General features: G+C 36.0%; 1 protein-coding gene and 1 pseudogene across 1 annotated transcript; one reads left to right on the top strand and one right to left on the bottom strand.

The window, feature by feature from the left end:
• Nucleotides 1-35,692: 35,692 nt before the first annotated feature.
• On the bottom strand, nt 35,693-89,714 carry Slco4c1 (solute carrier organic anion transporter family member 4C1). Its single transcript, XM_020184728.2, has 13 exons — nt 89,051-89,714; nt 85,344-85,607; nt 64,181-64,363; nt 62,592-62,688; nt 60,758-60,879; nt 59,316-59,434; nt 58,056-58,200; nt 57,470-57,665; nt 51,283-51,436; nt 48,111-48,301; nt 43,648-43,712; nt 41,292-41,429; nt 35,693-38,984 (listed from the first exon to the last, which is right to left on the bottom strand). Exons 1-13 carry the CDS (start codon nt 89,625-89,627, stop codon nt 38,824-38,826), a joined length of 2,412 nt encoding a protein of 803 aa, XP_020040317.2. The 5' UTR covers nt 89,628-89,714; the 3' UTR covers nt 35,693-38,823.
• LOC109699859 (HBS1-like protein) lies at nt 89,659-137,761 on the top strand (annotated as a pseudogene).
• Nucleotides 137,762-144,179: the final 6,418 nt, after the last annotated feature.

Raw genomic sequence — 144,179 nt, 5'->3', positions numbered from 1 at the left:
AGTTACTCAGGAGATGGAGATTGGAAGGATCAGTGCTTGAATCCAGCCTAGGAAAAAAGTTAGCAAAACCCACTTCAATCAATAACCCAGGAGTGGTGGTGCATGCTTGTGATCCCAGCTATCTGCAAAGCCATTGGTAGGAGCATCTCACTCTGAGATTGGCCCCAGAAAAAAATATGAGATCCACACTTGAAAAATAGCAAAAGAAAGAAGGGCTGGGGGCAAGTGATAAAGCACCTGCCTAATGAGCAGGAGGGTCTGAGTTAAAACCCAATACTACCAAAAAAAAAAAATTAAATTGTTTTGTCACATAGTACAAGAGAGATGTGATGAGAAATGCCATATTGAATTCATAGTACCTAAATTTAAACTGTACAATTCGGCTTGTTTGTCTTTGTTCTTAGAAAATAATTACATTGCAATAACAAAAACCATGGGTGTTAGCATTACAAAGAACTCCACCTTTCCTCTTTTTTTGTACTTACTGTGATTCTGAGGTGCAAGCTCATTTACTTAATCATGGCGTTGGACACAGATCTACTGCTTCATCTTGATTCCCCATTTATATTCTATTTCTTTCTCATAACAATGAATGTCATGCTCCTTTTACTGCTTTATTCTTGTCTTGATTAGGCAGCTGTTGCTAAATTATCTTAATTCTTACATTCATCACACACAAAGGAAATCAAAAGTACTTTGAACCTTCCTTCAAGCAGTTTATGCCATTTTTAGTCTTGTGGATTAGATGTCTACCTTTTTCAAAAGTGCAAATAATTTTTCTGATCTCCTAAATTTATATTTTAAAAATATAAGAAGTGGGACAAGATGGAGGATTAGAGGTGGCCATAATTTTGACTCTGTGAATAAGAAGAATCAAGTAACACTGAAGAGATAATATTCTAAAGAGGAAGAGCATCAGGAATCACAAAAGAGGTGGTAGGAAGGCAGGAAAGCACTTAGAAATTGTGCTTTTTCTCAAGGGAGAAAAGAAGCAAAAGCCTTTGCTTCTTTGCTTCCTGGGAGGCAAAGACAGAAGGTAAGACACAAAATAAGACAGAAAATCCAGAGGACAGACTGGCAATTATAGCTGCAAGATACAGCCACACCTCCCACAAACCTTAAACCCAGTACAAGAATTTATAAGACAGAGACTGCTATAGTGTGGAAGGTTAGTCTCAGGGGATGACAGCAAGATGCTACATTGAGCAAGCCTATTGTTTGAGACTGAGAAACTATGTGAGCCTGAAATGAAGGAACACTCATTGCTCAGAGAATCTTGGGACACCCTGCCACAGAGTCTGGGTGGATAAATACCACAAGAGGAGATCAAGGAGAAGGAGAAGGTCTGATGTGTTCCTACAAACAAGCTCAAGGAGGAGGATCTCTAGAGTAGCAGAGGGCAAAATGGTGATTAAAGGCCCTACTCTCCCTTGACAGGAGCAAATCCCATCACCTCAATCAATGTCTCAATTCTCAATCAAGAGACATACAAATGGTCAGGTTAAAAAACAAGACCTGACCATTTGCTACCTCAAGAAATGCATCTCACTGACAAAGACAAACATTGGCTTAAGGTAAAAGGTTGGAAAAAGACTTTCTAAACCAATGGACCCCAAAAGTAGTCAGGAGTACCTATACTTATATCTGATAAAATCATATTTTAAAACAAAATTATTCAGTAGGGACAAAGAAGGTCACTTCATATTTATAAAAGGAGAAATTCATCATGAAAGATAACAATTATTAACACATATGCACCAAATGTTGGCATACTCAATTTCATTAAACAAACAGTACTAGACTGAAAAGCACAGATTCATAGGCTCCAACACAATGATAGTGGGAGATTTCAATAACCCACTCTCATCAGTAGATACATCAACCAGACTAAAAAAAAAAAAAAAAAAACTTGAGAATTAAATGACACTACACCCAAATGGGCTACACAGACTTCTACAGAATATTTTATACAGCAGCTGCAAAATGAACATTCTTCTCAGCAGCACACAGACTTTCTTCCATAGATTACATTTTAAGACATAAAGTAAGTCAACAAAAGTAAGAAAATTGAAATAACTCTCTGTATTCTATCAGGCCACAACGGAATAAAACTAAAAATTAACAACAGAAAATGTAGAACATATTCAATCACATAGAAACTAAAGAGGTTATTGTTGAATGAAGAAATAAGGAGAACAAATTTTTTTAAAAATCCTAAAATTTAATGAAAATTAAAACATAACTTACCAGAATTTCTGAGATACAGAAAAGGTAGTGTTAAGACAAAAAGTTATAGCTATAAGCACTTTTGTCAATAAATAAATAAATAAATAAAGATTAGGGCAAATTTAAAATTAAAGAAATGGTGACTAAAAAAAGATATTGAGAATCAATGAATCAAAAAGTTATTTGCTGAAAAAAGTAAATAAGATTAATAAAACTTTAGTTAACTGAAGAAAAGAAGGAGGGAAAAGATCTAAATTAATAAAATGAGAGATAAAAGAAAGAATACAACAACATGAAATCCAGAGGGCAATTAAGGAAGACTTTGAAAGCTTTTGTTAAAATAAACTGGAAAATCCAGAATATATTAGTATATTTCTAGGTATATTTGACCTACCAGAATTTAATCAAGAAGTTATAAACCACTAATCAGATCCATAACAAAGAATGAGATTAAAGAATTAATGAAGAGTCTAATATCAGATCCGAAAACTTGAAATTAGTACAGGAAAGAGCAGGGAACACACTGGACACAATGGGTATAAGCAAGAACTTCCTCAGTAGAACTCAAGTGGCTCAGCAACTAAGAGAAAGGATGGACAAATGGGACTACATGAAATTAAAATCTTCTACACAAAAAAAGAAATGGTGTCTAAATTGAAGAGACCTCCCACAGAATGGAAGAAAATCTTTGCTAGCTATACATTAGACAAGGGACTGATAACCAGAATATAGAGGGAGCTCAAAAAACTAAACTCCCCAAAAATAAATGAACCAATAAAGAAGTAGGCAACTGAACAAAACAGAACTTTTTCAAAGGAAGAAATCCAAATGGCCAAGAAACACATGAAAAAAGTGCTTACCATTCCTGGCCATAAAGGAAATGTAAATCAAAACCACACTAGGCTTCCACTTCACTCCTCTTAGAATAGCTATCATCACAAACACCAACAACAACAAATGTTGGTGAGGATGCAGAGAAAAAGGAACCCTCATACACTGCTGGTGGGAATGTAAGCTAGTACATCCACTTTGGAAAACAATATGGAAGCTTCTTAAAAAACTAAACATAGATCTGCCATATGATCCAGCAATACCACTCCTAGTGATATACCCGAAGGCATGTGACTCAGTTTATTCCAAAAGTACCTGCACACCCATGTTTATTCCAGTACTATTCACAATAGCCAAATTATGGAAACAACCAAGATTCCCCAACAAATGGATTAAGAAAATGTATTTATAACAATGGAATTTTACTCAGCCACAAAGAAGAATGAAATTTTGTCATTCACAAGTAAATGGATGGAAATGGAGAACATCATCTTAAGTGAAGTTAGCCAGGCTCAGAAGGTCAAAAATCACGTTCTCTCTCATGTGTGGACTTTAGACCTAAAATAATGCAGTAATTGTATTGGACATGGGTCACATGCTAAAAGGAGAATGCATACAGGAGGAATAGGGAAAGGTAGGAAACCCAAAACTTGAAAGTGTTTGGTGTGCTTACTGTAGAGGAGCAAATAAAGTAATCTTAAACTAACAGAGGCCAGTACAGGAAGGTGACCAGGAAGTAGTGAAGAGGTCCGGTAGAGATGAACCAATTTGGGTTGTAATACATATGTGCATGGAAGCAATGCTAGGAATCTCTCTATATAGCTGTCTCAAACTAGCAAAAATGCTACGTTTCTCTTACTATCTTTCATGTTTTCTCTTCAACAAAATCAGAGAACAAGAAGCCAGAACAGGTTCTGCCCAGAAGCGGGGGTGGGGGAGGTAGCCAAATAATGTATACATGTGTAAGTAAATTATAAAGTAATATTAAATAAATAAAAACCCAATACTGCCAAACAAAAAAAGAAGAAAGAAAACTATTGTTGTTTTGAATTTTTAAAAAATCAGATTGTGCGGGGTGCTGGTGGCTTATGCTTATAATCCTAGCTACTCAAGAGGCAGAGATCAGGAGGATTGCAGTGTGACACCAGCCCTGGACAAATAGTTCATGAGACCCTATCTTGAAAAACCTTATCACAAAAAGTTGAGCTAGTGGAGTGACTCAAGGTGAAGGCCCTGAGTTCAAGTCCCAGTACCACAAAAAAAAATCAAATTATATGTTTCATAAGACACAAGCATTAAAAGTGAATAGAAAAGAAAAATATACTATGTGAAATTGCAATCCTCAAAGCTATTAAGATCATAAGAATGTCAAATAAAGTAAACTTTAAGAAAGATATATTACTACAGGTAATGAGAAAAGGTTTTATATAATAGGAAAAGAGGTTTTATATAATAGGAGAAAATAGTATCTCAAAATTTATATGCACCTTATATCACAGTTTCACGACCTACAAAGCAAAAATGCAAGGAACTAAATGGAGAAAAATGTAAACCCATGATCATAGTTAGAGATTTTAATGAATCTCTCTTAACTAATGTGATACAATTATCAAATCAAAAAATACCAGTAAGAATATATTTAGCAATGTTATTACATTCTCCCTCATAAATATAAATAAAAATGCTTTTTAAAATGTTAGTAAATGAAACAGAAATTTAAGTAGTAGGTATATATCAAAAGGAAATGAATTCATTATGTCGAAGAGACAGCTGAACTCCACATTTATTGCAACACTGTGTCCAATAACTTAGAAATGGGAACAACCTTAGTGTTCATCAACTGATGCCTAGATTTTTAAAAATATGGTACATATACAATGGAATACTATTCACCCATAAAAAAGAATGAATCCTGCCATTTGTGGCAACATGGATGAACCTAGATGACATTACACTAAGTCAAATAAGGCAGGCACAAAAAGAGAAAACTCAATAATTTCATGCATATGTGAAATCTAAAAAAAAGTGTTGCTCTCACGGAAGCTGAGAGTACAATAATAATTACCAGATGCTAAAGATAGTAGTGGAAGAAGGAGATGGTGAAAGATGTGTCAAGAGGTACCACGTTACTTTTAGATAGGAGCAAGCATTCTGGTGTACTATTGCACAGTATAGTGAGTAGAGATAATAGTGTATTATTCAAAAAGCTACAGGAAAGTTTCACAATAATTCACAGTTTTATAATGAGGGCTGGTGGTGTGGCTCAAGTGGTAGACCATCTACCTAGCAATCACATGGTCCTGAGTTCAAGTCCCAGAACTGGGAAAAGAAATTTATAATAAAGAAATGATAAATGTTTGAGGATATTAACATGTTTAGCCTAATTTAACCATTACATAAATATTACATATATTGAAATATCACACAGCATCTCATCAATATATATGCTTCTTCATGTTTTTATCTATCAGTCAAAAATAAATAAAAATTGATAGAATGCAACATAAATTCATGTTTTCATACTATTAGCAAAGTATGTATAGAAGTGAACTTTCTTATCTGAGAAATACCTATTAAATTCCAATAACAAAGTCAGATTTTTTTACTTAATGGTGAAATTGAGAAATCATTTCCTGAAATTATAAATGAGATGTCTAAGAACATTATTATCCCTTCAACTCAGCATTATGCTGAAAGATGCAACCTATATAATAGTAACCTATATAATAATGCCACTATCAAACAAATATAACAACGTGATATTGCTTATATGCACCTAGAAAATCCAGTACTCTACAGGTAATTTAAATTTTTAAATAATACAATTGAAAACAGTATCAAAGTATCAAATAACTAGGAATAAACATGATGAGATAGATCTACAAGACCCAGCAGAATTAAAATATAAGTAACAGGAGAAAGGAAATAATACTCTATAGAGACTGTGTTTCTTTGAACTTATTTATAGATTCATTGCTACCCCCAATCAAGTTCAAAGCAGGTCTTTTTATGGAAAGTGATATACTGACTCTAAAATTTCTATGAAAAAGTGAAAGATCATGTATATCTAAGACAACCCAGAAGAAAAGTAGCACATTTATAGGACAACAGTGATCAATATTTTGTGGTACCAGTGCAGAGAGCAAAGAACAGAGCGCAATGTGAAAACCACCCAAGAATAGCACCTTATTGAAGGAACAATTGTCATGCAGAACCATAGAGGTTTTCCAGGATTTATTGGATACACATTAAAAAATGTATTGCTCACTATCATTCATGCATGCACAAATTATAGCGCTCTGTAGTTTAGTCTTAGTGGTGACTACATGACTATTATCTTTGGAGAAAATCGTAATTTGCATTCATGACATATACTTTTTTCCACATATGTTATATAGATACATAATTTTTTACATATTTGGAGAAACTTATTTCTCACTATTCTGGAGACCAAAGTCCAAAGCAGAGATGACAGCAGGTTTGGTTATCTTACACATGACAGATTTGTCAGGGTGTTCTCACCAGGCCATTTCTGTATACATGTGCATCCCTGGTCTCTCTCTCCTTATAATGACACTAGTCATTCTGGATTAATTAGGAGTCCACTGTTATATCCTTAAGTATCTCCTTGGGGACTATGGCTTCAACATATGAATTTTTGGAAGGGGGCATAGTTTACTCGTAACATCACCCATTCTGATTGTAGGCCCTGCCATGTCCAAATTTCCTTATCCAAATTTAATGTAAGCAAGCCATGAGGCAGAGCCAAGAACCTAGATTCAGGATTTAGATAGAAAAATGAGTAAGTTTCGAGCCATAGTTCCATCTTGTTGAGAATATAATGAGAAGTTTCAGTTATACAGACCATCTACAGTCATACTGGATCACAAGGCAAGAAAGTAGAGGAAGTCAGGAAATGATCTTTTTGCCTGCCCAGCTCCAATTTCCTGTGCATGAAAAAACCAAATAAACTCTGTTATTTAAGCCACTTTAGTGAATTTCTGCTCTGGCAGTTGAATGCCACTCCTAAGTGCTAAGGAGTGAGTGTTAAGGAAAGTAGAGGAGAAAATACACTCTTAGAGCACTCTTAGAGATAAATACAGTCTGCTAACACTGGCCCTGAAATAGACAACTACTCAGGTCAGAAAGTGAAAAGTTTTAGACTGTTTAAGTCTTGTGGACAATCACAAGTTGTTGGGGTTTTTTACATTTTAACATTTTACTTTTCTTGAGTTTTGTTTTAACTGAAATGTGATACAGGTGAGTCATTCACCCTTTCATAAGTCTCAAAAAGACTTTGATCTTGCACAGTTGAGTCAGGGAAAACTTAAGAATGAAAGACTATAAAGGAAACATGAGAGGGTCTATAAGAGCCAGAAGATTAAAAATAAGAATGAGGAGCCCCAATAAAATAAACAAAGAAAAAGCACTAAAGAAAAATTAACACTACTCTTCCAATTTATAAATGATTTAATGATTAATATCCTTTCATGTTCTTTACCACTATACTAAATTCAAAATAAAATCTGAATTTACAAAATAAGATTATTTATATTTTTCTAAAGATTTCTTCAGAACTGAGTCTGGTGGTTCATACCTGTAATACCAGAATTCAGGGGGCTAAGGTACTTCTTCATGAGTTTGAAGCAAGTCTGGGCTGTATAACAAGGCCCTGTATAAAAAGCAAGAAAAAAAGAAAGAAGAAAGGAAGGAAGGAAGGAAGAAAAGAAGGAAGGAAAGGAGCAAAGAAACAACAAACCTAAAGACTTCACATTCCAAAATAAATTCTGTTAGTAAAATTTACTTACGTGTTGAAAAATATAAAATAGTAAAATGAAACAAAACACTTTTAAATAAGTAATTACCAGAGAAATTGTGTTCAGAACTTTATTATATAAGAATGAATCATATATTCAATAGAGAGAGAATGGATATAAATGGTTTCTTAATGGGAATAATATTAAGATATGAGGTGAAGGATTTAGTTTCTCCTCATACTAGAGACAGCAAGGACCACTGAGATGAGCTATTTAATAATAAAATTTCCTCCTCCTAAGTTTTCAAAATGAGAGATGTCATTGTTTTTTACAATGTTAGAGATACTACAGTGTTACCTGAAAATCAGTTTTTATCATGTAGTTTGTTTCTTGGTTTTGCTTCTTTTATAGCTGCTTGTACCTCGCTTTCTAGTTTTAGGAGGTCAAGGAGAAACATATGGGAAGTGAAGTAGTTCTGAATGAAACACATCATTTAGGATTACAGGAAGCAATTAAGTTGAGAAAGGAAGTCAGAGCTCCTAGCACAGTGCTCTCCTAGCAGAACATATACCTGGAGGAACTGAGAGCAGTCAGGACATTCTCAGAAGCTTTCCTTCATTGATTTCTCCACCACAGCCGAGGGGTCCAGACTTCAGAATGATTCACCTCAGCAATCCAAAACCTCATCAGAATTCTAATAAAAGGTGGCTTCTGTTTCCTATTGTCTTGACTTGCTTCCATGGAAGAGACAGCTCTTTCAGGGTAAATTGGAACGTGTGCAAGTATGATCATGTAAATAGAGCAGATTAGAACCATTATTGTCATTGGACTGGACCTTGGGACTTGTATCAGATATTTTCATGACACGCTGATATTTTACTCTGGGCATAGTTGTGTGATGCTGTAGTGCTTAAAGAAGAACAGGATTGTTGACTTTATTTTTTAATTTAGTACATTAAACTGTTGCCCATTTATCAATAGTTCAAATGTATGCAATTATAATGTATAATAATAATAATATAAATGTATTTAAATAGATTAATTAAAATATACTAACTGTGAATCAATTGAGTATACTTAACTTTTACAGTACCTTACTTTTACAGTACCTTACTTTTACAATATCTTACTTGCTTCTTACTTGGTATGCCTAAATCCAGGGGCCTAGCTTCCTAAATGTAATATAAAATGAAGTATCACATATTCCCTACAGCTTTACAACTTAAGTCAAATCACTTAAAATACTGAAATTCCATTGCATGGAATTTTCGTCTTAAACGTTAGCAGGGCGTTTAATAATAATACACTCTAGTACAATACAAAGTTTGTGATCTAAAGTTTTTCAAGTCATAAGAACAATCTTGTACCATGAATTCTCATAACATCAGAATTTTACAAACTGAATAAGTGAGGTGCTGTCTCTTCCTAGGTTTTTCCTGCTTTTACTCCAACTTTAAATCTGCTCTCCAGTCAGCAGACTTACTTGAGTTTCCTGAAGACTCTGTTCTCTTTCAAACCACCATGATGTCCTTGGTCTAGAATCTCCCTTTTTTTTTTTTTGCCTTGTCTTCTTTTTTTCTTTTCATATAAACATATATATTTATGGTATATCATACATGTTATTATGAACAAATACATTTTATCTATTTGGGTTTTTTTAATATTAATAAATTTAATTTTTTTTCCTTTACTGTTGTGCCATGTGAGGGTACATTGCGGCATTTACAAAGTTTTCCTTGATCCCAGACTTCAGTGTTCCCAGTGTCACTGGGATTGCACACATTAAGTTTCAATTGAATGTTTAAGATTTATGGGTATAAATTAAAATTGAGACAAATAAATTGGATGCTTTTCTTCTGCCTCACTCAGCTAATTGAGTGCATGTAGTGAGTGGATAGAAATTTGGCTTAAAAGAGATTGATCTTTTGCTAAGTAGGTATAATTGTTGGAGAGAAAATCAAAATCAGAGGAATGAGAAGAACTTCTGCTTCAGGTTCTCTCATCAAATCATAACCAATACTTCAGAAACTCATGCAGCTCCATGAATGTGTGTGTGTGCTCATGTGTACACTCACACACACAAGGTTAATACAGAATCTAACAGTCATTAGAATCCTCTTAAATTTGCTACACACTCACCCTTATTATTTACAAACTTCTCAAAATTTTTAAGCACTTTGAGGTTGAACTCTTATGAGGGAGTCAAGGACACAACCTAGCTAAAAAATCAAATTAGCTCTTGATGGTTTCATGGAATCCTAGAAACAAGGTCACAGATCTGATTTCAATTGTCCAAACAAGAAGCACCAATTTACAATGCAAAAATGTAGGTCCAAGCACTGCCCCTACTAGTAATGCAGAAACATTAGTGAATCCACTTTGGTAAGAGGCATTAATACAGAAATATAAATTATAAATTAGGAATTTCAAAAATATTGATTTGTCAGGTAATTCCTAAGAAGTCTAGTGTTATATAAATGACTATATTTAGCTAATAGTTAATTTTTAAAAAAAGTTTGACTTAAACTTAATACTTGTAGATGTTGGTTGTCATCACTACTGTAGTATAAACTTAGAGTGAAAATTAAGTGCATATTGTGGTTTCTAAAAAAAATTCATTCTGATATTTCAGAGATGTGCTGACTCAAAATATATGAACAAATATTTATTTATATTATCCTCTTAGCATGAGGTCTATTATAATATTCTAAAATTATCCTAAATGTAGTACAAACCACATGGACTACACAATTTAGAGCTGACAGAAACAGTTAGAACAGACATATCTAGATACACCTGCCCATGTATGAAAATGGAAATAATAAGCTAATGTGTCAAGTGTGATAAACAGAGCACTCCATACTCACAGCTGCTAATGTCACAATAATATTCTTGAAATGTCTTTCTGATTTGTCATTCACTTCCTTAGATAATTCATTCATAATGTTTCACCTAATTTCTTTTAGAAGAGAAGATTTCATATGACTATTTTAGCATTTCAGGAAAAAACAAAGTAACAATCTACTTTCAAATGCCTCTTTGTTGGCATTTATTTACACAAGCAGGAAATTAAAAGTATACCATGTGAAGCAAGAACATTTGTGGGAATGTTTTCCCATTTGTATTCTCTACTTTATAAACTGCTTTCTTTCTCCATACCTGTTATTAGGATCTCAAGAATGGACACAGAATGCATACCATTATAGAAAGGAGTCATTGATCTAAAGGAATTGCTGGCAGACAAGAGCAGGGTAGAGAGATACTCTCAAGCTTCGAGAGATACTTCTGAGCCTCGAGAGATGCTAAAAGAAGCAGAAATGAAGATGATGAAAGAGGATGGCCTACGTCCTCATTTTTTCCTTTCTGAAAAAGTCCTACTGGGAACCCTGGATCTTGAGAGGAGGAAGGGGGAGAGAGGAGAGTAACACATTTACACAGAATACCCCAAGAAGGCTGCAAGTTCCTAGGACAGGAAATATTGTCTATAAAAAGCTAGATAATAGATATTTTAGACTTTGTACTTCATAAGGTCTCTGTTGTATGTTTTCAAATCTGCCCGTGTAGTATGAAATCAGTCACAGATAACTCATAAATTAATAGGTGTAACTGTGCTCCAATGAAACGTTTTTACAATATCAAGTGACAGGTGGATTTTTTTCTTCAGGTTGTAGTTTGCAACCTTTGATCTAACAGAAACATCATGTGTGGCAAAAATCACATAGTATTGGCAAAGGGCAGTGGTGACATGGATAGCCTAAGGTAGCCCTTTCCCCTTGCTCATCTCCAATTGTAGAGACTGTGGAGGGGAGTCAAAAGTTTTCTTAAATCCTGGAAAAGATAATACGGAGGGACATAACAAGGTTAAGGGTTTAGGATAAAGAGAATGCCGTGTGAAGCAACTTAGCAAATGGTGATAAAAAGTGGACACCATGCAGTTCAATAATAGATGTCAGTACAGTGGACAAACATCCATTGAGCAACCACTGAGATTGTTAATTCAATGAACATAGATGACTGGTCACTGCACATCAGAAACCAGGGAAAGTCTTTTGGTTCCACAGACCTTCTTTTCTGACACTACCATAAAGTTACATGAGCCACACATCACATTACTAGAAGGCATCGTGGCAAAAAACTGAGGATCACAGAAAAAGTTTTGAAAAATTGAATAATCCTAAAGTAAGTTACCAATTTATCCATCCCCATTCCCCCCATGACTTCCACTTCTAGATTTGTATGAGTTCACCGTATTATAAATTAATATATGCTGAAGTCAGGAGCGGACAGAGGATTGTTCTACCTTACTGAGTAGAAGCACTATAAACAAGATCAGATAAATTACAAGAAGTAAAACAAAATTAATTTTAGTATACATATCACAAAGTAAATAGTAAATATTCAACTCTCCATGACTTCACATATTTCTTACAGCTAGAAAATTTATTTTGTGAGGAAATGATGTGAGTCTAATCTCTATCTTTGCAATTCTTCACCCTCCGTATCAATTAATATAAGGGAAAAAACCCGCAACCTTAATGACAAAGAAAAAAACTATTTACATAATTGGTTTTATTAGTAAAGTTAGAAATTTCCTTCACCCTCTTTTAACAGTAGCTTCTCTGCTTTCAAATTTTAAATGATAAAATGCAAATTTGAAAACACTAAGAAAAGCTAAAAGGGCTTTTTAGACATGTAACTTTCATCAAAGCTATATGATATGTTCAAGTGAGTCAGAAAGTCTGATTTGGGTAAATTAGCTTTCCAACCTTTAGCAGCCTTGTCTTTGCTTTAGATTTAGACATTCTGGTGACTACCAATGTCATCTCCACAGTGGTGCTGATATGGCAGAAAACGTAAAGTTTATCCATATTATTCTAAAGGCAATCTTTCTCTAACTCCTCACTGAAGTCACATGTCAGTTTCTAAAATACTATGTCTAAAGGTAAAAAAAAAAAGCTCCATTTTCCCAAATGATTCTCATATAATTGATATTTTTATTAGTGACGAAATTTATAAATATCATATTATTTTACAGCTAGAAACTTCATTTTTCATTAATTCTAAAACTTTTCTATAAAGATACCTTGACTTGCTAGGCACTAGTGGCTAACACCTGTAATCCTAACTAAAGAGGCAGAGATCAAAAGGATTGAGGTTTGAAGCCAGCCCAGGCAAATAGTTTGAAAGACCCTCCCTTGACAAAGCCCATCACAAGAAAGGTCTGGTAGAGTGGCTCAAAATGTAGGCCCTGAGTTCAAACTCCAGAATCGCAAAAAAAAAGAAAAGATACTGACTTAGTCAATGATGTCAAAAACCTTTCCAGAAGCTCTATGTCTTATTACTTTTTGAGCAAAAGAAAGCTTTTGCAAAAATTCCAGTCTCAACTATTTGATATTTTTTGCTACATTAAGAGAAACCTCATTCCTGAAAGCAGATTCTGATTCCGTTTGTCAAATCAGAATATCATGAAAAATGAAAAGAACATTTCCAAATATTTATTCCTTTTACTCCACAGAGTATAATGTCTCTAATCATGACAAAGAAAGGTAAATCAATAGACCTTTCCTTTTAAGTCGGATTTAGATAGTTAAGCATCTTTTTTTTTTCTGGAGTAGGAAAAAAGTTCAGAGTATTGTACCCTTTATAGTTTATTCTTCTCAAACTTCGAGAAAGTAACCAGACATTTAGTATTTCCTTGCTAAAAGAATTTTTAAGAAAGGAATACAAATTCTTCTTGAAGTCTTTTCTCTGTCCTTTGAAGAGTATAGTATAATCAGGAGATTATCTTAAATGTAATGAGACAGCAAAGAAAATGTTTGAGATCTTCCAGATGATTACGACCCTTGCGACTGGGAAATAAACTGTTGGGAAGTAAGCCAAAAGTAAAAAAAAAAAAAAAAGTCAAATAATGTAATTATCTTTTCTCTGAGAAAATACAACCCTTCCGAGTGTCTTTAGCATTTTTCAAAATTCCTAAGCTCTTCATATTTTTCACAGATGATAAAACCAAGAGGATGATTGACATGGTGAGCAAAGAATCTATTAGAGGAGGATGCAGAGGCAAATGGCAGAGAAAGGAGCATTCACATTTCCGCTCTGAATTCCCTGACAGTGGCAATGCTGGACAAGATACCTTCCATACCAAGACAGCTTCATTTTTTACTTATTTTGTGAAAAACGAAGTAAAAAATTTTAAATGTAAATAGTGATTATAATTGTTGTATGTTACACCATTGCTTCTTTCATTATATTTGCCAACAAGAGTCAAGTATTGTTTTCAAATAATTCAGATGATTTCCTTTGGTTTTCTACTTACCCCAGGCTTCCAGAAAATTTATGACATATTTTCATTCCTAAGTATTGAAATTCATTTCTCCAGTTATCCATATTGTTACAGAACTGCTGAGAACAACTGGAGAAACAAGTTTCAGTACTTAGGAATAATAACAAGAAAGGCTCAAAAATACCTTTTGTATGTGTTGGAAGCCAGGAGGAGGGAGTGAGGTCTTGATGTTACCATGCCTACAAGGACAGCTCTAAAATGTATTCTTTCACAGTAATTTAAACTTCTCAAACTTCCATTTCCTCACCTTTTAAAATCACTACAAATGATGATGCAAAGTAAAGAAATCAGTATATATGAAATCACTTGAATTGGTTTCAGGCACAAAACAAACTTGGATTATACAACCTGCCACAACTTAATCAAGAAGAAAAAGATGAATTGGAAATCAAAAGCCTCTCAACAGAGAGAAACCCATGATCAGATGACTTTACAGCTGAGTTCTGCCCAATATTTAAAGAATTTATACCAATCCTTTTGAAACGGTTTCAAAAAATGGAAAACAGAATCCCTCCAAGCTTCTTTTGTGAGGTTAACATCACTTGATACCACAGCCAAATAAAGACAACACAAGAAAAAACCTTCAAAAAAAATATTAAAAGTGACTAAGTAAGATTTATACCTGAGCTGCAAATGTGGTCTTTGCATCTGTAAATCAATCAAGTGATATGCTACATGAACAAAATTAAAGCAAGTAATAAAAATAATAACAATAAGCACAACCATCTCAATAGAGGCCAAAAAAAATGACAAGATTCAAGAGTCATTCTTGTTTAATATTTAGCAAAATAGATACAGCAGGAACTTATTTCACCATAATAAAAGACATATATGAAAAGTCAATGGGTGATATAAAATCACCAGGAAATAGCTGAAAGCTTTCCCTCTATAATATGATTCTATACAGGCATGCCCACTCTTTCCACTTTTCATCTTAGTACCAGACGTCCTGAGAAGAATGACTGGACAGAAAAAGAAAGAAAAGGTTTTGAAATCAGAAAGGAAGAAGCAAACCATTTTTATTCACAATTGACATAAGCATGTGTACAGAAAACTCTAAAGACTAAACAAAAAACCTGTCAGAACTAATAAGTCAATTTAATAAGGTTGCAGGATACAAAATCAACATGCCAAAATCAGTAGCATTTCTATAACAAACAACAAACTTAAGAAATTAAGAAAACAATCCCTTTTCTCATAGTAACAGGAAGAAATGTAATATACCCATTGAAATAAATATTGGCAAAACTCCTTAGCTCTCAAAAGTAACATACAGATTTAGTGTAATCCTTAATAAAATCCTAATGTTATTCTTTACAGAAGTACAAAGACTTTTAAAATTCATATGGAGCCACAAGAGACCCTAAATAGACAAAACAATCTTGAGTAAGAACAAAGCTGAAGTAATCACATTTTGTGACTGAAAAATATATTAGTAAGCTGCTGAAACCAAAATGGTATGGTAAAGCCTTAAAGACAATACATAAACCAAGTAAACAAAACACAAGGGCCAGAAATAAATTTACACATTTGTAGTCAGCTGACCTTCAACAAAGTTGCCAAGAACACACAATGGGAAAAGGATTCTCTTCAATAAATGGTGCTGGGAAAACTAAGTAGCCACATACAAGAGAAAGGAAAGTAGAGCCTTTACTCTGCACCACAAACAAAAATCAATTCAAAGTGGAAGATAAACAAAATAAAACAGGAAACCGTAAAACTATGGGAAGCAAACATCAGAGTATAGCTTTTTGGTATTAGTTTCAGCAATGATTTTTTTTTATGAGTTTCCCCAAAATGAAGATCCCCAAAGCATAACTAAACAAACAGAATTACATTGAACCAAAGGGCTGCACATCAAAGGAAAAAAAATCAATAAAATTAAAGACAGTCTGTGGAATGTGAGAAAATACTTATAAGACATACATCTGATAAGGGGTTAATATTTCAATATATGTAACAATACATAAAACTCAATACCAAAAGAACAAATAACCTGATATCTTTTATTTTCATTTATTTTAAAATAACTTTCAATTAATTGAAAATAATGGTTTCATTATGACATTTTCATAAATGTATATTATGTCCTTCAATCATATTCACTTCCCCATCATCCTCTTTTCCCCTAGTCTCCCCTCCCAAAAAACAGTCCCCTTCCACTTTCATGTCTCTAAAATTAAAAAAAAAAAAAAAAATCTAGATTGTGCACACGATATTTGTTTTTCTGAGTCTGGCTTATTTTACCCAACACAATGATTCCCAGTCCCATCCATTTTCCTACAAGTGAGATAATTTACATTTTTCCTGCAAATAAGATAATTTCATTCATTTTTTTCTGGGTTGGGGGAAGAGGTTTGAACTCAGGTCCTTCAGCTTGACAGACAGTTGCTCTGCCTCTTGAACCGCTCTCCCAACCCCAATTTCTTTCTTCTTTATACATGAATAATACTCCATTGTATATATCTATCATATTTTCTTTATCTATGCAACTGTTGATGCATACATAGGCTGATTCCATTGTTTGGCTATTGGGAAAAGTGCTGCCATAAACATGGGTGTACAGGTGTCTCTACTGTATGCTGACTTAATATTCCTTCAGGTATATACATGGGAGTGGTATAGCTGGATCATATGTAGTTTTATTTTTATGGTTTTTTTAAGTTGTTCAAAGAGCCTCCATACTGATTTCCGTAGTGAGTCCACTAATTTACAGTCCCACCAACAGTGTATAAAGATTCCTCCCCCACCTGCCAATCCTTGCCAGCATTTAGTTTTGTTTGTTTTCTTAACAATAGGCATTCTGACTAAGGTGAGGTGGAGTCTCAGTGTTCTTTTGATTTATATGGGCTTGATGGTTAAAGATTTTGGACATCTTTTCATGTATTTATCATCCATCTGTACTTCTTTTGAGAACTATCTGCTCAATTCATTTGCCTATTTATAAAATGGGTTATTTGGTCTTTTCGTGTTTAATTCTTTTCAGTTCTTTATGTATTGTGAATATTAATCCCTTATAGATGGGTAGTTGGCAAAGATTTTCTCTCATTCTATAGACTGTCTCTTCACTCAAGTAGTTATTTCCTTGGCTTTGAAGAAATAACCTGATTTAAAAATGAGCAAAAGATCTATGGAAATAACAGACTTCTATAAATAATATAAACAAATGGCCAACAGCTATATGAAAATGTGCTCAAAATCACTAACCATCAGGATAATTGCATCTTAACCCAATGAGGTATTAAACTCACATTAGAGTGGCTATTATTTAAACACAGAAGATAACAAATTTTGGCAAGGATATGGAGAAAAGGAAATTGCTTCATACCAATGTACACTACTGGCAGTAATGTGAATTGGTGTAGCCATTATGGAAAACAGTATGAAGATTTTTCAAGAAGTCAAAAGCTAAATGACCATATGACTTAAGAACCCTATTTCTGTGTGTATCCAAAGGAAATGAAGAGATATTTGTGGTCATTGCAGTAGTATTCACAATAGCCAAAATACGAAATCAATGTAAATGTCTCCCAACAGATGAATGGATATAATATAATATATGTATATACATGCATGCATATATATATACACAATGGAATCCTACTCAGCCTTTAAAAAGAGAGAAATCCTGACATTTATGGCAAGATGGATGAATCTTATAGGGCATTATGCTTACCAAAGTAAGTCATACAAAGAAAGACAAATGCATCATGATCTCACTCATATGTGGAACTTACAAGAGTTAAACATAGAAACAGTTGAGTGGTGGTTGTAAGGGGCTGGTAAAAGGAAAAATTGGAAGATGTTGGCTCAGGTGCCCAAAGTTTCCACTATACAAATGAATGAATTTTGTAGGCCTCATGTACAGCAATATAATAATGGATAACAATATTATATTGTATATTTGAAATTTGCTAAGAGAAAATCTTGTGTTCTCACTCTATACATATCAAAAAAAGAATAAAGAATTAGGAAAAAAATTTTTTTTATATTTTTTTTAATTTTATTATTCATATGTGCATACAAGGCTTGGGTCATTTCTCCCCCCTGCCTCCACCCCCTCCCTTACCACTGACTCCGCCCCCTCCCTCTCTCCCCCACCCCCTCAATACCCAGCAGAAACTATTTTGCCCTTATTTCTAATTTTGTTGTAGAAAGAGTATAAGCAGTAATGGGAAGGAACAAGGGTTTTTGCTGGTTGAGATAAGGATAGCTATACAGGGCATTGACTCACATTGATTTCCTGTGCGTGTTAAAGACAACATATTTTGTTGAAAGTTAGTTTGTAATCTTAGCTGCTATTCTCTTAATATATATACCCTAAGAGCATGGTGATAGAGAATGAGTAAGTAACAGAGGTGAGGAGGTTAATTTGATTAAAGAATGATATATACACACCTGAAGTAACAATGCAAAACTCCCTTGGATATCAATATGCACTTAATAAATAAAAAATGAATGCAAGAAGGAATATGAAAATAGAAAGATGAAACTTAAAATTGTTCTAAAAAGGGCCGGAGGGGGAGAGGGAGAACGATGGAGGGGGTAAATCTAACAAAGATATATCGTAAGCACGTATGTAAATATGTACAACCATTATATGCTAATAAAATCATCAGAGTGCTTGGGTCCAAATAACTTTCTTTGGCCTTTATTTAATAAGGAAAAATTATTTTGGGGGGGAGTGCAGCACTGTGATTTAAACTCAGGGCCTCACACTTGATAAGCAGATGCTTCACCATTTAAGCCATGTCAACAAGCCTGCAAAATTCTTTTAAAATTATTTTTATTACTGTATATTAATTCTACAAATTGAGGGGTTTCATTGTGATATTTCTATATATACATATAATATACTCTGATCACATTTGCCACCTCTATGACTCTTTCTTATCTATCCCAGCCCCCTTTTTAAAACTTTCTTACAAATGTTTTAGATGGGTTCCGTTTTGTTCTTTTCATATGTGCGTACAGTAGATTTTGATCATGTTCTCCCCCACCCTCTTTTCCTCCCAACCTCCACTGGTTCTCCCATCCCAATAGTCCCCCATTTATGTTCATGTTCAGGCAAAAAAAAAAAAAATTTTCTAATTCAGAAAAAAAAACTAAAATGACACAGCCACTGCAGTTATCCATTGCTGGAACTGCATATGTGTCTCTCCTCTTACTTCAGGACTGGGTACATGAAGATTTTGTGATTAGAGAAAGTAAAAGACACTAAATTCATACCAGAAATGTATTAGCAGAGAGAGAAGACTGGGAGTCCTTCAGTTTTATCGTGTTTCAGGTTTATTTTCTCTCACCATAGTATCATTGCAGAGTAATGAAATGTTTCTCTTTCATTGGTTTAATGTTAAAGCTTCTGATAGTTAGATATTAAATAAGCTCTGATGCTTTTAGAAGATTATCTCTCAGTTTTCAGCCCTTTAGCTAAAGGCTACTTATCAGTAATGGAGAAGAAAAATGATTACTTTCTCCAGAATGCTTTACTGTAATTTAATCCACAGGTATTTTTGATTAGCAAAACCTTATGAAGCATATAACTCTTAAAGCACACATTGAACTGAAATGTATTCTACATGACAGAACCACAGAACTTGCCTGTCTGACCAACTCCTGGTTATTTTCATGCAATAAACTGCCAGTATTTAGTTTTCAACTGAACATTTTTGTGCCTCTGAGCATAAGTATTCTGTTCGCAGATTATTTAGATTACTGTAGTCAAAATATTTTTTTAAATTTCAGAAGTTTATTCCTTGTATGAGAAAAATGTACATATATGGATGTGTGCACATCTATATATATGCGGGTGTGTGTGTGTGTGTGTGTGTGTGTGTGTGTATAAACTTGTTGGTGTAATGTTTATTCCATAAACAATTTATTTCCAAAAACATTTGAATTGATGCTAGAAAGCACTGAGTTTGTATATACAAAATAAAAAAAAAACTTTAGAGTTGATTATTTTGGCATATCTATTTCAAATTTTCAGACAAATTGCAAATCTCACAAATTGGCTCTTCAGACACGATCTTTAAGCTGTACGCTTCACTTTTAGATCCATCAATTTCTGGGCATCCGTACATGGGAGAAGTAGAATGAAAGAAAATATGTTATGAAAAGTTGATCAAAGTTCAGAAAAATACAACTGAAGGATTTTTATAATTTTTAGATATTCTACTGAAAAACCAAAACACCTTTTATAAGTGAATGCTTTTATTCTAAAATACTCAGTTTTCTTCTATGAATCAAGAGGTTCTTAACTTTCATTTAATTCTTAAATAAAATGCTCAAAGAGTGTGAAATAAATAGTTCTAAATGCTTAATAAAAATAGAGTTTTTACTAATTGCCTACCTCTTTACCTTATTCTACTTAAAAACTATCCTACAGATTGGAGGTGAACATTTTCATGTCTATGTCTGTTTCTTATTTAATTTCTAGTACTAATAATGTATCATTGTGAGTCTCTGTTTATTGATTTGAGTTATTATCTATTTCATTTAACCCCATTGTGATAAATGAAAATACTAAGACTCTTACAATCTTGCTTTCTGCTCACCTATCTATTATAACTAATTTTTCTCAATCTCTGTTCATTCATTTATAACTTATACTATCAAACATTTCTAAGCCTTGAAATAAAATTATATTTCTTTCCCTTCAACCTTTATGCTGTTGTTTTCCTGGCATTTTTTAAAAATTATTTGCATGACATTTATTTTTGAACTTCAGGCTAAAACAAAGTCATTTTCTCAAAATAAACTCAAAAACATCTGCTGGGGATATATTACTAAAACAAAATCTCCTCACAACCAAGAAAACCCCTTCAAAATGCAAGAAGAGAAAGCAAGCAATTTTTATTACTGAATAAGCATTAAAACCAGAATATATTGTGCTTCATAGCACAATCCACTAAAGACATGGCAGCAACAGAAAGATTCCCACACTTCCACTTAGCCAAGCAGATATATTTGGCCTTTCAAGATAAACAATAATTGCTTCTCAAGTAAGAGAAACTGCCAGCATCATTTGATTAATGTAGGATGAGGATTCATACTCCTAAATGTACTTGGTAACTAGAGTGACCTCCTATATTAGCTTATTGTCTTTATTCAAAGGTATGGGATTTTAAAATCTTTTAGGAAACATAGTAGTGCTTATTACCTATTGGACTTTGTACAAACTGTTAGCTTGAGAACTTTAGTCTTAATGTCTGATTGCTCTGCTCCATTAGTGATGTCATGTTTTTGCAAAGCTGGGTATTTGGCAATAATTATGGTAAAATGCAGAACTGTAATCCCAGCTGAGGGGGAGGCTGAGGTAGAAGGACACATGTTGGAAGCCAGCATGGGCTACAAAATAAGACCCTGTCTCAAAGATAAATAAATAACTAAAAATAAATAGCAATTACTTGTGAAAATCAGCATAAAATAGGAAAGAAAGATGGTACCATCAAATATGATTTGAAGGTTAAAGAAGATTTTTACTATTCAACAGGCACAAACATTAGTAAGTGTGATTACTTAAGAATGAGGTAGGGGTGGGTTTTTTCTCAATTTATGTGTATTTTCTTTTCAAATAACTATTAAGCTTCATGAAATATATATTTACTCATCTTGGACCTACTTCATTAATAAACACACAAGCCTAACCCTTTGAATCTAGATGTGTCATAAAAAAATTGACACTAAGTTTGCAGGGAATGGAGAAAATTTGGGAACTCCTGGACCAGAACCTAATCTGGGCCAAAATTCTGTGTTAATGTATAGGACCACAGTAATGTCACCTCAGTGTGTTCCTTGTTTCTTCGAAACTGCAATAGAAGGAAAATATCTGCTCCCTCCCTTCCATCCCTGAAAGTGCATTGGAATGAGGGTGAATCTAAGATGACCATTTTATCTACGAGGAAAGAACACAGACCTGAAGCAGTGAAGTTTCATTTATCCTTAACAACTCCAGGGGTCACTGTACAGGAATAATAAAACTTATTCCCATTTATATGTGTGTAGCAATTCATTAATGAAAAATTGATTTTCTGCCAAGATGAAAACATCCACCCAACAGAGGAGCAAAACACTACAGGTCAAGCAATTCACTGAAAATTGAGAAGATACACAGTCAACACATCTCTTCATCAACTAAACAGTTATTGATGTACAAATCTAGCAGTTTTGTGGCTGACAAAAAAAGATATGACTTTGAAATACCCCTGTCTTCAGCTAGATAAGCATAGCCCATTGTATCTCCATTCTTGGAGGTTTCGTGTGTACAGATTGTATTTCTGCAATAAAGCTAATTATCCATGTCATAAAGGGAGAAAGATAAGGAAAGAAACAAGGAAAAACAAAAAGGAGGTAACCAGTGTATGGATTCATGAACCATTGCCAAAGAAGTCATTCACTTTAACTAGAATAAAACACAATAGCAGTGTAATTTTCTTAATCTCCTATGTGAATTTCCCTTCACACATTACACTTCCATCCCTCATTTCTTTTGTCTCATTTCATGTCTTCTATTATCATGGCTTTAATATGCTTACTCCCCAGTCTCTTATTGGCCCACATTCAAACCATTTACCGTAGGTAATTAGCTTTAGTGTGCCTGAGCCTTGTTATCTCAGCCTGTTCTGTTCACAGCCGTCTTTTATGATTACTCATCTTATATCAGAATTTAAAAGCGTAAAAAATAGAATCAGTGTCTGCGGAAGACACTGTGGTTTACTTTTCTAGCCTCTGGTAACTAATTACTTGCTATACTTTGTCTCATTATACACATAATAGATGTGCTGTTTAGTTATAAAATAATAGGGTAAATCAGACTAAAATTTAAGAAGGGCTTTTTTATTACTGAGTCCTTAAATCCAAAATCAAATACCAAGCAACCACAGGTTATGCTGTATTAAATGTGCTCAGAGAAATGTCAAGACCAGTTGAAACCAAGTCAGAGAATTCACATTCCCCAGATCAAGACTGCCTTGAATTTCTCCCCCAGGTTGACTTTGCTTTAAATAAGCTTAACTTCATTCTAGTCACCTGATCTCTCTTGGTGTATTTACTCAGAAGGTCTGTCTTTGTATATTCTTTCTCTTCCCTTTTGAGATGTAGATATCATTTAAAAGTCTCTACCTGTGCATGTGTGTTACCTTCTAGGTTAATTCTTTTTGATCTCACCTTTTCTCTAGTTCCTAGTCCACTTCTCCTATTGGCCTCAGTTGCTTTTAAGGTATCTGCTTTAGTTTCTCTGTGTTGAGGGCAACAAATGCTAGCTAATTTTTTAGGTGTCTTACCTATCCTCATACCTCCCTTGTGTGCTCTCACTTTTATCTTGTGATCAAAGTTCAATCCCCTTGTTGTGTTTGCCCTTCATCTAATGTCCACATATGAGGGAGAGCATACGATTTTTGGTCTTTTGGGCCAGGCTAACCTCACTCAGAATGATGTTCTCCAATTCCATCCATGTACCAGCGAATGATAACATTTCATTCTTCTTCATGGCTGCATAAAATTCCATTGTGTATAGATACCATATTTTCTTAATCCATTCATCAGTGGTGGGGCATCTTGGCTGTTTCCACAACTTGGCTATTGTGAATAGTGCTGCAATAAACATGGGTGTGCAAATGCCTCTGGAGTAAACTGTGTCACAGTCTTTTGGGTATATTCCCAAGAGTGGTATTGCTGGATCAAATGGTAGCACAGGAAATTAATGTGAGTCAACTCCCTATATAGCTATGCCTATCTCAACCAGAAAAACCCTTGTTCCTTCCTATTATTGCTTATACTCTCTCTTCAACAAAATTAGAGATAAGGGCAAAATAGTTTCTGCAGGGTATGGGGGGGAGGGTGGCGGTGGAGTGGGTGGTAAGGGAGGGGGTGGGGGCAGGGAAGAGAAATGACCCAAGCATTGTATGCACATATGAATAATAAAAAAATAAAAATTAAAAAAAAAAAAAAAAAGCCTCTACCTGACTTTACCACCCAGGGAAGTCTTTCTCAAAGACCCAGAAACCATCTCACTGAAATGTAATCATCAAGAAAGACAGCACCTCTATCTATCAGAGAGTAGGAGCATAATATCAGTGGACTTTTGCTTCAAGTTATAAAACTTCCTCTTGTCATGAAAATGTGAGAAAACTTAATTTTCCTTTGGTTAAGTCCTGCTAGCAGACACAAATGGTCTAAGATTTGCCTGGAAACCCATCTCCTAAAAACCTTCTGTTTCAGCAGAGTTGAATTAAGACTTAAACTTGGTCTCTCTTCCCCATTGCAATAGGTTTTTGTTTTGAGTTTTTAGACAAAAATCTCTCTAGGTGGGCCCATGCTGGCCTGGAACTCACTATGTAGTGTTTTTCTTGGCTCTGCATCTCCCATGTGCCAGGATTAGGGATTATAGCACTGTGCCACTGTGCCTGGCAGGGCAATAGCTTTGAATACAGTTTTCTTTGCCTATTGAAGTTGGATGCAGTTTTTGTGTGGGTCTCCAATGACTGATAAATTATAAAACACATTGATAATATCAATTTCATTTCAGCACTGTATCCCAACTCTCATTCTGGATTATCAGCTAAGTGTTATGATACTACAAAATAAGAATCAAGAAAATAGGCACACTGGTGGAGTAGCTCAGGGGTAGTGCGCCTGCCTGGCAACTGCGAGGCTCTGAGTTCAAACCACAGTACCACACACACACACAAAATTATCAATGCCTCTGTAAGCTTCACCAACCACCATCAACATCTCGATAAGACCCTCACTCACCAAAAAGACTGAGACTTGCTAAAAGAAAATACATACTTCCATTTCTAGTTTTTATCAGTAAGTGGCTAAAATTTCAGATTATTAAATTATCACATATTCATGAAAGAAATATTTAAAAATAAAAACTACTGAAGAAATTAAGGATTTTGCCTTAATTAAATTGTCTTTTACCAATACATATACATATACATAATAGAGAAAAATATATTTACATATTTGACATAATAAAACCAAGTATACATTCAATGAAGAATTGAATCACTTAAGCACTGTAGCTTAAACTCAGGTCCTCACACCTGCTAGGTGGTCTTATAACTTGAGCTACTCTGCCAGCCCTTTTTTGTGATGGGTTTTTTTCTAGACAGTGATGCACAAATGACAACACAGGAATTTTCAGCTGTTGAGGGTCCTTGGGTCCGTTCTGAGAATGAAGGCAGAGGTGGACTCCAGCAGCAGAGATCAGAAAGATTTTATTTGTACAGAATGTTAGGAAAAATGCTGGTCACAAAGAAAGCTCATGAGAAAAGTCTCACGTCCAAGAGCAAGTTTTAATGGCAAGCTCAAACTGCCAGGCTGGCCAGGGAATGATGGCGCAGTGCTGACTCTGGGCTAGGTGTGGCTTTTATAGAAGAGGGGGCTTGAGGAAGTTAGCGCTTGCGTGTGTGGGAGCCTCTGGCCGTGGTGGCGGAGGCCAGCAATCAATGAGACAAAGAAGTGAGGCCTAAGGATAAAATGGCCCCGGATTCACAAAATGGCGACATTATTCTTCTATCACAGAAAAGAAGTGAAAGGGTGCATGGGGGCATGCAGCAGGAACTGGAAACCGGTGGTCCCATGGGTCAGGTTGGAAATTGGGTTTTTACTACCTTTTTTTTTTTTCATTGCCCAAGGGCAGCAATGTCTCTCAGGTACAAACAGACATTTCCTGGGAAGGAGAGGTTTCTCCTTGGCCAATTTTTCACCTTTTGGGACCTCCTGCAGCCTGCCCTTCAATAGGATCTCATGAAACCTCTGGCTTTCATATTTTGATCCTCCTGATCTCTGCCTCCTGAGTAGTTAGGCTTACAAGCTTGAACCACCATTGCCAGGCTTCAATGAAGAAATTTAAAGCCATGTTTATACATATCCTTTCCTTGAAATTACAGTTATATGCAATATTGATGTTGGTTTATAAAGTTCATTGCTATTGTTAGAAATACAACCCCTCAAAGACCACCAGAGTCATAATTGAAGATACAGAAATAGAGAATTGCCTTGGCAAGACAAATTTATTTCTGCAGAAGGGTGCACAGGCACATGGGCATGGCATGCTCCAGAAGTAGACCATAAGTTTGCATTCTTATCCCTGAAATGGAGTGGCCCTTGCCCCCTTTTCTCAGATTGGTAAAGTTCTGGTGTTCCTTCTGCTTACTATTGGCTAATGCTACACTTGGAATTTGGGTGTGGGGTAGGTAGTAATTTCACCCAAAAAAATGGAGCTCAGTGAACAAGAACCTGGAACTGCAAGCAGCTAAAACTGTGACACACTTTGATAGAAAAGACTGCTTTCCTCACATTTATATAGAATTTATGGAGAAATTTAGAAAGGATTTGTTGATAAACTTAGAATGCAAAAGTAGGACTCTGAGTTAGCTGGAGAAAGCAAGAAAAGTAGGATGTCATGGGGGTGGTATGGGAAATAGATGGTGAATTCAGCTGAGACAAATTGAGTTAATGATGCTTAAGAATTAATACAAGGGAGATGTCCAGTACAGAGTACAGCCTACATTCCAGGAGACAAATAAGGGCAAGAGATGTGCATTTCGGAATCATGAATGGAGAAGAATTTTCTAAGGATGGTCAATCTTGAACTCTTCAGATGGGAAACAGGAGCGATTAATTATTCTCTGAAAGTAGAGATAGCTCCAAACTGTACAATTTGGGGCTAGAGATGTGCATGACACATGATTACACATTGCCTTGCAACATGTCAATCCATCACTTTCTATATCCCTAACATAGCTATTACCTTCTGCATAAAAATCTCAAAAAGAGTTACCTTCTGGTAACAAGAACACTCTGCATTGAATGTCTTCATGAGCACTGGCTGGGAAATTCTATACATCTGTATATATTTGTATGACTCATATGATGCTTCACTCTAAACTCCTCCATAACTGAATATCTGGGGGAAAATCAAATTATGTTTTAAAACAATTGATTATTTACTTCTATTTACAGAAATTATTAGCCCCTGAAGAATAAATACGAACAGAACCTCTCTCTTTCTCTCTCTCTCTGTCTGTCTCTCTCTTGTTCTTTCTCTCTCTTTCTCCCCAATTCCCTCCCTCCCTCTCTCTTCTTCTCTCTCTTCCTCTTCCTCTTTCTCTGCCTTTTTCTCTTTCCTCTCTCTCATACCTTTCGGGAGCTTAAAGTAGTTTCTGGCATTAAATGAAGGGTCAATAAATATTTCTAGAAGCTAAATGTATTGTCTTTGACTTTAAATCTTTCATTGTTTTACTTTTTAACTTTCCATATACTTATGTTTCATTTTTTAATTAAATTTTAAGTTTTTGAGAAGAGCAATTCTAGTGACAACACTGCATATTAAAGTCCCAGTTTTATAGAAATATCACAAAACCCATGTATAACTCTTATATACTAATGAAAATGTTTTTTAAAAATTAAAATAATAAAGTCCCAGTTAATTTGAAAAGAAAACTTTGGAAAAGGCAATTTTGTAAGAGAACAGCAATGCATAATATATTCCATGAATGGTCAAAAGTGATCTGAGAATTGTAAAAATAATTGAAATCTCCTTTTAATACCAACAGTATAGGTATGAAACATACTATCTACATTCTCAAATTCAATTTTTTGAAATTTTATTTCAAAGCAGTCTTATAGATATTTATCAGAGAAAATTAAAGTATTAGTAGTAAAAAAAAAAAAAAAACAAGCTGTTCATGAAGCTCTGGGTTCAATCCCTAGTATCCTAACCAAAAAAAAAAAGAAAAAATAAGTTGATATTTTTAATATGTACAGAATTCATGTAAACCAGTAGAAAGACAACCTGGTCAAAATTTTGAAATTTATTCATTTTTTAAAATACTTTTTTCCTGGGTTTTTAAAGACTAGATTCTTTGGGTATGGGAGTGATAATTCAAATAGTTATTTAACATTTTAAAGCAAATTCTAAAATAGTTTCAAAAATTCACTCAGTATCTACAGACAAAACCTATAAAATAAAAAAACATGAGCATTCTATTTCCAAACTAAGAAATAAGTCAAAAGAATGAAAGCTGCAGCTAAAAATTAATACTCGCAAATTGCTAGGTTTTTTTGTTTGTTCTTCCTTTTTTGTTTGCTTTGTTTCATTTTTAACTGGTGCTAGGCATTTTACCCAGGACCTTGCCCATGCTAGGCAAGCTCTACCACTAAACTATATCCTTAGTTTTTCTTTTAACTTGAAATTGCTCCAATAAGTTGCAGTAAGAAAAGGATTAAAGTAAAATTAGTAAAAGGATGGGTATGATGGCGGTGAGAAAACACAAGTTTAATTTTTACAAAAAGTAGGAAATCATCAAGAACAAAAATAGGTTCAGAAAACACAACACTGCCACCTGCTGTTAAAAACAGAAATTGCAAACCTGGAAAGAGTACAAGAGAATTTAACATTTTCTTCAGATGATCACATTTTAATGTGTACTGCATCAAATTTGCCTAAGTGTTTAACAAACATAATTTCAGGATGGATAGGATATTAACGAGTACCAAAAACTGTGGGTTTTAACTTGCAAAGTTTACTGTAGAACATTCTAGTGAAAAGGGAAAAACCTGAACTTTGGGTCCACAGATAGCTGGATTCAAGTTTTAGCTCTGATACTGGCTATATGACCTGAATTTTCCTGGGCTGTCATTGTGTGCTGTGAGTATAAAATATGCAGTACATTAACACATTTCCTCATGCTTGGCAGGTATGCAATAACTGAGAGCCACCCCATTTTCACATGAATTACATATCTTCACTAAACTTCTGTTCAAAGTGTTTTCATGGGTTGTGTTAGCCAACCAATTTTTGCTGCTTATAATTTTCATATATTCAAATCACCTGTCAAATACATATGGTAATTAATCATACATCACTTACTTATATAAAAGGAAAGCCAATAATAGATTGATTTAATCTAACCAAGGTACATATGAGACAAGGATAGGAAGACAAATTCAGACACATTTGAAATTGTGATTATTTTTTCCTTTTCTTACCTAGGTTTTGGCTTTACTGACAACTAGCAGAGAATAGTCAGAGCATTCTGCCACTGGGTAGACAGAGGGGTCAGTTGTTTGTGTATTATTTGCAAGAGTTCAGGAATAGAGCTGCAGAGCAAGTGTCAGGGGGTGTTATAACTGCAGCATCATAAGCACCTACAATGTAGTCATACCAAATCTGTACCAACTTCTTTATCAGACTCATTACCATCAACACCTTATTCCATGTGAGCAACCCAACTACTCCTAGAGCTATCCACGAGATGATCTGTAGTATTGAATCCACACTATTACTGAAATTACTCAGAAATGCAGGAAGAAAAGGGAATTTTCTAAGTGGTATTCTCTAATTTTTGTTATTTCTTAAAGGATGAGCCTCAGGAAAGATTTAACCATGGGTAATTTGTCTCTGTTATTTTCCAACTTTCTAGCATCCCTTCTCCCCAAGCTCATTCACCCTACCCCAAGAGTTTCCACATTTTCAAAAGAAGCCCTAATAAGGTCTCAAATCTTGAAATCACCTCATTAGTCCTTCTTTTCTTTTGCCTTCAAAACTATATTTTTATTCTTTTAAAGATCAAAATTAAAAATGGGAAATCATGGTTAAACCACCAGCCACAAAAAGTGATGTTCCACATCTTCTATAATGTGTTACCTGATATTTCAAACTTTCCAACTCTGACTCTATCTTGGCGTCACCTGAGGAATTTTTTTAATAAATAGGCCTAAGCATTCCTGGATGGGGTTTGAATATTGTTAGTTTTTGTTCCAGAGGTTACTTAAATTGTAGACATTGTTGCCAACCACTGAATTAAAACTCTGGTTAAGGAACTTCAAGAAGTAAGGAACAGAGTTTGCATTGAACTGAAAGGAAGAGAGATACTAAAATCATGTTTATTTCCTCTGAATAAGGAAAAGAAGAATAAAAAAGTAGTAAAGTAAGTCAAGAAGGTGGAACTCAGAGGAGACAAACTATAATGGGCCTTATTTTTATCCCATTGTTTCAGTCAAATTCACTCTATAAGATCTATTTCCCCACGCTCTTGGCAACATTCACAGATTCCATAGATATGCAGCCATTTTAGCCATTAGAAAAGTCTCATGTCTCTTTTGACCCCAAATTAGAACTGACTATATTATTCTGCATCAGGGTAATGGATAGAAGAAATAAGGGAGGAGTAGCAAAAGCCTTATCATCAGGCCTACATAGACTGTTCTTGGCTCACACTGGGTGACCTCATTGTCCTTCATAATGGCAGGCCTTCAAAAGCTGGTTTATTTGTATGGTGAAATTGCAGGTCTGTGTGACTTCTGACTAAGCATCCAGACAAATTGGTGCTTCCTTGAAAGAACTTATTACAGACCTACCCTTACCCCACTTTGCTCTTGCTTTAAGTAGGACCCGTTGGAGGGAATCACTTTTGGGCAGGATGACTGCTCATTTATAGTGGTACTTTACTGCATCTCAACACATTGGAAATTCTTGTCCCCAGATTTGTCAAAGTGTCTTTCTCACTTGTTGTGTTGTGGTCCTTAGACAAAAACCTGGAATACATTTTTGTGTTCCTTTACCCTCTCAACACACAATGGCACATACTCCATTTGGTGGGATTGCACCTCAGCAAATATCAAACTAGGAAGAAAATATCAGCCTCCTTCCTTACAAACATTTTCATCATTAGTATGATTCTCTTGGGAACTCTCATTTGACTTTGGGGCACCCACCAATAGCTAAATTGCTTCTAAATATTCCTTTTTTCAATCAACTTTTTGGGGAAAATTTACATACAATAAAGTGTTCCATTTTTAAGTGTAAATTCAATGGTTTAGAAAAAGACGCTAACTTTGCCATTGCTGAGGCCCTTTTGCAGATGAGATAGCTGTTTTCCAATACAGCATTAGCTCTGGCTTTTTTTAATAAGTGTTTTTCAGAAACAAACGTCTGTTTATTTAGTTATTTTTATTACTACTGGACTATCGTTACTTCTATCTCTCTCAATGTACAGAATCCATATCATCTTTTCATGTACTTATTTGCCATGTGTATATCTTCTTTGGAGAAATGTCTGTTCATCTCCCTTGCTCATTTTTATTAGTATATTTGTCTTTTTATTATTGAGTTCTAAGAGTTCTTTGTATATCCTTGGATACACGTTTTTCAACAGGCACATGATTTGTAAATATTTTTCCCATTCTTTGTGTTGTCTTTTCACTTTCTGGATGGTATGGCTTACAATGTTAAAATAATGTTGACATAGTCAAATTTAGATAACTAAAATTTTGATCCTTGTGGTTGTGGTGTCATATTTAAGAAACTGTTGTTTAACCCAAGGTCACAAAGGGTTACTTTTCCATTTATTTTTAAATAATAAAAAACACATTGTAGCTCTGACATACAGGCTTACAATCCATTTCAAGTTTTCCATATAGTGTGGGATATAGGTCCAACTTGTTTCTTTTGCAAATGGATAAATTATCATTTGTATCAGTTAAGAGAAATATGAGAACACATGGTACTGGGGTGTGAACTCAGGGCTTCACACTTGCTAGACAAGTTCTTCACAACCTGAACAAGTCCTTTTTTGTGTTGGCTATTTTTGAGATAGGGTCTGGGGAACTATTTACCCAAAATGGCCTTGAACTGCCATCTTCCTAATCTCTGCCTCCTGAATAGTTAGGATTACAGGCATGAGCCCCTAGCACCCTGTGACAAAACATACATTTTTGCACTCCTATATTTAGCCACAAGACCTTTTCTAGTGCTGTATTTGCTCATGAACTACTTGTAATCTAGAATCATTTCCTTTCAGCCTGAAGAATTTGCTTGAGTGCTTCTTAAACGGCAGAAAAGGACAAATTCTTTCACTATTTATCTGGGAATGTCTTTATTTCACCAGCACTTTAGAGCATTTATTTGCTCAATATCTATTCCATGATCAACTTTTTCCTTTAAGTAGTTTTTAGAGCACTTATTTGCTCAATATCTATTCCATGATCACTTTTTCCTTTTAGTAGTTTGATTGTCATCCTCCTTACTTTCTCGCCTCAGTTATCTCTATAAGAAATCAACTATTGTGTTGTTTCCCTCCTGTGTTTTATGACTAGGTTTCCATTTCATGCTTTGTTATCTTTGTCTTTTAATATTTCGAATATGATATGTCTAGTTATGATTCTCTTTGTTTATCATAGTTGGAGTTTGATGATCTTTCCAACAATTTGGGGAAGCTTTTAGCTATGGTTTCCTTAAATATTTTCTAACCCTTTTCCTCCTGTGATTACTATTACCCTATATATTGGTATATTTCAAGGTGTCACATACTTTCTAAGGTTCTTCTTTTTAATTATTCTTTTTATTTTGTAATCCTTTTTTATTTTGTAATAGGATACTTTCTATTGAGAGATCTTCAAGTTTGGTGATTATTTCTTCTATTATTTCTAATCTAACACTGAGTCTCCCTAGTGAATTTCTGGTTTAATTTATTATACTTCTCAGACTGGGATATGGCTCAGTGGTAGTGTTTGCCTAGCACACACAAGGCCCCAGGTTCTAGTCTCAAAATTACAAAGAAAAATACGTTATTATATTTTCAAATCCAAATTTTATTTTGTTCTTTTTATGTATCTTTCTTTATTGATATGCTTCTTTAGTCAATTATTATAATTATACTTTCATCTAACTCTTTAGCATGATTTTTTTCAGTTATATGAGCATATTAATAATAACTTGTGCTGAAGTCTCTGCATGCTAAGGCTAATATTAGTCTCCTCCAAGACAGGTTCCATCAACAATTTTCTCTGAGTATGGAAAATGATCTTTTGTTTCTTTAATATTTCATACTTTTGTTAGTAGAAGTAAACTGTAGCAAACTTTGAATTTTCTCTGTGATGGAGTGCAGCTATCCCTACAAATTTCTTGCTAGTCTGCTGGTATTGATGTTTCTACCAGCATCTCAACATTAGGCTTAGCTGCAAGACTGTCCTTTGACATTGCTCATGTCTGAGAAAATGCTCAAGGGGTCATTGGTTTTACCGTGTTCCACTCAAAGTCAGGTTAGCTTCCTCCACCAGTAAAACTGCTGGTTGCCACTTTCTGTCCCACTCTTATACTTTTGCCAAGATGATGGAGCTGGTAAAAGGATGGGAGCATCCCCAGGCTAGTACCCCAGAGATTTCCACTGTCCTTACCCAAATGGTAGTAGCTTTTTTTGATGAGTACATACTCCTAATTTATTGCATGCCTTTATTTGATTTCCAAAATCCTAAAATCATTTTTTCTACAATTTTGTCTATTTTTGTTGCACAACTGCACTTTAAGAAAGGATTTGATGGGATTCTCATATCACCTTCCAAACGTTCTCAGCATATCAAATTTCTTATAGCGGCAGTAACACTGATGCTAATTTATATGTATATCAAATGTGCTAGACATAATTCTAAAGATACTTCTCCAAGATTCCTACCTCTTGGGATATTTAATGAAACACTTATGAATGTGTTTAAAGGACTTCACACTATAAATAAGATATAAACATTTGCCCAGGCACAGTAGCTCAAACCTGTAATCCAAGCTACATGGGAGGCAGAGATTGGGAAGATCATAGTTAAAAGCCAGCCGGGGCACTGTGGTACAAGCCTGCCATCTCAGCTATGTAGGGAAACACAACTAGGAGGACCAAGATCAGGCCAGCTGGGGCAAAAGGCAAGACCCTATCTTTAAAATAACCAACACAAAAAGGGCTGGCAGAATGGCTCACATGGTAGAGTGCCTGCCTAGTACCACCTAGTACTACTAGTACTACAAAAAAAAAAAAGTAAAGATATTAATGTGAATACATTAACAAAAAATTAAAGTAAGCAAACAACAAAAAAATACAGTTACCAATTTGTAATTGTGTTTACAAAACAAATACAAAACAATTTGAGAGTAAAAAATTAATACTTACATTTTGAAATAGTTGAATAACTTTAAATAAACAGGGAAATAGGTAGCTCTTTCTTAGAGTAGAATCCTAGTTAATATACATTAAATAACTGATGGAAATACAAAATTAGTATTGGTAAAAAATACATTAAGTACATGCAAGAATCAAAAATGGATGCCAAAATTAGTGGCTGGATGTTTGCTGAGAAATAACATATTTGCATGGTCTCCAGATGTCTCTCCAAGAGACATTTCTTAATAACAAAGGGGACAATAAAACTAAAGTAGTCATCACTGGGAGACACATATCTTAAGCAACTCATCAACATTCCATCATAAACAGACATTATGCACTTATTAATATTAGGTGGAGAACAAGACATCAAAATTTTTACCCAAAATATATACTATCGATACAAATCATGAGGAAGCATCCAACAAACCCAAACTAAGGGATATTCTACAAAATAAATGGCCAATACTTATTCAAAACAATAAAGTCATGCATGGTACCTAGGCTCCAAGATTATTTCAGTGATCTCACCTCCTGGTATTCACACATTTGTGTGGTTTCCTCCCACATTGTATCAGGTATAGTAATCAGAATTCTAAAGATGTCTTCTCCTCCCTAGTTTATTCAACCAAATATGAATCTCATGCTACGATGAAGGTCCTTTGCAGTTGCAATGAAAATTAGCAGTGCTGTCTGTATGACCAGTAGAATACCCTACAAGGAATGGTATGCCACTTCTAAAATTAGGTCATAAAAGACACTGTGGATTGAAGTTCTGGTTGTTCTCCTTTGTATCATTCACCCCTGCCTTGTCATCAGGCTCTATGAGGAATAGACACCAGCCACATTTCAAAATCTATGTCATTAAAAATAGATCACTCTAAGGAGAGGTCACATACTAGAGGGGGAGGGTAAAGGAAGGAAGTTAAGGTGACTGCTTGATGTGCTCGCTATTCAAGAGTAAATATAAAATTTTTAAATCTGTTGAAGTCACTATAAAATGGGACTAAGGTAGAAAGAAGAAAAATAGAGATGAACCATTTCAGGTTATGATACATATATACATGGAAATGTCATGAGGAACTCCCTGTGTAGCTATATTAAATAAACAAAAAGGTCTTTTTTTTTTTTTTCTTCTAGAAAATAGGAGAACAGGAGGGCAGAACACATCCTGCCTGGGAGGCTGGTACCAGTGGGATGGGGGAGGAGATGGGAAAAGGGTGTATATGGGAAATATGGTACAAATACTATATGCACATGTATGTGAATGGAAAAATGAGACCTGTTGAAACTGTTCCAGGAATGAGGGGAGGAGATGATAAAGCAGAATGATAGAAGGAGTGAACTTAAGTATGATATATTTTATATATTGCAAGAACTTTTGTAAATGCCACAGTATACCCCATCCAGCACAATAAAAAAAGGTCAGGGCTATAGTTTGCATCTGGAATATCCCCCAAGGGCTTGTGTATTGCAGGTTTCGTCCCCAGCTGTTGGCACTATTGGGAGGTGGTTAAAACTTTAGGAGGTAGGGACTGGTTGGGAGAAGTATATTTTTGTAACCCCTTCCTCTCTTTCTCTCTCTGCTTCCTGGCCACCATGAGGTACTTTGCTCCCCACTATGATGTTCTGCCTCACCATGGGCCCAGAAATAATGGCATGAAGTAACCATGGTCTAAAACTTTTTGAAATTGAGGGTCAAAATAAATTGTTCCTTTAAGTTATTTTTCTCAGGTAATTTGTCAAAATAATGGAAAGCTTTTAATACAAATACTTACAACAATGTAATACAAACATTCTGATTTAATAAAAGTTACATATATACATTTTTTATAATTGTTTTCAACAAAGAAAAACTTGAAAGAAAATATATTTAAATTGTATTTATATTTTCCTCCAATTTACATAGTAAAGTCGAATGTATACAGAGTTTTCCATGTATAAGTCTTATATTTGTATTTTCTGCAGTTAAAAAAAATCAAAATGTTAAAAGATTTAAGCTATATATTCTCCAGTTATGTACAAACTTATGTCAACTTTTAAGTTCAAGCTTACTTTAAAATAATTGTACATTGTGGAAAACACAGATTATGAAAAACTTTGTTCTAAAAAGAGCATACCAACCCATGTAATCTAAGTAGAAGTAAAAACAATGATTATAAATTATAGTAGTGTCTGTGTCATTTAGTCATGAAAGGAAGTATTCTTTCCAAATAAGTATATTATAAACAAAAGAACCAGACTCATTTTACGTGCCAAAATTACTGGTCCCCTTTAACCATTTTCATTAAAAAGCTTGTAAAAAATGTATCATCTTTTAAAACTGAGCATACTGAATATAATGTAGCCCTTGATAACTAAATCTTATGAATGCCAATTATTTAGTGATCTGTTTAGCAAACCATTTCCATGTATGGTGTGATTTCTTTTCTTTCTAAATTAAGTGGTCCTATATTGGTACGTTTGTATACTAGTGCAGATATTCTGCTTCCTTTCTTATTCTCATTTCACATGCTCATCGGTGAGTTTCTCAGGGTTTGCCATTAGCTCTCAGCTCAGAAATTCTTCCATTCAGTCCCATCTGTACACATACAGATAGTCACCAACAGGTGGCAGCTGGATGGGAGGGACATTCTAAACCAAGGTGTCATGTTTATTTCCTGCCTGTCTTTTTCACTGTCCCTTTGGTTGCTGAAATTTTCCTGCTTCCCAAAATCTAAAATTTTGGCTTGCTTTCTGGTTTTGATTTTTGGCATTTAAATGTTCCTGAGTCAAGCAGGTTTACCCCTTTGGTTCCTAACTCACTTCTCTCATTTAGTATTCAAGTGTGCTTGCTAGACTAACTCAAACTCATTCCTTCCCCTCTAATTTCAGTTTATAAATACTACTAAGTTCTTGAATAATCTTTGACCATAGTAACCTCTTAAATTCTGTGAATTTCTAGTGTTTCTGCTTGACTTCCTGCCGGTCATTTACTCTGAGCTTGTGTTGTCCTGATCACAGTGTATATAAAACACTATTTGTAAAGCACAAATCTAGAGGAAGTTTGGTAGGGGAAACCTGATAACAAATCTTATTAAATCAGGAATTTGGGGCTGGGGGTGTGGTTTCAGTGGTAAAGCACTTGCCTAGCTTGAGGCCTTGAGTTCAATCCGTACTACCACAAAACAAGCAAATATACAAACAAATAAAAGCCCCAGAAATTTGAAAAAAAAAAATCATGTGTAATCATCTCTAGCTTTCTTTTCCTTTTTTATTTTCTTTCTCCTCCCTCCTTTCCTTCCTTTTTTATTATTATTTTTTTCTTTCTTTTTTAAAGTGCTAGGGATTGAATACAGGGCCTCACCCATACTAGGCAAATTCTCTACCACCAAGTTACACTTTCAGCACTTTTTTTAATCAGTAAAATTCTTAATGTTAAAAGTTGTTTTTGTTGATGTTTGATTATCTATTTCTTCCATTTCATAAGTAAATCAGCCATGGACAGATGGAATGACCTGAACAGATGGAGTTAAGTTATAAAGTTATCAGGTTTATGAAATACTTAAACTTTTGAATAAATACTTGAGAGAAGGGTTTAATATTTTAATCATATAACAATTCAGATGCCTGCTATATTCAAAGCACTACTTTAGGTACTACAAGTAATGGATTTCATGATAAGTTTTTAAAATAAAAATTAAAGTATTCAACATATAAACATCAGTGTACAGAAAATTAAGAAATCATGTCATGTCTAATTGGCACTTTTCATTGCTGAAGCTAGTTCTCTCATCTTGAATATATTTACTAAATAATACTATCACAGAATCATAAATGTTAAGCACTAAAAATCAGCAATATCAAATTACCTCCTGGAATTCTTATAGTGACATTTCTGTGTTCACAATATAGTGAGACCCAAAGAATATAATAAGTCCATATTCGAGTAGTTCCATAATGTACTGTGATAAATAACATTTGGATTAGTATGTAGAATTGCAACAGGAATTACATTACAAAGCTGCCTTTAAATTCATAAACTTTCAACAATTCCCAGAAATCACATGAACTTTAATTTTTCACATCATAAATTTTCCACAACTCAAACCATTGTCAATAAACATTGAAATGTAACAAGCTGTAAAAATAGTAAAAGGGTATGTTTTCATCACTGTGGTTTTTTGGCTTTATTTTACTTTATTTTACTTTTTGAGACAGTGTCTTGCTATGTAGTTCAGGCTGGCCTTGAATTCTAACCCTCCTACCTCAGCCTCCAGAGTGCTGGGATTACAAATGTGTACCACCACACCACACTTGGCTTCATCACTATGTTTCTTAAATGTAAACTTTCCTTTCCTTTTTTTGTTGTTGCAGTACTGGGGTTTGAACTTAGGGCCTCGTGCTTATTAACAGGTATTCTACCACTTGAACTACTCCATTAGCCCTTAAAGGTAAACTTTTAAATAATGGTTGGTTCTTTTTCTTATTAATAGTTAGGGATTTCATAACAAAATAATGAGGAAATAAGTGATCATGTGTGTCTTTTGAGGCTTTTGTTTGGCTTTGAAGGCACAGACCTGTTACCCGCATTAAATCAAAAAGAAGAGTACATACACATACACAAACACACTCAATTATAAAACATTAATTTTTAAAATGTCATTGACCATATAGGGTAGATAATGCTGCATTGCACTGCGTTAAAAGGGAGGTCAATTTTCCAGCTGTAATCTCCTTTTCTCTTTCACCCTTCATTTCCTGTTTTGTTGAGATCCTGTTCTACTGAAACAGTCATCACAACTGTATTCTGACTTTGAAATGACACATCTGTGCCTAATGGTGGAGGTCTGTACAAAAATATTGCCAATCCATTGAAGAAAATGGTGATAACTTTACAAGTAACACCTAAATAAAAAATAAAATAAATCACGCATTAGAGCCTTTAGGTATTAAAAAATGAGAAAGAATTGAGAAACAAAAAAGAATTGAGAAATTCTTCATGTACAAAAACTCACTGTTTCAAAGAGAAGAATTATATGGCATTATAGTTCTGTTTTCAAATTTTAAAATATTAAGGAGGCTGGGCATGGTGGTTCACATCTTTTCCCAGCACTCTAGAGGTGAAGATCTCAATTCTGGGCTACATACCAGTTCCAGGCAAAAAGCCAAAAATCATTAGGAAGAAAGAAACAAAAACACTTGCATATAATTCGATAAACTAGAGTTTATTTTCTTTCTAAACAATAAAATGTACATAATAACTGTCTTATTCATGGTTATGATTTTGCATTCTTATAAATTAAGCAGTGTGGAGGATTCAATAAATTCATGTTCCACTTTTTTTTTGGAAACAGGCTGGCCTCAAACTCCTGACCCTCCTGTTTCTGTGTCCTAACTGTTGGGATTACAGATGTGTACCATTGTGCCTGGCTCAACATTGTGAACACAATATCATATCTAAAAATTTCACACTACCAAAGCATAATGTTAAAAATCTCATACCATCCTTGATCCTGAATAAGTTGGACAATATTAATTTCCAAAATGGAAAATAATTATAAAAGCCTCCAAAAAAGGCTCTGGTGCTCATAGGATGAAGCTTCTATGGGAATGTATCACATTTACTCTGCCAGCCAGCTAAAAACATTAAACATTAAGATTTATTTCACAAGTTTGGTTCTCAGATGACTAACTTCGAGCTCAACCATGTGAAGACAAAATACTTCCAGCCACCGTCCTAAGCATTTAATGTGTCGCTTGAATAAATTAATAGTGGTCTCACAACATAGTGTTCCCAGAACCTGAACTCTCTTTGTTAATCATCAATATTTTATTTTAAAATGTGCCTTTGAAAAATCACTGATTAAACATTTCTAGATTTTTAGGAAGATTAGTAACATTGATATGACTACTACAATGTTTCTTCTTGGTTTGTTTTTGAAAATTTATAGATGCTATATGTATATGTTTTGGGAGGTAAAATTCTCACATTCATCACTGAGTGGAATGGACAATTCATTATCCACGTTTTGTAGTAAAAAATAATAGCAACAAAACCAATTAAATCTTAGACATGAAAAGGATGAATAAAAATGGGTTTTAATAGTGAGTAGAAGTAATAGGAAGATTAATTTTATTTTAATAGATATTTATGCTCATTATATTTTGAATTTATGTATTGATTTCATCAGTGATTACTCTGTTACTTCATAGTTATAAATTCAGAGACTATACGCTGGCTTAAAACACATGTAAGAGTAACAAGCTTATCTTGATACACGTACCAAAATAATAGCAATGAAAATCACATTACATATATTCAAGACTTCTCTATACTTAAATATTCTAATTTCTTAAGATTGTTTTTAAATTTTTAAATATTAAACTTTAACTTCTAGTACCAACTATATTAACTGGATGACTTGCTCTAGTTTTTGTGTGTGTGTGTGTACCTCAAGAAAGGTGAACCTCAGGCTGGCCTAAAACCTAGAACTCACTGTGTCTTCCAAGCTAACCTTAAACTCACGATCCTCCTGCCTCAGTCTTCAGAGTGTTGGGATTACAGGTATGCTCTGCTATGCCTGGATCCTTAATTTTTTAACCAAAACTATACATACCATAAAAGATAAAAATTGTTAAGCATTCTAAACTACAAGAAGAATCTTATTGCATGTCTTAGAGCCAAAGGACTCTTCTTTACTGTAGATACCTAGACGACAATCATTCTTAGAACTGCTCTTTAGCTTTCAAATATACTGCCAAAAAGTTTGATATAAATTGTCAAAATTATATGATATGTGATGTAATGAGAGCTAAAGCATTTAAGATTGAGTATTGCAGGCTCTATTCAAAACCTCTGATGACAAGCTGTGACAATTCACCTCTGCTTGAAGACTACATGTTGGCCCAACAGCATGGGCTAACTTTCCACAACTATAACATAAGCAACCAGTTACTAATGTGAATGCATTAGTTTAAAAGTTATCAGGATGGCTCTAGCCTATAATCCTGGCTACTCAGAAGGCAGAGATCAGGAGAGTCACCCACACAAATAGTTCTCAAAACCCTATCTTGAAAATACCCAACACAAAAAATGGTTGGTGGAGTGGCTCAAGTGGTAGAGCATCTACCTAGCAAGCGTGAGGCCAAGTTCAAACCCTAGTACCATTCCTCCACACCAAAAATAAAAATAGTTTTCAAAATGTCACTTACTTATGGCTACTAGCATATGGGCCATCTTGATGTTATCATAAATCCAGCAAGCTCCTTTAATTCCACATTCATTAATATCCCAGAGTATACATGTGCTATCTATTGTGACACCAAATATAATTGGTCCAGGTATTGTGCCTAGAAGAATTACAGACAAAATAAAAATAGGTAAAGATTAAGTTTATTATCACAGGTTGTTAATATATATACTTTTATATATATTTGTATAGACAAATATTCATATACAAATTAATCAATTCATGTACAAGTCAGAGATAAAGAAACACAAATAAAATACTTTAAAATTATATATAATTATGCATTTCTAATCAGTTCAAAAAGTATTTTTGTAGAAATCTCTAGCGTATATTGGGTTAACATTTAGTTTATTCATTCTTTTTACTCCAGCTGATACAAAAAACCAAAAAGTCATACATATTAATGAGGTAACATTTAAATCAGTGTAAACATGTTTATTTCCACAAACTTTTATCAGTTCTTTGTTGTGAAAGCTTTCAAAATCCTTTTCTCTAGCTTGGTGAAATGTTAGTTTAGTAAGATTTTAAATCATTTCTCTGATAATGTAATGAGTGAACGTGCCTTTAAAATTCACTATTATTGATTTGAAAAAATCAAATTATTTTTGATGCACGAATAAGTCTGATGAACTGCACTATATGGTATAGAGGGTGCATATGCATAAACTAATTTGGGCATATGTGTATACAAACTAAAAATGAACATGTGTGCATGAGTATATGGTCTGAATATGGACATAATATATGGACATACATATTCAAGATAACTTGCACACTGTTCACACACACACACACACCACTGCCAGGAAGCCACGGAGCTCTAAATTTCCATCTCTGCACATTCCACATTGGCAAATTCAACCAATTGTAAATTGAAAATATTCTAAACAATTCATCTATACTGAACATGTTCAAACTTCTTTTTCTTGTCACTCTTCCCTAAACAATGCATTTAAGAGCTATTTATGTAGTATTTGTTAGTGGTGCAGGTTCAGTCTGTGATCAGGAGGCTTCCAAATTCTTGTCCCTCAGGGAAGAACTCATGGCAGGACACATGGGTGTAAATAGAATTCATTAAAAGTTAGGAAAAGAAAATACAAAGGGAAGCATGGTATGGCCCAGGTGGAAGCCGGAAGCCGAGAGAGCGTGTTTCTGATCTTTAGGCACATTTGAAACCTATGATAACCTATAGGAAGGGGAGAACAAGGAGATTCCCACCCAATAATCAATGATTAGGGAGAGGCATGGGTGGTTCCCAGCTAAGTGAGGGTGGTCTGGGCCATCCCAGAGCAACCTACATGAGTCCTGGAACTTTTTCTAATTCTAGCCTGCCTCACATTTACATTATTTTATTTATTGTAAGTAATCTAGAGTTGATTTAAATTACAGAGGACAGGATACGCATGGGTCATGTGCAAATAATACATTATTTTATATACGGGACCTGAACGCCCAAGGATGTGGTACATGTGGGGTCCTAGAAGCAGTCCTGCAGGGATTCTGAGAGATGGCTAAACTTCACACACTTCCAAACATTACAAATCAAATATATTATTTGAAGTAGTATTCTTAGACAAAGGTTTAGGCTGTATGTGGCCTGTTTTATGACCTGTAGCATGACAGAGCCAAAAGAATATCTGACTGAAAGGGATCATTTTTCTAGTCATCCTTCCACCACAGTTAATTTATAACTCTGGCCAAACCTTTAAACTCTCAGAGCCTTAATTCACTCATCTGAAAAATGAGAAAATTTAACTACCTGGTTTCTAATGTTCTAACGTTTTTTGGTTTTAATAAATAATAAATGATATTAATATTATATTTATTATATATCTTCCTTCTCAATCTTTCTACATCTGTAACCTTACAAAATTCTCTAGTATAAATTTTCTTCCATCAATTCTTAACTAGTCACAATATCTATGCCATGATTACTATTGAAATGTTTTAACTCACTATTTTTCATGGTTAATGCAACACAATAGTATCATAAATGGAGATAAAACCAAGGAGAAAAGAAATCATGTGGTGAAAGTCATATTTTTTATTTCAAACAAATCAAATATACCTTTTAAAGATGTATTCGAATCAGGATTAGAAACATTAGTTAACAAATTAGGTAGGTGAAAAGTTAAGTCATTATATTTTCATGTGACATAAGTAATGGTACATCTTGAACACCGGAAAAGTTTTCAATCACAATTTTGTCCTTTTCCTCTTTAATTATTTTCTTGGCACATACCATATCTGAATCAATTGATAACACTAATGAATCACAATAGTTAGCATTTATCAATAATTTTTTTTTAATGGCATACCTAGTAATCGAAGCAACATGAACTGAATTCCCAATGCTAGAGCCCGTTGTCTGTGGTTAACACACCTGGAAACGTTAAACACAAATGAGACTGAGTAAGTTTGTATTGTATATTCCCTATTTGAGTATGTTTAGCATTTCTACATTAAAGTAAATGTTCATAAAAAATAAATTATTTGCAAGATCTTATAGTTTAATCATGCTGAGATTATGAGAAGAAAAATACTATCAGAACATAAATACTGCAAATAATGCCCAAAAGAGTCACTAAGTCCTGTGAGTTTTAATAATGGTAATGGAAAAAAGACATTCATTAACAAGACTTATTTTTCATGAAGCCTCTCAACAAAGTGGGTGTGAAGGAAAGGTATCCCAACATAACAAAGACTTTACAAGAAGCTCACAGCTAACATCATAGTCAATGGTGAAAAGTTGAAAGCTTTTCCTCTGAGATTAGGAAAAAAAAGGATGGGCACTCCTACAACCTCTACTTAACATTCCATTCAAATTCTCAGCCAGAGTAATCAGGTAAGAAAAGAAAAAAAGGCATGCAAATTAGAAAGTAAAAGGTAAAGCCATCTCTGTAGATGATATGACTGACCTATAAAAGGTCCTAAAGACTCAGCCAAAAAAAACCTATTATAATGGGAACAAATGAATTCAGCAAATTTCAGGATACAAAATCAACATAAAAAATCAGTTGTGTTACTATACAATAACAATGAAGTACCCTAAAAGGAAACTAAGAAAACAATCCCATTTATAACAGCATCTAAATATACAGTGTTTAAAAATAAACTAAATGGAAAACTTACACACTTGTTTAAAAAAAGAAAGAAAAATGAAGATGTTGAAGTAGGCACAAATGCATGGCAAGACATTGTATATTCATGGTTGGAAAAATTAATATTGTTAAAATGACCATACATCCCAAAGTAATCTAAGAATTTAATAAAATCCTTATCAAAATGAAATTAAGCCATTTGCTGGAAATAGTTGGAACTACAGATCATCATGTTAAGTGAAATAAACTAGTCATGGAAAGACATGCATGGCATGTTTTCTCTCATTTGTGAAAGCTAGGAGAAAACCAAAGAAAAAAACCTAAGTCATGAAAGTAAAAGGGGACCTGGACCTAATAAGGGACCTGGAAGTGTACGAGTGTTAAACTGCTTTTACTGAGAAGCACCATTCCTCACTGGTGCCCACAAATTAACTAAAAGCAGGAGAAAAGCTTGGCATCCCTGCCTCAGTTTTGTATCTTTGCTCTCAGTCATTCTCTTTGCAGTCATTTTGCAATCACCTTAGATTCCAGGAATGACAGAACTGATAGCATCTTTAATGACAAGGAACTGAAATTTATGACAAGGAACAGCAAAGGCTCCTCAGGACAGACAACAATAAGTCTAGATAATAGATAACTTCATCAGAACCTGTCCCCAAAACAAGAGATAATGACCAACCAGGCAACACCTGTGACTGGAACTGTTTAACTTTGCATAACTTTTGTTCCTGTCCTAATTCTTTGTCTATTTAAAATTAAAGTTCATGTCTATATTCAGAAGATGGATGAAGATGGGCTGAGTGTTTATTTTGCCTCTTCCCTCACATGTCCCAAGCCTTCTAATAATCTCCTTTTTCTGTCCTTCTCCATGTCTCTTTATTCAGGGACTAGTAGCTGAACTCTGACACGTGGAAGGTCAGCAGTTTGCATCTGAGGTCAAAAACTCCAGTTTCAAAACTAGTATAGAGATTCCTCAAAACCTAAAACACCAGAGTTTACATGTGATCCCTCAATCTCACTTCTGGATACATGTGAAAGGGAAATGAAATCAGTATGTCAAAGAGATTTTTAGACTCTCATGTTGATTGCAATATCAGTCACAATACTTGACATGTGGAATCAACCTATGTGCCCATCACTGAATGACTGGACAGAAGAAATGAAGTACAGAATACTATTCTGTCTTAAAGGAAAAGGGAATACTGTCATTTGTGACATGAATGAACTCGGAGCACATTATTGCTATTGAAATAAACCAAATAGAAAAATTACTGAAGGCCTTCGCTCATATGTGGGTACTTTAAAAAGCCAGCCTCAAAGAAGTAAAGGGTAGAACAGTGCCAAAGGCTGAGAGTAAAGAAATGAGGTGATTCGGACAAAGGGTGCAAAGACACAATTATGCAGGTAAGTTCTGCACAGCATGGCGAGCTTAGTTAACAGTAATACAGTATTGTATACTTGAAATTTGTTGAGAGAGTAGATCTTAAATGTTCTTACTATATTCATGCACACACACACACAAATGGTAACTGTGTGGTCATGGATATGTATATTAGTGTAATTGTGGTAATTGTTTCACAATGTATATGTGTTTCAAAGTATTACATTGTATACCTTAAATATATACAATTTTCATTTGCTAATCATATCTCGATAAATCTTGATAAAAAATTAATAATAAACCAGCATTTGCACCAAAAATTACCTTTTTGTTATGGCAATTTGGGGATTAAACCCAAGGCTTTTTTTTGCATATGCTAGACAAGTTCTATACCACTGAACTGAAAGGGGAAAGGGTGTTCCCACTTTTTTTTTTTTTTTTTCATTTTGAGTCAGGGTCTCACTAAGGTTTCTAAGTCACCTTTGAACTTGTAATCCTCCTCCCTCAATTTTCTGAGTATCCTGGACCACAGGTGTGTTCGACCATACCTGCCTAATAACACTTATTTTTGACTATCGCTATTAAGTTGCAAGCACAAAATTCATATTCTTTACTCTGATTATTTAATTTGAGACTGAATTCCTACCCATGGGAAAAAGATACAAATCTGGGCCAATGAAAAACAGTTCCTTATATTCAACTTGCCTCAATAATAATTCTTTTAATGACTGTCAAAGATGCATAAGACATGATGCAAAGAGTCATGTGAGAAAGAAAAGAGATCAACTAACCTTTTAAAATAATCATAGAAAAGTGATTACTATATTGTTTAAAAATGAATTTTTTTATATTTACGACATAAAATATTTAATCAATAATCAAATACGTAATATTTCTGCTGTTAGTGATTCTCTTCTATATAAGTGAATTACCATCTGATCTTTCATTTTGGGCTGAAGGATTTATTTCAAATTTCTTGTGGTGAAGGACAGCTAGCAAGGAGTCTGTCAGATTCTTTTTACCTGAAAGTGACTTAATCTTCTTTTCCCTTTCAAAAATGAATTTTTAAAAAACATTTTCCTTTCTGCTAAATTCCTCCCATTTCCATTTAGTGTAATATTAACTATATCATGTTTTTAATTTAGAATAGAAAAACTTCTCATTTTTACCAGTTAACACACATTCCTCTCTCATCCTTCCCCCAACTGTATATATACTGAAAAATGTACATTTGTTTGAGGAATTGCTACCACTTAATCTCAAAATTTTGAGTAAATGTACCTCAGTCTAATCAGACTTTTTATGACCTTTATAACTGCATTTAAAACCCTTAATTACTATTTCTGGATGTTTGAGAGTCTGATTGCTATCATGAAGTAAAAATTTATTACTTTAGGGATAAATAAACATAGCTCTTGTTTAGCAAGCAAAAAAAAAACACTTTCCACTTATCAAAAAGCATATGACAAAGTAATGGGTGAATATTAAGGAACAAAGTACTAAAAAAGGAAAAGCCTAGAGTTTATCAGGAAAGATATAGAAAGGCTGGGGGGCCCATGGAAGGGCTGGTGGGAAGTAATTTTTTTGTAAAAAATATAGAAGGACACAGGCACTGGTGACTTATGCCTGTAATCCTAGCTACCTCAGAGGCTGAGATTAGGAGGATCAAGGTTCAAGGCCAGCCTGGGCAAATAGTTTCTGAGACCCCCCAACTCTAAAATAACCAGAGTAAAGTGGTCAGGAGGCATGGTTCAAGTGGTAGAGGGTCTAGTTTGCAAGTGTGAAGTCCTGAGTTCAACCCCCAGTCCCACGAAAAAAACAAAAAAAAAAAAGAATATGGAAAAAGAGCCACTGAAAATGCAAAACCCTAACAAATATCCAGGTGACAGCCAGCTTCTTACTGACTTACAGGAAGATTTCTTACCACACACCTGTTTAAGCAGAATGCATGTTCTGATTCTGGCACATGTGGAGTACATTTAATTTCCATGATACTCAAATACACTCAAGCATATCTCTAGCTCACAACTGAAGATTCATGAACCAAGCAGAGAATCTAACAGCAGGAGGATGCCAGACAGGCAATGTTGACACACATCCTCACACATTACTTCACTCACATCTCTTTCATCTGCAAGTCCATGCAGAGCTTAACCAATGTCACAGAAATCCTCATACTTTTAGGACTGAATTTACTTGGTACCAATGGTCAATGTAAGTCCCAGCTAAACCCGAGTCCATTTTCTTTCCACTCAACGTGTTACCTTAGGAAATATAAATTTCACAACATAATACATACCTTAATATGGACACAGTTATAGGAGTGCCAGCCATAAAGGTAAAAACAACTGTGATGAAGAAAATGCCAAGAAATATGGGCAAGTTTGCACATTGAGTTTCACATTTTCCAGCTTTAGCTTCAAAACTAAAATTTTCTGCCATAGGTATTATTTCTATTTTCCTCTCAATACAGGAACAGTTGTAATATGTCTGAAAATATTAGGCCAAAAATACCGAAATTGTTTATTTTGAAAATATTTTTATCAGGTAATTTATAGACATGGTAAACACTCTCACACTGCCCAATCCATATACAATAAATAATGCTGAGAAAGAGTAACTAACCCTAAGAAATGAAGCAAATTCTTATGAAATAGAACCATCTGTTTTTTGACTTTGTGTCTCTTACTTCAACTTGTAACCTATTATTGGCTCATGACTTCTAAAACAAATTGACAAGAATATAATACTTCTATGATCTTGAACATTCTAGACTACTTTAATATACCATAATTGCTCCAAAACTGTTTTCCTGCTAATTTTTTTCTATTGCATTGTAGGAGGCAAAGAAGAATCTATGCTGACAACCTCATTATCTTCACTAGTTTAAAAGAGCAAACTCTATAATTCTGACAAGTGCCACAGTAAAATGACTTAATACTTTGAAAAAAATTGCTGCTTTTAGCTACAACCTTTAAACTATAATTTTCTGAACTTTTTTTGAGTTACTTTACTGAAAGGAAACTGTATCTTTCTTAAAATGATATGTTTATAATAATAAGAAATAGAAGTTACTATCTCACTCTCTTGAAGCCCATTTTACATATAAATAACATATTATTAATTCTCATATAGACATATATGTATATCTAAGTATATTTTAATAATATGAAATGTTGAAAGCTAACATGACAAAAAAAATCATGAGTTTTACCTCTTTAAAAAAGAATTCAGATTTTAAAAATTTATTAGGCACTATTATATTTTAAAGGCATTTTATATCTCAATTCCATCCTTAATATAAACCTTTTTATTTATTTAAAACCTCAACAAAATCAGAATCAAGCCAGGGAAGCCAAAGAGAGGTGATATTTTCATTGTTCCAAAAGCCAAAGACCACTTCTCAGTGCTAAAGCAATTAATTCTAAACCACTGGTACTGGCTCAGAAAAACCAAAAGTGACTATCACACAGTAAGCAATAACATATTTATAATATATATTATAATATTATATATATATAATTCCAACCTTTCTTAAACTGGAAAACTGACCACAGGGTTTTCTATCCTGCTAAAACTTTGTCTCTCTCATGTAAAGTATACATTCTCCTATAAAATAGCTCTTAGTCACAGTCTGTTTTTGTACTTTAGGTCACTGGTATAAAATACCATGCTAATATTGTTGTAAACAAATGTACATAGGTGTTCACTGCTTTGTTGTACATGAATTTTGCCTATTTAAGATATTTAATAAGAAAAAACATCTTGTGAGTCAAAATAACTCATTCTCTTTCTTCCCATACAACCCCAGAAAGAAATCTTAGTATTTGGCCAAAATATAAATATAAAAATAACCTTAATAAAATAATCAATACCATTTCAAGTGTGCTGTATGTTGTGGGTATGAGATTTTTTGCTCTTTTTGTTTCCTTGTGTGATATTGTGTTTGTCTACATATCTTTAGTTATGCAAGTAAAACCCTTCCAATAACTTAACTCCTTCAAGAAGATCCTATCTACTTATCCATCTCTCAAAGGAATATTTAGTGATCTGCCAGGTAGTTTTGACTTTAAGATATCAATCAAGCTCACTTGTGGAATCTGATTCCTTACAACTGACTCAAATACTTAATTTTCTCAAGGTGCATTTGAAACTAAAGCAATCCCAGATGTTTTGAACACTGGGAGTTAAAATCTTAAAACTGTTCCTGAAGTCTTATAAAATTGTAATTGATACATTTTTATAATGATAGAATTACTTTTATTTCCAAGATGAGAACTTCATACAGTGTCATCTGAGCCTTTTAGGTTTCCTGTGATTCAGCACAGAGATTTTTGCTGATTTTTCAATATTTTTATATAATTATTTTAAAATATGTAAGTTAGGTAATATAAAAAACTCTCATTGTCTGTCATACTTTTGTGTATCCCTAGCAGAAAGATCAAAACCTTATATATTGAGATAAAGTTTTCATGTATCTACTACATATAAAATCATTAAAGATATGTACATATGGACACATATGTATTAATGCATGTACATTTGCACATATAAAATGTGTAACTTCACATACCATGCACACAAGCATGTTGGTTTTAGAAGACATTTCAAGTAATTCTAAATGTTTCTATTAATTATTTCTACTTATCTATGCTAAATGTTTTCTTATAATTTTCAATTTATCTTTACATAGGAAAAGGAATGCCATTCTGCTATCCCATATTTCAAATATTCAAGATTGTCACATAATTCTTACATAGCTTATTCATTGAGGCTTGTGTACCATAGTGTACATTTCTCCAAGGTCCTTTTCAAGGTACCACATTATCTACTAATGCCCAATATTTTACATACTTCTCATAATTACAGTATTATTTATCCAAAAGGCTCTTAAATTTAGCTAAAATAAATTTTTTAGATTATAGATGGATTTGAATAAAATCCCTTTGGGTTCTCTTAAAGTATTTAGCTGTATTAAAAAGAAATAAGGTCTGGGAAAGGTGATACATATTTTTATCCAAAAATAAGAATGAATTAATGATTTGAATATTTTAAAGTGTATCCATGGTGCAACAAATAACACAAATATTTACTAAGTTTTATCATAAACATTTACTAAGTTTCAATTGTATAAATTGTACTCAACAACAATGCTTTCAAGGATCTTAAAATATAGTTGAAGAAAAATAACACAATACAAAATACATGTAAATAGCTTGTCACTCCAGCAAAAGTGTTGTTACCAAGATGTATGTAAGAAACTGACAAATTGAGTTATCAACAGTAATTGCGGAAGTGTGAAGCAAAAGGAGTCTTTTTCCACTGAAGAGGTCGGGGCTGCTTAATGGGGGAGGTGGGGCAGGAAAACAAGAACAGGTACTTCACAACCCCACTAGAAGGATCATGAGGACAAGTGTAAATACACAAATGCATTGCTTTGTCCAGGACAAAGTACCAGCACACAGAGTTACCTTTGGTTTCCTATTTGAAACAGAGTTTAAACAACCTGCAAAGCAGGGAGAAAAGTATTGGACACCATCTCCTCCACAGAGGGGATAATAGTAAGATCTCAGACAGTTACAGTTGGCATTACAAGGGGCTGTCAAGTTCCCCAGCTCTCCAGTCCTGCAGAGAAGAAAAGACAGAGGCTAAATTATCTGACTTAACTTCTAACAAACAATTGAGAAGCATGTTGTATCTTGCCATTCAGTCAGTTATTCACTCCTTCAACACATAATTACTGAGTTAATAAAATAAAACTTCTCCCTTTGCACACAAGCTTAACATCCTGTGAGAGAGAGGCAGTAAAAATAATAGTTATATAATATCTGTCAGCAATAAGAAAAATAAGACAGAATAAGTGAACAAAGCAGGGTTTCTCTTATGGTGCCAGACAGTTTCTGCAGAAAACTGGTTCTGTGGATTGTGGGGTGATTAACAGTGTCCTCTGCCCCACCCACCAGATGCCAGCAGCATTCTCCTTAGTTAAGGCAACCAGAGAGCACCCAGACATTTGCAAAATATCCCCAGAAGGAAGGTAACATTTTAACCTGAAAGAATGAGTAAAATCACGTTGTTCAGCACACTCAATTTACCAATGGGAAAACTGAGGCTTTGGGAACTTTCCTCTATTTGCCAAAAAAAATTTTTCTGATGTCCAGGCCCAGTGTTGTTTTATACTGTCTCTTAGTATGAAGCAACATCTTCCATAGTGTAAAGAGTTACTCTGGTCCAACATGCTTTCTTAATGCCTCATTTATCCATCCATTCAACAGATACCTGGAGCAGGTGCTAGGCCCTATGCTTGACAATGGTAACACAAAGTTGAATAAGAAAGTACTCTGCTCTCAAAGATTTCACAGTCTAAGAGTAGAGAATCAGAGATGCTGACTATGATTACAGATACATGCAAAGTCCATTTATTCATTTTATTACCTACTATTTTTTATTTTTGGCCAGTTCTAGGGTTTGAACTCAGGGCCTTCTGCTTGCCAGGTGGGTGTTCTAACAGTTGAGCCACTCCCCCCAAAGCATTTTTGCTTTAGTTATTTTTCAGATAGAGTCTCATGTTTCTGCCAGGGGCTATCCTTGGACCATGATCCTCCTACTTATTCCTCCCGTGTAGCTGAGATTATAGGTGCCTTGCACTATGCCTGGCTTTTTGACTGAGATGAGAGCTTGCTATCTTTTTGCCTGGGCTGGCCTCAAACTGTGATCCTCCTATCTCAACCTCCTGAGTTTGCAAAGAGCATTTTAGAAGTACCAAAGAATACCTAACATAAGCCAAAGTTTGAAAAGGAGAAAACTGGAGGAGCTACTGCCTGAGGTGAGTCTTAAAGGTGAGTCCCCCGACAGTGGGAAATTGGAAGAGCAGTTCATACAAAGGAAGTACAAAGAAGCAGGTGTGAAACAGCAGTCTATGTGCAGAAGTAGGAATGATGGCTGAAGCTGAGAGGGACAGGAAATATAGCTGGAGTCAAGGACCAGATTAATGAGGGCCTTGTAGGCCTCATGAAAAACAATGAATGACCTTTAGCTCCACATGGTGATGCATGACTGTGATATCAGCACTCAGGTGGCTGAGGCAGGAGGATCACAAGTTCAAGACCAGCTAGGGCTATGTAGCAAGATCCTGTCTCAAAAATAGATAAGTAAGCTTTAACTATTAGCAAAATGTAATCATTTTAGCATTTTTAGACTGGAAAGTGACATTGTCAAAAGTTCTCTTTAAAAAAATAATTCTAAAAGTTATGCAGAGTATGAATTTGTTGGAAAGGTACAAATTATAATATCTCAGACAACAGATGATGTCAATATAAAGAAGAACTAAGCTATGATATATGATTGTAACAAAGAGATGGGAGAAAATTTTGGGTGTAGAATTAGTAAGATTTGGTATTTAATTAATTGGTTGAATGATTGGAAGATGATCACCTGTGTAAAAGATGCCAGAGTCGAAAGTGACTCCTACTGTTTAGGTACAAAAGGAAAACCAAGTGAGGAAGAGGTGAGAGGTATAGTTTCACACATAGAGATTGAAAGCCTCAAATTTTATGAAGAAATCTGGCCAGAGGCTGAACTCCTAATATCCCTATGCATGCCGAAGTAGTTGAAACCACAATGTGATAAGATCAGCCCTAGAGCACAGAGTGAGAGTTGCACAAAGGTCTGCGAGAGCCACCTGCTTACAGAACAGTGAATTCCAATTATGTACTGCACTAGTCAGAGTGGAGAAACATATCCATCTAAAAAGATAAACCAGAGCCAGAACCAGAGATGAGAGAGAGAACGTGAAGCCCAGCCCCCATGAAACTCATTCTTTTGCAACAGCAATCACACACAGTAAATAGTACCAAGCACAGTTTCTGTTTATTGTGTGTTTGGTTTTGATTTGTTTTATTATAATTTGATGTGTTTTATTATGGCATTTCATATCTTATAAGGTTTTAAGTGTGAAATAAAGCACAAGCCACCACCACCACTACTAATTACCAGAGTTTAGACCCAAAGAGTCTACAGATTGTTCAGGCAATGTAAGAATAATCTAGAACTTTAATAACTAATAGATTTCCCTTTGTTTGTTTGCTTTGTTTTTTTTGAGACAAGGTCATGCTAGTTAGTCCAGGCCTTGAACTCTTTCTCAATCTTCCTGTCTCTGCATCCCAAGTACTGGGAAGCCTGTGCCACCATTCCTGGCTTAAGCAATAGATTTCTAGAAATATACACTGATAATTTCCTTTCAGTTGAATTCAATGTCCAGTTGTCTTTAATGTCCTTAATTGTGTCTGATTACAGATTGAATAATAAATTAATTTTTAAAAGTATTGAAAAATATCCCTTACAACAATCAGTATTAATGGTCTTAAAGTTTTTTTGGACATACAGGGTTTAAATGAATTTAGCAATAAGCCTAATTCACTAGTTCAAAACTGCAAAAGCTCTTTTACCTACCTGTGATTGTGTAACGTGGGTAAGACTCCTTGAACCATTGCTCTGGAAACCCTACCTTCTTCCCACCTCTATTTTCTCCCACTCCTGGAACAGGAACTTCTTGACTTCTCAGTCTGTTCTTCCCATATGCCCTTTCTCAGACACATGACTAAGCAGACCGTGATATGGTAATTTTAATATGAAGGGTACAAAAGCTAAAATTAAGAATTTGGAGACAATGACATAACTATTTCATGGCACTGCATTGTCTTTATATCTGTATGTACACTCATACATAAGTAGGGTGACTGTGAATATGTGGTGAATACTCAATTTCAGCAACTTCCTATCATTAAGAAATATAGCAGGAGGCATGGCTCAAATGGTAGAGCACCTGCCTAGCAAGCCCTGAACTCAAACTCCAGCAATAACAAATAAATAAAAATCAATCAATCAATCAATCAATAATTTCCTGAGCAGGCTGAATGACTCAAGTGGAGAGCCCTTCTATCAAGCATGAGTAGTTGAAGTCAACCCCAATATTGTGAAAAACATAGTATATGTGCATGTACATTAAGCACTATCCCTGTGTTCCAGATTTCTATAGATGTTGATGACCAGCCACATATGCACCTCAAACTAACACCACCACACAGAGCTTCTTTTCTGATCATGCTAAAGATAACTCACCTGGTAGTAAACCTTGATAAAGTACAAAACACCAAATGAATTCACAACCACTTTACTACTCAGGGTACTAAACTTCCTGTTCTACTATCCAGAAATTTCTATTCTTCTGAAAGGAACAGGTAGAAAAGGTGGTTTATTAGAATATGATTGAATGAAGTTTATAGGGGTAAAAATCAGGTCTGTACACTTTATCTGATTTTTCAACATTTCCAGTTATTTTTCTACTATTTCCAGACACATAACCTAGGTCCCATTTGGATTGATACCTGAACCAAGCCTTCACTTTTTATGACAGTTAATATTGACTTAATATATCCCATTTGTCTTTTCCTTTTCTCAAATCTTAATCTTACTTATCCCAGCTACTCAGGAGGATCACAGTTCGAGGCCAGTTCAGGCAAAAAAAAAAAGTAAGAGAGACCCCCCCCCCCCAAAATCTCAAAAAACAGTTTAGGTGAGGTGGTGTGGACCTGTAATTCTAGTTGCATGGAAAGCATAGGTAGGAAGATCATGATCCAAGGATGGTCCCAGGCACAAATGTGAGACCCTATCTAAAAAATAGATAAGTCAAAAAGGACTGGGAGCAAATGGTAGAGCACCTGCTAGCAAATGTAAGGCCCAGAATTCAAATCTCAGTACTGAAAAAAAATCATAATCTCTCAGAACTCTTTGTATCCCAAAAGAATATTTAAGCCCCATTTTGCTATTAAGCCATGAGGTCTTTTCTGAATCTAGTCAAATAAAATTGAAAAGCTGTCCTTTTGAACTGCGTAGCATTTTATATACCTCCAAATACCTATTCGTTGTTCGTTCACTGCTTTCTTTTCCAGTCTCACCTTTAGAACAAGGATTTCATCATAAAGATCTGTAAGAGGAAGCACTGAGCAAGTGTTGAATAAGCTTAGTGGAGCTTAGCCAAACACTGCTTTAGAGCATAAAGTAAGTATTACATGAATGCAGAGGAATGACAGACACACCTGAATAGCAACTACAAATCATGACTACTGTTATTGGCAAACTTTTCCAAACAAATTACAGTTAATTTATGTCATCTGGATGCTATATTACACAAAATTATGAAGTTCTGGACTTGGGGTACAACCTCCTCCAGCAGCATCCTGCACACATACTGAAATGATTAAAGCAGCACAGTGAGCTCTAAGATGCAATGACTACCTGCCTGATCCCCTACTAGTAGCTAGGATTTTGAAGTAAATAAATAAATAAATAAAATATTGACAAAGAAAACCAGTTGCAGGTAGAAACACATCCATAGGACAGAAGTTATTTCTCTATAGTAAACATGAATTTCTAAGTAAATGTTACAACAATCAGTATTGCCCAGAACTAGTTTCATATTGATTTCTCTTCTAGCCTAGTTTCAATTCTCTATTAAGACAATTTTAGAGCCAGACATGGTGATGCATGCTGATAATCAAACTACTTAGAAAGTACATATTGAGAGGATCATGGTGTGGTAGTACACTCCTGTGATTTCAGCTGCACAAAAGGCATAGGTAGGAGGGTCACAGTCCAAGTTCAGACACAGGCAAAAATGTGAGGCCCTATCTGAAAAAAGCAAAAAAGGGCTGAGCCTAGGCGCCAATGAATGGTTCATGCCTGTAATCCTAGCTACGCAGGAGACAGAGATCAGGAGGATCATGGTTCAAAGCCAGCCAGGGAAAATACTCAACACAGACTGATGGAATGGTTCAAGTGGTAGAGTGCCTCCCTAGCAAGCATGAGGCCCTGAGTTCAAACCCCAATACTGCCAAAAAAAAAAAAAAGAGGGAGGGAGGGCATGAGATTACTGCTGAGAAAAGAGAGAGAGAGAATGATAACTGTGAAATTCTCTCTAGGATGTTATCCAGTCTGTTTTCTGTTGCTCTAACAGAATATGGGAGAATGGGTAACTTACAAAGAATATCAATTTATGTGGCTCACAGTTCTGGAGGTTAGAAAGTCTAAGAACATAGACCCAGCATCTAGTGAGGGCTTCCTTCTTATACTATAGCATGACAGAGGATATCACATGGCAAAACCAAGAAAGCAAGCAGGCTTGGCTCTCTCTTCGTCTCCTTACATGGCAACAAATGACATCATAGGGGCTCCATTCTCATGACTTCATCAAATCCTAATTATCTCTCAAAAAACAATACCATTAATATGAATTTGGGTAGTGTTTCTAACACATGAATTTTGGGGTGGGGGGTCACATTCAAACTATGCAAATGTGAATCCCTTAAAGATAAACATTCTGTTGTATTAGTCTTTGTATCCCTGAGCCAAAATTAGTGTCCCGTACTTTGTGGTTGTTCCTTAAATGCTGTCTGCATAAATACTCACAACTCTTAAAATGACACCAATTTTTTAAATAAACAAAATCCCCCATATATTCTTGCATAGGAAAAAGGACTTGTAATTAAAAAGAAAAAAAAAGCAAATTCCTAATCATTTGATTTAAGAAGCATATACTTGGAAATGTACACATAATTTATTACTCTGACATTAATATGAAAAGTATTGAAATATATTTACCCATTATATGATTCAGACACACCAGCAAATGGCTCATTTTCACATTTGGCATAAATAAATACAGAACTCAGCACGAGTGCAACTCCAGATGCAAACAATGCAAACTTCATTGTATTTTTACATGTCATTTTGAATTTTGAAACAAGGACACCACCTAAAATCTGACCAAGAGCAGCTCCAGGAATTAGAACCGCCCCTAATGAGAAAGAAGATAGTGAAGAAACACACGAGTATACTCAGTAACTCATGCTGACAATTGGAAAACATCAAAAGCACCAGTAAAGTTTTTAATATCGACAAGTATTAACCCAACAGAAAAACAGCTGCACAAATGACTTAATAGTTCCACTAAGTAAGGGCTTAATAACATTAAGCATTGAGCATTAAGATATTCCCTTTAGCCTTATAGGCTTTGTCTCTCTTAAATTCATGCAATAAATTCTCTGATTACAAAAAATTGGAACTTTAATTAAAGTCAGTATAAAGTGTAAATTTCATGGTATGAGATATCCAAAGTTATATGTTATTTTAATAAAAACATGTTAAAGTATAATTAGCAGATTAAGTTAGAACAAAATTGTTTTACCTCCAAGGGTAGCTGCAAAGCTGGATGTCAATCCAAATTGATTTTCTATAAATTTAGGTAAAAATGTAGCAAATCCAGTAGTAACTAAGGCTTCAGAAGAAGTTGATAGAACTAAACACATAAAGACAGTATTCCTCATCAAATTCTAAAGAAAAAATACAGTTCACCAAATGAATAACTATAATTGTACTGCAAAAGGCAGCATTAAAATGGTAGCATAATGAAAAGGCAAAAAATTTAATAAACAAAATATCAGCCTGCAAATTTACAGCATTTTTCCAGCATAAAAACATGACTACAGATAATTAATAGATTTACAAATGCACTGATGAAATCATTTGTGTCTGGAGCACCTAAAGAATTGACAGATAATTCACTAGTATGGTGATTATACCTTTCATCACACTCAAGGAGCCAGGGAGATAGGTAAAAGCTCACTTGGGAAGGTTCCCCTCCCCAATCTCACTACAAATGTCTATACTATAGATCTACCCCTTATTAGATTTTTTAAATTGTGTCTTGAATTCCTATGTTCACTGAATGAAGAACTTAAGACTGTGAACACAGATGCAAATGGTCTCCAAGGACCAAACTCATAGTATCTTTTTATGATTAAAAGACTAAGTAATTGAAAACTTTAAAGCAATTTTAAGTGTTTATATTGTTGTAGCTCTCAAAATACTTATAGTTAGGGATAACCTAGCAATTGTACAGAAATCAAAGACAGATGAGGGTGGCATTTGGTGACATAGTGGTGAACATAGCTGCTTTCCAAAGATAAATGAAAAATTTATAAATTTACACATGGAAAGAACAAGTTAAAATCACACAAACATGGAACTTTTACTCTGTAGCACATTTATAAAAAAGAGCAAACAAAACCCAAAGGTTACTGGATTAAAAGGAAATGAGCCAAAGGTATTCATCTGGACAGAAATATCATTCAGACATTCAAGGATAGTTGGTGATATCCTATCCAAGGAAAAGCAGCAATAAAATGCTGCACCCATAGAGATAGAAATCAGAATAGGGATCTCTAACAAGCAAATGAAGATTTTAAAAAGCAATGGTGAGCAATGACTCTTGAACACATGCTCTTTCAGTTGCTCTACCTGAAACAGTTTCACTCAAAGACAATGAAACTAAATCTGAGGACTTATTTATAAGAGCTACAATGTAGTAAATAAGCACACCAGACTCTTTTAAGAGATTTCTGTGTATACATGTGTAAGAAAGGAGAAAGAGTTAGTTTAATTTTACCTTTAGAGCAGCTGGAAAATCTTTAATACTTTTTCCAAAATTCTCATCTGTGTGTTGTAAGACAGTGCTATTATTCTGATGAGTCTGAGAAGTTTTTCCAGCTTGAATCTTTGCTGTACCTAAAAAAAAAAAAAAAAGTAAATTTACTTGCTCTGTAATTTCATTCATCCTTTTACTTTATAATTGACAATTTCCACAAGTGGACAAATTCCGTTGCACAAGAGGTCAATTATTCTTTTTTTCAAAAAATTGTACAAATATCTATGTCTGTAATTAGGCCATGCTAAGAGCTGGTGTTTATTAACACTAACTAAAATGAGTTTCTACCAGTCTAAACATTAAAATGATACAATTTTGCTCACAACACATATTGTTTTCTTACATCATTTCCAATGGATTCCTTTTGAGTTTCAGGCTGTTTTTGCCACAAATTCCTTTCTTTTCTTTCTTTTATTGCATAAAACCTGTTATTAGCATAAATTAATTGTACAAAGGGGTTTCCAGGTGATATTTATATCCATGTATATGATGTACTTTGATCAAATTCAACCCATCTATCAAACTCTTTCTTTTCATTTGGAGTCTCCAAACATTGTTTGTTCCTTTCAAATTGCTGATTTTGTCATCATTTATAATTTAAATACATTTGTTACTTTTTCCTGTTGCTCTCTAAAGGAAAATAATCATGTTTGCAGATGAAATAATATTTGCCACCTATCATCGTGCTTTTGACTTTTAATATTAATTCTGTGAATAAATGTGGAAAAAAAACAGTAACATGTAATTTTAAATTGGATGGCCCAGGGTAGAAAGAGATCAATGAATTCACCTACTTCTGTTGTATCATTTTCTTTTGCTCACTTCTGAAAGTTAGTAACCTATTCTGTTGCAAACAACAATGGAAAAAACTAAATACCTTCAACCTAGAGAAAAATACTTCTACAGATATGTGTTTTAAATACAAAAACAAGCTCTCAAAGCAAAATGGGTATTCTTTTTTTCTATTAAACTTTTAATTGACTCTAATATTAAAATATGGTAAAAATGTACTACAGAATGACTGATGATAATTGAAAAAAATATGTACTTGTTCTTTCAACTACAAATAATTAACATAAATGATTTAAGGCAGATGTGTCCTTGAAACTGGTGACTGGTTGAACATGAACTAATACTTTACAACATAAGAAACAAATTTAGTAATTAGTAAAGACGTGAATATGCATAGTTTTATTAATTATTAGTAGGAAATAAAATCCATGAATGATAAGATTGCTATCCACTATTTACCAAAATGAAGATAGATTTTCAAAGTATGTGTAGGCAACTAAAATTCTAAAAAGTAAATAGGGTGAATCTGTGTTTCTTAATAATCTGATAGAAAACAGTATCTGGCCTAGAATTAGAATAAAACCCTCTGGTTTTAAAGGAACCACACTTACCTGGCAAATGTTTTGGAAAGCAGGAGAAAGGTATTATCAAAGACCAAGCAAAGAGCCATGATAGGAGAAATCCAACCCACCAAGCCCCCAACCACCGTGGATCATCCTCAGTGACATCAGTGCTGTATGACAGAAAAACAAGAAGGAAAATTCAACTCAGTCTTATTAATTATAATCCAGTTATGACAATCATGTACTTTATATGTGCATGGGATACAATACTATTAAATTTAAATTTTCATGAGGCCACTATGATGAGCCAGGTAACAGATAGCAGGCATAAATGAGTTATATGACATGAAAATTTAAAAACTTAATAGGAAATATAAATGAAATGAGTATTTGAAAATATACAGATTTTCTAAACATTTTCACTTAATCTTAGCTATTTCTCCTCTACTGTACTCAAATACATCTTACAGTAAATCACTGATCTATGTTAAAAGTCCACACACTATACTTCAACTATAGCATTCTTTTTAAAGCAAATTATTCAAAAGTGGTTTATTGAAAGTTTTTTTTAATGCCTGTAATCCCAGTTACTTTGGGAGGCAGAAATTGTGAGGATCAGGGTTTAAGGCCAGTCTAGGCAAAAAAAAAAAAAAAAGTTAGTGAGACTCCATCTCAACCAATAAGCTGAGCATGGAAATTTGCACCTGCCATCCCACCTACGCAGAAGTCAGGAATAGAAGAATTGCACTCAAGGCTGGCCTGAGCAAAAAGGCAAGCCTCCATTTGAAAAATAACACAAGCAAAGGACCTGAAGGTGTGGCTTAAGTGGTAAAGCATCTGCCTAGCAAGTGCAAGATCCTGAGTTCAAACCCTAGTACTGCTGTTTTTAATAATAGTTCTCACATTTTAATATCAACAGATCCTTTCCAAAAACATATATTCCCACAACTCACATAATCCTCCACTGAAATTAAAAGGTCTTCTCTTAAAAGCCTGACTCTGACTCCAGGGCTTGTTTTTCACACCTTTTTAATTTTGTGGGGGAGCGTGGGGGCAGAACTGAGGTTTGAACTCATGGCTTCAAAATTATTAGGCAGACACTTGAGCCATGACTCCAGCCCTCACACCTTTTTTATCATCTCAGAAAGATTAACCTGGGACTAGCAACTCGGAACAAATCACATAGGCAGGACCATTTCTTACTCATCACTTAAGGTCATGCCAAGATTGTGTCTGAATAATAAAACTAGGAAATATGGCCTTGCCAAAGGCCAATAACGTCCCCAGTCAGGTTCAGGAGAAGGTAATTCAGAGGTTAAAGCAAATGTGGGAGTTAAAAGATCAACCTTAATTCATGTCTTGGCCATTTACCAATCTACATGTATAACTGCCTTACAGAATTATCTAGAAAATTAAGTAAAATAACATATGATACAAGCTAACACTAAGAACATGTGTTGTCTGTAATATAGTACAGAATAAATAACAATGACCTATTATTATTGTTGTTGCCACATTTATGACAGCAATTTAATTGTGATCTCTGTGACATTAGCAGAGCTACCAGGGAACTTGTTCTAAAAATCATATCTTGTTGACACTACTCAGGCTATCAATCTCTAACTAAATCCACAACAGACATAGCTTATTTTTATTGAATTCTTGTTCTTGAACAATGCATGGGATCCTTAATACTTAATTTGAAAAATTTTACTAGGGGACTGTGCAAACAAAAACATCATAGAAAAAAATGTGTGTACTCAGTTTTGTTTCCTGAAAATACCCCATGAAGTCCAGAATAAGCACTGTGAAAAGGTTCTGTGATGTTCATATTATTAAAATCAAATAAACTTAAATGAAAGAAAAAAAGATATTGCCTTGCCTTTGTCCCAAAGCAATGTCAATGTACATGGTTAACAGCTGTCCACCCAACACATAGCCAATGGCAGGGCCTAAGATTGACATAGAATAGCCAATTCCTAGAAGAAGATTAACAATGTTAGAAACACCCACATGCACAATTGTGCTTCTCATGTCAAACAATAATGAAGACAAATATTTTACTACAGAAAAATCTTGATGGTTATACCTACATCAAAGCTAAAGATTTTCCTGGTATGCACCTCTCATCCCAGCTACAAAGAGAAGCATAAAATTAACTGTATTGCCACCTTCTACATTTTTTTAAATTAATTTTTGAGGTTCTTTTACTCATACATGAAAAAGCAGGAAACTAAGTTTACAACCAAAACTAAGCATATATCAATGCCAAAATGACTTATGTACTAGATTAAGTCTCCAATGCAAGGTTCACAATGATCCAAACACACAAAAACTTTTATCTGTCAACTACCCTATTATATATTATAGCTGTGTTTTAAAATGTACATAATTTTAGTAGAAAAGTTCAATTTAGAAATAATTGCATGTGCACATATAAAGGATTAATGATCTAAGTAGTTTATGGACAAAAGTACATTGTTAAAATGCTGGAAATCAGTGATTTATTAACTATTTCTGGTGGCAGATTTTTAAAAGTAATTTCCAATTTGGTTAGACTAATAACTTTAGGAATATCTGATAACTTTTAGCAATATAAAATTGCTGTGGGGGTTTCCATATTAGGGATATGCTCAGGGACATTTAGTAGTCTTTGTTAGTGGTACACCAAGCACACTGACTTCTAGTGACTGTGGCAATAGATCTCTTATGACGTAATAATAAACTGATACAAACAGGACATGGAGGTGCACACCTACAAGTTCAGTACTCAGGTGGTTGAGGCAGAAGGATCATAAGTTCAAGGCCAATCTGGACTACATGGCAAGACTCTCTCTCTCTCTTTCTCAATAAAACTGATAAAGAGAAAATTCATGTGTCAATGAATTAGGCAATATAGGGCCTCAAAGGAATTTAAGATGAACTTACTCTATAAATGAAAAATAAGTGTCACAAATAAAAAGGGTTGATTTTAAATGGGAAATTCTATAGCACTTCTGGACACCATTTATCTTATGGCTTTTCTTGTGGACTCTTGTCATGTCCACACTGAATATAATAACTCATGATCTCCACACCCTATGTAAATTCCCCTGCAATGTAAGCTATCTAAACAGAAGACTGCTCTGATGGCTCTGCCCATTCAGCATGTCCAGAGTGGGACATCAACAAAAGTCATTATGTAGTCCACTACCTAAGTTGATATGATAGTAAATTAAAATGAATAAATAAATAAAGTAATACGGCTTTTACCTAGTGGAAATATCCATGGCATTAAAACTCCCTTTCTGTTTTGTTTTTTGTGGTGCTTATGATGAATCCCAGGGTCTTGTGCATGCTAGGCAAGTGCTCTGCACTGAGCTACATCCACAGCCCTATCTTTTCAATAAAATTTTTTAAAAAACATGTTATGCTTTCCTCAAAATAAACACAAAATGCTACTGAGACAGTTATACTGAAGAGTACGCTTACCTATATAGAGAGAAGACTTGTGGGTGGGCACAGAGTCATCAATAAAGGCTGTTCCCAGGGTGTAGAGAGGGGTTCCTCCAGTCCCCAGCAACAATTGTCCCAAGATGAAGACATATAAGTAGTTAGAAAGTGAAGAAGTTGAAGAGGTACAACTGGTGCTATTTCTTGTTGTTAAGCAAGTATCTTTAGTGGAAAAAAAATTATGAATTTATAGAAGTTTTGCTAATAATTTATTTAACAAATTATACTTGTTGAAGATAACCTTTGTTTCTTTTAACACTTAATTTTGATTATATTTAAACTATATCAAGAGACATATGTTACTATAGAAAATTTATGAAGTATTTCCATGCAAAAATTTAGAAAATATAAAACAAAACTGAGAAACATTTCTTTAACAATCAAAATTAACACATTTTCAGATAAGCCAGGCTAAACAGTACAAGCAAGCGGTGCCAAACAGGTTGAAAAACAATGAAAATAATTATTCTTGAGGTCAAGAGCACAAACCATAAATTACAAACTCATGGAATTATGGAGATAAGGAAAGAAAAAAATACATATGGGCTGAAGAATTTAGGAAAGATGTGAAATGAAACAAACTGTCAAAAATGAAAATCACTCTGGGATGGGCAAAAGAGAATAAAGACTGGGAGAACTACAAGGACAGAGAATAGACTGGAAAAAATATAACGAGATTAAGTGAAGAAAAACTAAGACACTAAGATTTAAAAGATTAACGAAATTATAGAAGAGATACAGATAAAAGCAATCAAACAATAGGTAATCAACTAGAATAGGAATATATCTTATCTATCGGTGATAGAGATTGGATGGTTAGTGCCAAAATAGTTAGATAGAAGGAATGTGCTTAGTGTTCACAGCACAGTAGGGCAACAACAATTAACAGCAACCTATTATGTATTTTAGGAAGTAGTAAAAGAAAAGAAGTTCAAAGGCACCAAACCTCAGGAAAGATAAATGTCTAGGGGTATGATTTGATTATTAAATATTGTACAAATATATTTCATTATCACACTGTGTACCCCATAAGTATGTATAACCATGTGTTGATCAAAAACAACTAAATTTTAAAAAGGCATGCAATTTGACAATATACCACAAGATGGAGCCCCTAGATTGTTTATGAATTTAGAGGATTGTTGCCCTTAATATTAAGAATTACAATTTCACTTCCTAGAAACCAGTGGGAGGGGGGCAAGGTAGAGAAATGACCCAAACAATGTATGCACATGTGAATAAATGAACAAATAAAGAAACAAAGAAAGAAAAAGAGAGAGAGAGAAAGAAAGAAAGAAAAAAAAATATATATATATTAGTTGGCCAGTCCTGCCAACTAATATTTGCAGAGCCTGCAGCAAAAAAAGACAAAAGAAAATCCTCATGGACAGAATATTTAGAAGTTAAATATCAAGCTTAATAAGCCCAACCTTTCATCCAGTCAGAGACCCAGGCATTTGCCCTAAAGACCTGGAGGCAAAAGTCTCTGTTTCCCTAGGCCTGCCCTGCTACAGGGTTAAGTCTGCACTGGGCTGAGACTGTGCTGAGATTCCACTCTCCCAGTCCCTTTTGTGAGCAGATTTCCAGGAGGCGCCTAAGTCTTCTGGGACAGTGACTGAAGAGGCTTAGTTTTCCAGGTGACTAGGTCTCATGAATTACCTGAGTCAGGTACTTTGAGATGGCTAACTAAACAAAACCAGCCTTCCTTTCTGGAGACTGGCTGTAGTGTTCTGTCTCCTAGCCACTACCTTTGTTTATACTAGACCATCCCCAAGTTACATTAACATGTCTGGTCTGGGGAGTTTAGCTCATTCTTACATTCCTCTCCTATGATTCTCTTTTCGCTTACCCTGTTACTGACCTTTCAAACTTTTCTTTAAAAACTTGATAAAAGCAAAAATAATGAAACCTGGAATGTTAAAGTATAAGTTGCTCTAAGAACCAACTCAGGACAAGGCCTTTCTTGCCTAGGCCTAAGGGAAGCCAGTGGCCAAAGAGCTGAAAAAGTAGTAAGAGAAATCTCTTCCTGCAGGTGAGGAGCTAGTCCTAAATCCAAATTCATATGCTTTGCCTGGTAACAAGAGATGATCCAGGTGGCAGCAGAGGCCTCCAGTCTGCTTGAATTTCTAAAACTACAGAAGGTAATATAGAAAGACAAAGAATCTCACAGACAGCACTCTCTCTTTGTGGGAATTGAAAAGCTGAGAGCTTTTGTTTACACAACCCACCTGCCTGGGTTGCCAGTCTGGCCACTTATCTCCTCTGGGGTCCTGACCCTAACCCACCAATAAAATGACTTCCAAAACGGAGCTACCATAGCATCCACAGAAAGATGTTATGAGGCCATTATTTATATGAAAGAAGACAGAAGCAGAAAAGACAAGAAAAAGAAACTGGAGATGAAAAATGGCACGAAGAAGAAGGAAAAATTAAAACCCTGTAAACCAGATGCCAGCGGCTCACACCTGTAATCCTAGCTACTTGGGAAGCTGAGATTGAAAGGACTGCAGTTTGAGGCCAGTCTGGGCAGATAGCTCCAAAATAACAAGAGCAAAAATGGACTTGGCATCATGGCTCAAGAGGTAGAGCACCAGATTTGCAAGTGCAAAGCCCTGAGTTCAAACTTGAGTCCCACCAAAATAAATAAATAGAAATGAAGATACAATGGAAAGGGGCACAAAGGAGAACAAACTGAAAAAGCACAGCAATAGATATATGAAACCAAAAATGCAAAAGTAAGGAAAATGAGTGGCAAAGGAAAAAGGATATTAAGCATAGATGAAGGCTGGAGGAGATTATATATACACATAATACCTGAGAAAGAAAACTAAAACCATGGAACAAAACCCTCAAAGACATAAGTTAAGAAAATGAAACTAAAATTTAAAAATATGAATGAGTCTGTACCTTGATTCTCCATAACTAGGTACCTGGGATACAAGCATCATTAAGACACAGCACACTGCATCTTGAAGAGACTCCAAACTGCATACACATTTGGACAATTGAGAACCTTTGCAGCAAATACCAGCAGTGCACTGAATGTCATGTGTCAGAAGCACTTCTATGATTTCAGAACATGCAGGAGAACAAAGGCTATTAAGTACTTTGTGCCCACCCTCTTAGAGACTTATATGTCATATGATAAAGTCAATATCTAGCATCTCACATACTGGTGCTCCTAAGACAAAGGATGGCAGTTGTTAAGTAAATCAACACAGTTCTAAGTAATTAAAATATCTAAATTTAGTCTCTCTACAGATAGGCTTAAGTCTTGATATAAGATTGTGCATAGAATTGTTGAATATTTTTAAAACATTTTCTGAATCTGTGTTAATTCACCTATTGAATTCATGATATTGGGTTGTTTTGATTCTTTTTTTTATCATTCCTTTACTGGCCAATTAAGACAAGCATTTCACCTCAGATTAGGAGACCAAATATTAGATTTTTGGGTTTTTTTTTTTTTTTTTTTTTGGTGATACTGATATTTGAACTGAGGGCCTCATGCTTGTTAGGAAGGCACTCTATCACTTGAGCCACTCTGCCAGTCCTTTTTATGTTGAGTGTTTTTGAGATGGGGATTTCAAGAACTACTTGACTGGGCCTGACTTTGAACTGCACCCTCCTGGATCTCTACCTAAGATTACAGGTGTGAGCCACCTGCACAGAGTTCAACTATTAGATTTTTACCTGAAAAATGTTTGTCATTTATCTTTGTAGAAACACTTATAGAAGTGTTTGGGGCTAGCAGAGTGGCTCAAGCTGTAAGGCCACCTGCCTAGCAAGTATGAGGACCTGAGTTCAAACCCCAGTGCCGCAAAAAATAAATAAATAAGTAGAAATATTTGAATTCCCACACTAAGCAAACACACACACACACACACACACACACACACACACACACACACATCCTTTTTCTTTTTCTTCCAAGAGACACTGGCACAAGTCAAGATGATCTCTGGTAGATATGAAGAAGAAAGGAAAGGTTTGAGGTTTTACCATCTACTCAAATGATTATGAAAGACAGTTCATTGCTATTTTAGGTGCTTGAGGGAGCTGACAAGCACTGAGTGGTTAGTGGCATTTTCACTATGTAAAACCAGTCATAATTGGTAATTCCACGTCAGTTGCTAAGTAAAAAATGTTTATAAAGATAGGCAGATTATTTACTGGATTGATTCTATGAGATCGTACCTGGAACAAGCATCCTTAATCTGAGTTTCCCTGTCTTCCCCATGGCCCCTCAACTCCATTTTAGTGGAGTATGATAGGGATGACTTCATTTTGTATAACGAATTTTCACAAAATTCTCAGTAAAATACCATGATGACAATGTAACATAAGTCATTCTCCTACCTGAAACAAACATTGAAATGTTGTCACTATTGGTTGTCATTTTATAAGATGGTGAAAAAAAAAAATGTGCAGAGAGACAATCAACAATCTCTATACTTCTTCCTCTGTACCTGATCAGAGCTTGACTGAGAGGCATAGCTTCCTGGTCTATCGTCTGATTCATGTTCCTTTTACCACTGACTACATCTTAATTGGTCTGGGATTTTAAAGAGTATTTTATATGTATTCAGCTGTTCTACTTTGATTGGGTTATGACAGTTTTCTTTTACCAAGCACTATTGGGTGTGAAGGTATTAGGCACATAAGCGAATCCTCTCATTCCAAAATATATTGCTTCTCGAAACTGTAAAAGAAGAATGCAATTTCCCCTTGGTGTTTAGGATCCATTAACTGTGCCAGTTTAGTGACCCTGTTCTAAACTTCTTGTTGACTATTTTAGACAAAGAAAGAGATTAGGGAACAGTTGCAGCTTTGAATTTAATGGGATAATGACTAGATTTATGATAAAAGCATTCAACCCTTTAGGACTATAAGTCAATAGGACCAATGCAGGAAACAAAAATTACATGAAGTGTCTAAAAACTTGTGAGGCCCTGAGTTCAAACTCCAATACCACCCCCTACCAAAAGCCATTAAGTGGATTACTAGATACAATAATAGGGAGAGGCACTAATCTATTATCATTCTTTATTCTCTACCCTGCACATTTTGGTTATAGAGGAGCTAACAGAGTCGTTTCTGTTTTAATAGATATAGGATATCCTATAAGGAAAGAAAAGTTCTTTTGCAAGTTATACAACAACAGAAACCACTCTGTCGAGCAATAGCTCTGGGTACTAGAGAGCATGTCAAGACAAGTAAATTCCATCAGCAGGAGTTTGTGGCAAAACTACCTTTGCTACAAAAGAGTTTCTTGCTCAGAAGTGATGTTGTATATGATAGAATGATAATAAATAAGGTAGTATGCAGGTCAAACAATGGTCTTTGTTAGATGCATCTCAAGCAGTGAAAACAAACATACATCTAGAATCTGTATCTATCCCAGAAAGATAAATTCCAATCAGGATAGGTGTATTTTGGCTGATCTGGAGAATGTTGGTGCCTTGGGGAATGTTATCTTACTAGGCCCAGAATCTACCTCTGGAGGTAGTAAATCAGCCAATTAGTCTGTAGTGGAGGTAGCTAAAGCAGACTTAAAAATAGGTACATGATTTTGAACCATTTTAAAGCCATTATCACAATTTTTTACATGAGATAATTCAGTAAGTACTACCATGGCAGGGAAAAGACAATGACATTCACTGGACAGGCCATCCTGAGGGTCTCTTCCAAAACTCATGCCTTCATGTAAGCACTAACAAAATTATCTTTACATTCTAGGCCCATTCCCAAATACATGCTCAGCTTGCACATGTTACTCCAGTGGACTTCTTGTATCTGATAAACAGCTTTCATTTTTTTTTCTCCCAGCTTCTGACTGACCAGCTAATGTGTTAGAGTTGTCCCTGAATCAGTACAGATCAATACCTAGGGCCTTTTTTCCTTCTATTGAAAGTTAATTTCCATTTATCATTGTCTTTTAGGAACATGACTGATCGAGCTATCAATCTGAACTGTCTACTTGTGGCTACCAGCACACTTTGCAAACTCCATAATCTACGCTACACTTCTCTGTGAGGTCCTCAAAATGAGGACACGTAGGTTTTTCTAGTAAGACCCTGATAACTTCTGCTTATAATGAAAACCTTCCTCTATTTTCAAAAGGGGAAGCATGGGTCATGAAAAGCAAGCAGTATGGTGGTGCAAGATCCTTGCTTATGTAGTTACTTGTGCTTCTTGCAACCATTCTACCTGTCACTTCATTTAACAATGAATGCTACCTCCCATGTCAAAGTTTATGATTTGCTACAACAGATAACACATTTGGAAGTGTAAGAAGTTTAAGTTACATGGTACTAGTCATATGTCTAACTTACCAAAATCAAGGAGCAACTCAGGACTTCCTTTACTTTTTGTTGTTGTTGTTGTTGTTGTTGTTGTTGTACTGGGGTTTGAACGCAGGGTCACTCCACCAGCCCTTTTTTGTGATGGGTTGTTTTGAGATTGGGTCTCATGAACTATTTGCTAGAGCTGGCTTGGAACCTTGATCTTCCTGATCTCTGCCTCCTGAGTAGCTAGTATTATAAGTATAAGCCACCAGCACCTGGCAGGACTTTCTTTCCAAATAAAGAATATTTATAGGCAAAAGAAACTGTGGTCTTATTACATAAACATAAGTGTCCTTATTATGATTTCCTTATGGAGACTTGCCAGAGGCTTCTCCCATCCTCCAGTCTATATAATCATGGCCTATATCTGGTGCAAAGCTTTATTTTGTTTCACTTCCTATTAACATCTGTTAGCCTCATGTATCATGTAGTAAATGGGATGAAGTATGGTGTAATCTTATTGCTCCACAAAAACCAAACTACCCTGATTGTCCTTGTAGCTAAAAAGTCAGAGAAAACATCTGGAAGATCAATAGCTCCATACTGGGTGTCCAAGGCTGTGCTGATTTGGTCCATAAAAGCTATCAAATCTGGAATCATGGCTGCAATTAGAATCACCACCTGATTAAGTTTACAATGATATACAGTCGTTCTCCGTTACTTTATTGTGCATTTGCAATAGACAAGCATGAGGAAAAATATGAATGTTATTAGCAATGATCTTTTAGATCTCTGATGGTGTCACTAAACTACTAATTCCCTTAGCGATATAGTATTACTTTTGGTTTATTATCTTGCTCTTCTAAGCCTTTCTAATAATAATGGCACCTAATTCACCAATTCTACCAACTAATGTAGTACATTCATTCTATATCTTATAACTAAAGGACGAACAACCAATCTGGGAATTCTGCCAGCTAAAAATCATGAACCCTTTTCTACATTCTAAGACTAAAGAAAGCGCTACTGGATGGCTATATCCGAACCCACTGTGTAAAGACCACCGTTCGACCAATCTTACAGTGAACGACTGCATCATTCTAGAAAGCCAGATATCAGCATTAGTTCAGAATCATCACTTTATTAGCTCCAGTAAGTCCAAAATACTTCCTTTCCCCCTCAGCACCTAGATAAAAGGTTTCGGATCTCTCCAGGATGGATCCAGGACAGTAGACACATCATATACTCCTGGGCTTCAAAAAGACCTGTCCTCAGCATTAATAATGATTGTGGGTCCATGAATTGGCTTAGTCCTGGGAATCTGGTAAAGGGTTAAGACTCCCACTTTACAGCTTCTGGTTTTTGTCGTGAGAATTAAAATTTTTCCACTTACATACATTAAATCATTCTTTGCAACTTGCTTGTATAATTGGGCCAACTTTGCTTCTGAAGTATAGCAAGGTCTTTAGTTTCTGTCGCCAGAATCTGGGTGGGCAGATGAATAATAGTCAGCACAAAGTAAATTCAATAGGTCTTCTGTGAATTTGTGAAAAAGCAATGGTTACTATAATAATATAAGGTTAAATGAGACTTCATAGAAAAAGCCCGGGGTGTTAATTTGCTAAGTATCTATAGGATAGTTAACGAGCCACACATATTTCAACCACTGAGAAAAATAAGTAAATTTTGACTCTTGAACTCCCCAAAATCTTGGTTTGATGTAGTAATAATGGTAAATGATGATGTAAGATTAAAGTTTAATTATATGATAAAAATATATAATGTAAATATCATAGTACAAAAATTATTAAAAGTTAGGCAGAAATACAAAAAGAAGCAAAAATGTCAGAATATGATACATAAAAATAAAAAAGGGATATATAGAAAGCTTAAGCTAAACAATGTAATAAGTGAATTTTAAATGATAAATTGGGGCTAGAGAACATATTTCAACTTTAAGTAACTAGAGACCTGTCACAAAAATTAAATCCTTAAACATGGTACATTTAGCAAAAACAAAAAGGCCAGTATTTTATGCTGTTTTAGACCACAGGATTTAAATGTCCATAAAATTGAGACAAAATTATTCAATCACATCATTGTGTGTTATTTTTAAAACTTCAAAGTCCAGAAATAATCCAAAAGCAGGTAAAAATAGTTTTTATTACAGATTTATCTATTGTTTTTAAGAAATTAAAATTAGAATACTGACTAGGTTGACAGTAATACAGAGATGATGAGAAATATCACTTACAAAAAGAAAGTGGCAAGGACATGATATCTGATTTTTTTGAGAAAAATATTCTCCATGCATTATTCCTAGGGAGCTCATGAATAATTTATAACCTTAAAGATTCTTAGAATTCTTTCTTTCTTTTTTTGTAGGACTGGAGTTTGGAATAAGGGCTTCTCACTTGCAAAGCAGGCAAACTATTGCTTGAGCCACACCTCCATTCGATTTTGCTCTATTTGCCCAGGCTGGCTTTGAACCTCAATCCTGCTCTCAACCTCCCAAGTAACTAGGATTACAGGCATGAGCCCCCAGTGCCCAGCTTAGAATTATTTCAGTAAATAAATCCTTTAACTTTGTTTATTCTTTAACTTGATGAAACAGCTCCTTTTTTTTCTATTTCCTCCCTCCCCTTAATCAATAAATAACTCCTAACCCTCTACTATATGTCAGATAATATGCTGGGAAATGGTGCAACCTGTGTGACAGAACCTTTTTAATTTGTTTGTTTATTTTTTATCCTGTTTTGGTTTTTTGAGACCAATACTTTTTATGTAGCCCAGACTGGCCTGGAACTCCCTATATAACCCAGGTATGTAGCACCATACCCAACTTAGAACCCTTTCTAAAGTGTTATATTTTAACAAGCTACAGAGATTTACAGGACATTTCTTTGCTGACTTCTTGGTAAAACCTAACTAACTGATGGCAACCATATTTATGGTGGTCATTGGATTTTTGCCAAATATTCCAGCTTAAATGAAAGCAATAAAATGATGGGGACTTAGGAGCAAGGAGAGGCAACTGCTTAAAATCTAAATCCCATAAAAGATAAAATTCAGAAGATGGAGCTAAGATCAAAGGTAGCACCACCCATTGTTCATGCAATTGAAAAGATTAAGATGTCACCAACAAATCATTTTAATTGGAAAATATGACTCAAAGAAAAGTACCCAACAGTATGGGTAGAGTCTGCAAAGATTAGTTAAACCAAGAAGGGGACACAAGTTTAAGAAAGATGACATATGCCAAACTCACATGTTTATTTGCCCTCTTCAAAGATAGTCAAGGATGACCAAAAGAGAGAGGGGAGAAAAGGAATAGTTTCAAATAGAAATTAAGATTCTATTCTTTGACAATGGTAAGTTCATAGTTTTTCCTACTCAAAGGGTATATTAAGTATTTTTTTACCCTAATTAGGCTAGAAGTTATTCATTCTTTTAAAAATATTTATTGAGCACCTACTTTATATGCTATCTCCAGTACAAAATAAACACTGCTATGAAGAACACTAATCTGTTTCCTGGACCCATAAACCTACCGTCTAGCAGATGTAAGGAAAGTCTTACAGAGGCACACTCTAAATCCAAAGCAGCAGTCAGAGAGCAGAGGATGCAAACTCTGACCTATGGCCCTAGCCCAGGCCACCCACTGCTTTTCTAAGTAACCATTTATTGAAACACAACTGGGTTTATTTGTGTATGTGTTGCTGTGTCTGCTTTTATGTTCAGTAGAGTTAAGCAACAGCAGCAGAGACAGTCTGTAAGGTGAAGACATTTACCTTTATCATTTTCCACTTTACAGAAAACACTTGCTGACCTCTTTCTCAGACTACAATACGACTACTCAGGCACCATGTCTCCTTTTTCAGAAATCTTCTCTCATTATCTTCCACATCACTGCTCATATGCAAGGAAACTAATTTTTGCTTCTTTTTTGCTTGTTATTGTAGTAAGATTAAAATAAACACAATAGAGAGAAGTATAATGAACCCCTTTCAATCCAAAAATCAGCTTCAATAATTATCAGTCCAAATTGAATTGTTTTGTATATACTGCTGCCACTTCATTTCCTACCCATTTGTAGATTATTTTGAAAATATCTAAAACATCATATTATTCTCTCAATATTTCATTGAAGCTGCAACATTGTCCAAAACTTATTTGCAGTCCATTAGAAAAAACAAATTTCATTTTCCAATTAAGACTAGACTATTTAGCATTTAACATGTGAATTACTTTGCTCAATCAAAGGTGAGTGAAAGTGAGGTTGGTCATTGGAGGGCAATTGCTTTTAGAGCCTGAGACTGACAAGTCGTTTCCTTTTTTTCTACAACATATGTTTCCACAATGTGTACAAGGCAGAAATAGAAGCTACTCAATCAGCCTGGATCTTTAGGTGGAGTTGGCTTGGAGATTAGCTGTGGCCAACTCTTAAAAAACACACCAAACAAATGAGAAATAGACTTGATTTTTTATGCAACTGAGATCTTAGAGCTATTTGATACTAACACATAACCAAATCTATCCTCATTGTAGGTTAAAAGTCCTTCATTTAGCTACTCAAAAAATACATTCTGAGAGTTCCATTTTCCTAAACATCATACAAAATGCTAGGGAGGCAATGATAAACAAAACACAGATGATTTCACATGATGTTAACATATTTTCCCCTATTCTTCCTCTAAATACAACTAAAAGCCCAGAACATCATACAAATGTAAAACAAATAGAAGAAGTTCTGAAGTCAAAAAGAAAATAGTATAGCTAATGACAGCGATACCCAAGATAAGACATGGCAGTGACTTCCCTGGGCTTTATTTTTGCCTCATCTAACATTTGAAGCTAAATACCAAATGGGTGCAAACATAGGAAAAAACCAAAAAGACACAAAAAGGCCTAATGATTCTAACCAAAAAAATCAAGAAAAGTACAGCCTTGCTAAGCAGAAAATTTTGGACAATACCCATACTAGTCAAATACCACAGAAAAAAGCATGACTCCACCCACACCAGCAATATATAAACAGAGGCTGTAAAAAGCTACCCTAGTCTTTCAAAAAAGTAGAAAAGGAGGAACACTTCCAAATAAATTTTATGAAGCCAGTTGTCTTCTGAAACCAAGACCACATATAGACAGTACAAAAAAATGACATAGTGATATCCCTTATGAATACAAAAGCAAAATTTCTCCAGGAAACATTACCATAGAGAGTTCACAAATATATCAGAAGAATTATACGTCATTACTAGTGTGGTTTATTCAAGGCTGCGAAAATGGCTCAATATTCAAAAATTTAAAAATAAGTGTAATTCACTATATTAATAGGCTAAAATAATCACGATCATTATCAATGGATGCCAAAGTATTTGGAAAAATTGAAAAATCATTCATGATTAAAATGTTTCACGCAGTAAGACATAGAATGGAACTATACCAGTTTGGTACAAAGCATTAATAAAACCCTGCAGGTGTAGTAAAAGGCTAAAAGCTTTTTCCCCCTAAGCTAAGAATGTCTATTTTGACTGAGCTTATTCATTAAAAATAATAGTGGAAGTTCTAACCAGTTTAGTGATATAGGAAAAGAAAATGAGTGTAAAGGAATAAGCAAAACTCTCAGTATACAGAAGACATGATGTCTAGATAGAAAATATCAAAGACTATACAAAATAACTTCAAGGACTGGTAAGTTCAATAATGTCATAGGATACAAGATAAAATATGCAAAAATCTATTGTACTTTTATATATATGCAATTGAGCATATGGAAACTGAAATTTAAAATTCAATACTACTTACAATCACTTAAAAAACTCTCTTTTGTTATATAAATCTAACAAAACATGTATATAACTTGCATACTACACCTACAAAAAACTAATGAAAATACATTTTTAAAATAAACCTTTAAAAATCTAAATAAATAGAGAGCTGTATGTATTCATGAATTGAAAGACAACACTGTAGAGACTTAAATCCTTCCCTAATTAATTTGCAGGTTTAATACAATCCCCTTCAAAATTCTTTCAAGGTATTATGAACATATAAACAAAATCAGTCTAAAATTTGTAAATTTGCATGGAAATAAAAATGAGTTAGAATAGTCAAAGCAATTTTTAGAAACAAGAGTAAAGTGGGAGAAATCAATGGGTCAGATTTCAAGATTCATTATATGGCAACATCAATGAGACTATGGATAAGTAGAAAGGTGGTTCAGTGTTAGAGCATTTGCTTAGTCTGTGCAAAGCTCTGGGTTCTATTCCCAGCAACACACACACACACAAAGAGACTATGCCATTAGTGGAGAGGCAGAGATACACAGATCAACAGAAGTTCCAGGAAAAAAAAGTCCATACAAATATGCCGAATTGACTTTTTGCAAAACTACAAAAGCATTCAATGATGGAACACTAGTCTTTTCAAAGTATACCAGAGCAACTGGATGTCTTCAGACAAAAAAAAAAAAAAGAACCTCCATATAAACCTCACATATATAAATTTACTCAAAATCTATCAAAGACTTTAATGTGAAGTAGAAAACTTTCAGAAAAAAAAACAGTAGGGGAAAAACCTTCAAAATCGGGGGCTAGGCCAATGGTTCTTAGACTTGACAACGATATTCTGTGGTATGGATACAGCACGATTTTTTGTAACCATTTGCTTGTTAAATGACATGTGAGTAGTTCTTAGATTTTCATTATTAAAAATAAAGTACATTGTGTACAAAGTTGGAGTGAACATAGTTTTCATTTCTCTGGAAGGAAGCCCCAGGACACACAACGTTCAGATTTTTGAGAAACTGCCATACTGATTTGAGAGTTGCTGTACCATTTTATATTCCTATCAGCAGCACGTGAGAGATCAAGTTTATCTGCATATTTGCTGGCATTCAGCATTCCTCTTTGCTTTTATTGCAGCCATTCTGAGGTGTTTGGTAGGAATAAGACCTCATTGTGTTTTGATTTGCATTTCCCTAATGACTGATGATACTGAGCACCTTTGCTTGTGTTAATTTCCCTTTGTATATTCTTCTTGGTGAAATGTCTGTTTATGCTTTTTGCTCCTTTTCTAACTGATTGTGTTTTGCTGTGAAGGTTTGAGAGTTACATGTATATTCTAAGTACTAGATCTTTGTCACAGAGGTAGTTTGCAGATATGTTCATCAAACCTGTAGCTTATCTTTTCATTGTCTAAAAGGCTTTTCAAGAGCAAACATTTTTAATTTAGTGAAGTCCAAGTTACCAAATTTTATGATCCGGTGACTCATGCCTGTAATCCTAGCTATTTAGGAGGCAGAGATTAGGATTGTGGTTCGAAGCCAGCCCAGGCAAATAGTTCACGAGACCCTATCTCGGAAAAAAAACCCATCACAAAAAAAGGAGCTGGTGGAGTAGCTCAAGGTGAAAGCCTGGAGTTCAAGCCCTAATACCGAAGCAATCTGATAAATATTGAGAGAATTACTCTGAAAAGAAAAAGGCAATTCTAGAAGGCTGCAAAATATATAATTACTGAAACAGAGAAAAACCTTTGCAAAATACTATGTTAACTTTATAAAAAATAGGTACAGTAAAAGTATTAAGATAATCCCCAAGTTATTTTCTTGGAGAAAAGAACAACAATGAATTGAGATTTTTTTTCTTTTGCATTTCTAATTCCAAATTATTTGCAATGTCTCACAGTAATCAGAAATGTAAAATATACTATTAAAAAAATAACAAAGGAGGGTTGCTTGAAAAAATTATCTATCTCCATATTTGGTGATGTAAAATAATACCCAATATATATTCCAAGTTAAAAAAAAATTAGATACCCATGTGTTCAAATTCTTGATGCCTTAAACAGACATTTTAAATGTATACGTGTAAATGTGTATGTAAATATGATATAAATATAAGTGAATGTTAGTAAAAGTGTGTGGGTATGAATGTGTGTGAGTGTTAAGGACTGTAACATAAGTACATTGTGACTATTTGTGAATACATGGGTGCATGCGTCCATTTTAAAAGACTGAACAATGTTAAATTAACAGTGGGAAATCTAGGTTGTGTTACCATTAGATTTCTTATTTTCTTCCTTGAAGTTTTTTTCTATTTTCTGAATGTATTACGAAGTACATAGTAAGTTTAAAAGATAAATATAAAAGACATTTAAAAGGCAATATTTTATTTGTTTGGTTTGGGTTTTTTGTTTTTATTTTTCTTGTTGTTGTTTGAGACAGTGTGTCACTATGTGGCCCAGTATGGTCTTGACCTCGTAATCCTCCTGCCTCAGCTTCCTGAGTGCTGTGATTATTGTATATGGATCCAATTACCTGAGCTACCCCAAATAAATTTAGTTTCTTATCCCATAATAAGGCCCCTTCTAATGAGTTACTTTAAAAGTGGCTGCCTTGGACTGTGGGTGTGGTTCAGTGGTAGAGTACCTGCCTAGCAAGCACAAGGCCCTGAGTTTAAACCTCAGTACTATCAAAATAAAATATTTTTAAATAATAAAAGTGGTTGGATAGACTTTGGAGATTTGACATGACCAACTGGCATCTACAAAAAACAAATGTACTATATGGAAATATTTTTACTTATTTATATTATTTTGTAACTGCCAATAACCAAAAATACAGTTATTTGTCATGAGCATCATTACTCATGTAATGAACACTTACCCACGCATCAGGCACTCCCTTCTCTGAAAGGGAGTGGTTATTATCATCACAATTTATAGTTAGAGATATTAAACCAGGATCATATAGTCCTATCACTCAGTGTGCAAGCACTAAATTTAAACTCATTCATCTGTGCTAGATTGCTACATGCTTTCCTTAAATGCAATGAAAGAGCCTTAAAATAACACAGAAAAAAATACTTAAATTCACCGTGGATTATTTGTGCATTTTTAAGAACCATGACTAAGAAAACAGAATTTCCTCTTTTTTTTTTCTTGCCACAAGCCACACTTTTACCAATCTTTGTGAGGAAGCTACTAAAAAAAAAAAAAAAAAACCATGGCTTAATCATTACCTCCCATACATTTCCATACATTACATCTGCTTAGACACAGCTACTTATGCCTACAGCCACCTGAATGCTTGATCAAAGAATTTTACTTTGCATATGAAGATAAATAAGGTCCATCGAAAAATAATTTTAGTACTACTTTAGAAGCACTGTAGTAAAGTCAACATTTTAGCAAGTCCTTATGACAAAACTCTAAGCCAACTATCAAAGAACTTTGCTACTAGCTACTATTTCTAAATATGCTTCTCATTTTAGCTTCCTTTTCACAATGCAAAGTTTTCAGATCCCAAATCCTACCCATAAATGAATTTTTGCCTCTGATCACTAAACAATTCTTCCTAATTCAATGGAGGGAAAGAGAGAGAGAAAGAGAGACCCATTTTTACTTAGGCCAAGTTTTGGAAAATGTGGTTAGAAAATCCCTAACTGTCTTGTCTACCATTGCCTGGTCTCCTGACATTCCATGGAAGAACAAGTCATTAGGCAATTAATATGCCTCCATAGAAGGGATCCATTCATTCATTATATTTTTGACAACTCAGCAAATCTTTCTTGAGCACTTAATCTACCCTAACAGGCTGTTCTAGCTGCTGGCCATATGAAGTTTATAAATTCAATAAAAGCTGCCAAAAACACATTCGTAGACCCAAGACAGCATAGAGCAGATTTTCTCAAAGTACCTTCGCTGAAACTCTGACCTGGAAGAGGAAAGATAAAGCGAGAGGAGGAAGGTGGATAAAGAGGACAGCAAAGACAATAGGTCCCTTGGTCAGTGAGTTCAGAACTGCACATATCATGCCCCTAACTAAAGACTCACAGCACGCATTTATTTTTATAGTGGTGCAGTTAGGATATGTATGTAACTTTCATTTTTTCTCCAACTCATTCAACCATGGGCATACCTTTCACACTCTTAATACCTCTAGAAAATATGTGCTGCAGATCCTACTATGGGAAATTTGGGACATTTTTTCTCTTATTGAAGGCCTTGGATTTCTCAAACCTCTACCTACCAGCAAACTACAGTTTGTGGGCAGAACTGAATTTATACTAACTCCCATTGACACTTTTCCTACTTATTTTTCTCTGTAAGCTTTATCTCTTTCACAAGCTTGGCAATTTGAATTTGCAAACTGGATACATTCAAGCACCTGTTTTATCTCATGATGGTTGTGAAACTCCTATTTTAAAGGAAATAATCTAGAGATGAAAAGAAAACTTTCTCTTTGTCCACAGTTGAAGGTGTCACAAAATAATCAGCCACTAACCTGGATATATTTTCCTAAATTGTACTAAGATAATCTGCGTACTTTTTAAAAAATATTGATTCTTGAGTCTCACTTCAGACTTAAGAATCAACACTGAAGCATCTCCAAGAGACAACATGAAATAGAAAAAAATCATCCCAGGTAATTCACATTATCTGAGAAGATAGGGGAAAAACTGAAGTACCTGTGATATAAAATCATGATAGTTTCATCTGAAGTACTGACTACCTCTAAACCTTTGCTCTAGCCCTTTTTTCATGTATATTAAATTTAAATTTGAATCAATTGTTTTATTACATCATTATATCTTCTAACCTAAGAAATCACCTTTCTTCTTTGTTCCTTTATTCATTACAACTACAGCGTAACTGAAATATAGGAAAAATAAAAGTGACTTCCACAAAAGAAGGAATACCAAAGAAGGAAGAATGCTCATAGGCCAAGCAAAATTAAAACATCCTGTATTGAATTAGGAGTTGAAAAACTCTAAGATTCATTGCCCCAGTCTTCTTCGATCTGGGCAAACATTCCACATTTTAAAACAAACAAAAAACCTTTAACAAAGGGCTGGGGCATGGCTCAAGTGGTAGAGCACCTGCCTAACAAGTGCAAGGCCCTGCATTCAAACCCCAGTAGCACTAAAAAAAAAAAAACCTTTTAATAATTCAAGATAAAGAGAAAATAGTCAGTAGAAATTAAGTCCAACTGAGTCTTACTCTAATCATTTTCCTAACACAACTTTCCATTTACTCAGCATAATCAAAGTCTTTTGTGCAGAATTCTCCCTAGAATACCAGACCTAAAACCTTAGAAATGTAATGCTGCAGATAAGGGAAATTTGTATCACTGAAGGTTACTACTTTTTGAGAGAAAATGGAGAGAAAACAAATACAATAAAACTCAAGAAAAAACTGGTCAAAGGAAGTAGTGAAGAGGTCCGGCAGAGATGAAGCAATGTGGGTTGCAATACACAAGTGCATTGAAGCAACGTTAGGAATCTCTCTGTGTAGCTATCTTTATCTCAAAACAGCAAAAACGCTATGTCTGTCTTATTATCTCTTTTGTTTACTCTTCAACAAAATCAGAGAACAAGAGGGTGGAACAGGTTCTGGCCAGGGGTTGAGGGGGAAGGTAGCCTAAACAATATACACACATGTAAGTAAATGTAAAAATGATAAAATAAAAGAAAGGGAAAAAAGAAAAAAACTGGTCAATAAAGAAATAGAGGTTTACTGGATTTAGTAATTACTTTTCCACAATTTCTTGGTATTTAAAAATTACCTCCTTCCTAAAGTTTCAAGGAGACAAAAAAGATTATTTCGGCTGTGTACTGGTGGCTCACGCCTGTAATCCTAGTTGCTCAGGAGGCAAAGATCAGGAGGATTGTGGTTCTAAGCCAGCCTGGGCAAAGAGTTCAAGAGACCTATCTCAAAAAACCCTTCACAAAAAAAAGGGCTGGTGGAGTGGCTCAAAGTGTAGGCCCTGAGTTCAAGTCCCAATATTGTTAAAAAAAAAAAAGATTATTTTGCTTAACAACATTAAAATAATATTCATCCAAGAGGAATTAAAAATAGCCTGGATAAAAACAAAATGTTGTATGGTAAAGATTTACTTCAAATATTTAAAAGTTATATAGCTGCTATGTTAAGATATGTCAAAAGTGAGTGTCGACAACCATCTAAAAGTGAAAAAGGATAATTTCTTAAAAGCAGCAAATGATTTATGAAAATGTTTTATGACACTTCCACTTTCAGGTTAGCATATATTTAAAAAGTCCTTAGAATTATTCTTTTTTCTTAATTTTAAAACATTCTTTTTTATATCTAATAACAACTGAAACTTTCCTGTGATAAATTTTAATATCTGTGTTCAAAGTTAGATACCTCTACCCTTATGCCTTTGTAAAAACTTCTCATTGGGGAAAACAAACCATTTTTCCCAAGCACTCTATTTTTTTTTTTTACAAAATAGAAAATCAAGCTCTTAACCTTCTTTTGTGTTATTTGCACACCTGTAGAACACATACATGGTATCATATTTCATATTTGTTTTTATCTACACACTAACTATATTACATTACCTTAATCTCATCATAAGGTTATCTCATCCAAAGTAAGCCCTAACTTTGATTTCCTTCAAGTTCAAAATAAATAAATAAATTAACCAACAGCACACAGCGTATGTTAATACATTCAGTGTTCATTTCAAATTAAACTACATGCATGGTTTCAATTAATGAAATGGTTCCTTAATGGTATGCTCTTTAGGTTACATTACATTATGTTTTGTTATATTATGCTATTTGAGTTCGCATGTCCCCCTACTTCTAATTTATTTACAGGAAACTTTCAACTCACTTGTTTTCCATTTACCACTTAAATCTCCAGTTTTCTTCTCTATTTTCCTTAGAGTTAGACAAATAATTTTTATTTTTGGTTCCAGGTGTTCATATTTGCAAAAAAAGTGTATGAATTTACTTAAGCAGACAAGTTATGGTGTTTTAAAGAAATGCAGATCATTATACTTTACTTCTTGAAACTGGGGGAAAATGATTTAAATTCATTAAATTATTAGAATCATTCAATATAGCCAATAACCCAGTACAAGTAATAAACATAAAATTTTGAAAAACATTAAACAAAGTACAAGAACTAGGATTAGTTTCAGCTGTTGTTAACATTTATGAAATCACTATGAAGTCACTTCACTTGACCTCAAATTCAACATTATAAAAGAAAGGATTTATGATTTCTAACATTCATTCCAATTCTAAATGGAATTCTTTTAGATGTGTAATGCAATTTCAGTTATAAATTTTCTATTATATTGTAAATACCTGCCCCCATACAAAAACAAACATACTCACATACACCTGAAAATGACATTTTTGTTAAGGAAAAGCTTTAGGAATAATAACATAAGAGAATGCAAAATTCAAAACAGCAATTATGCACACTCATATACTGACAGTGGGAGAGTAACTGACATTTCTCTCCCAAAAGTCAGTGACTATCAAAAATTATAAGGTTTCAGTAATCTTGCTTCATCTCTGCACACAGACCTAAATTTGTGACCATTTCCCTTGAGAGATAGAAACCATTCACACCAGTCATAACTACAGGTGTGTATGGCAAGAGATAATACTGAGATCATGGAAGACAGAGCAAGGTTTTGTAGTAGAAAAGATGTTTATGATTTAGTTTAGAACATCAGAGATATTTGAGCAGTTTATTTACTTTAGTATGAGAAAAGCAACAGATTAACTGGAAGGATGAAGGCCTGGAGACAACACAAAGATTTCCACTTAACTGTTATACGCACGAAACTATTTTCACTATCATAGAATCAGTATTGTGTGTTCTTGTGTGACAGTTTAGATTGTCCTTGACTATTTAGATTTCAAAGGTGTAAAATGACAACCTATGCAGTGAGTTGCTCCTAAAACTACCCCCAGCAAAATTCTGTCATATTTGCCTTACACAATCTTGCAAAATAATCTTATTGGCCTGAAGTCTCTACAAGTACTCTATCCATTGATAACATATTCTCTTTATCTTATTCACTCCAAACTCTACGGTATTTTAAAAATACCCTCTATTCATCCATATTTGCATTTTCTATTTTTACTTCCAAAATAAAGTGTATGTCCCCAATGAGTACACTTATAAAACCATGCTGGATAATACGCACTGTGTTATTGAGAACATGGTCTTACTTGCTATTATTTTATAATTGGGAAACTGGTCATGGGTGAGATTAACACATCCATGTTAATTTTTAATATTAGCACACAGATAAAAAAACATTAACTTTTACAAATATTGCCTTTGGTGTAGCAGTCTCAATTTCACCTTTCTCTCTTGTTCTCAGCCATTTCTTTACTTACCTACCCCTGAAGGATTCTGAATTTGTAACCATGTGATTTTATTCCTAATTATTTTAAGGTTTGCTGTTGCAATTCCCAGAAAGGACATAAAAATGCTAAGGTGCACTTTCATTAGCACATTCCTCTGGCTCTACCATAATTGTTTTCCCATTAAAAGTGATTCTTTGAAAAAAATCAAATTATTTAATTTCTTTTCTGTACCATTGAATAATGTATTTCACCTAACCAGAGCTACACCAGAGCAAAACTATAGGTTGCTCTAAAGTTGTGTCTCCAAATTAAAGCCAAAAGTAAAGCTACTTTCCTTTTTTAAGAAAAATCCTGCTCCTATAAAAGCGCCTCAAGAATCAACATGCTAGGCACAGAGTCTAAATTCAGAAAATATAGCACAAAAAAGAAAAACTCTAGATATCAGAAGCCCATGAGGTCACAACGCTTGCAAAGAAAAACAGATCATTTATTTTTTAAGGAAACTGTGTATAAAATGGGGAATGAGAATCAAAGGATTAAAAACTTGGAGAACCACTGAAAGAATGTAATTGTCTATACAATTCACTTAACAATTCACATAGCAGTGAGAAGTGGGAGACTTACACCCTTACCATACTGTAAGAGCAAGTTGCAATGTAGAGTTAATAACCTGCTTTCATACTATTTCTTGGAATTAAAATAAAAACTTACCTTCAAAAATGGACCCCAATTTGTATTCTCCACTGAAAAAATGGGGTAAGGAAAATACAAGTGCTCCCAGTCCTATCATAATTGATGCAAATGAAAGCCATCTTGGTTTGTGTCCTCTTTCACCAAAGAATGATACAAATACAGATAACAAACAGAATGAGATATCGTAGCTTGATGATATCAGACCAGTTAAGGAACTCTTCATTTCATAGCGCTTCTCAATAGTGGAAATGCTTATATTTACTAGTCCATTTACGACAATTCCTAAAAAAGAGAAAAGAAAATTTCGGTCTATTATTATAACTTACTGTATAGATTATGATTCCTAACAAGATGTGCTAAAAGTTTGTTGGTTGTTTCTTTTGCATATTTTCTAAAACGTCTCAAAGTTTGAAATTAGGCAACTCAAGCATACTTCCTTGAAAATGATTTTGCTTTTTAAATTGTAAACCTGTAAGTTATCAGGTGTTAACAAAACTGATGCTTGCTATATACTAAATTGCAGCTAATTTGTCTTTTTCTTTAAATAAGAGTCAGACTTGTAAAGCCTTATGAGGCCAGTTTGCTGGAGTTTTCAGGTGTACTGTACTTCAGTGCACCTCTTTGGGAAGAGTACAAATAGTACAAGTAACCACACAGGCCATGACAGTAATGCTTAATTGCTTCCTAAGCTTTAGCCATATTTATTAGTAACAAGTGTTTACCTTGACTTAGCTATAAGTCAAATTGGGGAAATTGAGCTCTCAAATCTTTTAAAAGATTTTTTTCCTGACACTTTTATAAATATTAATGTATTTTATCTTTGTCATTGTTCTTTCACACAGAGTTTCTCTGTGAAGTCCAGGCTGGCTATGAACTCATGATCCTCTAGCCTCATCCTCCTGACTACTGAGATTACAGGTATGGGTCACCACACCCATAACTTTTAGCTCCAGTTTAAAATTATCATTTAAATGATTCTTGAGGGCTGGTGGAGTGGCTCAAGTGGTAACAGCGCCTCCCTAGCAATCATGAGGCCCTGTGTTCAAACCCCAGTACCACCAAAAAAGAAAAAACAAACAAAAAAATTTGTCCTCTAAAAGGTTCTGGAGCAAAAATAAACATAAGAGTGCTATTTTAACCACTAGCATTCTAAATTATATGCAAAATAAAAGAAAAAAATTATATTTCATCTGCTTACTAAAATTATAATGAAGGAGTAGAAGATAAACAGAGACTGAACATCCAATTTTGACTGATTTTAAAATGTCCTGCCCACAATGTAGATTAAATTAACACAAGTATAAACATTATTATAAATTGATAATAAAAAAGCATGATTAAACATTAACTAGCTATACCTTTTACTTGAGAAATATAAAGAATTGTTTTATTTGGGCTTGAGGTGTGGCTCAAGCAGCAGAGTTGCCTAACAAGTACAAGCCCTGAGTTCAAACCCCAGTACTGCCAAAAAAAAAAAAAGAATTGTTTTCATTATTAATTAATACAATGAGTATGCACATGCCATAATCTCTACAGTATCTTTAAATGTTGTTTTATCAAGATTGGAACTGAAAATATATTTAACAAAATTGATATAATAACTTTCAAAAGTTCTAAAATTATTTTTTACTTGTATGTCAATTTAATAAAACATTTATGTTCAATCTAATTAACAATTACTGAGATTTCAAGAAAAAGCATCCAAAGTACTAGGAATAGCAGGTATTATATATTTTATAAGGAAATAGTTAACCTGATAGCATGAATATTTCCCCATCTAAAAATCAACTTTCCAACACCCAGTCCTGTACTGATCAGAAATCAGTCATTAGAAATCATTGCTCTTGGGCTGCTGGAGTGGCTCAACTGGTAAGAGCACCTGCCTACCAAGTGTAAGGCTCTGAATTCAAGAGTTCAACCCCCAGTGCCAGAAGAAAAAAGAACAATCATTGTCCTTATGGTAGAACTTCTCTTTGAAAATGTAAACCTGAAACTCCTCTGGAAGGTCAGTACTTGAATCTTATGAATCTGAAGTGAAATCTGTGCTATACAAATTCCAAGAGCACCTCTTGTAAAAGCAATTCCATGAAATAGCACATACTACATCTCTTTACTGTAAATGCATGAACATAGGAAGCACATTAGGAAATTAGGCACTAAAAGAAACCCCAGTATCTTTGAGAAATGTTGTGTTAACAAACACACTTGTTAATTTTGTTTTCCTTCCAAATTAAACATCTCTTAATGTCTTCCTAAGGACCGTGTTTGAAAAACGTGGTAGCAATGTTTTCAGTCATTGAAACTTAAACTGAACATTATCTGGTTTCTTTCATCTGGAATTATGCTTTTTAAATTGTGGACTTATGGATAGAAGACGACTAGACTAAAGACACATTTTTCTGAGAATATCAATTATTTTTGTAATAATTAGACAATATAAAATGAGATATCCTGGAATAACCTAGAAATTTCAAAATAAATTTTAACATAAAAAGACTTTCTTTTATTGTGTTCAACTTTTTGAATTCTGCTTTCCTTTGACACACATGCTTCACAATCACTAATTTTGGACAACAAAGATGAAGAAGGGAAACACGGGGACAAGAAAGGTGGTGTAGAAATAACTCTTCAGCAAAATCTTCAGGAGAAGAGGGTCAACAAACACTTAGCACCTAACTAACACGTGTACTAAGCTCCTGGGAGAGGAGGAGGGGAAATAAGAAAAGAAAGTATATACTTTTATTTAGTTCTCTACTAATTTAGGACAGAACAACTTCCGGTTCAGCCAAGATATTTCTTGGGTTACCTTATTTCCAATCAATCCTTGCTTACTCGCAATATATTTTGAGACTATGACTCAAATGACCAAAAACAATTTACATAGCAAATTCAGACCTTCAGCATGTCCTTCAAGATACCTCACTTGTACCCATTCCACCTCACTTTGTCACCTCAGTATAACTCCCACTTCTTTCATCCCTTGCCTTAGCGGGAACAAAAGCAGCTACCAACTTCTCTATGCTTTCTTCCAAGGGAGAATGGCTCCCTCCGCCATGTCTCTCACTCCTCCAAACTCGGTTTAAATTGAATACTCCAGGGGGGGTAGACATCAGGACTTAATATGTAACCCTCAGGAGAACTGAAAAGAGATCCTAGAACAAAACAGATACTGGATAACGCTTGTGACTGAATAGCTAATAAAGGCTCACCTTTCAACGAAGTCTGAAACCTTTGCTAATTGACTCACTGGGCTGCTCTTAAGACCACGTTCTCATACACACTAACAAAATACGAATGACTGTCTAATCTGTGCTACAGATTTTAAAAACTTTTTTTCTTTGCGAATTTATTAATCCTGCAAATTTATTAATCCTGCTGGAGAAACAATGAGAAGAAAAATCCCTTTAATAAGAAACTCAGTTTTATATATATATATGCTTTTATAATGTAGATAAGACTACCCAAGAGCAAATCCTTTCCCAAAGGAGGGTTCTTGTAATCTTCCCTGGAGGACTCTAATCGGCTAAATTTAAACAGAACACAAAACAGTAAAAGTTGCAAAGCAAGTTTTAAATGTTGCAATAAAGGAGAAGCTAAAATGTGGCAGGCTGTACCTGGTTGGCTGACGGGTGAGAGCTCCTGCAGGGTCCACGCCTTGGTCCCCTACACTGCTTGGGGACTCCCTCGCACCTGCCCTTCCCCCCAGCCCCCAGTTGTGGCTTTACCTTGAGTGAGGGCCAAGAGGCAGTAGTGCAGCAGAAAGCCTTGGGGCGTGTTGCAGCGCTGGAGGCACCGGGGGTGAAAGTTCCGCCACCCGCAAGGACCCTCCTCGAACTCGGATCCCAGCCGCTCTTGGGAAGCAGGGGGACCTGATGAGGGCAAGCCTGGCTCCGGTGACTTTTGGGGCTCCCGAGACTCGTGTGGCTGCGAATCTTCTCTCTGGCTGTTCGCAGAGACCTCGACCTGAGAAGGCGATGCAGACAAGCGGTGTGGGGTGTCTGGGCTGGAGGGCACGAAAGCCGGGTTCTCAATGCCTCTGGCGCCCTTCATGGTCAGGAAAACTGCTCCGGACTCCAGCGTCTCCAAGCAGCACAAAGCTAGGTGGCTTTCTGACTCGTCCCCTGGACAAGTGACAGCGCCCCCGAGCGGGACAAGTTCCCGCCTCCTGGCCCTCCCACCTCCAGCACTGTCGCCGCCACCACCACCGTGGCTGTCCTGTGGCTCTCGGAGCTCGCCGGCCTCCGGAGCGCAGCGAGCGGCCGCGCTCCGGTGGGCAGAGAGGCTGGGGCTGCGCTGCGCCATACCTGTCGCCGCCGGGGCCAGCGAGACAGCAATGCTTGGGCGCGTGGCCCGCAGCCAGGTGAGGGGCGCGGAGCCGCCCTGCCACTCCCGCGTCTGCCGCGCGCTCTCCCCAGGCCAGGGACTGCGAAGAAATAGAGATTGTGGGAGTCTGTGGGTGAACGCTTCCCCTGGGTGCTTATATGAAAACTGTAAACACACTTGCATCAGGAGATCTTCCAAGAAAATACAGTGCAGTTTTCTTCCTTTGCTGCGCACCACACCGAGAATCCTGGACTCCAAAAATGAAGCAGCCACAGGTATAATATTTTACATTCCATGAACATCATGATAAGATTTTTACTTTCATTCCTCCTAGAAACAGAAATCCAACCCTTCCTCATCACCACCATCATTAGTACAACCTAACCACAATTTTGGTTTTACTTCTCCCAAACCAAAGGAATAGAAATTAAGAAACTATAAAAACATAAATGCAAATAATTTCTGTGAAGTAAATAAAAACACTTTGAAGACCTTAGTACATTGTGTGGTAGTAGTTATAATTCATTCATTCATTATTTCATTTATCATCAAACAACATTTATTTTTGGGGTACTAAACACTACTGTAGTCTCTAAGGGTTCACGAGCAAACAAAAATTGGCAAACAGCCCACGGCTTATGATGTTTACATTCCAATCGGAGACAGATACTAAATGTTAATACTCAGTGCATGTTACATAATATCAGAAATAAGTACTATTTTTCAAGACTTCTATTGCAATTTTGTGTATTGTATTTACAGGGTAGAGGAACTAAAATATAAAATATGTATCTTACTTTGAACAGACATACATCTGTTCCTTGTTCTTATACTAGCCTAAAACATGGAGGAGTAGAAATGAAAACCAACATATTTTAAATGTCTGCTATATACCCCCATTATTAGTCCTTACATGAGCATAACTGTTATCTACATTTTACACATGGAAGAAACTATATCCAGTGAGGATCAGGAACTCTCCTCAAGTCTCCTAGCTAATAAGTGACCCGCCATTTGCAAAGGACTTGAACTCAGTTCACTCAGACTGGACTTCCAACTTTCTGTCTTTTAATTAGTACAGCCCATATCTGATGGCTAGAATTATTGCATAGCCATTCTGAGAGATGGAAACTCATATTTCTCCAGTATTGAGAGTTTAAAAGACTCAATACTTCAGATTTCGAGGTATACAAATTAAGTGTGGCATGTAATCCTCCTAGGCCCTCTTTTGACAGAAATGGACTTAAAGTAGATATCTACAGGTGTAAATAAATATTGCCATTTTATCTATGGAATATGAGGTAATTCACCAAACAAGCAAAGTTTGCTTTGATGAGAGGGGGTCATCTACAATCATGGCGTAAGACTATTTGGCAGCTTTGAATTAACAAATCAAAATACACTATTAAAATAATATTAGCATAGCCATCATACACTTAAATTCATACTAAGAAGAAATCTTCATTCTTACGGGTGTTAGAAAGTAGAATTTTGTTGAAAGATTAGCAAAAGTGGTATTGCTTCATTTTAAATACATCTTGTTCTCACTGAAAGTGTTACCAACACCATTTCCTATTACCTTACATGCTTTATGTTGCAATGAGGAAAGGAAGGGGCTCAGGTTTGCAACAGAGATGGAAAAACACTTGATAAATTTTACCTTTGACAATTCTATGAAAAATTGTAATACTTTAATCATTTGATTAATCTATAGAAAATCAGTCTCAAATGAGCAAAACACACCATGTTAAATTTCAGGAGATAATTGATTAATTGCTATTTTTAGTGGATTTCTCTCTCTCTCTTCTCTCTCTATATATATAATATACATATATAATGTATATATGGATTTATATATGTACATATACATATGTAATGGAATGTGTTAACTAACTACAAATACATAATTTTTTTAGACACAGTCTTGTTGTCTAATTCAGGCTGGTCTAGAACTCTCTATGTAGCCCAGCCTAGCCTTAAACTCTCAATTCTCCTGCCTCAGCCTCCCAAGTGCTGGGATTACAGACATGTACCACAATGCCTGGCTCATTCTGTGTTTTCTCAAAGTGTAGAGAACTGGAGAGATAATGAATCCACATTATATAGCAGAGCTCCAGCACTGCGCACAGGAGTGGCTGTCCTTGCTCATGGGTACCATTCTCTGGAGATACAATAGGTCTTCCTTATCACGAGCTGGATGAATCCAGATAAAGTGGCTTAATGATAGAAGTCATCAAGATTTTCCCACTAATACTCCTTGCTCAAGTGTTTGGCCTTCCATGCAGATTAGTCAAGAGGATGAAAAGGTACAATATTACTATCATATGTACTTTATCATCTTTCCTTCTGTGTACTTTATTAATTCCCTTACAGTTGCAAATTGAATGTGAATCATTTGAAACTATAATACTATGAGGCTCAGGTCATCTTAAAATTACAGGGATCTTGACAGTGCCTGAATATAAACATAGTCAAATGCAGGTATTGTTGAGATTAATTTAAAATCCCAGTAATAAGTGTTTATTGCTACCACTTGTTTGGTTGGTTGGTTGGTTGGTTGGTTGGTTGGGTTTTTGTTTTGGTACTGATGATTGGACCCAGGACTTTGCACATGTAGGCAAGCACCTGAAACATGCAGGGGGAAAAAGACAAATATGTATACAGGAAAGAGCAGACTTTGAAGGACAGTGGTCCCTAACATAAAAGAAACTAGATGAATAACTTATAACCCAGAGAGAGTTTTCAAGTGATTAAGTGGAGAGAGTGGGAGAAGACATAGGCTTGTCAGAAAACCTAGAAGACTCACCCAGTTGAAGAGACAGAGACGAAGACCAAGGAGACCAAAAAAGCAAAATTTGCCGAGTAGTGTCCTGGAGGAAGGCTGTCCAGAAGACAGCACAGAGCATCCCTTCAGAACCCGCCAGTATGGACCCATGCACATGGTGTGAGGAATCATCTGAAGAGATTAGATGGGTGGTACACAGTACTCACGAAGGACAAAATGCAAGTGAAATAAAGGTTTCTAATGTAAGAAAATCTGAAGTAAATTCATTACCCAGATCTCCTACACAGAAAAGATGTTAACAGAAGTCAGGAAAATGATACCAGGTAGAAACTGATCTATACAAAAGAATGAACAGCACCAAAAAATGAAGAGACAGAACTTAACATCTATGAATAAATATACAACATTTTTTCTTATTGTTTCAATCTCTTTGAAAGATAATACACTGTTTAAACAAAAAATAGTAAAGTTTTTTCTTGGTTCATAAGATCTGAAAAGGTAAAATGTGTAACAGTAGTCCAAAGGCTTGTAAAAAATAAATGGAAGCATGCTATTGTAAATGTATTTATATAAAAATGTCTTTGATATCCATATTTATTATAAATGTCCTTTATCTAGGAAGTGATGTGTATGTGTTTCTTATATGTGAAATGACATAATATTAAAGGTAGAATAAGATAATGACTTTTACCCTAAACCAAAATTACTCACAATTTGTCTGAATTTCACCATAGCCTCTGCCAAATATTACTTTATATCCTTGTGCATATGTTAATTAAGTAGGGGTAAATGATAATAGAGTTAGTACAGGTGAAATAGACATCATTCAGTCACAAAATAGTGACTGAAATGGCTGGCACAGTGGCTCAAGTGGTAGAGTGCCTGCCTACCAAGTGTGAGGCCTTGAGTTCAAACCTCAGTACCATCAAAAAAAATACATAGTGACTGAAAAGAAAATAGGTGCTTTACCACTTGAACCACACCCCCAGTCTGAATAGCAGATAAAAGTCAACACAGAAAGAACATTAATAGAAGCTGAGAACATGTACTAGATCTGGTGTCAAACAAGCTCATATGCTTAGAGCAATGAATGACTGTTTATCTCTGGCTCATGAAGGATTCAATATGGATTTACCCTTTTAGGAGGCCTTCTTTGAAATTTCTCCTAAAGATTATGAATTCAAGGGTCCAAGTTCTTCCTACTTTTTGGTCCTCTCATGTCAGTTATTTTTTTGCTACAAATAAATTGGGGAGAGAATGGAGACATTTGCACTGATGTTTCTGCCCAGCATCCAAATGGATCACATGGTACCTCTATTCCTATGCAACTGACCAGAACTTAGCCACCTACTTTACCTAGATGTGAATGGTCTACTGTGTCTGCAGTAGACCTGTGTGCCAAGGAGGAATATAAAACAGTGTAGTGAACACAGAGCATTGTACCTGCCACAAATGTCATGAAAACTTCATGTAATAACATCAGTAGAAAACAAGTTAAAAGCATGATCGACATGGCTGGACCAAATAGGCTGACAGAATTTTTTTTTTAAATTTGAAATGAGCTTAATCAAAAGATTAAGATACAAGAGATTTGAGCAAACAGCAAGTTAAAATACAGCTTATTAGTGTGTAAACTTTAGGGACTTTAATTGAAGTTGGAATCATTGTTAAGATTTTTTCTCTGTGCCATTTAGAGTACCTCAAAATATCAGAATCAATTCTAAATGTTGCATTAAGAAAGCCATTGACTAATGAGAGAAGACCCAAGGAAATGAAAAGAATAATTGAAATTTATCACATGAAGATTAATAGAGAGAACTATGAAATTCTATCCTAAAGATATAGGGGTGGCATAGTAATTGCTATAAAGTGCTTGAGTGAAATATCATTAAGAGATAAAACTTTATTCTTTATGGTTTTTTTTTTTTTGGGGGGGGGTTTGGTTTTGAAGCCAGGGCTTTGCACTTACAAAGCAGGTGCTCTACCATCCTAGCCATACTTCCAGTTCATTTTTGCTCTGGTTGTTTTGGAGATAGGGTTTTGTAAACTATTTTTCTGGACTGGTCTAGAACCACAGTCCTTCTGGTTTCAGCTTCCCAAGTAACCAGGCTTACAGAGATAAGCCACCAGCACCCAGTCTCTTTACAGTTCTTTAGATTAGCACAAGAACCTTGTAATTAAAAGGAAAACGTGGACTCAGTGTAAAAGACTATTCCCCCAATTATTTTTGCACTTAATACCTAGACATTTTTTAAAAAATGACCTATTTATTATGCTCCCTCCTTCTTATGTTGTAGGCACAGAAGTGTCTTTTTTTAAAATCTTAGAAAAATAAAGGCCAGCATTCATTGTAGATGTTTTTGGAAAAAAATATATTGAACATAGAGAGCAATGCAATGCTGGTGTTTTCCTATAATTTGAACCTAACATAAAAATGTTATGATTTTTTAATATATATTTTTGATAGGCAATAAAACAGAAATACTTATAAGCTCAAAAAAGTATTCTCTTATTCTCAGATCTAGTTCCAAAAGGAAAGTAAAACATGCCAGTAAAATAGTAATTTCACTGATTTTTTTCAAACAAAAATAAATAAAATGAAAAAGTAAAGATTGAAAAAAGAATTGAATGGAGGGAGGGAAACAGGAAAAGAAGAAATGAAGGAGTTTCAAACCTTTATCCCTTGCTATTTAATCATACACAGTTACCTGGCAGTTTTACATTTAACAATTTCAAAAGTGGAGCTATGTCATTTCTAACAATAAATAATAACAAAAAACTGGTCTAATATAAATGGTACACTACAGAGTTAGTTTATATAATCTACTGCACAAAAATTAATTACAGTACCCGCTCCTCAGGCAAATCATCTACTTGACTTCATATTATACAGACCTGATTTTCTTATTTCCTCTGGTGATTTAAAATATTTTACAGCCAATAAGATGGTTAGTAATGATCAAAGAATAGGGACAAGGTAACCTATTAGATAGGATTCTGATTGCAAACTGCTAAGAGTAGAAAAAAATTAAAATGAATAAAAAATACCTACATAATGAAGAAAACCAAGAAAATATAGCAATTGAGTTCAAGCATATTTGAAACCTCTGAGAAATTAAGATGGGATGTGAGGAATTGGAGATTAATAGCAAAGGAAAAGAACAAAACATTAATTTTAAAACTACATTGGAGTGAAAGAAAGCACTTTGGTTATCAAAGTACAGAGTTTTAGGAAGGGGATATAAAAAACCTGGGGAAGGTAAGTATTGGAATTGTTCCGTGTCATAATTGTGGTTATATGACCATGTACTCTTGCTAAAATCATCAAATTAGCTGGGCATGATGGTTCATGGTTGCTATGCCAGCACTTGGGAGGCAGAAGCAGGAGGATTGCAAGCTTAAGGCCAGCCTGAGTTACATAGCAAGACTGTCTCAAGGCCCCACCCCCAAAACAATTTATCAAATTATACCCTTAAAATTGGGGAATTTTGGCTGGGAGTTTGGCTCAATGGTAGAGCTCTTGCCTACCATGCATGAGGCCCTGTGTTTGATCCCCCTCACTGAAAAAAAAAAGCAGTTGTTAAGCTAGGCATGGTGGTGTACACCTATAATCCCAGGACTTTGAAGGCTGAGGCAGAAAGATTAAAATTTCAAGGACAGTTTGCAGCCTGGGCTACATAGCGAAACCTCATGACAAAAAATAAATAAATAAAAAGAAAGAAGGAAAAAGGAAAAGAAAGAAAACAGGTAAGCATTGTATATAAATTGTACCTTAATACAATTTTTTTTAAATCTGTTTTAAGAAATTTACCATAAAGACAAATTCAATGCCATGTATTTCAAAAGGTCTTAAAGCAGTGTCTCAACAAAACTACAGCTGTTGATTTGTCATTTCTGACTTTGTGACCTTGGCCACATTATTCTGTTTCTCTTGACTTCCTCTTGTAAATGCAGACGGTAACAGCTATGACTCAGGACTGCAGTATGACAGATAAGTTAATTCATAAGTGGTACAGAAGAATATTTGGCACATGAAAAGAACCGCATTCATTTATTCATACATCCTTAAAATATTAAGCATCTACTTCATAAAAATATTTTATTAAGGGCTGATTATACAACAGAGGACAAAATGGATAAGTCACTGACCTTATGGAGTATACAGTTTAGTTCATGAAAAAGATCTAAAAAGCAGTAAAAGCAAAAGTATCTGAAGATAACCAAACTAAGTGAACGTGGTAGAAAAAGACCAGATGGTTATTTTTAGCTGGGGTGGTAAGGGAAGGCTTCTCTGTGGAACTAACATTGAAATTGAGTTTTAAATAGAGAAAAATTTAAAAAGTCACGCATACACAAACCTAAAGAAATTTGTAAGCCAAGTCAATGTGTGTTTTTTCTTCTTAGGATGATAGGCTCATTTGGAAGCTTTTATACAAATAACCTTTAATTCATGCTTTTAAAGACATGACTGCTGTGTGACACTGAAGTTGGAAAGTCAAAAGCTGAACCTATTAGGAAGTTGTATTAGTTTAAGTATGATTTGCTGAGAAGAAAAAACACAACCAAGATAGTAGTAGCTGAAACACAATGCACATGTTTGTTGGCAAGCTGTTGAGAGGTATATGTTCATAGTTGTGTGCTAGTTGTATGCTAGTCCAAGGAGCCAGGGGATTCACACTCCTTCTATACAATTGTTCTACCATATGTGATTTCCACATGCCAGATCAGATCTTGATCCAAGGTGACTTTTGAAGCTCCTGGTATTATCTCTAACTTCCATCAAACAGAAAGTAGGGTAAGGATTGCTTACATCCCATAAGCCAGATGCCAATCTCACCTGACTAAAGGAGGGCCTATAATGATAGTATTTATTCTGTGCATTCATGTGGCCCATTAATATTCTAGACATCATTTACTAAGAAAGAAAGACTGAATTACATCTGAAATAGAGTGATGGTAGAAAGAAAATACAGCGATGGTGGTGGTGGAAAGAAAAAAGATTGCTGTGTAGGCCTCTTCTCTTTGAAGGAACTATGCCCTGGCATGCAGTTCTCTGCTTTGGAATTACATGGTATCGTAGTGTTCAGGGGACAGGGTAAATTGATCTTTCAGTAAATATTAGTTTTAAAATATACATAATTTATCAACAAAGTTACCTTTAGTGAGGAGAGAAACATCAGTTTCCTTTCTGCTGCATAGCATTGGCCTTCCAACACATTTCTCTAGCCTAAGGATGCTCTTCCTCAGGAACCTGCTACATGCTGTAGCAAGTTCTTGCAAATGATGGCTCTAGTATGTCCCAGGCTTCCTAGGGTTGAGGCCCCCTGCTGATGCAACCTCCAGGGCACTCATCTTGGTGAATTCATGTAACCAAGGTGCATGGAGGTATTCAAGAAGTCTGGGAAGCCGGGTGCTGGTGGCTCACGCCTGCAATCCTAGCTACTCGGAAGGCAGAGATCAGAAAGATCATGGTTCAAAGCCAGCCCAGGCAAATAGTTCACAAGACCCTATCTCAAAAAAACCGAACACAAAAAGGGCTGGCAGAATGGCTTAAGGTGAAGGCCCTGAGTTCAAACCCCAGAACTTCAAAAAAAAAGAGAAGTCTGGGAAGTACCTGAAGTCACATATAAAACTTTATGTGTTATATGATTCCTCTAATGCCCTTCCCCCCAAAGTTAGCTTCTATTGACTTAGAACGATGTTGAGATATAACTAAAAGGTTCTCTTACCTCACTCTGGCTTCTTAAAATTTCTCAAGAACGTACATCAAAACTCAAAAGTTCCTTGCCAAATGTTCTCATCAAAAATACCATTATCAAAGAAGGATAGAGAGAATGAACAGTTCTTCCAGGGACAGCACTTCTTTGAATACCACCCTTTCCTAATGGGACCTTAAATTTTGACAAAATGCTTCATACAAAATAATGTTAATAACAAATGTTAAATAATTTGTTAATGCAAATGACATTAACCCATGAACTAAAACTCTTACAGAAGGATATTCAGTATATGTTATTTAGTTGCATAAATAAATGTCAGAGCTGTAGTTTTTTGGTTTGGTTTGGTTTGGTTTGGTTTGGTAGTACTAGGGTTTGAACTCAGGACTTCGCTTCTGCCACTTGAACAACACCTCTGACCCTTTTGCTCTGGTTATTTTGGAGATCTGATCAACCTTTTTGCCCAGGCCTGCCTGGAATGCCAGCTCCTATCTTATGCTTCCTGTTGTCACTGAATGATAGTGCACTACCTCAACTTTTTCTCATTGAGATGGGGTCTGGCAAACTTTTTTGCCCAGGGTTGCCGGGAACCACAACCCTCCTGATCTCAACCTCCCAAGCAGCTAGGTAGCTAATATTACAGCATGAGTACCAGTGCATGACTAAGAACCATAAACTTTTATTTATTTTAAAAGATACTACTATTATCTACTAGGTTTTTTATTTTAAAAATGTATCTCATTTACATTTCCTATTCAAATAAGAAATAGCTCTGTCACCATGACTGGGAATCTTCTTTCAATACAGCCACCTCAGTGAATGGTTTTACCAAAGTCAGAAACCTAAGAAGAGCCTTGACTGTTCATTTTCCTTTACATGTCATATGTGATGGTTAATTATATGAGTCAACTTGACTGGGCCATGGGATGCCTAGATATTTGGAAAAATAATATTCTACTGTGTCTGTGAGAGTGTTCCTAAATGATACTAATATTTGAATCAGCCTAACGAGTAAAGCAGATTGCTCTCTATCATGTGGGTGCATCTCAGTCAGTTGAAGGCCTGAATGGAACAAAAAGACTTGCTTCCCCTGAGCAAGAGAGAATTCTCCAGCAGACTGCCCAAAGACTAAAAGTGGAACATCAGTTTTCCTGGGTCTCCACCAGCCTCACTGTGCAGATTTTGGACTTGCCAGCCTCTGTAATGTGTGAGATAATTCCTTATTTTATATTTTACACACAGTCTTTCTCCCTCTCTCTCTCTCTCTCTCTCTCTCTCTCTCTCTCTCTCACACACACACACACACACACACACACACACACACACACACGCATACAATGTATTGGTTCTGTTTCTCTGGAGAACCCTAATACACCTATTAATTTATTAACAAGTACTTTAGACTCTAGCTTCAAAATATGTCCTATGTTCATCTACTTAGTTCTGTCTTCAATGTCATTAAATTCATTAAGTTATGGATCTCCTCTTTCAACTATTGTGGTAACCTCTGCTATAGTTTGGATCTAGAATGTTTCCCGCAGAATATGTCAAAGGTTTAGTCCTCAAATTGGTGCTATTGGGAGGTGGTGGAAATTTCAAGAGTCAGGGATTAGTGAGAGGCCTTAAGTCAAAGGAGCACACCCTCAAAGTGGGTTGTGGCACCCCAGCCTTCCTCTTTCTCTCTTTTTCACTTCCCAGCCAGAAATGAGGCAGAGCATGAGGGCTTTGCTCTCCCTCATGCTCTCTACCATGAGTAGTTGCCTCACCACAGGTCCATAACAAATAGGACTAATCAATCATGGGCCAAAACCTCCAAAACTGTGAACTAAAATAAGCATTTCCTAATTTAAGTTGATTATCTCAAGTATTTTATTATAGTGATAGAAAGTTCACTAATTTTAAAATATTAGATAATTTATCCAAAGTTACAAAATTAAGTGCCAAAATGGAATTCGGGCCTGGGTATCTCAATGACAAGGTCTACAGTCTTAGTCATTGAATTATAATGTGCTTACAAGACCCTGTTCCATAATAGTTGCTACATTTCTGCTAATGAAATTGCTTTGTGCCAGGATAATCTTTTACAAAACATTAGAATTTATTGTCCAATTATTTAACAAAAACATACTCCTTAAAATCTATGCATATTAAACTATGTTTTGTGAGGAGAATAATTATCCTCACACTTCAAATATATAATATCAATAGTTTCATTTAACTAGTAAATTTTCTCAGTTACTTGGAGTTGCTTTTGACAATTAACATTCAGTAGGACTAGCCATAATAGAAAACTTCAGACATTCTATAAGACTCTGTAGTGAGTTAGAGAGATTTCAGAGATGATAAAAGAAAAAAGATACGTCATGAGATTTGTTTTGGCAAAACATCACAGGATTATTAAGGTTACAGAACTATTAGAGTTACAGCACTTATGAGAGGGTGGGTAGGGAATGAGGGTATATCCAGGAGGAGAGGAAGGCAAGGAATCACAGAGGGAGAGGTGGTCACATAGGGACCTTACATGACCATGTGATGCTATTCAGCAGCCCACTTGCAGCATCCTGGAGTCTTTTCTAGCAATAGGGTTTATCTTATCTAAGGCTAGCATCTATTGGATACAGTTTCCCATGATATGAAAAACACAAAGGCTACAAATGACTGAGACTCTGTTTATTTTGGATGTGTAAAAACTTGAGTTTGGCACCAGTAGGCTCTTGAGCTCACAAGTTGCTGACTACAGTGAAGAAATTGGCCATCTTTGGCTTATTTATATAGCAGATCCACATTAGAGCTCTTTCTTATACAATGGACTGGCCAAACAGCAGCAGCTTACTTTTAAAAACCTCTAGGCTAAGATAAAATCATAATTTTTTGTTCTTTGGCAGATAAATCTGACGCATCAAAGGAGTATTTGTGTAGGCATTTGAGAGTGTCAAAACTCTCTGAGAAAAATATTGACCCTTTACCAGGTATTGCTACATCTCTGCCCAGGGCATTCCCACATGGAACTGAGGTTATTTCTAGATAAACATAAAACAACATTTTAATTTGTGTAGTTACATTTATTCTGTTGCTGACCATCTCCAATTTTAAAAATGGATCTTAAATGAAACACAGTTTTCATTTCAAACACTGAGCAGAAAACACAATTTAGAACTGAAACTTGTGCTCAAAGAGGCAGTTGAAAGGGATGGTAGCCATGAAGTTGGTTTTTGTTTTTTGTTTTTTTTTCCTCTTTTTGCAGTACTAGAGTTCCATCTCAGGGCCTCATGTCTGCTAGGCAAGTTATCTATTACTTGACCCATACCCCCATATGTTTTTTGCTTTAGTTATCTTTTGTACACTATCTCACATTGGGCCATGATCCTTTTACCTATGGCCTTCTGCACAGGTGGGATTACAGGCATGCATAGTCATGTCCAACTTATTTGTTGAGATGAACTCTTGATAACTTTTTGCCCAGGCTGGCCTCTAACTATGATCCTCCCAATGTCTGCCTCTGGAGTAGTTGGGATAACAAGTGCAAGCCACCATACCCAGTCTGAAGCTCTTAAACCCATTCTTCACATCTGAATTCTAGGAATTAGAGAAATTTCTACTTGGTAGAAAAATCTATACTAAGTTATAACTTAGTATCTGCATTTTTTGGGACTAGCTTTGCCATGTCACATTGCAGCAACAAACAGCTCTTCAAAAAGTATGATGTGTTAAAATAGTGAAGATTATTTCTATCTCTATTACATGTTCAAAAAGGGTTTGGGATGTTTGCTGTACTATATATATCATTAGGGGTGCAAGTTGACTGGAATGTATCTTCTTGCAGTTATTTTGTCTGTACCATTGCAGACAGAGGAGCAGGAAAAGAGGTGCTAAAAATCTCCCAAATACTTCTCATATTTCATTGCCCAGAATTAGTAACACCTAACTTTAAAGTTTTGAGAACTAATGTACTTTTTATATCAGGTTTTTTTCATTTTTCCTTTTCTTTTCTTATTTTTTATAGTGGGGCTCAAACTCAGGGCCTACACCTTGAGCCACTCCACCATCCCCTTTTTGTACTGGGTTTTTTTGAGATAGGGTCCTACGAACTATTTGCCCAGGCTAGCTTTAAAACACCATCCTCCTGATCCCGCCCAGCTTGTATTAGTTTCTTATTGCTTGTTTAACAAAAGACTACAAACTTGTGACTTAAAAAAATTGATTACTGATAATTCCACCATTCTGAAGGAAAGAAATGCAAAATGAGTCTTGAGAGACAAAAATCTGTCCCTTGAGTGATCCCTTGACTGGATCCCTTCTACCTTCAAAACCAGCAATGTCTAATTTAGTCTTTCTTGAATCACTTCGCTTTGACTTTAGCTCTTTTGCCTCCCATTCTTACTCATCATGACTCTTGTGATTACACTCAACCTGGACAATCCAGGATGCTCTTCCTATTTTGAGGCTCAGGTGAGTCATTCTCCTCGCACTCTTTGTTTTTCTTTGCCATGTTCATAGGTTCTGGAGTCTGGGACAGGAATACTTTTGAGTATCCATTTTTCTGCCTACCATAATAAGATATGAAAAACATTTGTAAACGTGTGCAAATTGCTAATAATTCTTATTCTGTTGTGCAATGACATTATATAAAATTCACATTTAAAACCATGTAAGACCTGATAAACTTCCTTCAGTCAGTTCATGGAAATCAAGTAATACAGTACATTTTCCTTTTTGTCTTAGAGACAAGGAAGAAGGAAAATTAATTCAGCAATACATTTCAAAGGCATTTTAGTATCAGGTTCTGGAACAAGTAAATTTTTCTTTCTTATGTTGCCCTATAATTTCTTTCTTTAAAAAAAAATCCTTCTTGATACTTCCAATGCTTTTAGAAGAAAAAAAAAGTGTTATGAAGTACATTTGTAGGAAAATAAAATTATATTGCTGAATCAAACAAAAACTATAAAATACTGAATACAACATGAAAAGAAAATTAAATATTGAGCACTATTCTGTAGAACAAACTTGCTTTTTCTATTTTACATGTAGCCATGTAGAGATCTTGGTATATAGCTACTTAGAACAAAAAATACAGGAATAAAACAGTATCCTTCCCCTTAGGATAGTATATTTTTTGGAGTGACAAAAGGACATGCTTAAAGGCATAACTGGCTGCATCTAACAGGAAATAAGAAGAAAATTATCATAAGTAGTAGTACAAGTTGGATCAGGGAGAAAAGAAGGAAGAATGATAATTATAGGAAAAAAGTGTGACAGGACAATAATCAATTTCAGAAACATTTTCAAGTAAAGAGCAAAGTTATAGATGACTATGTCTGAAGGACTTGTTCTTTTCATAAGCTTTCTGATGATTCATTTTATATGGTTAATATACTGTTGATAGCTAAATCAGAAAAGGTATAGACCAATTTCACCTAAAAACATAGATGCAAAAAAGCAAAATAAAAATAAGCCAAATTCTCAATATATTAAAAATATTACATTTTTAGGGTTTATTCCTGCATTGTAAGATAAGAATGGCACATTTTTCCTCAAAACTTTACTTCCTTTACTGTGTCTGATCCTCCCCAAACCTCAGAGAGTACAGGCTGCTATTGTGTCCATTTCATAAATTGGGAAACAGTGACCTAGCCAAAGTCACCTATGATCAGAAAGTGGTGCACGAGCAAAAGCCTGAAAAGCCAGCTTCTCTCTCTCCCTCTCTGTCTCTCTCTCATTCATTATGACGTTTATGCATGCAATCTACTTTGATCATAGTCATACCCATCTCCTTCTCTTTCCCCCTCCCCCCTCCCTATAGTCTTCCTTTTACATTCAAACCCTTTTTAAAGTTTATCAATGTGGTTCACATTGATAGATCAAAGGAGAAAAGTAGAATGTTTAATTCAATGGGTATTCTAAGTCCAAATAATAATTGGACACACATTCATAGAAAGGAAACTTAACAGATTAAAAATTGGCCAAGTGCTGACAGCTCATGCCTGTAATCCTACCTATTCAGAAGGCAGAGATTGGGATGATCTCAGTTTGAGGCCAGCCCAGGCAAAAAACAAGATTCTATCTCAAAAATACCCAACACAAAACAGGGCTAGTGGAATGGCTAAGTGGTAGAATGCCTACCTAGTGAGCATGAAGCCCTGAGTTCAAACTCTAGTACTGTAAAAAAAAAAAAAAAAGCAAATAAATGAAACTTGAAGAGACATTCTATTATCTAATAGACTTCTATCTAAAACTTGTTGTAACCATATTTAGGGACTGTATGGAACTTTATTTTGAATTCAGAAACAAAATATGAGTCCCCATCATAACTGATCCCATTAAAATATATATGCAATGTGATAAAAAATAAGACATACATAAAGATTGGGAAGACACTAATCATTCATTATTAATATTATGTTATTGTACACATAGAAAATCTGAATCTATGGACATTAAAAAATATTTCACAGGTCCAAATTCAATGACTCCAAAGAAAAACTAAACATAAAAATACAACTAGCACATCATATTGAAATCCCTAAAAACAAAAGACAAAGAGGAAATTATTTCTAAGCCCACTTTAAAAAGAACTCATGCAAGAAGAAAATAGAAAGATATTTTTAAAGCACTGAAAAAAAGTTTAAGCGTACTCCTTTGGATTCTGTATCCAGTGCAAATAACCTTTAAAAAGAAAAGCAATGCTAAGGCAATTTTAGATTTAAAAAAAAATTTGAGAACTTTTTTTATCTACACACCTGCATTATAAAAAATATATGGCACATTTTCCATGAGTAATGGACATGAAACCAGATTGAAAATGTGTCTCTACTATAGAATGAAGAGCTCTTGAGATGGTCAATATAAAGGTAAATACAGAAAACATTTCAATGATTAGTTGTTTTTAAAAAATGATTTTTAAGGCAGAAGTAAAACAATATATCATGGGCTTGATGTTAAAATTGTAAATGGAAATACACTATTGTAACTTCTGAAATGCATCAGGTTGTAAAATATTTATTCAAGGAAAATTAATAGGTCAAGAATCATGTTGCAATACCTAGAGTGATCACTAACAAAAACAAACAACAAAAAAGATACACTTAAATAAAACATATAGAAACAGACAGAGGCGAATGGAATAACAAGAGCTGGGATAAAGCTCAGTGGTAGTGCACTTGCCAAGCATGAAAATGTTATTTTTTTAGAAAAAGACACATTTTAAATATAAGTATATAGTTACTGCCATGTTTAGAAAAATACATACAATATAATACTTTAGTTAACCCCCCCTTATCTCTGGGGGATATGTTCTAAGACCCTCAGTGGATTCCTAAAATAACAGATCATATCAAACTTTGTATCTTGTTGGCAATAATGGCGCCAATAGGTTTCAGTTCTTATGCACCCTTAAAATCCTGTTTTCCAGGATCACGGTCCTGCTTCCCAGAGTCACAGTCCTGCCTCCCAGAGTCACAGTCCTACCTCAAGTCTAGCTTGAATCCTCCTTCTGCCCCAACCTCTAATCAGCATGAACCATAAGATCCTAACCAATCAGATCATGCCAAGTCTCACTGAGGGGTATTTAAGCCCCTGACCTTCTCTCCCTCTCTCTCTTGGCTCTCTCTGCTCTCTCCCTCTCCCACCCAGCAATAAAGAATCTCTTGGCCAGATCACTCCTCTCCACGTGGTCACCTTTGGGGCCTATATTTCCTTACATTTGGTGCCGTGACTCGGATGGGGGCTCTCCACTAATCCTAGTGGGATCCCCATTCCAACTCACCCCACAACCACCCTGAGGACATGACTGGCCAGGACTCATCCTCCCGATCACCCTGCTCGCATCCAACACTGGACATTCTTTGGTGAGTCCACATACCCTTATTGGGCTCCCTTTGCGGTCTCTCCCTTCGGTGTCTCTGGGGTTTCAACACCCCCACTTTTTGGATATATCTGGAACTCAGATGGTAGAGGGGGGGTTCCCTTCCCTCTGCTTGGCTTCGGTCTATTTTTGTCATCGGTTTCAGAGACCACCCATCTGCAAAGCCCGGTGCCAGGTGACCCACAGCCTCTGGGCCCTGGGGGCCCTAAAAGCCACTTGAATGCAGTGACAACTGTTTCTCGTGCGCCTTGTACCATTCTCAGGATATTCGAGCCACAAGGGGACACTCCGTGACTCCATATATCCTGCCAACTGGCTCCCACTATGGGGGCCACCTCCTCTTTGCCATCTGACTCCCCACTAAAATGCCTCCTCAATAATTTAGACACCTTGGGTCTGACCCCAGAGATAAAACTGAAAAAATTGATCTGCTTTTGCACTCAAATCTGGCCCACTTATCCTTTAGACAACCAAAGTCACTGGCGCCTTTTTGGGTCTTTAAATCCAAACCTTTTATGGGACATATAACTTCTGTGAGCAATCGGGACGATGGGGAGTGATTCCATTATGTCCAAGCCTTTTCATACCTCCATCTAAATCCAGCTCTCTGACTTCAAATCCTCCCTCTGTACTTTCTGTTCCCCTGCACAGATTCTATCAGCCTGTAAACCAGTTTCTAAATCCGCCAATTCCTCTCCAAAAATCCTCCTTCCCCATGTAAACAGACTTCTTGCACTGCTTACCATATCTATCTCCTCCTATCTTCCTGAAAAACTTTCCCTGTCATGGAGTTAAGCAAGCCACTCCTTGCCGATTCTGACCTCAAGGAGGTTCCAGCTCTGAGAGAGCTCATGCTTTATTGGGTGACCAGAGAGTGGAGGTTTCATTTCCTGAAAGCCTGCCAGTACCAATCAATGGGAGCAACCTGGAGGCACAGGTGATGGCTAATCCCTTAAACGTGTGTCATGCCTCCAGGCTCTGCCTTCCCCTCCCTTACCTAAGATGTCAGTGCACCTTTCTGCCTCCTCCATGGTCTCACCATGTGTCCTCTGTCTCTGTCTGCCTTGCCCTCCCTGGGCTTACTGGGACCCTACCTCCCATGAAAAACCTGTAGCATGGTACCTTATGACTTATGTTATTCCAACTGGTTTGCCAGGCCTCTCAGTCTAAAATAATTTTAAATCAGCTGCTTTACAAAAGTGCTTACAAAAACCTGCAGCTGCCACGCTTATGCTCTAACTCTGCCCCCACAAGGGGAGGAGGGAAAGCAAACAGATGCATCTGTGCACAGGATGCCAGCTCCTGGACACAGCAAAAATGCCTCCCATAGCTAAGAAAATCCATAGAGAGGACCCAGCAAATCCTGGGCCACCAGCCACACATGGCAATGGCTGCAGCCCACCACCACTTTCCCTAGAACAAACACACGCAGAGTACACAGGAAGGGGGGAGGAGCGACAGGCTGCAGGATCAGGCCTAGGCAGTCAGGGTCATTTGTCCCAGGTGTGTGTGGAGGGAGTGGCTCCTTGCACAAGTCCTGCTCCTAGCCCCACCTCACACCTCAGGGCATCAGACCCTTGTAAGTCAATTGTTAGCTCAAGGTTATAGTTCCAGAAATAACTAAATAGACATTACTGTGGTCTCTAAATTTCTCATTTAGAATTTTCTATACCTTTGGCCTCAGCATGAAATTTTCCCTCCAAATATTAACACTAGTTGTCCCATATGGCACTGTTATTGGCCTGAAATGCCCTCTGAATGCCCTTCTCCAACTTTACAAATGATTCATTTCTTTGTTAAAAAGGTAGCCTTTATTAAAGAAGCTGCCTGCTGTTAGCTAAAAGACAGGATCCTAACGTTTTGTTCTTTCTAGGTGGGACCTGGATCTTCCAGTCTTCTGGCTGGTAGATGTTGGAAGCTTTGTACTGAGGTCGGCCTCAGTATGCCTTGGGTGACCAAGAGAAGTGGCCTTCACAGGGTTCCTTAAATTACAATACCATACTCCAATTAGACCTTTTCTATAAAAGTAAAAAAAAGTAAACTGAGGTCCCCTATACAAGTTTCCTTCATTAGAAAAGCAATGGGTTCTGGCCTAGGCCACTCAGGTTGGAAATGATTATATGGCTCAAGCAGTAGAGTGCAGCTTTACAAGCATAAAGTCCTGAGTTCAAGTCCAGTACAGCCAATGTAAAAATAATAATAATAATAATATTTGGGGCTGTGGAAGTAGCTCAATGGGAGAATGTCTGCCCAGCATGTGCAAAGCCCTGGATTCAATTCCCCAGCATAAAAAATAAAATAAAATAAAAAATGGTAAAGAAGATAAGTGGCATTAATGTCACTTCAGCCATCTCATAGTAGAAAAACATAGTTTAACCTAGACCAGATCCCTCATTCTTCAAGTGAGGAAACTGAGGCCCAGAACAGTTCAGAGACTTGCTCTCCAGAGTGTCAGGTGTCAGTGTAAAATAACAACTTTACTTTACAGCAACAACCTATCAGAAAGCATACCACGGTGGACTCAGAGTCACAGGTGAGAGAGGTTCTCCTCAAAGATAAATTTCTAACAGTCAGCCCCAGATATTTGTTAAAAAGCTCAGACTGTGGCTGAAGGGAAAAGTCATTGAACCAAATAATACAGCAGCCATGTCTGTATTTACGGCTATGTCTGTATGTCCGGGACCTTACTAACAGGACAGAAAAAGATAAGAGACACCATGGCCTCATTGCTGCTCTCAGAGTGGGCCCCACCCAACTAGGGCCTGTATCCTGAACTTGCTACCATGGTGGACAGGAGGGGCACTTCTGCAGAGAATGCTTACGAGGCGGGGGGGGGGTGGGGAACAGCCCGGGAGACAGCCCCACCCCCAGCCGGGACCTTGCCCTCTGCAAGGGTAACCACTGGAGGTCTAAGTGCCCCCATCACCAGATGGAAGGCGAGGTACCACCTCCTATAGATTGATGGGTCTCAGCCTCCTGTCCACACTCCACTTCTTGGCATCAATGTTGAGGAGCCATAATGGCAGAAAAACAAAAAGTCATTTTCCTCCTAGACAGTGGAGCCCATTTCTCTGTTTTACCTTTTTCTCCCGGTCCCCAGTCCAATGACAAAAGTTATCATTCAGGGCAAATCTGGCCAGCCCCTAGAGTGCTAGTTTACCTGGCCTCTGGCCTGCTCTTGGAGACACCTCTTCTTCTGTCACTTTTTCCCCATAGTACCTGAAATGCCAGTGTCCCTGCTGGGATGGGATTTAGTATCTCAATTAAAGCTCAAATTCTCCTCCTGGAAGGCAGCTATCTCTGCTGCCTCCTCCTTCAGGAACAAAGAAGATTCCACAGTGTGGACTGATGAGATGAGTGTAGGGTGAGCAGAACAGCCCTCCCTATTCAAATAAAACTCAAAAATCCCTCACAGTTTCCACACCTAAAACAATATCCCCTCAAGCCTGAGTGATGATAAGGCCTTATGCCTATCATAAATTCCTTAAAACAACAAGGGCTACTAGTTAGTCACTCCAGCCCCTATAATAAATTTAAAATTCTTATAAAAGTTAATTTTAAAATATAAGTTACAAAGTAAATAGCTGGAAAGGATATAGATAGGTAATAAATGTATTTTTGAGAAGTTAAAGGAAAAAAGAATGGTTTTTTGGATGAGAAGTGATTTTGCAAAGAAGGCATTTGTCCTAAAGATTGTTTCAAATAGGAAGGATTAGGACAAGCCATCAAAGGGTTTAGTATGTTATATAAAGGTCTGAGTAAGTTTTAAAAGTGCATAATAAAAAACTTCGATGTGTGATAAAGTTAAAGTTGAATATAATCTAAGAGTTGCCTAAAAGATTTTTAGGGTCATGTCAAACTAAAATCAAATCCTCTATGTCTATGAAATAGCAAGGTTATCTTAATATTGTTCTGCTCTGAGTAACATCTACAAAAAACCATTACAGAGAAAGATTTTATCAAAGAAATTATTTGTTTTCTGCTGATCTTGTCAAGCTTTAAGTACTACTAAATCAGAGTTCATTTACATATTTGCTTATGTGTCTTAAATGACCACCTTGTAACAGTGTTATGTTATACTTTATCTAAATATGGTACAAACATTTAAAGGGTTAAAAGTGTCAATTTATATAAAATAATGAGCTAAAGCTCTCTTTTATCCAAGAGTGTTACATTTAAATCCTGACAGCTCCTGCCTCCCACAGGTCACCTACCTAGGTGTGGCCTTAAAGGGACAGACTCACTCCCTGAGTCACAAATGCATCAACCCAATCTTCCGTTTCCCAACCCCCATACCATAAGACAGCTTACAGCTTTCCTGGCAGTTACAGGATTTTGCAGAATTTAGATTCCTAGGTACGTAGTCCCTGAACAGACACCTTTTTATGCTCCTCCTAATATTCCTATTTTGGTCTTAGATAATGTATGGCCACCCATTTCTCTTAGAAAAACTTGCCTCCAACAGACTCTGCTCCTCTGGCTGACTACCTGCCTTCTCAGGGAACTTTTCAGAGAGCATGCAAACCAGATCCTGCCCCACCCTGTAACAATTTCTGTTAAACCAGGGCAACTTGTTCTCCAAAAGGATATTTTACCTTCTCCATTGGGACTTCGATGGACCAGCCCTCATCTGGTCATTCTCATGACACCCACTACTGTCAAGCTCAATGGGTTCCCCAATGGCAGCACCTCTGAAGAAACAATTAGAAAATGGAGAAGGGAATTGGAGGACTCTGAAATTGTCTAGGGGACAACATTTCACAGTGGTTCTCCTGGCCAATGCCCATCCTAATGCCTATGTTCTCGCTCTCCTATTCTTAAGCTTCCTCCCTTGTATCATACTACATGTCTGCTCTTGCTAATCAAAAATTTAACCAGTTGTACCTCCAGGGATACCAACCTCTCAAATGCGAGGATAGTTGGCTGATACCTGTCATTCACAGCTCAGAGGATTGGCTCAAGACTCTTTATGACCTATGGCTACAAGGGACTTTCATCAACTTCAGGGAAGAGGAAATCTTCATTTTTGGAGCCTGGGAGTACACCATCATGAGGCTCAGCACCCCAACATTGTTGGCCAACTAACCTTCCCCTCCTCTACACCGTCCCTTGCCAGCTCAAAGAAGCCAGAGAGAACACAACGCCCCCCTTCCTTAACAAATAAAAAAGGGAGGAATGTTGGCAATAATGGTGCCAATAGGTTTCAGTTCTTACTGCACTCTTAAACTCCTGTTTTCCAGGGTCACGGTCCTGCCTCCCAGGGTCACAGTCCTGCCTCAAGTCTAGCTTGAATCCTCCTTCTGCCTCAACCTCCAATCAGCATGAACCATAAGATCCTAACCAATCAGATCATGACGAGTCTCACTGAGGGGTATTTAAGCCCCTGACCTTCTCTCCCTCTCTCTCTTGGCTCTCTGCTCTCTCCCTCTCCCATCCGGCAATAAAGAATCTCTTGGCCAGATCACTCCTCTCCATGTAGTCACCTTTGGGGCCTATATTTCCTTACATATCTACCATGCTTTTTTTCTATATATCCATACTAATGATAAAGTTTAATTTACAAATCAGACAGTAAAAGATTTCTTTTGGTTTGCAATATGAGTCATCTATTTTCACGTAATTTTCTGTGAGATCACTGGAGTTTCCCTGATCTGGGATGAACTTGCTCTTTCTTGCATATGCAGGCCAGCTGGGAGCCCTGTTTGGGCCATCTTGGGTACAGCATGCCTGCTCCTTGTGTCTCTCATTCTCCTCTCAGGACAAGTGAACTTGCTGGATGTGTCCTTCTCATTACAGTAAAGAAACACAAGTGAATCAGCTCAATATCACACGTGTTTTTCAAGCTCTTCCTCCTAGAATCCTATCAGCCAAAGTGCATATCATGACTGAAGTGAAAGTCATAATTGGAGGGCAAGGTTATGTGGCTAAGGGCATGAGTTCAAGGACAGGTGATGAACTGGGACCATTGTTCCTACCCAGTCTCAAGTCCTTGCTTTTTCTTTGGTGCTTCTACAGTACTTTGCACATTTCTCCTGCTTTCATTTTATTAATGTATATTAAATGTACAAAGGGGCTTCACTGTGATATACCCATATATGTGTATAATGTGCTTTTGTTACCAGAAAGTTAACCCTTGTGAATGCCTTGATTCTTGCATACAGCAAGAGAAGAATTCAGACAAGACTCAAAAATATAGTAAAAGTAATAGTAAAATTTATTAGGAAAGCAATTTAGTATAACAGAATAAAAGTGAGGAGAAATGGGGGAAAAAAGGGAGAAACATTTCCTGCTCCCTAGGCAAGAAATGGGAGTAAAGACTCAAAATGGTGGTCATCATCTCTTAGTCATACTTTCCAAGCTGGAGGAATACAAGTGGTCACTAAGATTGGATTTGAGTGACTAAGATGGATACTAAAACAGAGATGTCATCCAGGCCTACTCAAATAGCAGGGCCAAAGGTATGCGTTAGGACTCCCATTTACCACACATGTCTTTCTTTCATTTTGTCTCTCCACCCATCCAAGTTGCCTAGGAGCTTGTTAACATCTCAAAGAGAAAGGCAAGTGCAGATAGCTCTGGAATGCAGATAACCCTGTTCTTGTAAGTTAAACTTCTGAAAGGAGATGGGAGGGGGTGGCTCGTAGCTCTGATTTTTTAGTTTTTACTTTCTAGGTTCAAACTCTGAGTCTGGATCTTTTATTTATTAAAATAATATAGCTTCCCTGACTCCTCATCTATCTATCCTGCTTCACTCATCACTCATGGCTACCTGACACTTTGATCAAATTCATCTCCTCTATTACTCTTTCTTATACATTCTTAAATCCCCTTTCTTTTTATTATAATTTTAATGTGTATCATTATTCTATTTTCATACATTATTCTATTTTTCCATACATAAAATATTTTGGTCATATTCATGCCCCTGTCACCCTCTGCTTTCACCCTCCTGACACGTGGATCAGTGGAATAGAATAGAAACCCAGAAATAAAATCCACACAGCAACAGCCATCTGATTTTCAACAAAGATGCCAGAAACATACATTGAAAAAAATGACAACCTCTTCAACAAATGATGTTGGGAAAATTGAATATTCACACGTGGAGGACTGAAACTATCTCTCACCCTGTGCAAAAACCAATTGAGGTGTCTCAAAGAACTTAATATAAGACCTGAAACTATAACAGAGAAAACAGTTGAAGAGATAGGCATAGGCAATGACTTTTTCAATAGGAATTACAATTGCTCAGGAAATAAGAGCAAGAATTGACAAATAGGATTACATCAAATAAAAAAGCTTCTGCACATCAAAGGAAACAATTACCAGAATGAAAAGACAACCTACAGAATGGGAAAAAACTTTGCCAGCTATTAATCAGGTGAAGAATTAATATCCAGAATATATAAAGAGCTCAAAAAATGAAATGCCAGAGGCACAGTAAAAGATTAATAACAACAAAAGTTAATGATAAAATATAACAGTCACAAAAATATACTGTGATAAAATTGCCACCAAAAATATCCTTATGCTTTGGTGCTATTAGTAAGTAAAAGAAGGGTTATTTGTGTAAGGAAATATAAGCCCCAAAAGTGACCACGTGGAGAGGAGTGATCTGGCCAAGAGATTCTTTATTGCCAGATGGGAGAGGGAGAGAGCAGAGAGAGCCAAGAGAGAGAGGGAGAGAAGGTCAGGGGCTTAAATACCCCTCAGTGAGACTCGGCATGATCTGATTGGTTAGGATCTTATGGTTCATGCTGATTGGAGGTTGGGGCAGAAGGAGGGTTCAAGCTAGACTTGAGGCAGGACTGTGACCCTGGGAGGCAGGACCGTGACCCTGGAAAACAGAAGCTTCAGGGTGCAGTAAGAACTGAAACCTATCGGCGCCATTATTGCCAACAAATTGAATACAAGCACTGTGATGCCATGAAAGTCATGATAATGAGCCAGCTACTAAGTGACTAATGGACAGGTAGTGTATGCAGTATGGACATGCAGAACAAAGGGATGATTTACATACCAGGTGGGACAGAATGGGATGACACAAGAATTTATCATGCTCCTTAACATGGCTCATAATGTAAAACTTATAGAGGTTTTATTTCTGGAATTTTCTATTTAATATTTTAGACCATGGTTGACTACAAGTAACTGAAACTACAGGAAGTGAAACCATGAGCTGGGAAGGAAATCTGTACTAACAAAAAGGTTTGTTGTATCAACATTGGACAAATTACACTCACAAAAAGTTTTACCAGTTGAAAGGAGTTATCTCACAATGACAAAAGGGAAATTCTTAAAAAAAAAAAAAAAAAAAAAAAAGTGAATCCAAATGTTAGGTCCCTGGCATTCTTGGGGTGGGCAGAAGGGCCCAAGGCTACACCTTAAAACCAGACCCCCGGCCCCCTCATTTATGACTGCTTGTTTCTACCTGCCTGATTGTTTTTTGGCTTGCTAAACAACTCAGGAACTTCCAGTTACTCAACTAGCCAAGCATGTCGACCTGTTCCATCTGGTGATCACAGATAATCAGAGACCACTCTCTCCATCCCTCATGACTTGGCCCCTCCTATAAAGCCCACTACCCAATTCACCCAAGTTGCTGCTCCCTGACCTGGGGGGGGGGGGCAGCCCTGCGGTCTGGATTTCTAATAAATCTTTCCTTTCCACATGTAGCATGGTCTTAGTTCGGCAGTACCTTACATCTGGTGCCGAAACCCAGGAGAGGTTAACAGGACACTCTAGCCTGGATCTTGCTCTCCTCAAGGATCTTTGACCCCAGTGGCAGCACCTTTCAAGGATAAAACATTGTACACCAACTTCAGACTCTTCCACTACAGCAAAGGATGAGTACTCTTGCGTACCGCTGGGCCCCACATGGCTAGCCTCTCCTGCAAACTCTCTCACTCTTCCACTCCCGCATAAGTTCTTAGTCCTCATCTGGCTGTCCATCTGCTTTCCCTTCGCAGCCCAGAAATCCTCCTCCTGTGACCCATGCTTGCACATTGCATGGGAAGGACGTATTGTTACTAAGACTTTACTGTTCCACACTTACTATTCCTGTGCAGGCTCTGTTATCAGGTCATGCACTCACAATCACACCATCTATGAAGTGTGCTACCATGATAATTTACCTGCTTCAACCCCACTTATTGCCCTCTGGAGCAGTGGTTAGAACTCAGGAGTGGCCACCTCACTGGGAACATTGTTACTTGAACCCAGGTGTTTGATCCTGAAAAACCAGTGTCATTATTGTTTGATGCTTGTGCAGCCATAGACAAACTATGTGGAGGTACAGGCTGTGGCTGTAGGGGTCTGGGTTGGGAAAGGACTTATACATCAAATGAAAAATATATGTGCCAGGAAGGCACATATAATAATAATAATAATAATAATAGTAATGAGGGTTATCATTTTTGCCCTTATTGGAGTTGTGTTTCATGGGCCACATCGCATGGGGCTACACACTCAGCCCTCCTTCAAAAGGGCACCACTACCCCTAGCTGCAGTCAAGGCATCTGTAACCCTGTAAATTTCACTGTACTTAAGCCATCTGACTGGACACAGGCACAGATAATTAGCATAAGGACAGATGGTGAAGGCTTTGACCCTGGGACTCTGTTATACCTTAAGTTAACAACTGTTACCCATGAGAGTTCCCCATACCAGGTCTTCCACTCCTTTTATGAGGAAATGCCAAATAAATTCCCCATTTCTATTACAACTAAAAACCTGTTCCCCACACTGGCCAAATCTATAGCCCAGACACTAAATGTCACTTCGTGCTATGTGTGTGGGGGAGCCAACATGGGAGACCACTGGCCCTGGGAGGCAAGGGAGTTAGACCCATGAGTGACTTTCAATGAAAGTGCCTTCCAATGAAAGTGCCTTCCCGCAACACAGGACAGGTGTCTGGCTCCTTAAAACTTCCATTATTGGGAATTATGGTATCTCCCACCATGGAAAACAATTCTCCACCCTAGTGGGGGAACTGACTTGTCTAGGACAGAAGTTTTACAATGACACAGCCTAAGAGACTCAGTGGTGGGGTACCCCAAACCATACGGCCAACTTTTCTAATCTCAAAACAGCATGGGATAATCTTACTGCAGATATAAACTGGCAGGCTCCCAGGGGACTGTATTGGATCTGTAGAAGGCAAGCCTATACGGTGTTGACTAAAAACTGGTTTGGGTCTTACATGCTGGGCCAACTTTCTTCTTGCTTCCCCTTGAACAAGGTGAAAACCTGGGAGTCCCCATATATGAACAAAGATTAAATAGAAAAAAACAGGGAACCTTACAAATAGGCACTTGGAAGGATGATGAATGGCCCCTTGAGTGAATCATCCAGTACTATGGTCCTGTCACTTGGGCAGAGGATGGGTCTTGGGGCTACTGCACCCCTATATATATGCTCAACCGCATCATCAGGCTGCAGGCTGTTGTTGAAATTATTACTAATGAGACTGCAAGAGCCCTCAACTTGCTGGCAAAACAAGGCACTAAGATGCGCAATGCTGTCTACCAAAACTGCTTGGCTTTGGACTATTTGCTAGACTCTGAGGGAGGAGTTTGTGGAAAATTTAACCTGAGCAACTGCTGCCTGCAGATTGATGATGAAGGAAAAGCCATAGAGGAGATCACAGAGGGAATAATAAAGCTTGCCCATGTCCCCGTCCAGACTTGGAAAAGCTGGGATCCTAATAGCTTGTTTGGAGGATGGTTTTCTGCCATAGGTGGATTTAAAACACTGGTGGGGGCAGTGGGCCTAATTCTGGGAGCATGCACAATACTTCCCTGCTTCCTTCTCTTGGTTATACGATCTATTAGGTCCATTATAGAGGCTACTATAGAAAGAAAAACAGCTGCACATGTAATGATGCTATGGAAATATAAGCCCTTAAACCAGGAAAATGCTCTTCAACCTTAGATGCCTCCAGGATCATTCAGGGAACTCAGCAGACAGACTCCCCACCAGATGCTACTACAACCTTCTCCCAACAACTGGCCTTGTCTGCAAATGAAGCCTGGGACAAACCATCAGCCTCTGCTCCTGGTGACCTCACAAATTTTCAAATTCCAGCCAAACCCCCTTTAACAACACCCCCACTCAGCACGAAGCAGCTACATCGATTGGTGCCCATAATACCAACAAAAGTTGGAATGGTAGGTCCCTGGCATTCTTGGGGTGGGTAGAAGGACCCAAGGCTACATCTTAAAACCAGATCCCCTCATTTATGACTGCTTGTTTCTCCCTGCCTGATGGTTTCTCGGCTAGCAAAACAACTCAGGAATTTCCAGTTACTCAACTAGTCAGGCATGTCAACCTGTTCTGTCTGGTGATCACAGGTAATCAGAGACCAGAGACTCTCTCCTTCCCCCATGGCTTGGCCCCTCCTATAAAGCCCACTACCCAATTCACCCAAGTTGCTGCTCCCTGACCTGGGGGGGGGGCAGCCCTGCAGTCTGGATTTCTAATAAATCTTTCCTTTCCACACGTAGCGTGGTCTTAGTTCGGCAGTACCTTACACCAAATATGTATGCATCAAATAACAGAGCTCAGTAATACATAAAGCCAACACTTACAGGAATATTGGGATAAATGAATCCATATCTATGGCTGAAGATTTTGACATTTTAAAAGATAAGTTTGTAGAATAAGGTAATGAAAATTTTGACCACATTGTCAATCAATTTGACCTATTTGCTGTGTATAAAATACTATATTCACAAGCTACATAATATATATCCTGTACAATTGCATACAAAACATTCAGCCAATTGTACTCTATCTGGGTTATAATATTAACAGCGCTGGTTCAGTCATGATCAGAAGAATTCCAAATTCTTCGTATGCCAACAGAAGGGAGTTTATTAAAAGGTAGGGAAGAGAAATACAATGGAAAGCATGGTGGGGCCCAGGTGAAAGCAGGAAAACCAAGAGAGCATGTCTCTCCCTTTCAGATCCTTTTAAAACCTATGATAACCAATTGGGAGGGCAGGAAGAGATTCCCAGCCAATAATCAATGATTGGGAGAGGCATTGTTTGTTCCCAACCAGATGAGGGTGGTTGAGACTCCTCCCTCCCCAATAATGAACAAGTTGGGAGAGGAATGGGCAATTCCCAGCCAGGGGAGGGTGGTCCAGGCCATCCCCTGGCAACCTACATGAGCCCCAAACTTCTACTTCTAGCCTGCTTCAATAAAATGTGACTCAATAGATTTCAAAGGATTAAAATAGTTGACTATAGTTGATTTTTATCAGGAATCCACATAAAAATCTGGAAAATTCTCAAATATTTGAAAATTAAATAATAGATTTCTAAATAACCCATAAGTAAAAGTTATTCACAAGAGATATTTGCACATGTTTTGAGCTGAATGATGCTAAAAACAAAATGTAGAAGTATTTATTTATGAACATAATTCAATGTTCAGAAAAAACATACCACTTTATTTACATTAGAAAAAAAAAGTTTAAAAATCTCTTAAGAAACAATTAAGATTTCATCCGGCATTTAGATAAAAAAGAGAACCTAATCCAAACAATGCACAAAGAAAGAAATAATAATATAGGAGAATAAACCAATGAAAAAGGAAAAAAATGAATAGAGAAAAAGAATTAAACCAAGTGTTGCTTCTTTAAAAGTTGACAAATCCTTAATTAGACTGATGAAGAAAAAAACACAAGTTACCAATAGTAAGAATAGAAAAAGGTAACATTACTACAAATCCTACAGCTATTTAAAGGATAAGGAAATGTAATTTTTAATAACTAAAATTGACAGGATAGGAAATAGAAAATTTTAGTAGCCTTATGTATGTTAAAAGAATTGTATTCATAATTAAAAGCACACATACATAAACACACAACTCCAATATGATTTCATTAGTATGTTTTACCAAATATTTAAGAGAAAGTAATATTTAATAAAACTCTTTCAGGAAATAAAGAAATCACTATCCAAAGTCATTTGTCAAAGTCATCACAAATCTTATTCCAAAACAAGGACATTGCAAGTAAAAATATTAAATGATAAATAACAGTCCTTATGAGCATAGATTTAGAAGTCCTAGAGGAAATACTGCCAAATCAAATCCAGCACTATAGTAAAAGGATAATATACCATGACCATGTTTACATCAAGAATATAAGATTATCTTAGCATTAAAAATGACCCAAAATGAGATGGGGGTTTAGCTCAATGGAAGTGCGCTTGCTTGACAAGTGCAAGGCACTAAGTTCAGTCTCTAGCACTGGAAAAAGAAATGATCACATGAATAGCTTAATATACCCAATAACATATTCGGGGGAAAAAAATCAGCAGTCATTCATAACAGAAGTAATCAGATAACTAAATAGGGGATTTTCTTTCTGGAAAAGGGTACCTCAAAATTATTTTCTTATCTTGCTTGGGATAGGGAAGGATTTCTTAAATAAAAGTCATAAGACATGAGCCATAAAAAAGTTAGATTCATACATTTTTACTAAAATTGGGACATTTTCTTCATGAAAATAGACTAGTCACATGTGAAAACACAACCCACAGAGAATAGTTGTAATACACAAAACTCCCAAAGACTGAGTGTCCCCAAAATATAAGAAAATAAATATGACCCAATAAAAAAGAGTACAGACAACTTATTAAATTCACAGAAAAAGAAGCTTGTAAAACAAGATTTTAAGAAAAGTTCTCAACTCTACAGTAAGTTTCCACCTTTCTGATTGGAAACAACCCTGACCCAAACAAAATGGAGCAATGAGATCACTTGTGTACTAAGTTGATAACTCAGTTTAAAGAACACTTTGGCAACAATTGGAACACTGAAGAGGTGCCTATCTTAAGACACACCATCCCTGAAGACATACAGGTATGTGTCACTGGATCTCTCAATCTCTCTCTCTCTCTCTCTCTCTCTCTCTCTCTCTCTCTCTCTCTCTCTCTCTCTCAAAGCTTATGCCCATGAAAGGGTTTTCATTCCAAAAGAGTTTTAGAATAAAAATTTGAAACCTTGTAAATGTTCATCAACAGAAAATTTATAAATAAAATCTGATTAATTCAAAGTGGAATGATACATATACCACTCAAAATTAACAAACTAGAGCTACACTTATTAAAACAGATGTAAGCTGGGAAACTTTCACTAACAAATTCCATAAAATTCAAGTCCTCTGGTACTGCTTATGTAATATTTGTAAATTGTTTATTAGAATACATCAATTTTACATAGGGTGTCATTGAGTTATTTCCATGCATAAATATATTGTACTTTGATAAAATTCACCACTCATCCCTCTTTCTTACTCCCACTCCTCATCCCTCCCCTTTATTTCACAGTTTTTAGGTTTCATTGTGCTCTTTTCCTCCATGCCTGTAATGTACTTCAATCATACCTCCATCACCTTCTCCTTCCCCTTCCCCTCTCTCACTCATTTTCCTCCATTAGTTCCCCTTTTACATTCATGTCACATTATTCTATTTTACTTATGTAATATTTAAACATATGACATCAAATGTATTAGTTAAGGGTACAAACAAAGTAAAAGTTAAAATTAATAGATAATACACTCAACAAATTCTTAACAATAGGCATCTCTGAGCTGGGAGAAAAGGATGTCAGTAAGATGTAATTTAAAGTTATTGCCTAACTGTCTTTAGCATTTGTTGTAAGGGAGGTCTGCTGCAAAGGATCCTGTCAATATTTGCTTTATGGAAATGTCTTTATTTTTCCTTCATTCTTTAACAATAGCTTTTCTGAATATGCCCTGTCACTGTTGTCTTGTTTCCACTGATTACAATGAGAAGTCAGCTGTTCATCTGTTGTAGTTCACTTATGTTTGCTGTTGTCTGCTGCTTTTCTTTTCTTTTTATTATTGTTGTACATGTGACATTTACAAAAATTCTTACAATACATCATAGTTGAACTCACCTCCTCCATCATTCTCCTTTATCTCCCCTTCCCCCAGGAGACTTTTTGTCTAGCTTTCAAGAGCTGGACCACAATGTTTCTAATCTTCTCTTTCTTCACTTGATGCTGTCCAGCAGGTCTCTGGAGTTTTCTTGGTTTTTACTCATTCTTTTGTCTTTGTGTTCTTTCAGACTGATCTCTCATGTTCACTGATACATTCTTTTGCTACCTCAAATGTTCTATTTAGCCTTTTTAGGCAATTTCTATTTCAGTTATAACACTTTCCAACTTCAGAAAATCCACATGCTATTTTTTATAATTTCTGTCATTCACTGGTATTGAATTTTAATTATTATTCTGTCATGCTTTCCTTTAATCTTCCTAAAGGTGGTTTTCTTTAGTTCACATAACATATCTATAACTGTTTTGATATTTTGATTTGATAAATTCTATATCTGATCTCCTCATAAAGAATTTCTATGGACTGCCTTTTAAAATATACCTGTCAACATTTCTGGTTTATTTCTGCTACTGTTTGGTTGTATTTGAGTGTGTCCTCCAAGAGTTCATGTGCTGAGAGTGTGTGCTGAGAGTATTGTCTTCTGAGTGGTGATCTAGACTCTCTTCCATCACTCCCACCATGTGTCATCCACCATGAGGACATGCAGCCAAGGAGGTTCTCATGACAGCCAGCATCAGCCCTCAAAACTACTGTGAGTTAAATATAAAGCCTTTGGGTTATTATATATATATATAATTATATTATATATATATATTATATTATATATATATATATCGATGAAAAGTAAACTACTCTTTCAATGTCTTACCATTTTTTGTTGAAAAGTACACATTTTAGAAAATACAATGTAGCCAGTCTGGATTCTGATCCCCCAGCCTGAGACTCTAAGGTTTTTACACTTTGGGCTTGGAAGTATTTGTGAAGTTTGGGGAGTTTATAAGTCTATGTCCGTTTTCTCTGTCTGCATTCACAAAGCTTTGTGTTTAGCCTGGGATAAGGTGTTTAGTAGGGCTATTTTTTTTTTTTTTAATCTCTGATGAACCTTGTACTTTAGTTCAGCCTTCCAGATGAACAGGGAAAAGCAGGATGTTAGTAAGGGACTCTTTGGCTACAGCATTTTCTAGATCTCCCTTCTAATTTTCTGGAGCATGTACTATTCTGTTCTTGGCCCCAACTATTATCGTGATTTTAGATTACTCTTCATATTAGTCTTTGCTGATGTTTTGCTGCTAAAGTTACTGTTACTGGGGACAGTGCCTCTGAACATGGACTCTTCCATGCCTTTTTCCAGTCAGTCTGTACCAGTATGGCAGAAGAGATAATAGTTCTCATTACACTCTGAACCTGCCTAGGTAGATGTTCTATACCATGAACTGGGAGGGAGCATGGGATAAATCCCACAGAGTTCTACTATTCTTGTCAAGGTTCAGATCTTCTTGAGTAAATGCATCTCAGTCTGCTATCTCTCTTTGATCAGGGCATTTGCTTCTTTTACTGAAATGTTCTTTCACTGAACATAGCACACGTCACACTTTCTTCAGTAGCAGAGACCTTCCCTGACTACTCTTTAAAGTAGCACTAATCTCAGCTGTCCCTAATCCCTTATCTTCATTTTTCCCTAATGCGCTGATTTTTATTTGATGTATTATATATTTACTTATTTATTTGTTCCTGCAGATGAATGTAAATTGCTTGAGAGTTAGGACTTTTGTCTGCTTTGCTTATTGCTGTTCTACTAAAATCTGAAATAGTTCCTGCTATACATGAGCTCAATAAATACCTACAAAATATCTGAATAAATGAATGAACATGTATAAGGAAGAAAGCTTTATTTGTTCTATTCTTAACTGCCTCAAACTTATTTAAGTCTTTTCTGTTCTTTTATTTACTTTCAGACTCTATCTGAATAATATTTTATTTTTCAGTTCTACAATTGTCTGCTTCTCATAGTTCCCCCATAACTTTTTTTATTTTCTTAACCTTGTAGTTCACATATTTTACCATTACTCTGGAAAAAGTAACTTGACTCTGTTAGTGTCTAAAACAGGAATAGCCTCAGTGGTATCCAACACAGCTATTCTCTAAAAATGTTCAAGTTATGGGCTGGGTGCATGGCTCGAGTCGTAGAGCACTTGCCAAGTAAGCAGAAGGCCCTGACTTTAAACCCCAGTACTGCCAAAAAAAAAAACAACAACAAAAAACCAAGTTATATTAAAGAATTTATAATATCTAATTTGCCATTCAGATATCATATTACTTACTTCTGGTCCTTGGTTATATCACAGAGAGTTAATTGTGTATTCTCCTTGATGATCTATAAATACATACAATTTCACCCTATGCATTGATAAAGTAGGTTTTTATTATTATTTGTAACTTGATTATCCTTTTAGCTGCAAAAGTCACAGTGAAATTGCAAAATATTTGACTTTTAAAAGTTAGCATGTCGGGGATTGGAGGTATAGCTCAAATGCTAAGAGCATCTGCTTTGTAAGTGCAAAGCAAAAAGCAATCATGTTGGGCTGGTGGTGTGGCTCAAGTGGTACAGTGCCTACCTAGCAAGCATGAAGCCCTGAGTTCAAATCCCAGTGCTGCCAAAAACAATTATTATGTCTTTTTCAAAATGGTCTATTCCATAGACCAGAATTAAATTATAATATCACCAAATGTTAAAGCTGACATAATTTCATACACTGCCAGGCCAAAATACATCTATTTCGCAAATTAATGTGAGACTCAGAAAATTTAATCAAATTGTGTTAGTTCACCCAAGCTAATTTACATCACCTGATTTCTCTAGCTACTAGTTATTAGTAGAATAAACAGTCAACTTGTTTGTCAACTAAAACCAGCTTGTATATAGAAACAGTACTCTAAAAGAGAAGCAAGATTTTAGTGTTCCAGCTACAGATAATATGATAGTTAACTATAGGTGCCAATTTGACTGGAATTTGAGGATAGGCAGCAGGTAAAGAAGTATTACCAGCAAGTGAAGATGTTTCTGAAGAGAGTGGCATTTGAGACACTGGCCTAGGTGGGGGAAATGTGCCCTCCATGTAGGCAGGCACCATCCAGTTGGTTGAGGGCATGGGTAGAAAAAGACAGGGGGAAGGTGAATTTCCTCTTTCTCTTGGAGCTGGGACACTGTATCCTGCTCTTGAACATCAGTCCTCCCCGTTCTGTGGCCTTTGGAGTCTAGGACTCACTTCAGTGGTTCCCCGCCTTCATACTTGGGCTGAGCCAGCCTTCCTGGTTCCCTGGCGTATTGTGAGGCTTCTCATCTTCCACGATTACAAGAACAAATGCCCCTATGAATCCCTCTATCTCTCTTATTGGTTGTCTTTCTAGAGGACTCCAAAAACTTCTTAGAACTCACTTAATTTCTACACATTTGTTAAATTATACCTATGGACAAGGTACTTCTTAGTAAATTATGTCATTTTTAATGGATTACAAGTATACTTACGTATTTTTATTAGTTCGTATTAATTGTACAAAAGGGTTTACACACATGCATATAATATACTTTGATCAAAGTCACCCCGTCTATTAGTCTTTATCTTACCGTTTGCAAACAATTTTTAAAAAGTTTATTTTCACACATGCAGGCAAAGTACATTGATCAGATTCACCCTCTCCTTTGCTCTCTCTCCATTCATTGGCTCTCCCCACCCCACCCCACCGATAGTCCCTATTTTACACTGATACCTTTTTTTTTAGATCTAGATTCCACATATGAGAGAGAGCATGTGACATCTGTCTTTCTCAGTCTGGCTTATTTTGCTGATCATGGTGATCTCCATTTCCTTCCATTTTCTTGCAGTGATGTAATTTTGTTCTTCTATATGGATGAATAATACTCCATTATGTATATATTCTACAGTTTCTTTATCTTCAAAATGTACAAAATGAATAAAAGATCTTAATGTAAGACCCAAAACTTTGAAACTACTATAGAGAAACCCTTCAAGACATAGGTAAAGGTAAAGCCTTACTGAATAGGACTACAACTGTTAGGAAATAAATGCCAAGAATTGACAAATGGGACTGCATCAAATTAAAAACAATTACTGGAAGAAGATATACTTTTATATTTTCTAAATGGCATATATCTAACAATATTCTGTAATTTTGGCCAGGCCCTGGTGGCTCACACCTGTAATCCTAGCTACTCAGGAGGCAGAGAGCTGGAGGATCATAGTTCAAGGTAACCCTTGGCAAAAAGCTCTCAAGATCCCAACTCAATCAATAAAAGCTGGGCGTGGCAGTGTATGACTTTCAAGCCAGCTAAGTGGGAAGCAAGAATAAGAGACGCAGTCCAGGCTGTCTGGGCATAAACACAAGACCCTAACTCAAAAATAATGACCTAAATAACTGGTAGACCCAAGTAAAAGAATGCCTACCTAGCAAGCAGAAGGCACTGAGTTCAACCCCCATACCACAAAAAAAGTTAATATCCAAGGGACTAGGGGGTGTGGGTCAGTGGAAGAACACCTGCCTAGCATGCAGGAGGCCTTGGGTTCAATTCCCAGCATCACAGAAAGAACAAAAACCAAAACAACAATAATAGCCAATATCCAGCTAATCATATATAAATTGGGATATTTTGTTAAATCACTTACAAGTTGGGACAATTTTTTGTTAATTAATGCCGATATAGATGTATGTCTTCAACTTCACTTCACCAAACATGTCATTTTGAATCATAATGTACTAGAACGTAAGTGCCATGAGGACAGGGATTTTAATGCCCCATTAATGTTATTGAATAAATAATAAGTTTCTGACTGCCAAAGTTATTAAGCACTGGAAAATAATATGTGTAGTAGAAAAATCTACTTTGCAATTAGTTTGACAAATATATGTGGATTCTTACCTAGGATAGGGTTATTTGAGACCATAATGCTGTTTTACACTTAATAGATCACACCCTAGTGTAAACATAACTTTTATATGCAATGGGAAACCAAAAAATTCACATCTTCCTTGTCTGCAATAGTCACTGTATGGCTGTGGAGTGGAACTAAACCCACAACATCACCAAGTCTGTGTGTAATAGGATTACAACTGTGCCTAACTACTAAGATAAATATTGTTTCTTAGGGGAAATTAATTTCTAAACTAGGACTACTCACGCTGATGGAAGAAGGCAGAGAATCTTTATGTAATTACTGTTCCAATGTGATTTTCTCATGCCTTAAACTAGGACAGACACACTTCTCTACTCATATGAGAAAACCTGTGTTTATTTATTTATGAGGGTGGGAAGGGAGGTGATGGTTGAAGCCAATATTCTCTGTCTGGGCTCTTCGTAGACATGCATGGGAATACCAAAGCTATTTCTAGTATTTCTGAAAGACTAACAAAACAGCATGCTTACCCCCAGACAAAATGACATAAGATTTTCTTTAATAAATGCAATCTCCTTTTGGTTCATGTATCTTTCAAAATAATAAGTCATTAGGGGAGGAAGAGAAAAATTTAAATTACTCTTGTTGGTGAAGTTTTTAGAAGCATCATAATCAGTTAGTACTTGAATGTACTAGGGAGGGGACCATTAAAATCTCTGCTCATAAAAATAATTAATAATCACAGTCTGTCTTATCAAATAAACAGCTGGCCCATAACTTATATTCATACCTGTTCTTAAGATGAATTTTCATGGTAGTGTGGGAAAATTTCACATGATATATTTTTTTCTAACACTGAGAAGTTTAAAAACATTCTAAGTAACTATACATATTTTCAAATTTACATCCTTACTGTTGATTTCAAATGTGTTTCTAAGTGTACATAGCTATGTCAAGTGTTAAAAATAATAAATAGCTGTGGAAGAACCACATTCAATAATTAAATCAATAAAAATTGTCTATTCAGGGCTAGAGAATGCTGTCAGGTATACACCTGCACACAAGGAACAAGGATGTAACTGATGCCTTTATAAGAAGTAATATATTGAGACTGGAGGTGTGGCTCAATTGGTGGAGTGCCTGGCTAGAAGTAATATATTCCTATCTGTTGTTTTTCCTTATGGCAAATGACCGATAATTATGCCACACAAATTTAAGGTCATAACACATGTCTTTTCTCTTCTGGCCTCCTTACCACCTCCCAAAATGCAAAAGGCCCATGGTTTACATGCGGGAGGAATGCCTATCCAAAAGTCATTCCCATAGTCTCCTGCTTTTGCACAAGGAATTAACCTCCAGAATTTTCTATCTCTCCTTATACCTGAGGTTAAGGAAGCAGAAAAGTCTTTTCTCTAGTTAACATTGGCAATCTCTTAGACAAAGCAGAATTACATATTAAAAACAGTAATTCAACAATAATCAATTTAAATAACTTACAACATATAATAAATCAATCACATGTGAAGAGGAAGAGAAATTAACCCACTGTAATATTTAATAGTAAATGAAAAATAAAAGCTATGTCTCATATCAATTGTATTGCCTTTCAGTTTCTTGGTTCATATTAAATAAATATTTAAACACTAATGTCAATTGTCAGCTCATGACACAAAGATTTTATTTACCTACACTTTTTTGAAACACTATTGCATAAGTTGAGACATTTGTACCCATAGCATACTACTTAAAATTATATTTGCTCTAATATCATTCTAAATGTTAGCTTTAAAAGAATGACTTTAAGATGATAAAAATAAAGAAAAGCTAATTTACCCTTTTGTTACTTCCATTGCCAATAAATAGTAAAAGAGGTGCACCTGCACATTTTGAAAACAAACTCCACAAAGCAGATTGTCCCTCAGTGACATCAATTATCATTTAGAGTTCTCTGCAGATAAGAACTCTCTTGCCTCCAGTCCCTGAGCTTGCTGTTCCCATGGGTCTCCATTCTGTATCCCTTATTGCCCTCCCGATTGCACATGAACAAATTCCATGGAAACTATTACTGATCAATCATTGCTGTGCCATCAAACAGATGATTTATTAACATTACAGATTACGAAAACCAAAATTAGGTGAGAAAATTAGATTTAAGCCTGGAGAACATCTAAAGTAGTTGGAAAGGTAAGACTCACCTGTCTAAAGTAAGAGCAGGTGGTCTTTGCCAATGTCGGTGTCCATGGGCTGTCAACCGAAACTAATGTCAAAATTGTTCTTGAGACCCTCTGCCCAGACATGGCAATAGAAACTAACTGGTGGGACAAGGCTACCTGATAGTTCACTTAAAACCTGCCCCCATGGCAGGAGCCAGTGGCTCACACCCTGTAATTCTAGCTATTCAGGAGGTAGAGATCAGGAGGATCACAGTTCAAAGCCAGTGGGGGCAAATAGTTCATGAGACCCTATCTGGAAAAAACCCATCACAAAAAGGGCTGGTGGAGTGGCTCAAGGTGAAGGCCCTGAGTTCAAACCCCTGTGTTACAGAAACAAATAAACAAACAAAAACTTCCCCTTCTGTTTAAGAGCTTTTCAGCCTGCTAGAATTCAAATAAAATGAATGTAGGAATAAAATGTTTTTAAATCTTTAAAAAAAAAACAAAACAAAACTCTCATGTAAGGTTAATTTTGAAAAGAGTGAAGCAGTTGTAGAGTTGAAACATTTCAAGTTTTTAGTTTTTTTGTGATCCTCTCAAATTGCTTAGCATGGGGAATTTTCTTCTGTGAAATTTCTCATGTGAACTACTTAACTGGTACCAAATCTTCCTACCACCTACCTAGTCATTGTCATCTCCTAAATGTTATTCATAGCAACTTAAGCAGATTAATGTCACTTAGGTTCTTCTTCATTAAGCAAGAACAGTCAAGTAGAAAAGAAAAACAAAAAGTCATAGAGGAAATTTTTCTTAAAGAGTCATGGGATAAATGAATTTTTGTTTTGAAGATCATAATGAAAGTCATGCAGGGTGGTATAAATTACATGTGGTCATTAGAAAAGGTAACATCCTGGATGAGAAAAAGTGGAAAACAGAAAGACTGAGAATATTTGTTTAATTGTTAAGTTTCATAACATCCCTGAAATTAGTCTAAGCAAACAAAACACATCCACACAGTGATTAGTTTCCCAGAACTGTCTTAACTATAAACATCATAAAGTGGGTTGTTAAAAACAACACAAATTTATTCTCTTACCATTCTGGAAGTTAGAAGTCCAAAATCAAGGTATGGGCAGGGTCACGGTTCCTTTGAAGACTACCAGAAAGAACCTTTTTTCTCCTCTTTGTTGGTGGTTGCCTACCATTCTTGGTGTTTATTTTTTGGTTCATGGACACATTACTCCATCCTCTGGCTCAGTCTTCACATGTTGTTCCCCTTGGCCAGTTCTTTTTTTTTTTTTTTTTTTTTATTCATATGTGCATACAAGGCTTGGGTCATTTCTCCTCCCTGCCCGCACCCCTTCCCTTACCACCCACTCTGCCCCTTCCCTCTCCCCCCACCCCCTCAATACCCAGCAGAAACTATTTTGCCCTTATTTCTAATTTTGTTGAAGAGAGAGTATAAGCAATAATAGGAAGGAACAAGGGTTTTTGCTGGTTGAAATAGGGATAGCTATACAGGGAGTTGACTCACATTAATTTCCTATGCGTGTGTGTTACCTTCTAGGTCCCCTTGGCCGTTCTTAATCTAAATTTCCTTCTTAGAAGCAGAATCAGGACTCATCCTAATCCAGTATAACCTTCTCTTTACTTGATTGTACCTTAGTCATTTAATTTGGGCCCACGCTAATCCAGTATTAACTTATCTTTATCTGACTACATTGTCAGAGATTCTAAATAAAATCACATTCACAGGTATTACTGCTTAGGCATTGAACATAACTTTTAGATGATGCACTGTGAACAAACAATTGAAAAGAATTGAACAAACTTTGCTGAAAAGAGCTTTAACATAGTATATACACAAGTTAGCGGGACTGAAGCAAATTGGGAAGTGTCTTTGAAAATAAGTCTTTAAAGTAGATGCCAGTGGTTCACGCATGTAATCCTAGCTACTTGAGGGGCTGAGATCAGGAGAATCGAGTTTCAAGACCAACCCTGGGCAAATAGTTTGGAGACTCATCTCCAAAATAACAGGAGCAAAATGGACTGGAGGTATGGCTCAAGTAGTAGAGACAGTGGCATTTAAGATAAAGTTATTAGTTATTCATTCATTCAACAGATATATTTTGAACATTTATTATATAAAAGACAGTAGGAACAAAGTGATGAACGATGTAAGATTTCTCTTCAAAAGTTCATGATCTAGAAAAAAGACAGACAGGTAAACTACTACAACATATTGCATACCTTGATATATTGTCATCTTAAAAAGTTTTCTTTCACAGTAGGGAGGATAGTGAGTTGGAAGAGAAAAAGGCCAAAAGACCACTAAAAGAAGTATTATGCTGATTATACACGATGTACCCATACTTTCCTTTGTTCCCTCTGTTGCAATGGAAGAGATCTTTTCTATTTACTACACCACAATTTTCTGCCTGTGCTATGACTTTCTCCTGCCTTCTCAGAAGTCTAGCTGTACAAATAGATAATCTCTTCCTACTTGAGCCCTCTCACCAGCTTTAAACATGCTCAAACACCCATAACAGCAGCAATAGCAGCAACTACCACATCTTCCACCTCACAGACCTTTGTGCTAAGTCTTATATCTTGTTTACAGCTGTACTTACTGGAGAAATTTGTGCTTGGTAACTCCAATTGTTTATTTCTGATGCATTCCTTTAATCTGGCCTGCTTGGTTCCTCTGAAACTTTATCCCATTATCCACAAACTCTTCATTGATAAATCCAGTCAACAGAGTGCTTACTTCCCCTAACCTTTCAGCAACACCTGTCTATAGGACTGAGGGGAACCTGACCTCATCTTCAGATCCAGGGACCAGACCCATTAACCATTTAATTATAGCTACTATATATTACTAAGCAAGGATTAACTTAGGACCTAAAATTTAAGTCAACCTTCTTATTATTAAACTTGAGATTATTATTGTTTCAGAGAAGGAAAAGCATAGGAATATGATGATTTTTTTTTCTTTCCTACTATATGTAATTATTCTCAACTTTCTTGATAATTATATTATATACTATATTTGCAAACATCTGTTATAGAATTTAAACCTCTAAAATAACAATATTTAATACATTTATAATAGAACATAATCCCCTTAAAAGATATTTGGGATTTTACTTTGATTATAAATATTTTAATTTATTTATTGATTTTGGCAATACTGCAGTTTGAACTCAAGGCCTTGTACTTGCTGGGCAAGCACTCTACACTTGAGCCATGCGCCCAACCCTTAAATGTTTTTATATATAATCTGTGATTTGGCATTTTTCCTCAAAAATTTGTTTGTAAGATAAATTCATTTTAGAAGCTATAACTCAATTTCATTCACTTTTGTGGTATAGTGTATATTGCAAAAATATAACACAATGTGTTTATGCCTTATCCTACTTATTAATATGCATGCTGTTCCCCTTATTTTCTAATACAAAACAAATGTTTGTATGAACATTTTGAACATGTTTCTTTTTGGACATAAGCAAGAATTTTCTATGGTACATGTTCTTGGGAAAGAATATGTATATTCTGTGTTACAGGATACATTTTCAATTTAGAGAACAAAAGTAAACAGTATCCAGAATGCTTATACCACTCTACATGTCCACCTGCAGCCAAAGCGAGCTCCTCTTCTGCGAAGTCCTGCATAGGCAATTTTTGTCACTCTTTTCAAATTTTTGCAATGCTAATGAGTATGAAATAATGTCATTATGTTATTATTATGATTCTGTGATTTCATGATTGCTAATTTGGTTGACATCTTTTCATATTGTAATTGGGCATTTGTGTTTCATCCTCTATAAAAATACTAAGATTTTACTTTTGTTTCATGAATTTCAGTTTTAATGTTTCATGTGTATTAATTTATTCAGCTTTCCCCTAGACTCAGGCAAGGAATACCCCTGTCTCTAGGTTGAGCTTTATAAGGCCACACCCATTCTGGCTGTACTCCAGCTGCATCCCTCCCCACTAAATGAGTCAATTAACTGAAGAATGTGTGCCAGCAACCCCAGGTACTTTGTGCTTTCTGACCAAACATCCCTGATCCTGTTTCTTTAACCCACACTGGCCTTTTCCTTTTCCCTAAATCCATTAGCCACACACTGAGTGCACACACTCAGTCCCACAATATGGTGAGGGTGAGTTCATGCTCACTTAAATGGGTTATTTCATCATGAGATTTGCAATTTAAAAAAATTGTGCATGTGTATTTAGTTGTTGAGAATCTGTGAAGATTCTGAAAATCTAAGGTTGAAGTCCTATGAAAGTTGATGGTTTATGATTGTCATTATGATTTACTATCCAAAACACTTGAATGCATTGACTTAGAATTTCCTGGAAATATAGGTAGTATAAATTATAAACATAATCCCACATCAAGAAGGGTTATGGGAACTACTTCCCAGGGGATAACTCATTCATTACTAGGATGTTAGACCAAAAAGATAAGCTATTATGCCATCTTTCTCTGCTAGCAGATCTGACAAAGCTGGACATGGTGGCTCACACTGTAATCCCAACTACTTGGTCAGCTGTGATAAGAGGCCAGCCAGCAGCTGTGTCAAAGAACAGCTGGGCATGGCGATATATGCCTGTGATCCCAGCTACAGGAGAGGTGGAGTTAGGAGAATCACAGTCTAAGGCCATCTTAGGGAAAAACTCAGGATCCCATCTGAAAATATCTAAATCATAAAGGGCTAGAGACTCGGCCCAAGTGGTAGAGTGCGCTTGCTCTGAGTTCAAAACCCCAGTACCACCAAAAACAAACAAGCAAAATATCTGCTGCCCTTCAGTGGGTCTCACTTTACATAGGTGGAGGAGTCATGCTTCTCTTTACTAAGCGTTTGCTGCTCAAATCTTGTCATCTGTTCCTTTATAGTGTTGCAAGCACATTTATACATCTAACAGACCATTTGTTGTATTTAATCCAAAATATTTAGGTGCTTTTAAGCATTTTTCAGCTTTTTTTTTTTTTTGGCAGCACTGTTTTTTGGATTCAGGGCCTCACACTTGCTAAGCAGGTACTCTTGAGCCACTCTATCAGCCTAAATAACCTCTTGTTTTGAGATTTGTTTGAGATAGAAGGATGACTCAAACTTATTCACCAACCTCAGAAAATTAAGCTAGGGAGTCTGACCAATTAAATATACTTTATATTTTAATTAAGTTTGCAGTGCTAGGGTTGAACATAGGGCTTCATACACTCTAGGTAAGTGCTGTACCACTGAGCTGCACATTAGCCCAGAGCCCAAATTTTTATTTTTTTATGTTTTTGATGGTACTGGGATCTGAACTCAAGGCCTCATGCTTATTAAACAGGTGCATGCTTGTTAAGAGCTGCTTGAGCTACTCCATCAGCTCTTTTCAGCTTATTTACAATAGAAGCTTCTTAAGAAGCTATCCTCCCTATTACTTGAAATATTTCCCAATGACTTTGCTATTCTCTATCCACAATCTGCTTCTCTTTCTACCCATTATCACAGAGGATTCTATTTCTCCCACTATTTCCATTATATGTATTTGATTTCCAATTATATCCCTTCACGAATTTCCCTAATGAGACTAGATATAGACTGCATATAGACATCTACTTGAATTTCTCTCTTTCTTTTTGACGGTACTGAGGCTTGAACTCAGGACTTCACACTTGCTCAGCCGGTCCTCTCCAGCTTGATCAGCACCTCCAGCCTTCACTTGAATTTCTTATCTCAGATTAATCGGTTTTATAAAATGAAGCCATTATTTTCCCCATTATGACACTTCTACAACTTTAGTCTTTCACACCAGAAATCTGGAATTTACCCTCAATATAATTTTATGCCTCTCCTCAATACTTCTAAAATATGTTCACATTTCTGCATTTCCTCTATTAACACCTTAATACAACTCACCATTGACTGCTGCCAAAACTCAGAATTTTTTTTTCTTTACTGGAGCTTGAACTCAGGGCCTTAAGCCATTCCACCAGCCATTTTCTGTGAAGGGTTTTTTCAAGATAGGGTCTCACTAACTATTTGCTGGTGCTGGCTTTGAACTGTGATCCTCCTAATCTCTGCCTCCTGAGTCTAGGATTATAGGTGTGAGCCACCGGTGCCCAGCTCAGAATTTTTAAATCATATCACAATTCTCTGCAAAAGTCAACATTATTTTTTAAATCAGCATGTAGATCTCTACTCCTATACTTAAAATTATTTATTGACTTTCCATTTGGTTGGAATAAAGTATTGAAGCATTAATGTTGCTCACCTAGCCTTCTATCCACTGCTTCCCTGTCTTTCTTGACCACAGTTCTCTCCAGATACTCTGTTATTTCTATTTTCCCATTCCTCAACTGCATCAGGATTTTTTAAAATTAGAAACTGTTCTATTCACTTGGCTCCTAACACTTATCCTTAAGACCTTTTTTGGGAAACCACTAGTAGTACGTGTATGTGTGTGTGTATATGTGTGTGTATGCACACACGTGTGTTTGTTTTATGTCTTCATTTCTCACTGTTTCATGCATCCTACTCCTTCTGTAAATGTTTCTTTCTTTTCTTCAGTCTATCCTTTAATGGATCTTTCCCTGAGGGTCTATAGGTGGAAAATGCTCTGTCTGAAATTTTTTTATATATCTTTACTCTTGAACAATAATTTATCTGGGAATAACATTCTTGAATGACAACCCTTTTTCTGTCAACATTTTGCAGAAATTATTCCATTTCCTCAGACCTCTGTTACTACTATTAAGATATCAAATTGTCTTCTTGAACAAGAGTTTTCTTTGCTCCCTGTTTTTGTTATTCTGCTGTCTTACTAAAATTTTTCTAAATGAGGATTTTACTTTAGTTTTTTTTCAAGTGTGGGACATAATATCCTTGCTAAATACAAGATTCCATGTTTGATCTTCACAGGGGAATTCTGAGCCATTAATTTTTTTGTGTACTGCCATTTCTCCATTTTCCCTCCTCTTCTTTCTTTCAGAACTTCTATCATATATATATTGGACCTTCTTGTACTGTCCTCTGTGGTTCTTAATCCTTATTTTATATTTTTTTATTTCTATCCTTCTGTACTAAAATCTTGGAAACAACCTTCACTCAATTTTCTAATTTACAAATTCTCTATTCAATTGTACCTCATCTGCTTTTTTAAACTAGAATTTTAATAAATGATTCTTTTTACTATCAAGGGTCATTTATTTTATTCAAATTTTTAATTAATAATTTAAATTTTGAACTATGCATGTGTCCCCAGGGAGGCATGCTGTTATCCTAAGAGGGTGCCATCGCACAGTGCATAGAAAACACAGTTTATGTGCAGGATATGCTGTACAGAGGCCTGCTGAGAGCCAAGATTGGGTCTTCCTAGTCTCCAGGCCACCTATCGCACCTTATCTGTATCTGAGTGAGGTGTTTTGGAAGGGACTGTGTCAAATACCTTCTCTACCATCATGATTAAGCATCAGAATGTCCAAGGCTAATGAGAATAAGATTTTGAAGATGATGATCTTTGTGGCCATAGAGAATGATAATTGTTTTTCACCATAAAGAGCTGTTGAGTTCTTTTAATCACGATGTGACAAATCTGTAGATGATTATGAAGATCTGAAAGATTCTTCCAATTCTCTGTTGAACCACCATCTAAGCAAATTTATAGAGCTCATCTTTTTTAATGCACTGATCACATAAGAGAGGTACTGGGAAGTACTATTCCAGAGGAGATTTGGAATACCTGAAGTATTTTCTTTTCTTTCTTTTTTTTTTTTTTTTTTTGTGGTACTGGGGCTTGAACTCAGGGCCCACACCTCAAGCCACTCCACCAGCCCTTTTTTGTGAAGGGTTTTTTCAAGACAGGGTCTCACAAACTATTTATCTGGGCTCGCTTCAAACCTCAATCCTCCTGATCTCTGCTAGTATTATAGGCGTGAGCCACTGGCACCTGGCCCTGAAATATCTTCTGAAGAACATAGTCATAGTTTCCACGCACCTCAAAAAGGATATCCTGGTGAAGATTCAGCACTGCTTCTGACTAAATCTGCTCTTCTACCCTCTTCCATTCAAGCATCTGGAGAACAGAACTCAACACCAATGAGAATAAAGAAGTCTGACAAGCTGGGACAACAGAGAGATGTGAAAGCAGAACTGGAGGAGCAGCAAGGCAGGGAATTGTTCCTCAATTGAGTGGCCCTTGGTCTTACTGATGCTAGAAAATGTACTCTGATGGGCCATATGCTTTATCTTCTGGGTGATGGAAACAAAAGAACTAGGCATCGATATGAACAAGAGTTCAAAAGGCTGGCGAGTCTTCATCTGCATATGCACAGGATCTTGGATTAGACTAGTGAATAAACAAAAGGGGACTAACAATGGATGCTGGTATGACAAAATTAGAAACCACAACCAAGTTATTACATCAATGAATGCTCCAGGCCATAAGTACTTCATTTTAAATATGATTACAGGAACAGTCCAGGGAGTGTAGCTGTTTTAGGTGTAGATGCCAACAGGGATCCATTTGAAGCTGGATTTCAGACTGGAGGACAAACCCAACAGCATGACCACTTAGTCTGATACTTTGTAGTGATACAGATTGCAGTTGCAGTCAATAAAATGGATGGCATTTATTGGCAACAAGAAAGATCAAGAGAATTTTGGAATACTTGGGCGCTTTCTTAAGCACGTAGCTTTTAAGGACAGTGATGCAACTTTTATCCCTACAAGTAGCCTCAGTGGTGAAAATTGAGTCACAAGCTCTCAGTCAAGTGAACTCACAATGTTTATTAGAACAAATTGATTCCTTCAAGTCCCCTCAATGCTCTATTGACAACCCTTTTAGATTATGTGTGCCGGATGTCTTCTGAGATCAAGGATCTGGATTTTATGTGACTGTTGAAATGGAAGCTGGTTATATTCACACTGGTAATCGGTTACTAGCAATGCCTCCTATGAAACTTGTGCTGCAAAAGGAGTCACTTTGCCTGATGAGCCTGTTGATTGGGTAGCAGTGGGCAATCATGTCAGTCTCACTTTTGTTGGAATGAATATATCAAAATCAATATTGGCTGTATATATTCTGGCCCCAAGGAACCCATTAAAGCTTGCACTGGGCCAGGAGCAGTAGCTCTATGCCTGTAATCCCAGCTACTAAGAGGTAGAGAACAGGAGGGTCTGGGTTTGAGACAAGCTTGAACAAAAAAGTTAGCAAGACCCCATCTCAATGAACAAGCCAGGCCATAGGTAAGATCTCTGGAGGCCACAGGTAGTAAGATAGTAGTCTGAGGCCAGCCTTCCAAAAATGCAAGAGTTTACCTGAAAAATAACTAAAATAAAAGCCAGGGCATGAGAGGATCTAGGAGTATGACTCAATTGGTAAACACCAGCCTAGTAAGCATGAGGCCCTTACTTCAACCCCAGTACTGCCACCAAAAATAAAATAAAATAAAAAAGCCTGCACTCATTTCAGATCCCACATTTTCATCTTTAGTATTCAAATTTCTACTATCACTAAAGGAAAGGAAGGGAAAGGAACATGCTATTACCAAACAAATGATTATCTCCTCCAACAAAAGCACAGGTGAAGTCAGGAACAAAAAGACTAAGTCGTTGCCAAAGCCCAGAATGCATTGGTAGAGCCACAGACTCAAAGACCAGCAGCTCCTGACCTCTTAGAAGACTTCATGCTGCCTTACAGGGGCTGTATAATAGCTGGGTGTCATTGTTGGGATGAAGAAATAATGGGTCAGAATTCCTACCACAGTTCCAAATGCAATGAAATAGTTTACCAAAGAATGTCGACAGAATTTTTTTAAAGAATCTAGTTATGCAGTTAAAGAAACAATGTGCAAATGATTTTTTTGTCTTTTTTTATTGTTTATACATTTATTCATATGTGTATACATTGTTTGGGTCATCTCTCCCCCCTGTTCCCAACCTCCTCCTTCTCCCCCCAACACCCCTCCCTTCCAGGCAGAACCTGTTCTGCCCTCTTCTCCAATTTTGTTGAAGAGAAAACATAAACAATAATATGAAAGACAAAGCATTTTTGCTAGTTTGGGATAAAGATAGCTATACAGAGAGATTCCTAGAGTTGCTTCTATGCACTTGTGTATTACAACCATAATTGATTCATCTCTACCAGACCTCTTCACTACTTCCTGGTCCCCTTCCCATAGTGCCCTCTGCCAGTTTAAAATTATTTTATTCGCTCCTCTACAGTGAGCACATTAACCACTTTCAAGTTTTAGGTTTCCTTTCCTTTCCCTATTCCTCCTGTACATGTTCTCCCCTTACTGAGTGACCCATGTCCAATAATATTACTGTATTTGTTTTGGATCTATAATCCGCATATGAGGGAGAACATACAATTTTTGACCTTCTGAGCTTGGCTAACTTCGCTTAAAATGATGTTCTCCAGTTCTATCCACTTACTTGCAAATGACAAAATTTCATTCTTTTTTGTGGCTAAGTAAAATTCCATTGTGTATAAATACCACATTTTCTTAATCCATTTGTCCATCAGTAGTGGGGCATCTTGGCTGTTTCCATAACTTGGCTTTTGTGAATAGTGCTGCAATAAACATGGGTGTGCAGGTGCCTTTGGAATGACCTGACTCACATTCCTTTGGGTATATCCCTAGGAATGGGATTTCTGGATCATATGGCAGATCTATGTTTAGATTTTAAGAAGCCTCCATATTGTTTTCCAAAGTGGAAAGTACCAGCTTACATTCCCACCAGCAGTGTATGAGGGTTCCTTCCTCCCCCCACCACATCCTTACCAATATTTGTTGTTAGTTTTGCTCTTGTTGATAGCTATTCTAACAGGAGTGAAGTGGAATTTTAGTGTGGTTTTTGATTTGCATTTCTTTTATGACCAGGGATGGAGAGCATTTTTTCATGTGGGGTTTTTTTTTTTTTTCTTTTTTGGTCATTTGGATTTCTTCCATTGAAAAAGTTCTGTTTAGTTCATTTGCCCACTATTTGCCCCTTTCTTTATTGGTTCATTGATTTTGGAGGAGTTTAGTTTTTTGAGTTCCTTGTATATTCTGGTTTTCAGTCCCTTGTCTGATGTATGGCCAGTGAATATCTTCTCCCACTCTGTGGGTGGTCTCTTCAGTTTAGAGACCATTTCTTTTTGTTTTGCAGAAGCCTTTTAATTTCATATAATCCCATTTTTCCATCCTTTCTCCTAGTTGCTGGGCTGCTGGCAGTCTACTGAGTTTTGCTTATACCTATTGCTTCCAGAGTATTCCCTGCTCTTTTCTGTACTAACTTCAGAGTTTCGGGTCTGATAGTAAGGTCCTTAATCCACTTTGAGTTGATACTTGTACAGGGTGATAGGCATAGAACTAGTTTCAGTTTTCTGCAGGCAGGTAACCACTTTTCCCAGCAACATTTGTTGTAGGCTGTCTTTTCTTCATTGCATGTTTTTGGCACCTTTGTCAAAAATAAGGTTGTATGGATTCATATCCATATATTTTTCACATGGTGATATCTTATATAGTTTTCCCTCTTCCTAGACATTCTTTCCTCCATGACACCTTCCTAAGAAACACAATTCATCTTATCCTTGTGATGACTTTACTGATAAGCCTTTTAAAGGAAACAGTGGGGTTGTTTTATGAAATTGACAGCAACTTAGTTTCTGAATCTTCCCTACTTCTCTGAAAAGACATCTAGGGTAACAGATCCTTAAGTGGAAAAAAAATACACAACAAAATGTGTGATAAAACTATACCCACAGACAATGTGAGCAAGCAAAGTTAAACATTATCCATAAGAATCATGCATCAGAGCCTGATGCAGTGGCTCTCGCCTATGGTCCTGGCTACTGCGAGGAGAACATAGGGAGATTTGTGGTTTGACACCAGCCAGAGCAAAAAGTTATGAAGACCCCCATCTCAATAAACCAGGTGTGGTTGTATACATCTGTAATCCCCAGGTAGGTGGGAAGCTGTAGGTAGGCGAATTGCAGTATGAGACCAAAAATGTGAGACTCTGCCTTAAAAACAACTGAAGCATAAAATGGTTTGGGGGTTGACTCAAATGATAGAACCTAGCAAGCACTAGGTCCTGAGTTCAATCCCCAGTACTGAAAAATAAAAATCATGTCTCAGCATATGTGCAAGAGAAAATAAAGTCAACAGGCTTCAACAGGCTTTTTTCTATACTACATAAAAGGAGAATCCCCAAATTGTCAGTGGATACTCAAATGGAAAGTAACTAGTCAATGTGAGAACAGAAGCAAAATCTAAGAGCAGATGCTCCAGGACTTGTGTGTGGATCATAAGGAGGCCATGGTGCAGTGAAGTACTGCAGTGCTAGTTGAGTTGTGGGCCAATAAGATCATAGTACAAAATTAATTTATGAAAAACTTCTAGAAACAGAATCTAACTTGAGCAGGACAAATAGGGAACAGGAAAAGGCAGGGAATCTCTGAAAGAATGAAGGCAATGTTCTTTTACCCTTCCCTCAAACAACAGCAACAAACCAGAAGATCTGGAGCTATCCTAATGTACTAGACTAGACTGCAGGGGTCATCCTGATGTATTACACTGGTGTGTTGTAGTCAATTCTCACATGAAGTCACTATGAGACAAAAGAAGAAAAGCAGAGTAACATTTTTACATAAATGCATACCACAGTGATATTTTCACAAAACAAATGAAAATTGTAAAACAGTATTTCAGTTAAGCAAATAAGGTATAAAATATAATTCCATATTAGAAAATCTCAAAGCCTAATGATAAAAGTCAGAAAGGAATTAAAAATTTTGGCATAAAAATCATTTTAAAAATGAATACTGAACTGCAAAAAAGCAAGGACAAGCAAAAAATAAATGTTTATAGGGGAAATAGGAGGGGGAAATGCATAATTTTAATATCAAAAGGAAATGAAAATTTTAGAAATAGTGGCAAATATAGATTCAGGCAAAGATGGAACATATGTATAATATAGAGTCCCCAGCAATAAAAGGAAAGCAATAAAACAGAAAAAGGAAATACAAAAACCTGTACTTAAGAAAAGCTTTTACTAGAAAAAAATTTTTGCACTTGCACAAGGCCCTCAGTTTGACCCCTAGCACCACACACACACACACACACACACACACACACACACACACACAAATTTTAAACTGTATTTTGGCAAACCACAAGTATACCTGAGAAAAGCAACTGAATATAACCCACACTGAGAATCTACAATGAAAATCACGTGACTAGTAATGGGTGAAAAGCCACATTACGTCAGACATCATTACAGTCATACTTTAGACAATGCATAGTATAGCTAAGGCAATCACAGTAAGAAAATGTGATCTAGGGATTTCTCATCAGGCCAAACTGATTTTTAAATATGAAGACTACTGCCACCTGACTTTTAGCCATAAAGAGTGAATTCAGGGGATATTGTTCCTTTGTGGCCTTCTTAGGGAATTATTTATTTATTTATTTTGGGAATGCAATTTAGATCAAGCTTTGGACTCATAAAATACCTACAGAGACCTAAAACATGTAAATATTAAGTGAAGATAAAACATATTTTTATTAAAATTATGTGACCAGTAAAATGAAGGAAGTTTAATAATTGCTCTGATAATGTTGATACAGCATTTTTAAAATGTGGAAAGTGGTGGTAGAAATCATGAAAAGCAAAATAAGCTTCCCAGTTGCCTTATTTTTTCTAACACAGTAAAATGACATTTCAAATGTCAAATCAGTACTGGAGAAAATGAAGAAATAAGAAAAAAAGAGATTACTAGATAATTTAAGTGTTATTTGTTGTATGGATCCACTAAGCAATAATAAAAAAGATAATGAAAAATCAATAGATATTTTCTTGAGAAATACATTAGCAAACAAGCTTCAGACAACAAGTGTTTGAGGGGAAGATGACCACAAAAACTAAGGGTGAGTGTTAAATGTACTTTTCTCTGAGCTCAGTGGTTATTAAAAGTCTGAAGAAGACAGAGCAGGATAGCAGCTGAGTTGGATCTTTTAGTGACTATCATCTAACAGACACAGAAATCTGAACAGCTATTAATGTGACAAATTCCCTTCGCAAGCGCTGAGGGACACAGGTGAGGAAACTTAGCGCCTGATTTTAATACAATAATAAGAAAAGATACTTTGAAGAAGGCAGGGAGGAATGAGTTGCCTGCACCACACCTCCCTGCTCTCCCAGCAAGGCAGCATGGAGAAAGAAAGATGTTTTCTACTTGGTGGAGGCAGAAGAAATTAAATTCAGACCTGAGACTTGAAACACACATATGTGTGTTGTTCAGCATCAACTGAGAGAGTAACTGGGAGAGGGCCAAACCTGGGATTAGATTACCTTCTATTATTTAAAAAAGGACAGCACAGGACTGGGGCTGTTGCTCAAGCAGTAGAGCACCAGCTTTGCAAATGCAAAGCTGTAAATTCAAACCCCAGTCCCCATCCGCACCCACCACGTGCACGCACATAAAAAAAGGACAGCACGCCAGGAGTAATAGGCTTGCTGCAGACTTTGGCTTAGAGTGCCATCTAGTGCTGAAGAGACTGCAATAGCAGAAGGGACTACAGAGTGAGAAAATTAAGGAAGCTGCTTAAAATTTCAGGAAAGACAGGTGCATGGACAATGGGAAAAATACTTAAGCTTTCAACACAGCTTGGCACACCAGCAAGTACGAAAAACTTTCAGAGAACCACGGCCTCACTTAAAGTTAGAATAAGGTTCCAGAAACTGACCAAACAGTAACTAATATTGGCAAACTTTCTTTTTTTTTTCTCCTTTTATTTTATCGTTCTTACATTTACTTACATGTGTATACATTCTTTGTGCTCCCTTCCCCCAACCTCCACTCCCACACCCCTGCTTACAGGCAGAACCTGTTCCACCCTCTTCTTTGATTTTGTTAAAGAGAAAACATAGGAGATAATAAGAAAGACATATCATTTTTGTGAGTTTGAGAGATTCCTAGTGTTGCTTCTATGCACTTGTGTATTGCAACCCACACTGGTTCATTTCTACCAGACCTCTTTACTACTTCCTGGTCCCCTTCCCATAGTGCCCTCTGCCAATTTTAGATTACTTTATTCACTCCTTAATAGGGAGCACATTAACCACATTCAAGTTTTAGGTTCCCTTTCCTTTCTGTATTTCTCTGGTGCCTGTTCTTCCTTTAGTGTATGACTCATGTCCAATAATATTACTGCATTTGTTTTGGGTCTATAAGCCCCATAAGAGAGAGAACATACAATTGTTGGCCTTCTAAGCCTGGCTAACTTTGCTTAAGATGATGTTCTCGTAAATGGATGGAATTGGAGAACATCATTCTGAGTGAGGTTAGCCTGGCTCAAAAGACCAAAAATCGTATGTTCTCCCTCATATGTGGACATTAGATCAAGGGCAAACACAACAATGGGATTGGACTATGAGCACATGATAAAAGCGAGAGCACACAAGGGAGGGGTGAGGATAGGTAAGACACCTAAAAAACTAGCTAGCATTTGTTGCCCTTAATGCAGAGAAACTAAAGCAGATACCTTAAAGCAACTGAGGCCAATAGGAAAAGGAGACCAGGAACTAGAGAAAAGGTTAGATTAAAAAGAATTAACCTAGAAGGTAACACCCACGCACAGGAAATCAATGTGAGTCAATGCCCTGTATAGCTATCCTTATCTCAACCAGCAAAACCCCTTGTTCCTTCCTATTATTGCTTATACTCTCTCTACAACAAAATTAGAGATAAGGGCAAAATAGTTTCTGCTGGGTATTGAGGGGGGGAGCGGGAGGGGGTGGAGTGGGTGGTAAGGGAGGGGGTGGGGTCAGGGGGGAGAAATAAACCAAGCCTTGTATGCACATATGAATAATAAAAGAAAAATGAAAAAAAAAAAAAGATGATGTTCTCTAGTTCCATCCATTTACTTGCGAATGACAAAATTTCATTCTTTTTTGTGGCTAAGTAAAATTCCATTGTGTATAAATACCACATTTTCTTCATCCATTCATCTGTTGTGGGACATCTTAGCTGTTTCTATAACTTGGCTATTGTGAAAAGTGCTGGAATAAACATGGGTGTGCAGGTGATTTTGTAATAACTTGACTTGCATTCCTTTGGGTATATCCCTAGGAGTGGTGTTGCTGTATCCTATGGCAGATCTATGTTTAGTTTTTTAAGAAGCCTCCATAATGTTTTCCAAAGTGGTTGCACTAGCTTACTTTCCACCAGCAGTGTACTAGGGT

This window comes from Castor canadensis, chromosome 6 (genome assembly GCF_047511655.1).
Source record: "Castor canadensis chromosome 6, mCasCan1.hap1v2, whole genome shotgun sequence".
Taxonomy (NCBI): Eukaryota; Metazoa; Chordata; class Mammalia; order Rodentia; family Castoridae; genus Castor; species Castor canadensis.
This window is presented reverse-complemented; position numbering and strand designations above follow the sequence as displayed.

Bases quoted from the DNA above. Each gene is read 5' to 3' on its own strand.
- Slco4c1 (XM_020184728.2), bottom strand. From the start codon at position 89,627: ATGGCGCAGCGCAGCCCCAGCCTCTCTGCCCACCGGAGCGCGGCCGCT. The intron at 58,201-59,315 runs GTAAAATTAAAC...TTTTTTCTTTAG, and splicing joins ATTTTCCAGCTGCTCTAAAG to AATTTGATGAGGAATACTGT. The intron at 51,437-57,469 runs GTAAATATATTT...TCTTCTCTGCAG, and splicing joins GTGTCTGAATCATATAATGG to GACTGGAGAGCTGGGGAACT.